Source organism: Ranitomeya imitator, chromosome 4 (assembly GCF_032444005.1).
Source record: "Ranitomeya imitator isolate aRanImi1 chromosome 4, aRanImi1.pri, whole genome shotgun sequence".
Taxonomy (NCBI): Eukaryota; Metazoa; Chordata; class Amphibia; order Anura; family Dendrobatidae; genus Ranitomeya; species Ranitomeya imitator.
Genome location: NC_091285.1, coordinates 198,977,594 through 199,121,772, shown reverse-complemented (window position 1 = coordinate 199,121,772; position 144,179 = coordinate 198,977,594).

Genomic DNA, 144,179 nt, shown 5'->3' with positions numbered 1-144,179 from the left:
ACCTCAGAAGCAGCAGCTTCACTCACAGCCACCAGAGGGAGTCCATGGACAGAACTCGCCGAAGTACCATTCACGACCACAGAAGGGAGTTTGACAACAGAATTCACAACAGTACCCCCCCTTGAGGAGGGGTCACCGAACCCTCACCAGAGCCCCCAGGCCGATCAGGATGAGCCAAATGAAAGGCACGAACTAGATCGGCAGCATGAACATCAGAGGCAAAACCCAGGAATTATCTTCCTGACCATAACCCTTCCACTTGACCAGGTACTGGAGTTTCCGTCTCGAAACACGAGAATCCCAAATCTTCTCCACCACATACTCCAACTCCCCCTCGACCGACACCGGGGCAGGAGGATGAACGGAGGGAACATAGGCGCCACGTATCTCCGCAACAACGACCTATGGAACACATTATGGATAGCAAAAGAAGCTGGAAGGTCCAAACGAAATGACACAGGATTAAGAACTTCAGAAATCTTATATGGCCCAATGAAACGAGGCTTAAACTTAGGAGAGGAAACCTTCATAGGAACATGACGAGATGACAACCAAACCAAATCCCCAACACGAAGTCGGGGACCAACACAGCGCCGGCCGTTAGCGAAACGTTGAGCCTTCTCCTGGGACAATGTCAAATTGTCCACCACATGAGTCCAAATCTGCTGCAACCTGTCCACCACCGTATCCACACCAGGACAGTGCGAAGTCTCAAACTGCCCTGAAGAGAAACGAGGATGGAAACCAGAATTACAGAAAAAAGGAGAAACTAAAGTAGCTGAGCTGGCCCGATTATTAAGGGCGAACTCAGCCAAAGGCAAGAAGGACACCCAATCATCCTGATCAGCAGAAACAAAGCATCTCAGATATGTTTCCAAAGTCTGATTAGTTCGTTCGGTTTGGCCATTAGTCTGAGGATGGAAAGCTGAAGAAAAAGACAAATCAATGCCCATCTTAGCACAAAAGGACCGCCAAAACCTCGAAACAAACTGGGAACCTCTGTCCGAGACGATGTTCTCTGGAATGCCATGCAAACGAACCACATGCTGGAAAAACAATGGCACCAAATCAGAGGAGGAAGGAAATTTAGACAAGGGTACCAAATGGACCATCTTAGAGAAGCGATCACAAACCACCCAAATGACCGACATCCTTTGAGAAACAGGGAGATCAGAAATAAAATCCATGGAAATATGCGTCCAGGGCCTCTTCGGGACCGGCAAGGGCAAAAGCAACCCACTGGCACGAGAACAGCAGGGCTTAGCCCGAGCACAAGTCCCACAGGACTGCACAAAAGAACGCACATCACGTGACAAAGAAGGCCACCAAAAGGATCTAGCCACCAAATCTCTGGTACCAAAGATTCCAGGATGACCAGCCAACACCGAACAATGAACCTCAGAGATAACTCTACTAGTCCATCTATCAGGGACAAACAGTTTCTCCGTAGGACAACGGTCAGGTCTATCAGCCTGAAACTTCTGCAGTACGCGCCACAAATCAGGGGAGATGGCAGACAAAATTACCCCCTCTTTAAGAATACCCGGAGAGTCAGGCACAAAACTCCTTGACAGGGCATCAGCCTTCACATTCTTAGATCCCGGAAGGAATGAAACCACAAAATCAAAACGGGAGAAAAAGAGCGACCATCGAGCCTGTCTAGGATTCAACCGTTTGGCAGACTCGAGATAAGTCAAATTCTTGTGATCCGTCAAGATCACCACGCGATGTTTAGCTCCTTCAAGCCAATGTCGCCACTCCTCGAATGCCCACTTCATGGCCAACAACTCTCGATTGCCAACATCATAATTGTGCTTAGCAGGCGAGAATTTTCTAGAAAAGAAGGCACATGGTTTCATCACCGAGCCATCAGAACTTCTTTGCGACAAAACAGCCCCTGCTCCAATCTCAGAAGCATCAACCTCGACCTGAAACGGGAGCGAAACATCTGGCTGGCACAACACAGGGGCAGAAGAAAAACGACGCTTCAACTCCTGAAAAGCCTCTACAGCCGCAGAGGACCAATTGACCACATCAGCACCTTTCTTGGTCAAAATCAGTCAACGGTTTAGCAATACTAGAAAAATTAGCGATGAAGCGACGGTAAAAATTAGCAAAGCCCAGGAACTTCTGCAGGCTCTTCACAGATGTCGGCTGAGTCCAATCATAAATGGCCTGAACTTTAACAGGGTCCATCTCGATAGTAGAAGGGGAAAAAATGAAACCCAAAAATGAAACCTTCTGAACTCCAAAGAGACACTTTGACCCCTTCACAAACAAGGAATTCGCACGAAGGACCTGGAACACCATTCTGACCTGCTTCACATGAGACTCCCAATCATCCGAAAAGACCAAAATGTCATCCAAATATACAATCATGAATCTATCCAGGTACTCTCGGAAGATGTCATGCATAAAGAACTGAAACACAGATGGAGCATTAGAAAGCCCGAATGGCATAACCAGGCACTCAAAATGGCCCTCGGGCGTATTAAATGCTGTTTTCCATTCATCGCCCTGTTTAATTCGCACAAGATTATACGCCCCTCGAAGATCTATCTTGGTGAACCAACTAGCCCCCTTAATCCGAGCAAACAAATCAGACAGCAGCGGCAAAGGATACTGAAATTTGACTGTGATCTTATTAAGAAGGCGGTAATCAATACAAGGTCTCAAAGAGCCATCCTTCTTGGCCACAAAAAAGAACCCTGCTCCCAATGGTGACGACGACGGGCGAATATGACCCTTCTCCAAGGATTCCTTTATATAACTCCGCATAGCGGCGTGCTCTGGCACAGATAAATTAAACAAACGGCCCTTAGGAAACTTACTACCAGGAATCAAATTAATAGCACAATCGCAATCCCTATGAGGAGGTAGGGCACAGGATTTGGGCTCTTCAAATACATCCCGGTAATCTGATAAAAACTCAGGGACTTCAGAAGGAGTGGAAGGTGAAATTGACAACAATGGAACATCACCATGTACCCCCTGACAACCCCAGCCGGACACAGACATATATTTCCAATCCAACACTGGATTATGGACCTGTAGCCATGGCAACCCCAAAACGACCACATCATGCAGATTATGCAACACCAAAAAGCGAATATCCTCCTGATGTGCAGGAGCCATGCACATGGTCAGCTGGGTCCAGTATTGAGGCTTATTCTTGGCCAAAGGCGTAGCATCAATTCCTCTCAATGGAATAGGACACTGCAAGGGCTCTAAGAGAAACCCACAACGCTTAGCATACTCCAAGTCCATCAAATTCAGGGCAGCGCCTGAATCCACAAATGCCATGACAGAATACGATGACAAAGAGCAGATCCAAGTCCATCAAATTCAGGGCAGTGGCGTAGGAAGGGGGGTGCGGGGGGGCGGGCCGCCCCGGGCGGCATAATGCGGGGGGCGGGCATCTAGCCCTGCTGGCACAAGCATCTTTTCATTCAGTGCAGGGCCAGGCAGTGCAGGCACATCGGGGTTAAGAATGCAGCGTGACTTTGTTTGTGGGCGGAGAGAGCACTTCTCCTGCTCTGCTCCTCCGCCCGCCCCTCGCTGGCTGCTGTGAAGTGAACACTTATTAGGACAGGCAGATTCTGGAGGAGCTCCTTCCTTGCCGCCCTGAGTGAGTGCGATGTATCTTTGTATTCTGACAGTCTGGGTGACCTGGGGCGGCCACAGCTGATATATACAGGTCCTTCTCAAAAAATTAGCATATAGTGTTAAATTTCATTATTTACCATAATGTAATGATTACAATTAAACTTTCATATATTATAGATTCATTATCCACCAACTGAAATTTGTCAGGTCTTTTATTGTTTTAATACTGATGATTTTGGCATACAACTCCTGATAACCCAAAAAACCTGTCTCAATAAATTAGCATATTTCACCCATCCAATCAAATAAAAGTGTTTTTTAATAACAAACAAAAAAACCATCAAATAATAATGTTCAGTTATGCACTCAATACTTGGTCGGGAATCCTTTGGCAGAAATGACTGCTTCAATGCGGCGTGGCATGGAGGCAATCAGCCTGTGACACTGCTGAGATATTATGGAGGCCCAGGATGCTTCAATAGCGGCCTTAAGCTCAACCAGAGTGTTGGGTCTTGCGTCTCTCAACTTTCTCTTCACAATATCCCACAAATTCTCTATGGGGTTCAGGTCAGGAGAGTTGGCAGGCCAATTGAGCACAGTAATACCATGGTCAGTAAACCATTTACCAGTGGTTTTGGCACTGTGAGCAGGTGCCAGGTCGTGCTGAAAAAATGAAATCTTCATCACCATAAAGCATTGACCCTGCCCTTGATGAAACACAGTGGACCAACACCAGCAGCTGACATGGCACCCCACACCATCACTGACTGTGGGTACTTGACACTGGACTTCAGGCATTTTGGCATTTCCTTCTCCCCAGTCTTCCTCCAGACTCTGGCACCTTGATTTCCGAATGACATGCAAAATTTGCTTTCATCAGAAAAAAATACTTGGGACCACTTAGCAACAGTCCAGTGCTGCTTCTCTGTAGCCCAGGTCAGGCGCTTCTGCCGCTGTTTATGGTTCAAAAGTGGCTTTACCTGGGGAATGCGGCACCTGTAGCCTATTTCCTGCACACGCCTGTGCACGGTGGCTCTGGATGTTTCCACACCAGACTCAGTCCACTGCTTCCTCAGGTTCCCCAAGGTCTGGAATCGGTCCTTCTCCACATTCTTCCTCAGGGTCCGGTCTCCTCTTCTCGTTGTACAGCGTTTTCTGCCACATTGTTTCCTTCCAACAGACTTACCATTGAGGTGCCTTGATACAGCACTCTGGGAACAGCCTATTTGTTGAGAAATTTCTTTCTGGGTCTTACCCTCTTGCTTGAGGGTGTCAATGATGGCCTTCTTGACATCTGTCAGGTCGCTAGTCTTACCCATGATGGGGGTTTTGAGTAATGAACCCGGCAGGGAGTTTATATAAGCCTCAGGTATCTTTTGCATGTGTTTAGAGTTAATTAGTTGATTCAGAAGATTAGGGTAATAGGTCGTTTAGAGAACTTTTTCTTGATATGCTAATTTATTGAGACAGGTTTTTTGGGTTATCAGGAGTTGTATGCCAAAATCATCAGTATTAAAACAATAAAAGACCTGACAAATTTCAGTTGGTGGATAATGAATCTATAATATATGAAAGTTTAATTGTAATCATTACATTATGGTAAATAATGAAATTTAACACTATATGCTAATTTTTTGAGAAGGACCTGTATATACTTCAGCAGCCGCCCAGGCCCCCAGCACCTGTCCTGTATATGTATATACTGTATCTGTACAGCCTGCATGACAGTATATATAATATATATACAGGACAGGTGCTGGGGGCCTGGGCGGCTGCTGAAATATATACACTGCACAGTACCATCACTCCCCTGTATATATACACTGCACAGTACCACTGCCCTGTATATATACACTGCACAGTACCACTCCCCTCTATATATACACTGCACAGTACCATCACTCCCCTGTATATATACACTGCACAGTACCACTGCCCTGTATATATACACTGCACAGTACCACTCCTCCTGTATATATACAGTGCACAGTACGACTCCTGCTGTCCTGTATATATACACTGCACAGTACCACTCCTGCTGTCCTGTATATATACACTGCACAGTACCACTCCTCCTATCCTGTATATATACACTGCACAGTACCACTCCTCCTGTATATATACACTGCACAGTACCACTCCTGCTGTCCTGTATATATACACTGCACAGTACCACTCCTCCTGTCCTGTATATATACACTGCACAGTACCACTCCTCCTGTCCTGTATATATACACTGCACAGTACCACTCCTCCTGTCCTGTATATATACACTGCACAGTACCACTCCTCCTATCCTGTATATATACACTGCACAGTACCACTCCTCCTGTATATATACACTGCACAGTACCACTCCTGCTGTCCTGTATATATACACTGCACAGTACCACTCCTCCTGTCCTGTATATATACACTGCACAGTACCACTCCTCCTGTCCTGTATATATACACTGCACAGTACCACTCCTCCTGTCCTGTATATATACACTGCACAGTACCACTCCTCCTGTCCTGTATATATACACTGCACAGTACCACTCCTCCTGTCCTGTATATATATACTGCACAGTACCACTCCTCCTGTATATATACACTGCACAGTAACACTCCTCCTGTCCTGTATATATACACTGCAGAATTTGCAATAGCTGTCACTCATGTTAGAAGTGAAATCTGGCATTGTACTATACCTAGATTTCTCTGCCGTATCTGGGCATCATGAATCGTGGTATGTGTTAAAGGGGGGACCCACTGAGACTCTTTTGCCCGGGGCCCTCAAAAACCTGGATCCAGCCCTGGGGGTGGGTCACTGGGCCGGCGCTGCAGCTGTTTAACGCTATTGACGTGCGGGCCCGCGCCCGCACGTCAATAGTTAACAGCCGCCAGCCAATCTGAGGCTGGCAGCTGACGTCAGTCCCAGTGTGCATGTCGCCGGCGTCTGACATCATTGTCAGTCGCCGGCGAGTGCAAGTTTCAGCTGCGTGGAAAGAGCAGGAGCGCGATCAGGTAAGCAGAACTTGTTGTTTTTTTTTGCAGTCCCGATCATGTGATGGTAACATTCACCGGCGAAACAATTTAACTTCTCCATCTGAGGTCTTATTCCTGCTGGGGGGGGGGGGGGGGGGGGCGCCAAGCTCGGGAGCAGCCCCGGGCGGCAAAAGCTCTAGCTACGCCTCTGATTCAGGGCAGCGCCTGAATCCACAAATGCCATAACAGAATAGGACGACATAGAGCAAATCAGAGTAACGGACAAAAGAAATTTAGACTGTACCGTACCAATGGTGGCAGACCTAGCGAACCGCTTAGTGCGCTTAGGACAATCGGAGATAGCATGAGTGGATTCACCACAGTAAAAACACAGCCCATTCCGACGTCTGTGTTCTTGCCGTTCAGCTCTGGTCAAAGTCCTATCACACTGCATAGGCTCATGCCTATGCTCAGAGAATACCGCCAGATGGTGCACAGCTTTGCGCTCACGCAAGTGCCGATCGATCTGAATGGCCAAGCACATAGACTCATTCAGACCAGCAGGTGTGGGAAATCCCACCATGACATCCTTAAGGGCTTCAGAAAGACCCTTTCTGAAAATTGCCGCCAGGGCACACTCATTCCATTGAGTAAGCACAGACCACTTTCTAAACTTCTGACAGTACACCTCCGCTTCATCCTGACCCTGACACAAAGCCAGCAAGATTTTCTCTGCCTGATCCACTGAATTTGGTTCATCATAAAGCAATCCAAGCGCCAGAAAAAACGCATCAACATCACGCAATGCAGAATCTCCTGGCGCAAGGGAAAATGCCCAGTCTTGAGGGTCACCACGCAACAAAGAAATAATGATTTTTACTTGTTGAACGGGGTCACCAGAGGAGCGGGGTTTCAAAGCTAGAAACAGTTTACAATTATTTTTGAAATTCAGAAACTTAGATCTATCCCCAGAAAATAAATCAGGAATAGGAATTCTAGGCTCTAACATAGGATTCTGAACCACAAAATCTTGAATGTTTTGTACCCTTGCAGTGAGATGATCCACACAAGAGGACAGACCTTGAATGTCCATATCTACACCTGTGTCCTGAACCACCCAAAGGTTTAGGGGAAAAGAAAGACAAAACACAGTGCAAAGAAAAAAAAATGGTCTCAGAACTTCTCTTATCCCTCTATTGAGATGCATTAATACTTTGGGCCAGCTGTACTGTTATGGACCTGGTGGTTAGGAGCACCCGGCATGACCTGATAGTTAAACTCACACAGGACAAGCTCTGGGATGTGGGAGCTCTGCTGACCGCAGGCCCTAATCCTATCACAACAACTAGAAATAGCCGTGGAGCGTTCCTGACTCTCCCTAGACGCCTCTTCACAGCCTAAGAGCTAACTAGCCCTAGAGAAGAAAATAAAGCCTACTGTTGTTAATTCTGTGGCAGAGCTCCCTCCTGTGGTCACAAGTGGTACTTCGGCTGATTCTCTCTGTGAGCTTCTGTTGGTGGAGGGAAGTGGTACTGCGGCTTCTGAGTTTCCTCCCTCAGGTGATCTGGTGAGGCCGTTAGGTGCTTCTCTACTTAACTCCACCTAATGCTTTGATCCTGGCTTCCTGTCAATGTTCCAGTGTTGGACTTGCTTTTCCCTGGATCATTCCTGTGGCCTGCTGCTCTGCATAGCTAAGTTCTTCTTTGCTATTTGTTTGCTATTTTTTCTGTCCAGCTTGTCTAATTTGTTGCTGGAAGCTCTGGGACGCAAAGGGTGTACTTCCGTGCCGTTAGTTCGGTACGGAGGGTCTTTTTGCCCCCTTTGCGTGGTTTTCTTTAGGGTTTTGTGTAGACCGCAAAGTTACCTTTTCTATCCTCGATCTGTTAAGAAAGTCGGGCCTCACTTTGCTGAATCTATTTCATCTCTACGTTTGTCTTTTCATCTTAACTCACAGTCATTATATGTGGGGGGCTGCCTTTTCCTTTGGGGTGTTTCTCTGAGGCAAGGTAGGCTTATTTTCTATCTTCAGGCTAGTTAGTTTCTCAGGCTGTGCCGAGTTGCATAGGCAGAGTTAGGCACAATCCACGGCTGCCTCTAGTGTTGTTTGGAGAGGATTAGGGATTGCGGTCTGCAGAGTTCCCACGTCTCAGAGCTCGTTCTATGATTTTGGGTTATTGTCAGATCACTGTATGTGCTCTGACCGCTATGTCCATTGTAGTACTGAATTGCCTTTCATAACAGTACAGGAAGCCAAAAGTACTAATGATTCTCAATAGAGGGAAAAAAGAAGTTCTGAGACCATTTTTTTTTCTTTGCACTGTGTTTTGCCTTTTTTTTTCCCTAGACATTTGGGTGGTTCAGTACACAGGTGTAGCGATGGACATTAGAAGTCTGTCTTCATTTGTGGATCAGCTCTCGGCAAGAGTACAAAAGATTCAAGACACTATTGATCAGAAAGCTATGTTGGAACCAAGAATTCCTATTCCTGATTTGTTTTTTGGAGATAGAACTAAGTTTCTGAGTTTCAAAAATAATTGTAAATTATTTCTGGCCTTGAAACCTCGCTCCTCTGGTGATCCAGTTCAACAGGTTTTGATTGTTATTTCTTTTTTGCGCGGCGACCCTCAGGACTGGGCATTTTCTCTTGCGCCAGGAGATCCTGCATTGAGTAATATCGATAAGTTTTTCCTGGCGCACGGATTGCTGTACGATGAACCTAATTCAGTGGATCAGGCAGAGAAAAATTTGCTGGCTCTTTGTCAGGGTCAGGATGAGATAGAGGTATATTGTCAGAAATTTAGAAAGTGGTCCGTGCTCACTCAATGGAATGAATCTGCGCTGGCAGCTATGTTCAGAAAGGGTCTCTCTGAAGCCCTTAAGGATGTCATGGTGGGATTTCCTATGCCTGCTGGTTTGAATGAGTCTCTGTCTTTGGCCATTCAGATCGGTCGACGCTTGCGTGAGCGTAAATCTGTGCACCATTTGGCGGTATTACCTGAGCTTAAACCTGAGGCTATGCAGTGCGATAGGACTTTGACCAGAGTTAAACGGCAAGAACACAGACGTCTGAATGGGCTGTGTTTCTACTGTGGTGATTCCACTCATGCTATCTCTGATTGTCCTAAGCGCACTAAGCGGTTCGCTAGGTCTGCCACCATTGGTACGGTACAGTCAAAATTTCTTCTGTCCGTTACCTTGATCTGCTCTTTGTCATCGTATTCTGTCATGGCATTTGTGGATTCAGGCGCTGCCCTGAATTTGATGGACTTGGAGTATGCTAAGCGTTGTGGGTTTCTCTTAGAGCCCTTGCAGTGTCCTATTCCATTGAGAGGAATTGATGCTACGCCTTTGGCCAAGAATAAGCCTCAATACTGGACCCAGCTGACCATGTGCATGGCTCCTGCACATCAGGAGGTTATTCGCTTTCTGGTGTTGCATAATCTGAATGATGTGGTCGTGTTGGGGTTGCCATGGCTACAAGCCCATAATCCAGTATTAGATTGGAAATCCATGTCGGTGTCCAGCTGGGGTTGTCAGGGGGTACATGGTGATGTTCCATTTCTGTCCATTTCGTCATCCACCCCTTCTGAGGTTCCAGAGTTCTTGTCTGATTACCGGGATGTATTTGATGAGCCCAAGTCCGATGCCCTACCTCCGCATAGGGATTGTGATTGTGCTATCAATTTGATTCCTGGTAGTAAATTCCCAAAAGGTCGACTGTTTAATTTATCCGTGCCTGAGCACGCCGCTATGCGCAGTTATGTGAAGGAATCCCTGGAGAAGGGGCATATTCGCCCGTCATCGTCACCATTAGGAGCAGGGTTCTTTTTTGTAGCCTAGAAGGATGGTTCGCTGAGACCTTGTATAGATTACCGCCTTCTAAATAAGATCACGGTTAAATTTCAGTACCCCTTGCCATTGTTATCTGATTTGTTTGCTCGGATTAAGGGGGCTAGTTGGTTCACCAAGATAGATCTTCGTGGTGCGTATAATCTGGTGCGAATCAGGCGAGGAGATGAATGGAAAACTGCATTTAATACGCCCGAGGGTCATTTTGAGTATCTAGTGATGCCATTCGGACTTGCCAATGCTCCATCAGTGTTTCAGTCCTTTATGCATGACATCTTCAGAGAGTACCTGGATAAATTCCTGATTGTGTACTTGGATGACATTTTGATCTTCTCGGATGATTGGGAGTCTCATGTGAAGCAGGTCAGAACAGTTTTTCAGGTCCTGCGTGCTAATTCTTTGTTTGTGAAGGGATCAAAGTGTCTCTTTGGTGTGCAGAAGGTTTCATTTTTGGGGTTCATCTTTTCCCCTTCTACTATCGAGATGGATCCTGTTAAGGTCCAAGCCATCCATGATTGGACTCAGCCGACATCTCTGAAAAGTCTGCAAAAGTTCCTGGGCTTTGCTAATTTTTATCGTCGCTTCATCTGCAATTTTTCTAGTTTTGCTAAACCATTGACCGATTTGACCAAGAAGGGTGCTGATTTGGTCAATTGGTCTTCTGGTGCTGTGGAAGCTTTTCAAGACTTGAAGCGTCGTTTTTCTTCTGCCCCTGTGTTGTGTCAACCAGATGTTTCTCTTCCGTTCCAGGTCGAGGTTGATGCTTCTGAGATTGGAGCAGGGGCTGTTTTGTCGCAGAGAGGTTCTGATTGCTCAGTGATGAAACCATGCGCTTTTTTTTCCAGGAAGTTTTCGCCAGCTGAGCGAAATTATGATGTGGGCAACCGAGAGTTGCTGGCCATGAAGTGGGCATTCGAGGAGTGGCGTCATTGGCTTGAAGGAGCTTGAAGGTGGTATTGACTGATCATAAGAACTTGACTTATCTTGAGTCTGCTAAGCGGTTGAATCCTAGACAGGCTCGTTGGTCACTGTTTTTTGCCCGTTTTGACTTTGTGATTTCGTACCTTCCGGGCTCTAAAAATGTGAAGGCGGATGCTCTGTCTAGGAGTTTTGTGCCCGACTCTCCGGGTTTGTCTGAGCCGGCGGGTATCCTCAAGGAAGGAGTAATTGTGTCTGCCATCTCCCCTGATTTGCGGCGGGTGCTGCAAAAATTTCAGGCTAATAAACCTGATCGTTGTCCAGCGGAGAGACTGTTTGTCCCTGATAGGTGGACCAATAAAGTTATCTCTGAGGTTCATTGTTCGGTGTTGGCTGGTCATCCTGGAATCTTTGGTACCAGAGAGTTGGTGGCTAGATCCTTTTGGTGGCCGTCTCTGTCGCGGGATGTGCGTGTTTTTGTGCAGTCCTGTGGGATTTGTGCTCGGGCTAAGCCCTGCTGTTCTCGTGCCAGTGGGTTGCTTTTGCCCTTGCCGCTCCCGAAGAGGCCTTGGACACATATCTCTATGGATTTTATTTCTGATCCTCCCGTTTCTCAAAAGATGTCAGTCATTTGGGTGGTCTGTGATCGCTTTTCTAAGATGGTCCATCTGGTACCCTTGTCTAAATTGCCTTCCTCCTCTGATTTGGTGCCATTGTTCTTCCAGCATGTGGTTCGTTTACATGGCATTCCAGAGAATATCGTTTCTGACAGAGGTTCCCAGTTTGTTTCAAGGTTTTGGCGAGCCTTTTGTGGTAGGATGGGCATTGACTTGTCTTTTTCCTTGGCTTTCCATCCTCAGACTAATGGCCAGACCGAACGAACCAATCAGACCTTGGAAACATATCTGAGATGCTTTGTTTCTGCCGATCAGGATGACTGGGTGTCCTTTTTGCCTTTGGCTGAGTTCGCCCTTAATAATCGGGCCAGCTCGGCTACCTTGGTTTCGCCATTTTTCTGCAATTCTGGGTTCCATCCTCGTTTCTCTTCAGGACAGGTTGAGTCTTCGGACTGTCCTGGTGTGGATACTGTGGTGGACAGGTTGCAACAGATTTGGACTCATGTAGTGGACAATTTGACCTTGTCCCAGGAGAAGGCTCAACGTTTCGCTAATCGCAGACGCCGTGTGGGTCCCCGACTTCGTGTTGGGGATCTGGTTTGGTTATCTTCTCGTCATATTCCTATGAAGGTTTCCTCTCCTAAGTTTAAACCTCGTTTCATTGGTCCGTATAGGATTTCTGAGGTTCTTAATCCTGTGTCTTTTCGTCTGACCCTTCCAGATTCTTTTTCCATACATAACGTATTCCATAGGTCATTGTTGCGGAGATACGTGGCACCTATGGTTCCATCTGTTGATCCTCCTGCCCCGGTTTTGGTGGAGGGGGAATTGGAGTATATTGTGGAGAAGATTTTGGATTCTCGTGTTTCTAGACGGAAACTCCAGTATCTGGTTAAATGGAAGGGTTATGCTCAGGAAGATAATTCCTGGGTTTTTGCCTCTGATGTCCATGCTCCCGATCTTGTTCGTGCCTTTCATGTGGCTCATCCTGGTCGGCCTGGGGGCTCTGGTGAGGGTTCGGTGACCCCTCCTCAAGGGGGGTACTGTTGTGAATTCTGTGGCAGAGCTCCCTCCTGTGGTCACAAGTGGTACTTCGGCTGATTCTCTCTGTGAGCTTCTGTTGGTGGAGGGAAGTGGTACTGCGGCTTCTGAGTTTCCTCCCTCAGGTGATCTGGTGAGGTCGTTAGGTGCTTCTCTACTTAACTCCACCTAATGCTTTGATCCTGTCTTCCTGTCAATGTACCAGTGTTGGACTTGCTTTTCCCTGGATCATTCCTGTGGCCTGCTGCTCTGCATAGCTAAGTTCTTCTTTGCTATTTGTTTGCTATTTTTTCTGTCCAGCTTGTCTAATTTGTTGCTGGAAGCTCTGGGACGCAAAGGGTGTACCTCCGTGCCGTTAGTTCGGTACGGAGGGTCTTTTTGCCCCCTTTGCGTGGTTTTCTTTAGGGTTTTGTGTAGACCGCAAAGTTACCTTTTCTATCCTCGATCTGTTAAGAAAGTCGGGCCTCACTTTGCTGAATCTATTTCATCTCTACGTTTGTCTTTTCATCTTAACTCACAGTCATTATATGTGGGGGGCTGCCTTTTCCTTTGGGGTGTTTCTCTGAGGCAAGGTAGGCTTATTTTCTATCTTCAGGCTAGTTAGTTTCTCAGGCTGTGCCGAGTTGCATAGGCAGAGTTAGGCGCAATCCACGGCTGCCTCTAGTGTTGTTTGGAGAGGATTAGGGATTGCGGTCTGCAGAGTTCCCACGTCTCAGAGCTCGTTCTATGATTTTGGGTTATTGTCAGATCACTGTATGTGCTCTGACCGCTATGTCCATTGTAGTACTGAATTGCCTTTCATAACAGCCTACCTTGCCTCAGAGAAATTCCCCAAAGGAAAAGGCAGCCCCCCACATATATTGACTGTGAGTAAAGATGAAAGTCACAAACACAGAAATGAAACAGGATTCAGCAAAGGGAGGCCAGACTTACTAAACAGACAGAGGATAGGAAAGGTATCTTTGCGGTCAGCACAAAAAACTACAAAAGACCACGCAGAGTGTGCAAAAAGACCCCCACACCGACTTACGGTGCGGAGATGCCACTCTGCATCCCAGAGCTTCCAGATAGCAAGACAAAATCATGATAACCAGTGGACAAGGAAACAATGAACAAATAATAACTATCAGGAACTTAGCTTCTGCTGGAGAAGACAGGTCACCAGAAAGATCCAAGAGCGAACTGAACCAATGCAGGAACATTGACAGCTGGCATGGAGTAACGATCTGAGTGGAGTTAAATAGAGCAGCCAACCAAAGGATAAACCACGTCACCTGTGTAAGGAACCTCAGAAGCAGCAGCTTCACTCACAGCCACCAGAGGGAGTCCATGGACAGAACTCGCCAAAGTACCATTCACGACCACAGGAGGGAGTTTGACAACAGAATTCACAACAATCTCCCTCCGCCTTCTTTAGACTGTGCGGCGTCAGCTGATCCCTAATCACATGCCACGGCAATTAGGGATCAGCTGACGCCGCACAGTCTGCGTCTAATTAGGGGGAAAAGACCCGCCTCCCTGGCGATTTCACGGTATGAGGCAGCACATTTCATAAGTGATTATTTCAGTGTGTGCAAGGAGCATAACTAAAAGAGCCACCTTGTCTGAATGCAGCAATAGTGCTGCACAAGGTGGCTCGTTTAGTTACAAACGCCTGGAAGGGTGACAGATTCCCTTTAATTAGTGCTGGTTCTAACCTTCCTATTAAAATTGTAGGCTTATAGCATGTTTGATAAGTATAGGTTTAGGTACTAGTGATGAGTGAACATACTCGCATAATGTCTTATTCAAGCATGCTCAGGTGTAATCAGAGTATCTTGGGCATTCTGGTATGTTGAAGTCCCTGCGCCTGTATCATTTGTGGCTGTTAGGCTACTTTCACACTAGCGTCGGCCCGTCACAGTGCGTCGGGCCGACGTACCGACGCATCCTGTGACAACGCAGCACAACGGGGGCAGCTGATGCATTATTACAACGCATCCGCTGCCCCATTGTGAGTTGCGGGGAGGAGGGGGCGGAGTTCCGGCCGCGCATGCGCGGTCGGAAATGGCGGACACAACGCACCAAAAAACGTTACAAGCAACGTTTTTTGGTGCCAATGGTCCGCCACAACATGACGCAACCATCGCACGACGGTTGCGACGTGTGGCAATGCGTCACAATGTGTCGCTAATACAAGCCAATGGAGAAAAAACGCATCCTGCAAACAACTTTGCAGGATGCGTTTTTTTCTGCAAAATGACGCATTGCGACGTGCGTCGCACGACGCTAGTGTGAAAGTAGCCTTAGACAGCCTCAACACATGCAGGGATTGGCTTTTGTTAGGAAATCCCTACATGTGTTGAGGCTGTCTAATAGCCACAAATCATGCAGCCACAGGGATTCGAACATAATATATGAGCACACCAGAGATACTCTGGCAACACCCGAGCATGGTCGGATAAGACGTTATATGAGCACGTTCGCTCATCACTATTAGCTACCCATCTGAGAAAGATCACCTTACCATGGTTGATGGGCATACATGAATAGAGGGGAAATAGGTAGCTCTGTGGTTGTTAGCTTCAGTAATATAAACCTAGGAAAAATCATCCAGCACATGTGATGAGAGGGGTTTACCCCTTAACCCCGGAGCTTTTTTCAGTTTTGCGTTTTCGTTTTCCGCTCCCTTCTTCCAAGAGCCATAACTTTTTATTTTTCCATCAATATGACCTTGTGAGGGCTTGTTTTTTGCGGGACGAGTTGTCCTTTTGAACAACGCCATTGGTTTTACCATATCATGCACTAGAAAATGAGAAAAAAAAATTCCAAGTGCGGTGAAATTGCAAAAAAAAATGCAATCCCTCACTTGTTTTTTGTTTGGCTTTTTGGTAGGTTCACTAATGCTAAATCTTACCTGCCATTATGATTCTCCAGGTCATTATGAGTTCATAGACATCAAACATGTCTAGGTTCTTCTTTATCTAAGTGGTGAAAAAAATTCCAAATTTTGTTAAAAAAAAAAAATTGTGTCATTTTCCGATACCCGTAGCCAGGGGAGTAACTATAGCGGTCGCAGCGGTCGCAGCTGCGATGGGGCCCAGACTGCTTAGGGCCATGTACAATAGTGAAGGAGAATGAAAGACCCATGACCATTTGTGAGTGACCCGCAGCAGGGAGCCGTCACCGCAGGTCCTCCAGTTACATGGGGGAAGATGGATTCAATGCAGTCACGTGATCCAACCTTATGACCTGGAGAGGCATGTCCACAGGTGCTTCAGTTGCACCAAAGGAAAGGACTGGTCTAAGGCAGCTGGCACTGCTTGAGTGAGTGGCCGAGTGCCACAGCTTGCACTTTTTAAACCTAAAAAGTTGCAAGCTGTTGCTGCGTCCTCCTCCTCCTGCTGCCGAAGGGTCCCTCAAGCCGATCTTTATTTGTCCTCCTGTTATTTGCAGCCACCTGGTGGTGCGCAGACATTGTATTTGAGTAGTGGCGGGAAGCTTCCGCATCGCTTTCAGTCATTCCCTGCTCTGCTGCCCTTATGATATGCATCTGTCAAATCACCTTTCAGCCCAAATTAGTTCTATATTGGTTGACCCTTTATCTTATTGGATATAGTCATGTGATGTTGAAACCTTATGGTTCAGCATATTCAATAGTGAATTGCACTGGATCAGATTTTGGGCTGTGCCACACACACTTAAGAAAAGAGAAGGGGTATTTTTTTCTTAATTTTGCCTTTTGAAACAGATCCAAAAAGATTGTGTAAGCTATACACATTATTTTTTTCCCATTACAGTCATTAGGAAAATAATTGTAATCCTAGACCCACTTGTTACAGGAATTATTGATGCAGCATGTTTGGGTCTGCCAAAAATTTGGCCCTGATAGGTCCATCAACAAATACAGCACACATCACCACTGCAGCCAATCACCGAGTTCAGTGGCTCAAGTCTACTACAGAACCGCTGAGCCCGGTCATTGGTTGCAGGCATGATGTATGCTGTAGTTGTTATATCACCGATGCAGCCTGGAAACATGAAAGCAGTAGAAGAGTGTTGACACTGGAGCAGGGAAAGGTAAGTACGAGCTCAGTTTGTTATTTTAAACCTCTTAGGGTATGTGCACACATTGCGAATTTGGCTGCGGATCCGCAGCAGTTTTCCATGCGGTGTACAGTACCATGTAAACCTATGGAAAACAAAAACCACTGTGCACATGCTGCAGAAAAAAACGTGCGGATTCGTAGCTTTTTTTTTCCTCAGCATGTCAATTCTTTGTGCGGAACTGCAGCGTTTCTGCACCTATTAACTTCCATTGTGTCAGGACAATCCGCAGCAAAACCACAGATGTAAAAAAGATCTGCAGTTTTGCTGCGGTTGTGGGTGCGAGAAACGCTGTAGCCCGGGAGAAGGGAAGTGTGTGAGCGGAGTGTGGGCGGTGACTGTGTGAGTAATTGTGTGTGCGGGGTCTGCGGGGCTGTAGCTGTGTGCGGGGGGTTTGCCTTGGCTGTGTGTGTGCAGGCATTGTCAGATGGGACTACAAGTCCCATCTGGCTATGCCTGCTACAGTGACAGCGATTGACACATTAGCCAATGATGGGACGGTAGTAGTCCCATCTTCCGGCTAATGTGTTGAATGTAAAAAAAAAAAAAAACACATACAGTACATACAGTGGGGCAAAAAAGTATTTAGTCAGTCAGCAATAGTGCAAGTTCCACCACTTAAAAAGATGAGAGGCGTCTGTAATTTACATCATAGGTAGACCTCAACTATGGGAGACAAACTGAGAAAAAAAAATCCAGAAAATCACATTGTCTGTTTTTTTAACATTTTATTTGCATATTATGGTGGAAAATAAGTATTTGGTCAGAAACAAAATTTCATCTCAATACTTTGTAATATATCCTTTGTTGGCAATGACAGAGCTCAAACGTTTTCTGTAAGTCTTCACAAGGTTGCCACACACTGTTGTTGGTATGTTGGCCCATTCCTCCATGCAGATCTCCTCTAGAGCAGTGATGTTTTTGGCTTTTCGCTTGGCAACACGGACTTTCAACTCCCTCCAAAGGTTTTCTATAGGGTTGAGATCTGGAGACTGGCTAGGCCACTCCAGGACCTTGAAATGCTTCTTACGAAGCCACTCCTTCGTTGCCCTGGCGGTGTGCTTTGGATCATTGTCATGTTGAAAGACCCAGCCACGTTTCATCTTCAATGCCCTTGCTGATGGAAGGAGGTTTGCACTCAAAATCTCACGATACATGGCCCCATTCATTCTTTCATGTACCCGGATCAGTCGTCGTGGCCCCTTTGCAGATAAACAGCCCCAAAGCATGATGTTTCCACCACCATGCTTTACAGTATGTATGGTGTTTGATGGATGCAACTCAGTATTCTTTTTCCTCCAAACACGACAAGTTGTGTTTCTACCAAACAGTTCCAGTTTGGTTTCATCAGACCATAGGACATTCTCCCAAAACTCCTCTGGATCATCCAAATGCTCTCTAGCAAACTTCAGATGGGCCCGGACATGTACTGGCTTAAGCAGTGGGACACGTCTGGCACTGCAGGATCTGAGTCCATGGTGGCGTAGTGTGTTACTTATGGTAGGCCTTGTTACATTGGTCCCAGCTCTCTGCAGTTCATTCACTAGGTCCCCCCGCGTGGTTCTGGGATTTTTGCTCACCGTTCTTGTGATCATTCTGACCCCACGGGGTGGGATTTTGCGTGGAGCCCCAGATCGAGGGAGATTATCAGTGGTCTTGTATGTCTTCCATTTTCTAATTATTGCTCCCACTGTTGATTTCTTCACTCCAAGCTGGTTGGCTATTGCAGATTCAGTCTTCCCAGCCTGGTGCAGGGCTACAATTTTGTTTCTGGTGTCCTTTGACAGCTCTTTGGTCTTCACCATAGTGGAGTTTGGAGTCAGACTGTTTGAGGGTGTGCACAGGTATCTTTTTATACTGATAACAAGTTTAAACAGGTGCCATTACTACAGGTAATGAGTGGAGGAAAGAGGAGACTCTTAAAGAGGAAGTTACAGGTCTGTGAGAGCCAGAAATCTTGATTGTTTGTTTCTGACCAAATACTTATTTTCCACCATAATATGCAAAAAAAATGATAAAAAAACAGACAATGTGATTTTCTGGATTTTTTTTTCTCAGTTTGTCTCCCATAGTTGAGGTCTACCTATGATGTAAATTACAGACGCCTCTCATCTTTTTAAGTGGTAGAACTTGCACTATTGCTGACTGACTAAATACTTTTTTGCCCCACTGTATATAGTTCATACTCACCATCTACATCTAATCCCCGAAGCCCTCGCTCACCTGAAAAAAAATTATAATAATAAACCAACAATATACTCCCTGTGTCCGACATAATCCAATTAATACGATTGTCCCACGACGATCTCCCGTGGAGAGCTGTAACATCATCTCGAGTAACGAGTATATTCGCTCATCACTACTGATAAAACCTCTATATACAGTATATAACACAGGATCCACCATTCACAATAGGTGATATCACAGCTCACCTCCTCCTCCTCCTGTACAATGACTGACAACACCTCTATATACAGTAGATAAAACAGTATCCACCATTCACAATAGCTGATGTCACAGCTCACCTCCTCCTCCTGTACAATGACTGACAATACCTCTATATACAGTAGATAACACAGGATCCACCATTCACAATAGGTGAAGTCACAGCTCACCTCCTCCTCCTGTACAATGACTGATAAGACCTCTATATACAGTAGATAACACAGGATCCACCATTCACAATAGCTGATGTCACAGCTCACCTCCTCCTCCTGTACAATGACTGATAACACCTCTATATACAGTAGATCACACAGGATCCACCATTCCCAATAGGTGATGTCACAACTCACCTCCTCCTCCTGTACAATGACTGATAACACCTCTATATACAGTAGATAACACAGGATCCAGCATTCACAATAGGTGATGTCACAGCTCACCTCCTTCTCCTGTACAATGACTGATAAGACCTCTATATACAGTAGGTAACACAGGATCCACCATTCACAATAGGTGATGTCACAGCTCACCTCCTCCTGTAAAATGACTGATAACACCTCTATATACAGTAGATAACACAGGATCCACTGTTCACAATAGGTGATGTCACAGCTCACCTCCTCCTACTGTACAATGAATGAGAACACCTCAATATACAGTAGATAACACAGGATCCACCATTCACAATAGGTGATGTCACAACTCACCTCCTCCTCCTGTACAATGACTGAGAACACCTCTATATGCAGTAGATAACAGGATCCATCATTCACAATAGGTGATGTCACAGCTCACCTCCTCCTCCTGTACAATGACTGAGAATACCTCTATATACAGTAGATAACACAAGATCCACCATTCACAATAGGTGATGTCACAGCTCACCTCCTCCTCCTGGACAATGACTGATAACACCTCTATATACAGTAGAGAACACAGTATCCGCCATTCACAATAGGTAGAGTCACAGCTCACCTCCTCTTCCTGTACAATAACTGAGAACACCTCTATATACAGTAGATAACACAGGATCCACCATTCACAATAGGTGATATCACAGCTCACCTCCTCCTCCTGTACAATGACTGAGAACACCTCTATATGCAGCAGATAACAGGATCCATCATTCACAATAGGTGATGTCACAGCTCACCTCCTCCTCCTGTACAATGACTGAGAAGACCTCTATATACAGTAGATAACACAGGATCCACCATTCACAATAGGTGATGTCACAGCTCACCTCCTCCTCCTGTACAATGAGTGATAAGACCTCTATATACAGTAGATAACACAGGATCCACCATTCACAATAGGTGATGTCACAGCTCACCTCCTCCTCCTCCTGTACAATAACTGACAATACCTCTATATACAGTAGATAACACAGGATCCACCATTCACAATAGGTGATGTCACAGCTCACCTCCTCCTCCTGTACAATGACTGATAACACCTCTATATACAGTAGATAACACAGGATCCACCATTCACAATAGGTGAAGTCACAGCTCACCTCTTCCTCCTGTACAATGACTGATAAGACCTCTATATACAGTAGATAACACAGGATCCACCATTCACAATAGGTGATGTCACAGCTCACCTCCTCCTCCTCCTCCTGTACAATGACTGATAACACCTCTATATACAGTAGATAACACAGGATCCACTGTTCACAATAGGTGATGTCACAGCTCACCTCCTCCTCCTGTACAATGACTGATAACACCTCTGTATACAGTAGATAACACAGGATCCAGCATTCACAATAGGTGATGTCACAGCTTACCTCCTCCTCCTGTACAATGACTGATAAGACCTCTATATACAGTAGATAACACAGGATCCACCATTCACAATAGGTGATGTCACAGCTCACCTCCTCCTCCTGTACAATGACTGATAACACCTCTATATACAGTAGATAACATAGGATCCACTGTTCACAATAGGTGATGTCACAGCTCACCTCCTCCTCCTGTACAATGACTGAGAACACCTCTATATACAGTAGATAACACAGGATCCACCATTCACAATAGGTGATGTCACAGCTCACCTCCTCCTCCTGTACAATGACTGAGAAGACCTCTATATACAGTAGATAACACAAGATCCACCATTCACAATAGGTGATGTCACAGCTCACCTCCTCCTCCTGGACAATGACTGATAACACCTCTATATACAGTAGATAACACAGTATCCGCCATTCACAATAGGTAGAGTCACAGCTCACCTCCTCTTCCTGTACAATAACTGAGAACACCTCTATATACAGTAGATAATACAGGATCCATCACTCACAATAGGTGAAGTCACAGCTCACCTCCTCCTCATGTACAATGACTGATAACACCTCTATATACAGTAGATAACACAGTATCCACCATTCACAATAGGTGATGTCACAGCTCACCTCCTCCTCCTGTACAATGACTGAGAACACCTCTATATGCATTAGATAACAGGATCCATCATTCACAATAGGTGATGTCACAGCCTGCCATTGAATGTGGAAATAGAAACGTAAAAACAATGATGTCTTAGGGGAGCGCTAAGGCAAAGGAAAACGGTAAAAGGATAAAAACACAAACCTTTATTAACCCCTTAGTGACAGAGCCAATTTGGTACTTAATGACCGAGCCAATTTTTACAATTCTGACCACTGTCACTTTATGAGGTTATAACTCTGGAACGCTTCAACGGATCCCGCTGATTCTGAGATTGTTTTTTCGTGACATATTGTACTTCATGATAGTGGTAACATTTCTTCGATATTACTTGCGATTATTCATGAAAAAACGGAAATATGGCAAAAAATTTTAAAATTTTGCAATTTTCAAAAGTTGTATATTTATGCCCTTAAATCAAAGAGATATGTCATGAAAAATAGTTAATAAATAACATTTACCACATGTCTACTTTACATCAGCACAATTTTGGAAACAAAATTTTTTTTGTTAGGGAGTTATAAGGGTTAAAAGTTGACCAGCAATTTCTCATTTTTACAACACCATTTTTTTTAGGGACCACATCACATTTGAAGTCATTTTGAGGGGTCTATATGATAGAAAATAACCAAGTATTACACCATTCTAAAAACTGCACCCCTCAACGTTCTCAAAACCACATTTAAGAAGTTTATTAACCCTTTACGTGCTTCACAGGAACTGAAACAATGTGGAAGGAAAAAATGAACATTTAACTTTTTTTTGCAAACATTTTAATTCAGAACCATTTTTTTTATTTTCACATGTGTGAAAACAGAAATATAATAATAAATTTTGTTATGCAATTTCTCCTGAACACGCCAATACCCCATATGTGGGGATAAACCACTTTTTGGGCGCAACGCAGAGCTTGGAAGTGAAGGAGCGCCGATTGACTTTTCAATGCAGAATTGGCTGGAATTGAGATCGGACGCCATGTCACGTTTAGAGAGCCCCTGATGTGCCTAAACAGTGGAAACCCCCCACAAGTGACACCATTTTGGAAACTGGACCCCTTAAGGAACTTATCTAGATGTGTGGTGAGCACTTTGAACCCCCAAGTGCTTCACAGAAGTTTATAACATAGAGCCGTGAAAATAAAAAATCGCATTTGTTTACACAAAAATGATTTTTCGCCCACAAATTCTTATTTTCACAAGGGTAACAGGAGAAATTAGACCACAAAAGTTGTTGTGCAATTTCTCCTGAATACGTCGATACCCCATATGTGGGGGTAAACCACTTTTTGGGCGCACTGCAGAGCTTGGAAGTGAAGGAGCGCCTTTTGACTTTTTCAATGCAGAATTGGCTGGAATTGAGATCGGACACCATGTTGCGTTTGGAGAGCCCCTGATGTGCCTAAACAGTGGAAACTCCCCACAAGTGACACCATTTTGGAAACTAGACCCCTTAAGTAACTTATCTAGATGTGTGGTGAGCACTTTGAACTCCCATGTGCTTCACAGAAGTTTATAACGTAGAGCCGTGAAAATAAAAAATCACATTTTTTCTACAAAAATGATCTTTTTGCCCCTAAATGTTTATTTTCACAAGGGTAACAGGAGAAATTAGACCACAAAAGTTGTTGTGCAATTTCTCCTGAGTATGTCGATACCCAATATGTGGGGGTAAACCACTGTTTGGGCACACCGCAGAGCTTGGAAGAGAAGGAGTGCCGTTTTACTTTTTCAATGTAGCATTGGCTGGAATTGAGATCGGACGCCATGTCGCGTTTGGAGAGCCCCTGATGTGCCTAAACAGTGGAAAACCCTCACAAGTGACCCCATTTTGTAAACTAAACCCCTTAAGGAACTTATTTAGATGTGTGGTGAGAACTTTAAACCCCCAGGTGCTTCACAGAAGTTTGTAACGTAGAGCCGTGAAAATAAAAAATCGCATTTTTTATACAAAAATGATCTTTTTGCCCCCAAATTTTTATTTTCACAAGGGTAACAGGAGAAATTAGACCACAAAAGTTGTTGTCCAATTTATCCCGAGTATGCTGATGCCCCATATGTGGGGGTAACCCACTGTTTGGGCGCACGGCAGAGCTCAGAAGGGAGGGAGCACCATTTGACTTTTTGAGCGCAAAATTGGCTGTCGTGTTTGGAGACCCCCTGATGTACCTAAACAGTGGAAACCCCCAATTCTAACTCCAAGCCTAACCCCAACACACCCCTAACCCTAATCCCAACCCGATCCATAATCCTAATCACAACCCTAACGATAATCACAACCCTTACCCCAAAACAACCCTAATGTCAACCCTAACCATAACTCTAATCAAAACCCTAAATCCAACACACCCCTAATCCTAATCTCAACCCTAACCTCAAACCTAACCCTAATCCCAATACACCCCTAATCCCAACCCTAACCTTAACCCTAATCCCAAACCTATCCCTAATCCCAAGCGTAACCCTAATGCCAACCCTAACCCTAGTACCAACCCTAATCCAAACCCTAACCCTAATCCCATCTCTAACCTTAACTTTAGCCGCAACCCTAGCCCTAACTTTAGCCGCAACCCTAGCCCTAACTTTAGCCCCAACCCTAGCCCTAACCCTAACTTTAGCCCCAACCCTAACCCTAGCCCTAAGGCTACTTTCACACTTGCATCGTTTGGCATCCGTCGCAATCCGTCGTTTTGGACAAAAAACGGATCCTGCAAATGTGCCCGCAGGATGCGGTTTTTGCCCATAGACTTGTATTGCGATGGATCGCGACGTGCACTGGATCAGTTGTGTTTTGGAGGACCGTCGGCACAAAATCGTTCAATGTAACTTTTTTTGTACATCGCGTCCGCCATTTCCGACCGCGCATGCATGGACGTAACTCCGCCCCCTCCTCCCCAGGACATAGATTTGGCAGCGAATGCATTGAAAAACTGCATCCGTTGCCCACATTGTGCACAATTTTCACAACGTGCGTCGGTATGTCGGGTCGACGCATTGCGACGGCCCCGTACCGACGCAAGTGTGAAAGAAGCCTAACCCTAAATTTAGCCCCAACCCTAACCCTATATTTAGCCCCAACCCTAACCCTAAATTTAGCCCCAACCCTAACCCTAACCCTAACCCTAACCCTCGCCCTAGCCCTAACCCTAAATTTAGCCCCAACCCTAACCCTAACCCTAGCCCTAACCCTAACTCTAAATTTAGCCCCAACCCTAACCCTAACCCTAAATTTAGCCCCAACCCTAACCCTAGCCCTAACCCTAGCCCTAACCATAACCCTAATTTTAGCCCCAACTGCTTTCTTCGGCAGATGGCGACAGATGGCGGGCCCAGGGACACCGGTAAGTATAATAGGGTCCCCGAATCCCCCTATTTTTCTGTCCTCTGATGTGCGATCACATCAGAGGACAGAGAATTACACACCACTTTTTTTTTTTTTTTTGCGATCGCCGGTAAACAGTTAATTACCGGCGATCGCAAAACAGGGGTCGGTATAACCGACCCCGATCATGTTCTTTGGGGTCTCGGCTACCTGTTATGATGTGGTGATTAAGGAGCGACATGCGTCTAGCTCTGAGCAGGTGGCAACTATACTGACCGCAGTCCCTAAGCTCAACACAACACTAGAAGTAGCCGTGGAATGCTCCTAACTCTGCCTAGGCATCTCGTCACAGCCTAAGAGCTAACTACCCCTAAAGATAGAAGCAGGAAAACTATCTTGCCTCAGAGAAAATCCCCAAAGGATAGATTAGCCCCCACAAATAATGACTGTGAGAGGAGAAGGAAATGACATACGTAGTCTGAAACAAGATTTAGCACAGGAGGCCACTTTTAGCTAGATAGAAATAGTACAGGGCAGAACACTGTGCGGTCAGTAATAAAAACTAGAAAAAGTCCACCGCAGAGAAATGCAAAAATCTCCACACCTGACTAAAGGTGTGGAGGGCAAACTCTGCTGCCCAGAGCTTCCAGCTTAGCTGAATAAATCCATACTGAAAAGCTGGACAAATGAACAAAAACAAAGAAAGTACTAACAACAAAGTCCACAACAAGTGAACCGCAAAAGGACAAGCAAGGACTTAGCTTTGAAGAACTGGTCAGAGAGTCAGGAAAGTCCTAAGAGCAATGACTCCAGGCAGAAACAATTGACAACTGGCATTGAATGAGGGATAAGGCCAGACTAATATAGCCGAGCCAGAAAGACGATCAGTGAAAACAGCTGCTGAAGCTAAATCCAAGAAGCAGCCATACCACTCAAAACCACAGGAGGGAGCCCAAGAGCAGAACTCACAAAAATGCTACTTACAACCACCGGAGGGAGCCCAAGAGCGGAATTCACAACAGCTACCCCCGGCAGCCGAGACCCCAAAGATCCTCCCGGTGCCGGCCGGCGGGCGCACTGCCTGCCATTTTTTTGCTGGAAAAAGATGGCGGCGCCTATCGGGAGCCACGAGGAGCACCGGGGGAGACAGGTGTGTATCGGGGGGCTATTGGGGACCCCTTTTCTCTGTCCTCTGATGTGCGATCACATCGGAGGACAGAGAAATTAAAAGGGAAATCGCATTTTTTTTTGCGATCGCCTGTAAATGGTTAATTACTGGCGATCGCAAAAGCGGGGTCGGTAAAAACCCCCCCGAATCATGTTCTCTGGGGTCTCGGCTACCCCCGGCAGCCGAGACCCTGGAGAAAATCGGACTCTGGGGGGCGCTATTTACTTTTTCTGTGGTTTAAGTACCCTTAACTGCCGCCGTTAAAAGGCGTATCGGCGGTTGTTAAGGGGTTAATAGTATCTGTGATCCAGAGCGCGTTTCGATAGCGATATGCTATCTTCCTCAGGCGATAGCATATCGCTATCGAAACCCGTTGTGGATCACAGAGTATTTTAATAAAGGTTTGTGTTTTTATCCTTTTACTGTTTTCAGTCCAGCAAAGAAGCAACCGGTGTCCACGTCATTTCCAGTCCTGTGCATTGTGGGGGAGTATTGGGTGTACTGTACTTGCCAGCTTCAGAATGTGCAGTGCGCATGCTCCGGAGCCGACAAGTACACCGGAGCTACGCTATGTAAGTGTACACCTGAAGATATAGAGAGTTTAGACAACCAACATGAGTGTATTTATTTTATTTGCAGATTAATAATCCTAACATTATCCTACAGTATGTCCTCTTATCATCATCTGAGTGGCTCACAGAAGCGTAAAAAAAAGGAAGATGAGCAAAAAAAAAAAACTACCTAAAATAAGCAGCTACTTTTCACAGACAACTAATATTGGTGCTTCTACATCTACTGACACTCTAACTACTCAAAGTGAGGAGAGGATTGAGACACGTACTTTCATACCTTCAGCTACAAGTTCTCTGTCATTGTTAGAGGTTGATATTTGTAGTGCGGCTAGTGGCCACATTGAAGTGGTAGAGCAATATACAAGTGCCAACATTTCTGAGTTACAAGAAACCTTACAAAGTGAGGAGAGTATTGAGACACGTACTTTCATACCTTCAGCTACAAGTTCTCTGTCATTGTTAGAGGTTGATATTGGTAGCGTGGCTAGTGGCCACATTGAAGTGGTAGAGCAACATACAAGTGCCAACATTTCTGAGTTACAAGAAACCTTACAAAGTGAGGAGAGGATTGAGACATGTACTTTCATACCTTCAGCTACAAGGCCTCCATCATTGTTAGAGGTTGATATTGGTTTTGCGGCTAGTGCCCAGACTGAAGTGCTAGAGCCACATACAAGTGCCAACATTTCTTAGTTACAAGAAACCTTACAAAGTGCAGACACTGAAAGTGTCAGTATAGAACATATGTTAATTGGAGAAAGGTATGTTACAGATAGAGGACATTTTCCAATTACAATTACAGACCCCAAAGTAAAAAAAAATGTATTCTTGCTAATGGTCCTTGCAGGCTTAAAGGGCCATTCCCTAGAGATAAAGATGTCCATCATAGATATTTCTCTGATATGTACTATGAAAGAATAACAAAAGCAGGACACACAATTCCAGTGATGTGGCTGTGCTATTCGCCAAAGTTAAATGTTGCTTATTGTGAGCCATGCTGGTTATTTGGCGATCGTAAAAAATTAGGCTTTGAACCAGCATGGGCAAAGGGAATACAAAAATGGCAAAGACTTTCGGCCAAAATGCAAATTCATGAAGCTTCACAAGCTCACATGGATGCATGTATTGTTTATGATCACTGGAGAAGAAAAAAAACAATGGATGATGAAACTGAAAAACAAATTTTAATGGAGAAAAACTTTTAAGTATTACATAGACTAACTAATGTGACACTGACTATGGCAATGTCAAATCTAGCCTTCAGAGGTCATAGAGAGAAAATAGGAGAGAGTAATAATGGCAACTTTCTCTCCATTGTAGAGCTCCTATCTGAATATGACCACGTTTTGAAGGAGCTCCTCCACCTTCCTCAGGGATCAACGAAGTATCTTAGCCCTAAAATACAAAATGAAATAATAGATATCCTTGCAAAACAAGTTGAAAATGACATTGTAAGTGAAATTAAAGCAGCCACTTTTTTTTCCTTAATTATGGACACAACACAGGATATTTCAAAAGTTGACCAGTTAAGTGAGATTTACCGATATGTGACCATAAGCCGAGATAAAAGTCAACGGGCAACTGCTGTAAATATATGAGAGGTCTTCTTAGGTTTTCATGTAGTTGAAGACCCAACTGCTGCAGGACTTGAGAAGAATATTATCAAGTGTGTAGAAGATAAGGGACTGTAGCTGTCAAAATGTCATGGGCAGGGTTATGATGGTGCTGCTACAATGAGTGGAGTGTATACAGGTGTTCAAACTCGCATTCAAAAGAGAAAAATGCTTTGTATGTTCACTGCGCAGCCCATAATCTTAATTTGGTTATACAGGATGCTGTAAGCCACGTACCAGAGGTGTCACTTTTTTTGAGGTGATACAGAGTTTGTATGTATTTTTTGGAGAAAGTATCGGCCGTTGGTCTCTTCTACAGTCGCTCACCACTGAATCGTCTGTGACCTTAAGGCCACATTCACACGTTCCTTTTTATCCCGCGGGTTCTCCCGCAGCGTATTTGATAAATCTGCAGGGCAAACCCGCTGCGGTTATCCCTGCAGATTTATCGCGGTTTGTCCTGCGGGTTCCGCTGCGGGTTCCGCTGCGGGATTTTACCCCTACTATTGATGCTGCATATGCAGCAATATGCAGCATCAATAGTAGTGTTAAAAATAATAAAATCATGATATACTCACCCTCTGACGTCCCGAACTCCTCGGCGCTGCAGGCGGCGGTCCGGTTCCAAAGATGCTGTGCGACCAGGACCTTCGGTGACGTCACGGTCATGTGACCGCGACGTCACCGAAGGTCCTGGTCGCATAGCAAACCTGAGACCAGACAGCCGCGTGCAGCGCTGAGACTTCAGAGGTGAGTATAACATTATTTTTTATTTTAATTAGTTTTTTTTAATACAAATATGGTTCCCGGGGCCTGGATGAGAGTCTCCTCTCCTCCACCCCGGGTATAACCCGCACATTATCCGCATTACTTCCCGCATGGTGGGCACAGCCCCATGCGGGAAGTAAGCGGATCAATGCATTTCTATTGGTGCAGAATCGCTGTGATTCTGCACAAAGAAGTGACATGGTCCTTCTTTTTTTCCGCAGCAATTCATCGCGGTTTTTTTCGGGTTTTTCCGCATCATGTACACTGCGGTTTCTGTTTTCCATAGGGTAACATTGTACTGTACTCTGCATGGAAAACAGCTGCGGACCGGCAGCGGCAAAATCGCCGCGGTTCCGCAGTAAAAACCGCATAGTGTGAACATGGCCTAAAAGGCTTGTGTCCTACACGATGGTCATCCCGTTATGATTCACTCCTTGCGCTACGATTTCGATTTGTTGATGTTCTTAAAGCGCTATCAAGGATAGTCTTGACTTCCACCAAAAGTAAAGAAAGAGAAGAGGCTCTGGCACTTCGAAAAAAAATAGATTCTTTTGAGTTTGTCTTCTTCCTTGTTCTACAGAGCAAAATTTTGGATAAAACAAATGCTATCTCTAAAGTTCTGCAGTCAGAACTAGTGTTGAGCATTCCGATACCGCAAGTATCGGGTATCGGCCGATACTTGCGGTATCGGAATTCCGATACCGAGTTCCGATACTTTTGTGGTATCGGGAATCGGTATCGGATCCATATTAATGTGTAAAATAAAGAATTAAAATATAAAATATTGATATACTCACCTCTCCGGAGGCCCCTGGACATCACCGCTGGTAACCGGCAGCCTTCTTTGTTTAAAATGAGCGCGTTTAGGGACTTCCATGACGTCACGGCTTCTGATTGGTCGCGTGCCGCTCATGTGACCGCCACGCGACCAATCAGAAGCCGCAACGTCATTCTCAGGTCCTAAACTCCTCATTCTAGGAATTTAGGACCTGAGAATGACGTCGCGGCTTCTGATTGGTCGCGTGGCGGTCACATGAGCGGCATGTGACCAATCAGAAGCCGCAACGTCATTCTCAGGTCCTAAACGCGCTCATTTTAAGCAAAGAAGGCTGCCGGTTACCAGCGGTGATGTCCAGGGGCCTCCGGAGAGGTAATTATATCAATATTTTTTATTTTAATTCTTTATTTTACACATTAATATGGATTCCAGGGCCTGAAGGAGAGTTTCCTCTCCTTCAGACCCTGGGAACCATCAGGATACCTTCCGATACTTGGTGTCCCATTGACTTGTATTGGTATCGGGTATCGGTATCGGCGATATCCAATACTTTTCGGGTATCGGCCGATACTATCCGACACCGATACTTTCAAGTATCGGACGGTATCGCTCAACACTAGTCAGAACATATGGATTTGTCCAATGCTGCCCAATTAATTCATAATGCAATTGAAATTCTCAGCAGTTACAGAAACCAGTTTGAAGATGCCAAAAAAACAGCCAGCGCACTTGCAGTTAAGTGGGGGATTCCAGCAGTGTTTGTGAATAAACGAATAGTTAAGGTACCGTCACACTAGACGATATCGCTAGCGATCCGTGACGTTGCAGCATCCTCGCTAGCGATATCGTCCAGTGTGACAGGCAGCAGCGATCAGGCCCCTGCTGTGCTGTCGCTGGTCGGGGAAGAAAGTCCAGAACTTTATTTGGTCGCTGGACTCCCCGTAGACATCGCTGAATCGGCGTGTGTGACACCGATTCAGCGATGTCTTCGCTGGTAACCAGGGTAAACATCGGGTAACTAAGCGCGGGGCCGCGCTTAGTAACCAGATGTTTACCCTGGTTACCATCGTTAAAGTAAAAAAAACAACCGCTACATACTTACCTACCGCTGTCTGTCCTCGGCGCTCTGCTTCTCTGGTCTGGCTGTGAGCACAGCGGCCGGAAAGCAGAGCAGTGACGTCACCGCTCTGCTTTCCGGCTGCCCGGCGCTCACAGCCAGACCAGAGAAGCAGAGCGCCGAGGACAGACAGCGGTAGGTAAGTATGTAGCGTTTGTTTTTTTACTTTTTAGGATGGTAACCAGGGTAAACATCGGGTAACTAAGCGCGGCCCTGCGCTTAGTAACCCGATGTTTACCCTGGTTACCGGGGACCTCGGGATCGTTGGTCGCTGGAGAGCTGTCTGTGTGACAGCTCTCCAGCGACCAAACAGCGACGCTGCAGCGATCCGGATCGTTGTCGGTATCGCTGCAGCGTCGCTAAGTGTGACGGTACCTTTAAAGTAAAGGTACCTTCACACTCAGCGACGCTGCAGCGATATAGACAACGAGCAGATCGCTGGAGCGTCGCTGTTTAGGTCGCTGTAGAGATGTCAAACACAGCAGCTCCAGAACGATGCAGGAGCGATCCAGTGACGTAAGGGTTACTCACTTATTGTTCTCACAGGTCGTCACAGGTCATTAGCTCCATGTAAATCATTGCAGGCATCGTTGCTTTTGCTGTCAAACACGAGGATACACGCTGATCTGAGGACCAAATAAAGTTCTGGACTTCTAGCTCCGACCAGCGATATCACAGCAGGATCCAGATCGCTGCTGCGTGTCACACAACGAGATCGCTATCCAGGACGCTGCAACGTCACGGATCGTTGTCGTTCTCGTTGTAAAGTTGCTGAGTGTGAAGGTACCTTAAAGCGTCATACTGATGAGCTTTGTTTAGATGAAAGACTGCAGGATCCCGAGAGAAGATTTAAAACAGCAATTTTTTACTCTACCTCAGATGTAGTTACATCACAGTTATCAAGCAGATTTGGTAGCATAAATACTATAGTCTAAAGATTTAAGATCATTCAGCCATGCATGCTGGCTGTGAAATCAGATGATGACTTATTTCAAGAAGCAGTGAAATTTCATCAATATTATCAGGATGATATATCCACAGATTTTCCTGGACAGTTGCTGAGTTTTCGCAGCACACTTCAAGATGGGATCTCGAAATTACCCACAATTAAGGATTTGGCTCACCTACTTATAGTTGACAATGCTGCTTTGTCATCTACACTTCCAGATATATGTACTGCTTTCTTACTTTTCCTCACTTTACCAGTTACAGTGGCATTAGCTGAAAGAGCATTCTCTAAGGCTGGTTTCACACTTGCGTTTTAAAACGCATGCGTTTAAAAAAAATGCATGGTGAAAAAACGCATGTAAACGCGTGCAAACGCCGCGTTTTTTGACGCATTTGTTTTTGCATGTGGTGAAAAAAACGCGGCGTTTTAACGCGTTTACATGCGTTTTTTCATGCGTTTGCATTTTTTAAACGCATGCAGATAAATGTGTGACAGCTGCCAATCATCAAAATAAAGTAAAAAAACCCACTATAAACAGAAAGAGCCAGGGTTAGGTTTAGGGTTAGGGGTAGGGTTAGGGGTAGGGATCCTAACCCTAACCCTAAAGGGATCCTACCCCTAACCCTACCCCTAACCCTAACCCCACCTCTACCCCTAACCCTAACCTAGGGGTAGGGTTAGGGCTAGGGGTAGGGTTAGGCGTAGGGTTAGGGGTAGGATCCCTTTATCAATTTTATGGTGTGGGGTGGTTTATCAGTGTGTTTTTTTTAAAAAAATAAAAACGCATGCGTTTTTACCGCATGCAAACGCATGTGGTTAAAAACGCATGCGTTTACATAGACAGCAATGCATTTTTTGCCACTAAAATTACTACATGTTGCATTTCTGCAACACAACGCATGCATAAAAAAGACGCATGCGGTGGCAAAACGCGGCAAAACGCATGCAAAAAAACGCATGCGTTTTTAATGTTAAGTATAGGGAAAAAAAGTATGCCTTTTTTGGCATTTTTTACCGCAAAAATGCAAAAAAAAACCCCGCAAATGTGAAACCAGCCTTAGTTATCGCTTATTAAAAATTACTTAAGAAGCAGCATGTCACAACAAAGGCTTTCTGGCCTTGCTCTTCTAAGCATTGAAAATGATAGCGCCAGAAAATTGGACATTTCAGATATCGTTGACAAATTTGCAGAGGCTAAAGCAAGACGCCGCAACTTCTAGCAATATGCAGTGTGGGTGTAAGTGTGCTGTTGGTTTAGTATAGGGAGTTGTATTATCAAAACGTTGATGCTAATTTCACTAATTTGGTTTGCTACTAACTCGTTCAGTTCACTAATTCGGTTTGATACGAACTTATTCAGTTAACTAATTTGGTTTCAATTGTTTTTTTGGACTGCCTCTTTTTGATATAACTTATTTGACTTTGATACAGTAAAATGGATTACAAATATTAATAAATTCAGATGTTATTACATTCTAAAACAAAAGAAATATCTATAACATTTGAAAGCAACACAATTTTCTGTGCTACCAAAGCTTTACATAAAAAAACTGCAGTTATTCTAGAGTTGAAAGATTCATTGTATTAACACTAACTGTCCCCTTTCTCTTTAATAGTGAGAACAAAATGATTCCTGTTGGCTTGATAGTTTGACTTCCATCAACTTTTGCATTGAAACACATTTGTTGGACTTGAGCAGTAGCAAGTTAATTTGTATTTCAGTTGAATTTGTTTACGTTATGGCTAAGAAATAGGGCCAGTTTTCATCTTAAGAGACTTCTGTGTAAGTAAACAAAATATACGGTAATTCAAATTTTGTTTAATGTTCTGAATTTAATAATGTACTTAACTAGTGAAATATGCTGACATAATGATACTTCTTTTTGTAGGTGACTTACCAAGACATCTAATCCAGGTGGATTTCGACTCTTGTAAGTAACCTTTGTTTCTGTATAAATTGAATATTTTTTGCTTTAAATACTGTATTTGTTAACTATGCCTATATTTATTAAATATTGCAACAAAACTATAGTGTGCAAAATGAATAGAAAACATACATTTGGGTGGAAAATATTTTGGCATGGGGGGCCCCATTTGAAAATTCGCAACGGGGCCCATAACTTTGTAGTTACGCCACTGCCCATAGCGTCTCCATTTTTCATGATCTCGGGTTGGGTGAGGGCTTATTTTTTTGCGTGCTGAGCTGACATTTTTAATGACACCATTTTGGTGCAGATATGATCTTTTGATCACACGTTATTGAATTTTAATGCAATTTCGCAGCAACCAAAAAAACGTAATTTTGGCATTTTTACTTTTTTTCCCTATGTCACTTAGCGATCAGGTTAATCTTTTTTTTTATTGATTGGGCGATTCTGAATGTGGCAATACCAAATATGTGTATGTTTGATTTTATTTTTATTGTTTTATTATGAATGAGGCGAAAGGGGAGTGATTTGAACTTTTATATTTTTTTATATTTTAAAAAACATTTTTTTTACTTTTGGCATGCTTCAATAGTCTTCATGGGAGACTAGAAGCTGCCACAACCCAATCAGCTCTGCTATATGGAGGCAATATTCAGATCGCCTCTATATAGCAGATTTACTGACTTGCTATGAGCTCCTACCACTGGGTGGCGCTCACAGAAAGCTGGCACTAACAACAATAGAGGTCTCCATGAGATCTCAGTTTGTCATACCAACACACCGGTGACCCGCGATCACGTGACAGGGTTCACCGGTGTGCGTATTACTAGCCTGATAGCCGGAAGCACAGTTTAAATGCCACTGTCAGTGGTTGACAGCGGCATTTATCTGGTTAATAACCCACGGGTGGATCACAATTCCACCTGCAGCTATTGCTGGCACATGTCTGCTGCTCAAAACAGCTGACATGTCCCTGTAAAGATATGGGCTCACCGCCAGAGCCCACATCAAAGGGAGGGAGTCTGACATCGGCGTACTTTTACGCCCAATGTCGATAAGGGGTTAATCAGCTATGTTTAGTGCTAGGAGGATTGAACAGCTGTAAAGTGGGAGGAGTCCAAAGGATAAATACCCAATTTTGTAGAGCATTTGAGTGTGCGTGGGTCTGGAGGTGCAAACTCTGGAGATGTACTTTTGTGTTAAGAAAAGCTGGAGATTGCAGGTCTCCTGGATTGAATATCCTTTGCTAAAGGACATGGAAGTTGGAATCTAAGCCAGGTGGGCTAACCAGCACTATTGTATGGACTTGTCACTTTATATTTTACATTCTGCTGAACAAAGGCTGCATTTACGTTTTCTGGTGACATGGTTTATGAGGATTGCAACAAACCAGGCGGACTTTAAATAGAAATGGTTCCTGTATTTACCTCATTAAGAAGCCGAGTGAGTGGACCTACCACAGTTGGTGTTAGAAGTGTGGGCAAGATCCACAGGAAGCAAGTGTGATGGCTGGGGACAAATTGTATGTCTTGGGTGAAGGCCGCTCAAAGGACTCATACTCACTTGCGAGAAAAAAAACGGTCCGTAATCTGGACTGAAAAAATTGGATGCAAACTATGCAATTGTCATGCGATTGTCATTCGAGTTCAATGCGATTTTTTTATCGCACCATCCGTTTTACAACCGTATTACATCCGTATGACATTCGTATGCAATGCGGTTTTTTTCTCTGCACCTATTTTTTTACAGTCATTTACAGGACCATCTACAGTGTTCTATGCCACAAAATGGTACGGTATCTGTAAAAAAACAGACGGAAAATGGATGGCCCATTGACTTGCATTGACGAGACTCGCCGCAAATCTCAGCATGCTGCGATTTTTTTTTCTCAGTCCGATTTCGGCTGAGAAAAAAAAATCACAAATGAGATGTCACCTATTGAATAACATTGGTCCAAGTGCAATCCGATTTTTTTTATTGGATTGCACTCGTCCGTTTTGCTCGCAAGTGAGTATGTGCCCTAAGAATGGAAAAGTGGTCAGACAAAATGGAGGAGCTGATCAAGAATCTGGTCCAAAGCCAGCACCAGCAGCACCAACAGCATTTTCAACAGCAACAGTGGGAGCAGCAGCAACAGCTATAGCTCCAGCAGTAGCATCACAAACAACAGTTCCAACAACAGCAGCAGCAGATTGATGATTTACTCACAGAGGCGATTCATGGCATGGCAGCAGTTCTGACTTCAAGGTCATCTGATGATTTCTCTGTGCAGAAGGCAGTGAGGAGAGCTTTGCAGAAAATGACTCCAGGTGATGCCAGTTTTTGAAAGGGTCGCTGATAGGGAGAAACTCCCACCAGAGCAGTGGCAGAAGTTCTAGGGCCATACTTAACAGAGGAGACACAAAAGGCCTTACAGGACACCAAAGAATCAGAAAAATTGAAAACAGAAATTTTGGCTCGCTTGGAGATGACAATGTCTGTTAGGGCACAATGGGTCCACGGCTGGGAATATCACCTTGACAAACATCCTCGCTCCCAAATGTTTGATCTGCTGCACCTCGTCCAAAAGTGATTACAGCCAGAGACCTCTACTCCAGCGCAGATGGTAGAGCGGGTTGTAATTGACAGGTTCGTGCACTCCCTTTCGAGCCTGATGCAGACTTGGGTAGGCCAGGGTGATCCCCAGAATGCCAATGACGTGGTAAGACTGGTCGAAAGGTGTCAGGGGGTTGACGGTTTCTTGGGGAGTTGGGGAGGTAACCCCTCCATACTGGTGGCCGACGGTGTAAAACGGGGATGGGGGCATTCTAAAGTCCAAGGTGGCAGTGTAGGTCATGCCGAGGGTCTCATCCGGCGATGTAATTTGCTGAAGATGTCACGGCCCAGGTCATATAGATGTCCATTGTCCCCTGACCACCAAGCAAATGTACTGTAGCATGAGACAGCCGTGATCATTCTACACATATCAAGCTGGTAGTGTGTCTACTGTCCACCCAGTGAAGGGCCCAAAGCTTGTCATGTGAAAGTGAATGTTTTGCAAATGTCTGGGCTACTAGACTCAGGGAGTTAAGTGACCCTCGTGAGGGCCACACTCCCTCTCCAATTGATCCCTAGGAAGAAGGTGGGTGTCATCTGCATTTATGGGGATGCTAAAGACTATATGCTGGTCAAAGTGGTCATTGAGATGGCCTGACGTACTGAGTCCCATTAGGTTGGCATGGTCCAAGATTTATTGCACTCAATTATCATAGGCCTGGACTTTGTCTTGTTTTAGGACTTGTGGATGAGGGGTGGAGACCTCAATAGCTCGGATTAGAAATGGGTTGGCCCTAAAAAAATTTCACCAACCGCAGGTTGTCTGACAGGTTTCTCTTTTGTGTAATGGGAGAAGAGGAGAAAATAGTATCCCATGAGGTAGAAACTTCTTAGCTAGGGGTGACCAGAGAAAATTTTGGTATCACCTAATATAGGGTCCTATCTCTAAAGCAAGCATTCAATAAGATAGCCATCATAAACAGCATAGCACCGGAGTCAGGGCCTGACACCAGGTTTACCTATATCATGCTGAATGGGAACTTATCATACAGGGTTACTAAGGTAAGGGAGGAGAGAGTGGAGCAATTGTTGGTACTGGGACCCTATAGACAAAGGGTGTTGGAAAGGGCTCATTTACATGTCTTAAGTGGCCATATCAGAGTGGATAAAACTCAAGAACAGGTTATGCAGAGGCTCTCTTGGCCCATACATCACTGGGAAATCCTAAGGTATTGCAAATCCTGTCCCAACTGTCAGTTAACCGCTACCACCTCTCACTTCCAAAATCCTCTCATGCTGATACCTATCAAGGCAGGAATACAGAGAGACCCCATTGAAACTCCATGTGGGCTAGACAAGCCAAAAGGGGACACTGAGGATGTCACACTGGCAGAGACACTGTCATAGGCCCAGAGACAACAGTGCCGAAATTGCTACAGTGGAACTGGGACCTGTTTTCGGAGTTGCCAGGACTTACGCTGGTGGTTGAACATGAAATCCAGACTGAACCATATGTGAAGGTGAACCAACTGCCATATAGAATCACAGAAGCCCAACATGAGGTGATTTTTAAGGAGGTGAGGAAAAAGTTGAACCTGGGCGTCATCGAGGAGTCAAAGAATGGTGGATCCAGCCACACTGTCCTTGTGCAGAAACCTGGGGAAGAGTTGTGTTTCTGCAACAACCACAGGAAACTAAATGTGGTGTTGAAATGTGATGTGTGTGTATCCAATGTCCCACATCGTTAATCTCATAGAGAAGCTAAGGTCTGACAGACACATCATCACTCTGGAATTTACTGGCAAATCCTTCTCTCTCAAAGTGCAAAGCAGAAGATGGCCTTTGCTAGACCTGATGATGGCTTCTAGTATACCAGAATTCTCTTCTGGCTTTAAGGAGTCCCAGCTACCTCCCGATGGACCAGATTGCAGCCCCTCACAAAAGATATGTTGCAGCTTACCTCCATGACATTGTGATATTCAGCCCGGATTGAGGAAGTCATCTGCAGAAGGTCCAGGCTGTCCTGGATGCGCTGAGGAAGGGGGGGATAACCATAAACCCCACAAAGTTTGCCATAGGAATCAAGAATGGAAAATACTTGGGCTACATCATCAGATGAGGCGAAGTAAAGCCGCAAGTGAGTAAGGTGGAGGCAATCCAAAATAGGCCGAAACCGGTCTCCAAGAAACAAATTTGGGCATTTCTAAGAATGGTGGGATACTATCAGTGGCGTATCCCGAATTTCACCATGACAGCAGTACCCAAGACCGACCTTCAAAAGGGCACATATGGCCAAATGGTCTCTGGAAGCAGAGATAGTGTTCCAAGAGTTGAAGCTCAGGGCTACAAGACTTCAACTTTAAAGTGGAACACAGGCCTGGGAAGCTGCACAGCAATGCAGAAGCCCTGTTTAGACTTCCCTGTTTGGTGACTGAAGATGCCTAAACCTCCACTTTGGGGGAGGGGAGTATGTGACAAAGTCACTGGCAAAGTACTAGAAGGGAGATATGTAGCACTGAGGTTGTTAGCATCAGTAATATAAGCCTAAGAGAAATCATCCAGCATACTAAGCGATGAGAGGGGTTAATCAGCCATGTTTAGTGATAGGATGATTGAACAGCTGTAGAGTGGGAGGAGTCCAGAGGATAAATACCCAGCTTTCTAGAACATTTGAGTGTGTGTGCGTCTGGAGGTGCAAGCTTTGGAGATGTGCTTTTGTGTTAAGGAAACCTACGTAGATATATGCAGAGTGCAGGTCACCTAGATTTAATGCCCTTTGCTAAAGGATAGGACACTGGAATCTAATCCAGATGGGCTAACCAGCACAATTGTATGAATGTGTCACTTTATGTTTTATCTGTTGGCAGATATGCAACAGATACAGACTTGTGTGCATGAGGAGTTTACACTTTTCTGGCAGTAGATGGTGATGTTGTTCCTGTTACATGCTTAGTTGAATGTAATGCATATACTTGTTGTACTTTGGTTTCACTTTCTCTCTGGTAAAAGGTCCTTCAGACTTCCTGCTATGCTGTATTTAGAAGCTGATGTATGTACCTGATGTTCTGTGTAGATAAAACTTGAATTACCCCATATAATCTACTCTCACAAGTTTCTTCTGCAACCAAACTATGCAACATTACTTTCTGCTGGATAAAGGCTGTATTTACATTTTCTGGTGATGTGGTTTATGAGGATTGCAATAAACCGGGTGGACATTAACACCTTTCCGACATCAGGTGTAATCAGACTCCCTCCCTTTGATGTGGGCTGCGGCAGTGAGCCCACATATTTCCCAGTACATGTCAGCTGTTTTGTATTCACTTGCGGCTATTAACCTGTTAAATGCCGCTGTCAAATGCTGACAGTGACATTAAACTTGCGCTTCCGGCCATCGGGCCGGAAATCTGCCTTCTGTCACATGATCGCAGATTACCCGTTCATTGGCATGACAACCAGAGGTTTCCTGGAGACCTCTATGGTTATCATTGCCGGATTGTTATGAGTGCCATCTGGTGGTCGGCGCTTATAGCAGGTGAGTAAGTGCAGCGCCCCAGAGTCCTGGTCATTGCAGTAATGTCGTTCTTCCACCAGGGGGAGCGATGTTACGTCTGATGGCACCAAAGGAGTTCACCCTGCCAGGTATCACAGCCACACACACACTTCACACGCCGGCCACCAGGGGGAGCAAAACATTCTATTAGGCCACTCCTCACACTTGGGTAAAACTGGGGGTTGGTTAGGAAGTTAGAAGCAGTCAGAGGAGAGGAGAGGAGCAGACTGGGCTCGGCCCAGGAAAGGGAAAGAAGGACACGGAGCTGCGCCTGCAACCCATGCGGCAGCCTCCTAAGAAAGGACAAGAAAGGAAGCGTGCCGTAGTGAGTGAGCACAGAAGTCATAGCAACAGGAGTAAAACACCAGTGGGAGACCAGCTAGAAGCAGGTTGCCTCCCACTGAGCACAGATCCGGTGGCCGGAACACCGAGGGAGTAATAGACTCTACGCTTTACTTCAGAGACCGGCAGAGCAGTCGATTCCAAGTAGGCTGTCCGTCCTAAGAACCTAAGCAGACAAGGTGGCAACGCAGAGGAGGGGCGACGCTAGGGTCCCTATAAAATAGCCTCAGGCCGCCACCTTCATACGGGTTTGTCCTATCCATCTGGGGGACACAGAGAGAGAAGTAACAAGAGTGAGGACCCTATTGGAGCTAATACAAGTAGGGACCTACTACGTTACTGTGCGCAAGGGGAAGGCTACTGATTTCCACCTGGATAAGGGGACTCTGGAATTGCCATCAGACCGGCCAGACTCTGCCTACCCTGTCATCCGGCACCCTGGACTGTGGATGCTGAAGCCTTCAGTAAAGGTAAAGAGACTGCACCCATTGTGTCCTCGTTATTTGCCGCGCCTTACGTCATCTACCATCAACATCTCTACACTTCTGGGAAGCCCTGGGGATATACTTCACCTGTGGGAAGGTATACCATCTAGCTGCCATTCCATCGCGCCAGCGGACCCCTAAGCAGCGTCGGTCATCCTGATCGAATACCACAGGTGGCGTCACGAACACTACCGTTATCTACAAACTCTACCCCTTTCATTGGGCGCCCCTCATAGGGCCATGGTCCGGGTCGGGCCACCGTGACATCCAAGCTGAGGGAACTGAAGGACCCGGTACCGAGTACCCCATTGCCCTTAGGTGGGGGCCGATCCATAAGGGTATGTGCACACGTAGATTGGTCCACTGTGGATTTTTCCGCAGCGGATTTGATAAATCTGCAGGGCAAAAATGCAGATTTTTTTTGCAGATTTCACTGCTATTTTCTATTGGAGCATCTGTTAAACCGCTGCGGAATCCGCAGAAAGAAGTGACATGCTGCGGAATGTAAACCGCTGCGTTTCCGCGCGTTTTTTTCCGCAGCATGGGCACAGCGTTTTCTGTTTTCCATAGGTTTACATTGTAATGTAAACTCATGGGAAACTGCTGCGGACCCGCAGCTGCGGAAACGCCTCGGATCCGGCGTCACACTCAGCGTAGGGAAATAGTGTCCATAATTTACATGCGTAATATGCAGAAATGATCCCAAAACAGTGATCCGTATGTCAGCCGTAAGCAGGGTGTGTCTGTGTATTTTACGCTTGCTAACCTCCGTTTGTAATCCGTATGGCATCCGTAATGTGTTTTTTTTCTCGCAACCAGACAAAATGGATATTTAACGGTTTTGAGGCCTGAAATTAATGTAATCATCGGCAGAATCCTATTTAAGGCATCTACAACAGGTGGAACCACCCTCCCATATGGCCATTTTGTTGCTGTACTTGTGTAGGTGTTTTGGTGGTACTTGGGCAACATGTGTGACCTCCTGCAATTCACACAAACTCAGTGAGCGGGTGTTATTTAATTGGGTCTTGTCACGCCGCTTTGGCCACCCATACCCCATGATAGTTGATCCGCGAAGGAGGAGAAGAAGAATGTGGGTGCATCCACTTTTGCGGCAACGCCTCACTAAAGGCCATTTTCACAGGCTATATTCAGCTCTGCGGACACATCCGGACAAATTCTTCCAGTACTGTCGCATGACAATACCCACATTTGATATCTTGTTGGAGACCGTACGTCCTGGAATCACATATCAGGATACAAGGATGCGGAAATGCATATCCGCAGAGGAGCGTCTTCTACTTACCTTACGGTATGTATTCACCATACTCACACACTATGTATGTAGATGATGTTTTAGTTACTAGTTTGCTTTTCAAACCATCTGCTTTAAATTATATCATTACGTTTTTAGGAAAGCATATCTAAATATGAAGTAAATGTTAAATGTTAGTATCCATTGTAAATATAGGAAGGTACATTTATCTCCGCCTTTTCTTTTCCTCATAATACTTTTGTCTACTAGGGTTTTAGAAAAGCATTGTTACATAGCTAATTTTGTTTTTTTTTGTGTGCTTTCAGATTCCTGTCAAATGGATTATCTTATGTGGGACTACATCTTGAATTCCTCATTTGACGATCCACTATTTCAGGCATAGTGCAGAATACATGTGTGCAAATATGGGACAAACTACATGAACTTGTGATGCCTGAGCCCAAATGGAAGATTGGCTGAACTGAAAATAGCCCGTGGTTTTTCTGTTGGTTGTCAATTTCCACACTGTATCGGAGCCCTGGATGGGAAACATATCAGGGTGCGTAAGCCACCGAACTTCTAAGCAGTTTTTCTCTGTAGTTCTGTTAGCTGTAGTTGACAGTAACTACAGGTTTATAATTGTAGATATTGGGGCCTATGGGCGAACTGGAGACTCTAGAGTCTTCAATGCGTTCATTATGGGTCGGCGGCTACGTAAAAACCTGTTGGACCTCCCACCACCACGACAACTCTCAGGCTCCAATGCTGAAGCAGTCCCATATGTTCTTGTAGCAGATGAGGCCTTCCAATTGAGCAGGAATGTCATGAGGCCTTATCCTCAACGCAACCTGGACCACCGGCGGCGTGTATTTAATGTCAGACTTTCACAGGCACGGCGACTGGTTGAGTGCGCCTTTGGCATTATGACGTGTTCTCCAGTCTGCCATTCAGCTGAGTTAGAAAAATGTAAATGAAGTAATTAAAGCTTGTGTTGTTCTGCACAACTTCACAAGAATTCATCAGTGTTCCTCAGCTGACTGTGTTGAAGGCATTTTGGAAAATGTGGGTAGGCCTACAACACAAGTCCTTCCTCCGCAGCGTCCCCTTTCTGGCTTAAAAGTTAGGGATATTTATACAAATTATTTTGTTTCTCCTCATGGAGCTACTCCCTGGCAAGATAATGCTGTTTCTTTGTTGTAATGTTTATATATATATATATATATATATATATATATATATATATATAAATATATCGTATGGTTTTATATATAAATGTAAGCATCAAAAAAGTTTTGCAAACAAAAACATACCGAAGTGCTATCACAGCAGAATAAAATAAAAATTTTCCTTACAGAAAAATATAAAACCAAGGCTTAAAAAAACAAAATACATTACAGATTTCTGTAAGTTGGTGGAGGTGATGGCGGAAGCTCAGGGTCCTGGTCAGGTCTTTGTTGGGCCAATTGTACATCATCCTGGGAGCATGATGTCTGACTGACCCTGCCCTAAATGATGGCGTTGCTCATATTGGCCAGTTGTGTGTTCGCTCAAATAATAAGTGTTTTGAGTATGGCCCTCATGATGTTGGAAATAAGGCCTTGCCTCATAACCCCCACCAATATGGCCATGTCGTCCAATCCCAGGTTGGGACCAGCCTCCAACACTGGGTCTGGACAAGTGGCCATATTGGGAAGGTTGATGGTATGATGGCATATGGTAATCTGCTGGCCTTGGTGGGTTTTGGGTGGGAAGGGGTAGAGGTGTAGGCACAAGTGGAGGGGGTGCTTCAAATACTTGTTGAGCATGCACCTGTTGAGATGCTGGAAGCCGCAGGACGTTACGTGCTGACAGCTGCCATCTCTCAATGAACTCAAGCAATTATATGGATCATTTGGTGTGGTACATGTATCAATAAATATTTGAAAACACCCTCTCACACGTAGCCTCACCTCGTCAATGGGACGGAGGTACCGGGCCAGGCTCCTCACATAGGCCTCCTCGCCATCATTCTGTGCAGCCCTGGCTAAATCATTAAGGACCCCAATGTCAACATTCCTGCGATAGTCTTGCAGCTCTCTCCTTCTGCGGCCACGGCGGGAAATGACAGCAGGCTGTGGGGATGTCTCCAATGGAACAGTTTCCTTGTTCTTCTTGGCGTACAGGATGTGGTCCTGCTGTGGGTGGTTGAGCAGCTTCTTTGCCAATTATTGCCAGATGTTGTGGTGCAACTGAAGTTGATGCAGGAGGGATGTCACTAGAAGGATGTGAAGATGGGCCAGCCACCTCTTCTCCTTCCCCAACCGGATCTATCAGGGCCTCCGAGTCTGAGCCGGTCTCCCTCTCAGTGAGGTTGGACTGAGTTCTGTTTGTAAAGTTTATGAATATTTTGGTTAAATTTACAATTTGACCTTTAGTAAAGATATGTTTTATGTTTTATGATGTTTTTACTTACGGTCGCAGATCCATACTGGGGTCCAAAAATGAAAGTTGGTCATAATATATATTTTTTCTTTTTGAAAGGCGCTGCTGACCCACTCCTGGCCCGCTGCTGTCTTTCGCGCCTATATTGGTCACGTATGCTGCGCCATCGTCTCATAACATCTTCCACTGCAATGAAAGGGCAAAAAATAATGTATAAGGCCATTGTGCACAGTTGTAACACAATGTGTCAGTGATATTACAGATTTTAATGTGGCCTAGTAACCTGCATTTTTCAAAAAATATCATCAACATAAAATAATATCATCATCATAAATATCATCATCATAAATATTGTAACCTCCAACAGCACAATATGATATAATGTAAAATACATAGATTTTCCTGCCATAAGGACAGGTTCCTCTCCCCTTTGTAGCAGTATGTCATTGTAAATTTGGAAAATGTGAACGACATGTAAACAAATATGAACGGAACTCCTTTCTCATGTCCAGCACCATGTAATTAATGGTGCTATATACTGTAAATAAATTAGGTTAATCTTAATTTAAAGAACATTATGACCGCATTCCTGTTGGTAATGCAGTTTGCAATATTATTCAGAGTGTGAGAAACATGAGTGTACTAACTTATCTGCCTCTGGTGCTCATGTGGCCGCTGCTCATATTCTGGGAAAAGGATCCCACATATGCTCCTCCAAGCCGCCTCTTTTCTGGCCCGGTTGGAGTAATAGGCATCTCTCTGATCCCAAATTTCCGGCCTTTCTTGCACCAGGACCAGCAGCATTTCCACATTTATAATATTGCCCATGATGCTGAAGACTCCGTGGAGGCGTGCGGCAGACTTCCGGGATGTCTGTCTGGCTTTTTCAGCTAATTAGCATGTCTGAGCTTCCTGATTGAGGGCTTGGAACATTTCATGTCACCTGCTGTACTCTTGCGTATTTTACGCAAGTCACACTGCTGGTCCGTGTATAATCCGCATTTTTCTCACCCCCATAGACTTTCATTGGCGGATTTTTTACGCAATACGCTGACAAACGCAGCATGCTGCGATTTTGTACGGCCGGAAAATACGATTGCGTAATATACGCCAGATAGAAACTGCCCCATAGAGAATCATTGGTCGGTGTGCAATGCGCTGTTTTTGCGCGTCTCATATATCCGTAAAACTCGCTAGTGTGATGCCGGCCTAATTCTACTACACAGAGGTAATCTTATCATTGCCTCTATGTAGCAGAGCCGATCGGGTTGTGGCAGCTTCTAGTCTCCCATGGAGACTATTGAAGCATGCCAAAAGTAAAAAAGAATGTTTTTAAAAATATAAAAAAATTAAAAAAAATATAAAAGTTCAAATCACCCCCCTTTCGCCCCATTCAAAATAAAACAATAAAAAAAATCAAACCTACACATATTTGGTATCACCGCTTTCAGAATCGCTCGATCTGTCAATAAATAAAGGATTATATATCCCATAGAGAACAATGAAAGAGTGATATATTTAAAAGGGTACAAATTTATTTAAGTCTCAATTATTAGATATATATATATACAACACTGACATAAGGGTTACATAAGATATACGTTGAAAAAAATAACCTAAAAAGGGGGATTGGCGGTGTGTCAGTAACCGATGTTATGCGATGAGTAACCAATGGGGCCAGAACCATCCAAGTAACGTATCACTCTTAGGCTATGTGCACAAGTAGAAAGATCCTCTGCGGATTTTTCCGCAGCGAATTTGATAAATCCACATTGGAAAACCGCTACGGTTTTTACTGCGGATTTATTGCGGATTCTACTGCGGATTCCGCTGCGGTTTTACATCTGCAGTTTTCTATTGGAACAGGTGTAAAACCACTGTGGATTCCGCACAAAGAATTGACATGCTGCGGAAAATAATCTGCTGCATTTCCGCGCGTTTTTTTCCGCAGCATGTGCACTGCGGATTTCATTTCCCATAGGTTTACATTGTACTGTAAACTCATGGGAAACTGCTGCGGATCCGCAGCTGCGGAAACGCTGCGGATCGGCAGCAAAATCCGCATCGTGTGCACATAGCCTTATTGGAGTATTGGATCAACCTACTAATTAGTCAATTAAAATAACATTTCTCAAAAGATAATTTACCCTATCAAGGTTGAGCAATATTACTAGTATCTATTAAGAAACCCTGCTATTGCTGTTTGCACTGTTTACTGTGCCACTTGTATTTCATCTGATGTTATTTGTGGGTTTTTCTTTGCACCCAGAACAATTTTCCTGGCAGTTGTGGATGACATTTTTGTTGTTCTACCTGACCGTGGTTTTGTTTTTACAGAGCACCTGATTTTCCATTTGTTAATCACAGTTTGAACGCTGCTGACTGGCATTATCAATTCCTTGGACATCTTTTTGTATCCTTTTCCTGTTTTATACAGTTTATCTAACTTTTCCCGTAGCTCCGTCAGCAATTATTTTGCTTTCCCTATGACTCACAATCCAGAAACATCAGTGGCTGGATGAAAGATGCAAGAGTCTGTCTGGATCCCAAAACTGACTCAGCTTCTATGCACACACACTGATTACAAGCAAACAGGTCACAGTTGAGGATTAGTGATGAGCAAGTGTGCTCATTACTCGAGTTTTCCGAGCATGCTCGGGTGTTCTCCGAGTATGTTGGGCATGCTCATAGATTGTTTGAGTCCCCGCAGCTGCATTTGTGTCAACTTCTGTGCATGTTATCAGGCCAAAATCACCAGAGTATGTGAACTTTTGATCAGGGTCGTTTGAATATTTTGGGTTGTCATTATGATTTTAAAAGAGAAAACACAGTAGTTTGGCAATAACTGGCTTCACCCAACCACTAACCATGAGTGGAGAAAAGGTTTTGGTGTTATCATTCATTTTCACTGTAGAGAGCAAAGTTCTGCCGGGGTATGTAAACTTTTAAGCACAACTGTATATGGGTCTGACCTGACATTACAATTGATGTACCATGTACTGATGGTGGTTACGTGATACATGGCTATCGCGTTGTGCTATTTGATAAGTTACGGCTTACTGTTGTTTTTATTTATAGTAGGGAATTAACCCCCCAAGCCTGTTTTCACCTTCATGACCAGGCCAAATTTTACAATTTTGAACAGTGTCACTTTATGTGGTATTAACATACAGTATGCTAATGATTCAAAGAATATTTTTTGTTACATATTGTACATCATGATAGTGGTAACATTTCTTCTAAATGATTTGTGTTTAATTGTGAAAAAAATGGACATTTGACAAATTTTGAACATTTTGCAATTTTCAATTTTTATGCCCTTAAATCAGAGAATTGTAAATAGCATTTCCCATATGTCTACTTTACATCACCTCAATTTTTTAACACAATAGTAACATAGTAACATAGTAACATAGTTAGTAAGGCCGAAAAAAGACATTTGTCCATCCAGTTCAGCCTATATTCCATCATAATAAATACCCAGATCTACGTCCTTCTACAGAACCTAATAATTGTATGATACAATATTGTTCTGCTCCAGGAAGACATCCAGGCCTCTCTTGAACCCCTCGACTGAGTTCGCCATCACCACCTCCTCAGGCAAGCAATTCCAGATTCTCACTGCCCTAACAGTAAAGAATCCTCTTCTATGTTGGTGGAAAAACCTTCTCTCCTCCAGACGCAAAGAATGCCCCCTTGTGCCCGTCACCTTCCTTGGTATAAACAGATCCTCAGCGAGATATTTGTATTGTCCCCTTATATACTTATACATGGTTATTAGATCGCCCCTCCTAAAATAATTTTTTGTTAGGAAGTTGTAAGAGTTAAAAGTTAACCAGCGATTTCTCATTTTTCCAACAAAATTTTCAAAACCATTTTTATAGGGACCACATCACATTTGAAGTAACTTTGGGGTCTTAAGGCATATGACAGAAAATACATAAAAACTTCACCTCTTAAAGTCCTCAAAACAAAACCACTTTCAAGAAGTTTATTTACCCATCAGGTGCTATACAGGAATTAATGGAATGCGGAAAAAAGAAATGAACATGTACCTTTTTTTTTCACAATAATTTTAATTTTCAGTTTTACACCCACATTTTTTTTTCATTTTCGCAAGGATAACAGGAAAACATGGACCCCAAAATTTGCTGTAAAATTTTCCCTGAGCATGTCAATACCCCATATGTGAGAGAATACCACTGTTTTGGCATACAACAGAGCTTGGAAGAGAAGGAGCTCCATTTGGCGCTTTGAATGTAAAATTTGCTGAAATAATTTGCGGACGCCATGTCGCATTTGAAGAGCCACAGATGTGCCTAAACTGTAGAAACCACCAAGATGTGACACCATTTTGGCAACTAGACCCCTCAAGTAACTTATGTACATTTGGGGAGAGCACCTTGCAAGCTTATGACGTAGAGCCATGAAAATCAAAAATCAATTTTGAATTTTCGCAAGGGTAACAAGAGAAACTGCACCATACAGTTTGTTGTGCAATTCCCTCCTGAGTATGTAGAGTATGTGTAGAAAAACTACTATTTGAGCATACAGCAGGGCTTTGAAGGAAAGGGATGCCATATCGCATTTGAAGAGCCCCTGATCTGCCTACAAGTAACCCAATTTTGGAAGTTTGACCCGTCAAAGTATGTATCAAGATGTGTGGTGAGTAGTGTTGAGCGATACCGTCCGATACTTGAAAGTATCGGTATCGGATAGTATCGGCCGATACCCGAAAAATATCGGATATCGCCGATACCGATATCCGATACCAATACAAGTCAATGGGACACCAAGTATCGGAAGGTATCCTGATGGTTCCCAGGGTCTGAAGGAGAGGAAACTCTCCTTCAGGCCCTGGGATCCATAGGGATGTGTAAAATAAAGAATTAAAATAAAAAATATTGATATATTCACCTCTCCGGCGGCCCCTGGACATCACGCTGGTAACCGGCAGGCTTCTTTGTTTAAAATGAGCGCCTTTAGGACCTGCGAATGACGTCGCGGCTTCTGATTGGTCGCGTGCCGCTCATGTGACCGCCACACGACCAATCAAAAGCCGCGACGTCATTCACAGGTCCTTAATTCCTAGAATTAGGAGTTTAGTGAATGAGAATGACGTCGCGGCTTCTGTTGGTCGCGTGGCGGTCACATGAGCGGCACGCGACCAATCAGAAGCCGCGACGTCATTCGCAGGTCCTAAAGGCGCTCATTTTAAACAAAGAAGCCTGCCGGTTACCAGCGTGATGTCCAGGGGCCGCCGGAGAGGTGAATATATCAATATTTTTTATTTTAATTCTTTATTTTACACATCCCTATGGATCCGATACCGATACCCGATACCACAAAAGTATCGGATCTTGATATCGGAATTCCGATACTGCAAGTATCAGCCGATACCCGATACTTGCGTTATCGGAATGCTCAACACTAGTGGTGAGTACCTTGAACCCTCAGGTACTTCACAGAAGTTTATCACGTAGATCCGTAAAAGTAAAAAAAATAACATTTTATCTGCAAAAATGTTCTTTTAGCTCCAAATTTTTAAATTTTTACAAGGGTGAGAGGAGAAAATGGAACTCAATATTTATTGTGTAATTTCTCCTGAGTACACAAATGCCCTATATGTGGGGGTAACTCACTGTTTGGGCACAAGGCAGGGCTCAGAAAAGGAGAGATGTTTTGGAGCACAAATTTTGATGGAATTTTCTGCGGGTTTCATGTCGCGTTTGGATAGCTCCTGATGTGCCTAAACATTGGAAAACCCCCACATGTGACACCATTTTGTAAACTAGACACATCACGGAATTTACAGAATTTTACAACTTTGATCTGTGAAAATGAAAAATAATACATTTTTCCCACAAAAAATGTTGTTTTAGCCCCAAATTTTAAATTTTCACGAGGATAGCAGGAGAAAATGGGCCCTAAAATTTGTTGTGTACTTTCTCCTGAGTACGCCTATACCAAATAAGTGATTGTTCAGATTTTACTGGATTGATTTGAGGGCAGTGAAGAAAAAGAATAATTACATTATTCTAATAATGTAACCACCATTAACCACCAAAATATTGCTTTAAATTTTACAGTTTCACACTAGGTAATAGGTAAAAATGGCACCAAAATTTTGTCCCATAATTTCTATAATTGAATATAGAAATACCCCATATGTGGCTATAGAGTACTGATTAGCCACACGGCGAGACTTGGGAGGAATGGAGCGCTATTTGTCTCCTAGAGTGTAGATTTTCCTAGAATAGTTTGTGGACTCCATATACAGAGCCACTAAGTGTAAGAAGATCAGAATCCCCCTTCAAGTGACCCCATTTTGGGAATTTATGTACAGGTGTAGTGATGATTTTGACTCCTTGGGTGTTTTCCAGAAACAGGCAGCAGTGGATGTTGCTGATTGAAATTGCAAACTGCCGTTGTAGTGACCAGTACAGTGTAGTGACCTGTACCTTACCTTATAGTGCTCAGTACATTGTAGTGACCAGTACATTGTAATGACCTGAAAGTTGTAGTACCCATCTCATGCATCTGGAGACATTCACCCTTAAATTAGGCAGGCTGTCATCGCTACAGAAATACCAAACACGTGTATATTAAATGTGGTTTAGACACACTGGGACTCAGACAGAAGGGGGCATTTGGATTTGGGAGTGCAAAATTTGTTGGATATCTTTTGGGGGTGAGGAGCCATTTCACTTTTCCAGAGACTTTGTACTACCAGTAGTGTGGTATATTTCCATTTAGAGATGACAGTCCTGACTGGGGCCTTTCTTTTTTTGTGGATTATTTTGAAGCTTTTCTTTCAGACATTTTACATAACATTTTGGATCACATTTATCCAGCTCTCTACGCTGAGCAATTACATCGAAGTGCCCATCTAATTCTAAGAGTGATATAATTCAGATGAAACCACTGAGTGAACTATCTACTATATAATTGTCTAAGGGTCACTTCCGTCTTTCTGTCTGTCCTTCTGTCTGTCACGGATATTCATTGGTCGTGGCCTCTGTCTGTCATGCAATCCAAGTCGCTGATTGGTCTCGCCAGCTGCCTGTCATGGCTGCCGCGACCAATCAGCGACGGGCACAGTCTGATTAGTCCCTCCCTACTCCCCTGCACTCAGCGCCCGCTCCATACTCCCCACAGTCACCGCTCACACAGGGTTAATGCCAGCGGTAATGGACCGCGTTATGCTGCGGGTAACTCACTCCGTTACCACCGCTATTAACCCGGTGTGACCAAGTTTTTACTATTGATGCTGCCTATGCAGCGTCAATCGTAAAAAGATCTAATGTTAAAAATAATAAAAAAAATAAAAAATCATCATATACTCACACTCCGACGCCTTTCTGCAGCGCCCCAGAGTCCTGGTCGTTGCAGTAATGTCGTTCAGGTACCCGTTGGTCACCATCTCTGCTCCTAGATCTGCGGAAGCACACACACGCTGCTCCTCCATTTTCTGGGGGTGGAGCTCCTTGGCCTCTGGGCACGTCGCCATCTCGTAGCAGTAGTCGGAGGGGGCCGTCATCACTCTTGGCGCCGCTTTGGTAGTCCCCTCCCATGCCGGCACACCCTTCTTCTTCTCCTGCGCTCCTTGTGGCGCAGTAATGGCGGCAATTTTGGCGGCAATTTTTGGTGGTAACTTGCAATACACAGTCCTTTCAGCAGAAACAGTTCAAACACAATTCTGGCCCAGTTCTAAGGCACACATGACCCGATTCTTCAGGCTTAAGTAGATCCTGTTCGTGACACCAAAGTTGGATCGCCCCCACGTAAGGGCAATGGGGTACTCAGTACCGGGTCCTTCAGTTCCCTCAGCGAGAATGTCACAGTGGCCCGACCCGGACCGTGGCCTATGAGGGGCGCCCAATAAAAGACAGAGTTCGTAGATAATGGTAGTGTTCGTGACGCCACCTGTGGTATTCGGTCAGAGTGACCGACGCTGCTTAGGGGTCCGCCTGCGCGAAAAGGACCTGCCATGACGTCACGGTCATGTGACCGCAACGTCATCACACCCTGGGACCGGAAGCTGGCGAACAGGCGACAGAACTACAAGGGGCCCTCAGATCGGAAGGTGAGTATGTTTATTTTTTAACCTGTGACATACGTGGCTGGGCAATATACTACGTAGCTGGGCAATATACTACGTGGCTCTGTGCTGTATACTATGTTGCTGTGCAATATACTACATGGCTCTGTGCTGTATACTACGTCACGGGGCAATAGGGGCAATATACTACGTGGCTGGGCAATATACTACGTCACTGGGCAATATACTACGTAACTGGGCAATATACTACATGACTGGGCAATATGGTCTGTGCTGTATACTATGTCACAGGGCAATATACTACGTGGCTGGGCAATATACTACGTGGCTCTGTGCTGTATACTACGTCACTGGGCAATATACTACGTGGCTCTGTGCTGTATACTACGTCACTGGGCAATATACTACGTGGCTCTGTGGTGTACGTCACTGGGCAACATACTATGTAACTGGGCAATATACTACGTAACTGGGCAATATACTACGTGGCTGGGAAATATACTTCATAACTGGGCAATATATTACGTAACTGGGCAATATACGTGGCTGGGCAATATGCTCTGTGTTGTATACTACGTCGCTGGGCAATATACTACGTGGCTGGGCAATATACTACGTGACTGGGCAATATACTACGTGGGCTGTGCAATATACTACGTGACTGGGCAATATACTACGTGGGCTGTGCAATATACTACATGGCTGGGCAATATAGTACGTGACTGGGCAATATACTACATAAGCTGTGCAATATACTACGTGGCTGGGCAATATACTACGTGACTGGGCAATATACTACGTAGCTAGGCAATATAGTACGTGACTGGGCAATATTCTACGTGGCTGGGCAATATACTACGTCGCCGGGCAATATACTACGTCGCTGGGCAATATACTACATGGCTGGGCAATATACTACGTGGACATGCATATTCTAGAATACCCGATGCGTTAGAATCGGGCCACCATCTAGTTTATTATAATGAGGCAGCAGCGTTTCTCTGGACTCCATCTGGTCTCTGTTCATCTGTGTCCTTCTTTTCAGAGGTGCCCAAAACTGGGGTCGACGGCGCTTTTATGCCTATAAAGATGAATGGCACCGAATCATAGGCAGTCTAATGGCATCCACAGTGCATCCATCTTCCTTATATTAAGGAATCTTCTGCCGGGGATTCCATCTGAATCACGTATATCAGAGATTTACATGGTAAACACTGGTGTAAAAGCTCGGTGCAGAATAATTGTGAGCCAAGCCTTACTGCTATCTTTGGGAGGCAGAATGAAAAAATCAATAGCAGGTGAAAATTTGTTTTTATTTATTTTTTACGTTGTTCCCTATGTTGCATAAGTGATTACGCAGCTTTATTTTTCGGGTCGATACGATTACATTGATACCAGATTTTTTGCGGTTTTTTATGTTTGACTAGTGTCACACACAAAAAAATGATATTTTTGATAAAAATAAAAAAAAAATTGAAGGCAGCACACCGTTTGTAGTGAAAAGGAGCTATTTAATTAGCCCAGAAAGTAACGTTTCGGTCCCAACAGGAACCTTTCTCCAATTTTTGGGGATTTTTATAATTGAGGTTTGGTATTTGCCTGGGGGCTCTGCACTCTGACTCTTTCTTTGTGCTGCTCTAATTTTCTTTCTCTGGTATTTTTGATAGCTATAATTTTTGCATATTTCTGCTAACAGATTCATGTGAGAGCTTGTTTTTTGTTGGTGGAGTTGATGTTTTTATTGTTCCCATCTTCAGGCACATGACATTTTTTGATCGCTTTCTATTCCAATTTTTGGGAGCAGGACTGAATAAAAAACAATTCAGGAATTGATTTATTTTTGCCATTCCGCGTGTGGTAAAATTGAAAAGGCAGCTTTATTCTTCAAGTTAGTATGATTACAGTGATACCTCATTTATATGTTTTCTTGTGTTTTGGCGCTTTATGCAATAATAACTATTTTAAAGAAAAAAATATTATTTTCACATTGCTTTATTCTGAGAGCTATAACTTTCTTATTTTTTCACTGATGAAGTTGTAGTATGGCTTGTTCTTTGTGGGACAAGATGATGTTTTCAGCTATTCAATTTTTATATACATTTGTTTTTTTATCACATTTTTTATCACATTTTATCATATTCCACTGTTTGTTTGGTAGCATAATGAAAAAGCATCTTTTTTGCCTCATATTTTTTTTATGGTGTTCACTGAAGGAGTTAACTTGTGGGACAGCTTTATAGGTAGGGTCGTTTCAGATGCGTCAATACCAAATTTATATACTTTTTTTATAAAAATATTTATTTATGGGTACATTATACAGTATATATATTTTTATACTTTGTGTTTTTAAAAAAAATATGTTTACAATTCTTTAAGCTTTTTTTAACCCCTTCATGACCCAGCCTATTTTGACCTTAATGACCTGGCCAGGTAATAACTCAGGAACGCTTCAATGGATCCTAGCGATTCTGAGACTGTTTTTTCGTGACATATTGGGCTTCATGCTAGTGGTAAATTTAGGTCGATAATTTCTGCGTTTATTTGTAAAAAAAACGGAAATTGGGCGAAAATTTTGAAAATTTTGCAATTTTCACATTTTGAATTTTTATTCTGTTAAACCAGAAAGTTATGTGACACAAAATAGTTAATAAATAACATTTCCCACATGTCTACTTTACGTCAGCACAATTTTGGAAACAAATTTTTTTTTTTTGCTAGGAAGTTATAAGGGTTAAATTTTGACCAGTGATTTCTCATTTTTTCAACAAAATTTACAAAACCATTTTTTTTAGGGACCACCTCACATTTGAAGTCAGTTTGAGGGGTCTATATGGCTGAAAATACCCAAAAGTGACACCATTCTAAAAACTGCACCCCTCAAGGTACTCAAAACCACATTCAAAAAGTTTATTAACCCTTCAGGTGTTTCACAGCAGCAGAAGCAACATGGAAGGAAAAAATGAACATTTAACTTTTTAGTCACAAAAATCATATTTTAGCAACAATTTTTTTATTTTCCCAAGGGTAAAAGGAGACACTGAACCGCAAAGTTGTTGTCCAATTTGTCCTGAGTACGCTGATACCTCATATGTGGGGGTAAACCACTGTTTGGGCGCACGGCAGCGCTCGGAAGGGAAGGAGCGCCATTTGACTTTTTTAATGAAAAATTGGCTCCAATCTTTAGCGGACACCATGTCGTGTTTGGAGAGCCCCCTGTTGTGAATTCTGTGGCCAAGCTCCCTCCTGTGGTCGAGAGTGGTACTTTGGCTGGTTCTGTCTATGAGCTTCCTTTGGTGGATGAGAGTGGTACTGCGGCTTCTGAGTTTCCTTCCTCAGGTGATGAGGTTAAGTCGTTAGGTGCTGCTCTATTTAACTCCACCTGGTGCTTTGATCCTGGCCTCCAGTCAATATTCTAGTATTGAGCACATAAGGACCCCTCACATAACAATAAGAGAGATCACATGAATGTATAGTTCGAAAAACATGAAAATTTTTATTGAAACACATACAATATAAAAATCCTCAACCAAATAAATAGGTCATAAAGTTAAAAATACCTCCGATCTATAGAAACAGCAAGTCTCATGAAATGATATAGACAAATACCTAAAACATTGCTTATAAATGGCCTGCCTAAATGGTAATTGGCCTAAGTAATAGCATGATGATTGTGGTAAGTACAAAACCTACGTTCAGGAAGAATTACTAAAAATATGTATATGTGAAAAAGCACACTGTTGCTACCAAAGTACCCAAAAAAGGAGTGTATAAACACTAATATATAATATCTATATAAGTACTAAGATAGTATAATAATAACTGTGCAAGATGGCGCTGCAAATGTGCCAATAAGTCGCCATTGGAGCTGCATATTTGTACAAAACATACTAACTATATGCATAGGGGAGGAGAAAAGTAACTATTTAATAATCAAGCAATTTCGCTACCTCTAGTGTGGTGTGTTAGGATTAGGGATTGTGGTCAGCAGAGTTCCCATGTCTCAGAGCTCGTCCTTTGTGTTTGGTATTTGTCAGGTCACTTTGTGTGCTCTGAACTATAATGTCCATTGTGGTTCTGAATTACCTGTTCATAACAGTACTGGAGGCCAAAAGTACTAATGCTTCTCAATAGAGGGAAAAGAGAAGTTCTGAGACCATTTTTTTTTTCTTTGCACTGTGTTCTGTCTTTCTTTTCCCCTTTACATCAGGGTGATTCAGAACACAGGTGTGGACATGGACATTCAAGGTCTGTTCTCTTTGATGGATAATCTCGCTATAAATGTACAGAATATTCAAGATTTAGTGGTTCAGAATCCTATGTTAGAACCTAAGATTCCTATTCCTGAGTTATTTTCTGGTTTTTGAATTTTAAAAATAATTGTAAACAATTTCTGGCTTTGAAACCCCGGTCTTCTGGTGACCCAGTACAACAAGTTAAGATCATTATTTCTTTATTACGTGGCGACCCTCAAGACTGGGCATTTTCCCTTGCGCCAGGAGATCCTGCATTATGTAATATTGATGCGTTTTTTCTGGCGCTCGGATTGCTGTACGACGAACCTAATTCAGTGGATCAGGCAGAGAAAAATTTGCTGGCTCTGTGTCAGGGTCAGGATGAGATAGAGATTTATTGTCAGAAGTTTAGAAAGTGGTCCGTGCTCACTCAATGGAATGAATCTGCGCTGGCAGCTATTTTTAGAAAGGGTCTCTCTGAAGCCCTTAAGGATGTCATGGTGGGATTTCCTATGCCTGCTGGTCTGAATGAGTCTATGTCTTTGGCCATTCAGATCAGTCGACGCTTGCGCGAGCGTAAATCTGTGCACCATTTGGCGGTGTTATCTGAGCATGAACCTGAGCCTATGCAGTGCGACAGGACTTTGACCAGAGCTGAAAGGCAAGAACACAGATGTCAGAATGGGCTGTGTTTCTACTGTGGTGATTCCACTCATGCTATCTCCGATTGTCCTAAGCGCACTAAGCGGTTCGCTAGGTCTGCCACCATTGGTACGGTACAGTCAAAATTTCTTTTGTCCGTTACTTTGATCTGCTCTTTGTCTTCCTATTCTGTCATGGCATTTGTGGATTCAGGCGCTGCCCTGAATTTGATGGACTTGGAGTTTGCTAGGCGCTGGGAGTTTGTCTTGGAGCCCTTGCAGTGTCCTATTCCATTGAGAGGAATTGATGCTACGCCTTTGGCCAAGAATAAGCCTCAGTATTGGACCCAGCTGACCATGTGCATGGCTCCTGCGCACCAGGAGGATATTCGCTTTCTGGTGTTGCATAATCTGCATGATGTGGTCGTGTTGGGGTTGCCATGGCTACAAGTCCATAACCCAGTATTAGATTGGAAATCAATGTCTGTGTCCAGCTGGGGTTGTCAGGGGGTACATGGTGATGTTCCATCTCTGTCTATCTCATCATCCACCTCTTCTGAGGTCCCAGAGTTCTTGTCTGATTACCGGGATGTATTCGATGAGCCCAAGTCCAATGCCCTACCTCCGCATAGGGATTGTGATTGTGCTATCGATTTGATTCCTGGTGGTAAGTTTCCTAAGGGTCGACTGTTTAATTTATCTGTACCTGAGCACGCCGCTATGCGGAGTTACGTGAAGGAGTCTTTGGAGAAGGGTCATATTCGCCCGTCATCGTCGCCATTGGGAGCAGGGTTCTTTTTTGTGGCCAAGAAGGATGGTTCGCTGAGACCTTGTATTGATTACCACCTTCTAAATAAAATTACGGTCAAATTTCAGTACCCCTTGCCGCTGCTGTCTGATTTGTTTGCTCGGATTAAGGGGGCTAGTTGGTTCACCAAGATAGATCTTCGTGGTGCGTATAATCTTGTGCGTATTAAACGGGGCGATGAATGGAAAACAGCATTTAATACGCCCGAAGGCCATTTTGAGTACCTGGTTATGCCATTCGGACTTTCTAATGCTCCATCAGTGTTTCAGTCCTTTATGCATGACATCTTCCGAGAGTACCTGGATAAATTCCTGATTGTATACTTGGATGATATTTTGGTCTTCTCGGATGATTGGGAGTCTCATGTGAAGCAGGTCAGAATGGTGTTCCAGGTCCTGCGTGCTAATTCTTTGTTTGTGAAGGGGTCAAAGTGTCTCTTTGGTGTTCAGAAGATTTCATTTTTGGGGTTCATTTTTTCTCCTTCTACTATCGAGATGGACCCTGTTAAAGTTCAGGCCATTTATGATTGGACTCAGCCAACATCTCTGAAGAGTCTGCAGAAGTTCCTGGGCTTTGCTAATTTTTATCGTCGCTTCATCGCTAATTTTTCTAGCATTGCTAAACCGTTGACTGATTTAACCAAGAAGGGTGCTGATGTGGTCAATTGGTCTTCTGTTGCTGTGGAAGCTTTTCAGGAGTTGAAGCGTCGTTTTTCTTCTGCCCCTGTGTTGTGTCAACCAGATGTTTCGCTTCCGTTCCAGGTCGAGGTTGATGCTTCCGAAATTGGAGCAGGGGCTGTTTTGTCGCAGAGAAGTTCTGATTGCTCGGTGATGAAACCATGCGCCTTCTTTTCCAGGAAATTTTCGCCTGCTGAGCGAAATTATGATGTTGGCAATCGAGAGTTGCTAGCCATGAAGTGGGCATTCGAGGAGTGGCGTCATTGGCTTGAAGGAGCTAAGCATCGCGTGGTGGTCTTGACTGATCACAAAAACTTGACTTATCTCGAGTCTGCCAAACAGTTGAATCCTAGACAGGCTCGTTGGTCGCTGTTTTTCTCCCGTTTTGACTTTGTGGTTTCGTACCTTCCGGGCTCTAAAAATGTGAAGGCGGATGCCCTGTCTAGGAGTTTTGTGCCCGATTCTCCGGGTTTGTCTGAGCCGGCGGGTATTCTCAAAGAGGGGGTAATTTTGTCTGCCATCTCCCCTGATTTGCGGCGGGTGCTGCAAATTTTTCAGGCTGATAGACCTGACCGTTGCCCAGCGGAGAAACTGTTTGTCCCTGATAGGTGGACGAATAAAGTTATCTCTGAGGTTCATTGTTCGGTGTTGGCTGGTCATCCTGGAATCTTTGGTACTAGAGATTTGGTGGCTAGATCCTTTTGGTGGCCGTCTCTGTCGCGGGATGTGCGTTCTTTTGTGCAGTCCTGTGGGATTTGTGCTCGAGCTAAGCCCTGCTGTTCTCATGCCAGTGGGTTGCTTTTGCCCTTGCCGGTCCCGAAGAGGCCTTGGACACATATCTCTATGGATTTTATTTCGGATCTCCCCGTCTCTCAAAGAATGTCGGTCATTTGGGTGGTTTGTGATCGCTTCTCTAAGATGGTCCATTTGGTGCCCTTGTCTAAATTGCCTTCCTCCTCTGATTTGGTGCCGTTGTTTTTCCAGCATGTTGTTCGTTTACATGGCATTCCAGAGAACATCGTTTCTGACAGAGGTTCCCAGTTTGTTTCGAGGTTTTGGCGAGCCTTTTGTGCTAGGATGGGCATTGATTTGTCTTTTTCCTCGGCTTTCCATCCTCAGACAAATGGCCAGACTGAACGAACCAATCAGACCTTGGAAACATATCTGAGATGTTTTGTTTCTGCTGATCAGGATGATTGGGTGTCCTTTTTGCCTTTGGCTGAGTTCGCCCTTAATAATCGGGCCAGCTCGGCTACTTTGGTTTCGCCGTTTTTCTGCAATTCTGTGTTCCACCCTCGTTTCTCTTCAGGGCAGGTTGAGTCTTCGGACTGTCCTGGTGTGGATACTGTGGTGGATAGGTTGCAGCAGATTTGGACTCATGTAGTGGACAATCTGACTTTGTCCTAGGAGAAGGCTCAACGTTTCGCTAACCGCAGGCGCTGTGTGGGTCCCCGACTTCGTGTTGGGGATTTGGTTTGGTTGTCATCTCGTTATATTCCTATGAAGGTTTCCTCTCCTAAATTTAAGCCTCGTTTCATTGGTCCATATAGGATTTCTGAGGTCCTTAATCCTGTGTCTTTTCTTTTGACTCTTCCAGCTTCTTTTTCCATCCATAATGTGTTCCATAGGTCATTGTTGCGGAGATACGTGGCACCTGTGGCTCCATCTATTGATCCTCCTGCTCCGGTTTTGGTTGAAGGGGAATTGGAGTATATAGTGGAGAAGATTTTGGATTCTCGTGTTTCGAGACGGAAACTCCAGTATCTGGTTAAGTGGAAAGGTTATGGTCAGGAAGATAATTCCTGGGTCTTTGCCTCTGATGTCCATGCTGCCGATCTGGTTCGTGCCTTTCATGTGGCTCATCCTGGTCGGCCTGGGGGCTCTGGTGAGGGTTCGGTGACCCCTCCTCAAGGGGGGGGTACTGTTGTGAATTCTGTGGCCAAGCTCCCTCCTGTGGTCGAGAGTGGTACTTCGGCTGGTTCTGTCTATGAGCTTCCTTTGGTGGATGAGAGTGGTACTGCGGCTTCTGAGTTTCCTTCCTCAGGTGATGAGGTTAAGTCGTTAGGTGCTGCTCTATTTAACTCCACCTGGTGCTTTGATCCTGGCCTCCAGTCAATGTTCTAGTATTGGTCTTGCTTCCTCCTGGATCGTTCCTGTGGCCTGTCTATCCTGCATAAGCTAAGTTTTGCTGGTGTTATTTTTGCTTGCTATTTTTTCTGTCCAGCTTGCTTTATTGGTTTTTCTTGCTTGCTGGAAGCTCTGGGACGCAGAGGGAGCACCTCCTTACCGTTAGTCGGTGCGGAGGGTCTTTTTGCCCCTCTGCGTGGTTGTTTGTAGGTTTTTGTGTTGACTGCAAAGCTATCTTTCCTATCCTCGGTCTATTCAGTAAGTCGGGCCTCACTTTGCTAAATCTATTTCATCTCTGTGTTTGTATTTTCATCTTACTCACAGTCATTATATGTGGGGGGCTGCCTTTTCCTTTGGGGAATTTCTCTGAGGCAAGGTAGGCTTATTTTTCTATCTTCAGGGCTAGTTAGTTTCTCAGGCTGTGCCGAGTTGCATAGGGAGCGTTAGGCGCAATCCACGGCTACCTCTAGTGTGGTGTGTTAGGATTAGGGATTGCGGTCAGCAGAGTTCCCACGTCTCAGAGCTCGTCCTTTGTTTTTGGTATTTGTCAGGTCACTTTGTGTGCTCTGAACTTTAATGTCCATTGTGGTTCTGAATTACCTGTTCATAACAGCCCCATGTGCCTAAACATTGGAGCTCCCCCACAAGTGACTCCATTTTGGAAACTAGATGCCCCAAGGAACTTATGTAGATGCAACAGGATAAAATGGATCCTAAAATTTGTTGGGCAATATCTCCTGAGTACACCAATACCTCACATGTGGGGGTAAACCACTGTTTGGGCACATTGTAAGGCTCGGAAGGGAAGGAGCGCCATTTGACTTTTTGAATGAAAAATTATCTCCATTGATAGCGGACACCATGTCGCGTTTGGAGAGCCCCTGTGTGCCCAAACATTGGAGCACCCCCACATGTGACCCCATTTTGGAAACTAGACCCCCCAAGGAACTTATTTAGATGCATAGTGAGCACTTTAAACCCTCAGGTGCTTCACAAATTGATCCATAAAAATGAAAAAGTACTTTTTTTTTCACTAAAAAAATTTTAGCCTCAATTTTTTCATTTTCACATGGGCAACAGGATAAAATGGATCCTAAAATTTGTTGGGCAATTTCTCCTGAGTACACCGATACCTCACATGTGGGGGTAAACCACTGTTTGGGCACATGGTAAGGCTCGGAAGGGAAGGAGCGCCATTTGACTTTTTGAATGAAAAATTATCTCCATCGATAGCGGACACCATGTCGCGTTTGGAGAGCCCCTGTGTGCCAAAACATTGGAGCACCCCCACATGTGACCCCATTTGGGAAACTAGACCCCCCAAGGAACTTATCTAGATGCATAGTGAGCACTTTAAACCCTCAGGTGCTTCACAAATTGATCCATAAAAATGAAAAAGTACTTTTTTTTTCACTAAAAAATTTTTTAGCCTCAATTTTTTCATTTTCACATGGGCAACAGGATAAAATGGATCCTAAAATTTGTTGGGCAATTTCTCCTGAGTACACCGATACCTCATATGTGGGGGTAAACTCCTGGGCGCACGGCAAGGCTCGGAAGGGAAAGCGCGCCATTTGACTTTTTGAATGAAAAATTATCTCCATCGATAGCGGACACCATGTCGCGTTTGGAGAGCCCCTGTGTGCCCAAACATTGGGCACCCCCACATGTGACCCCATTTTGGATACCAGACCCCCCAAGGAACTTATCTAGATGCATAGTGAGCACTTTAAACCCTCAGGTGCTTCACAAATTGATCCATAAAAATGAAAAAGTACTTTTTTTTTCACTAAAAAATTTTTTAGCCTCAATTTTTTCATTTTCACATGGGCAACAGGATAAAATGGATCCTAAAATTTGTTGGGCAATTTCTCCTGAGTACACCGATACCTCATATGTGGGGGTAAACTCCTGGGCGCATGGCAAGGCTCGGAAGGGAAGGCGCGCCATTTGACTTTTTGAATGGAAAATTAGCTCCAATCGTTAGCGGACACCATGTCACGTTTGGAGAGCCCCTGTGTGCCTAAACATTGGAGCTCCCCCACATGTGACCCCATTTTGGAAACTAGACCCCCCAAGGAACTTATCTAGATGCATAGTGAGCACTTTAAACCCCCAGGTGCTTCACAGAAGTTTATAACACAGAGCCGTGAAAATAAAAAATAATTTTTCTTTCCTCAAAAATGATTTTTTTTGCCCGAAATTTTTTATTTTCCCAAGGGTAACGGGAGAAATTGGACCCCAAATGTTGTTGTCCAGTTTGTCCTGAGTACGCTGATACCCCATATGTGGGGGTAAACCACTGTTTGGGTGCACGGCATGGCTCGGAAGGGAAGACATGCCATTTGGCTTTTTGAATGGAAAATTAGCTCCAATCATTAGCGGACACCATGTCACGTTTGGAGATCCCCTGTGTGCCTAAACATTGGAGCTCCCCCACAATTGACCCCATTTTGGAAAATAGACCTCCCAAGGAACTAATCTAGATGTGTGGTGAGCACTTTGAACCCCCAAGTGCTTCACAGAAGTTTATAACGCAGAGGCATGAAAATAAAAAATAATTTTGCTTTTCTCAAAAATGATTTTTTAGCCCGCAATTTTTTATTTTCCCAAGGGTAACAGGAGAAATTTGACCCCAAGAGTTGTTGGCCAGTTTCTCCTGAGTACACTTATACCCCATATGTGAGGGTAAACCACTGTTTGGGCACATGCCGGGGCTCAGAAGTGAAGTAGTGACGTTTTGAAATGCAGACTTTGATGGAATGCTCTGCGGGTGTCATGTTGCGTTTGCAGAGCCCCTGATGTGCCTAAACAGTAGAAACTCCCCACAAGTGACCCCATTTTGTAAACTAGACCCCCAAAAGAACTTATCTAGATGTGTGGTGAGCACTTTGAACCCCCAAGTGCTTCACAGAACTTTATAACGCACAGCCGTGAACATAAAAAATTATTTTTCTTTCCTCAAAAATAATTTTTTACACCAGAATTTTTTATTTTCCCAAGTGTAACAGGAGAAATTTGACCCCAAAAGTTGTTGCCCAGTTTCTCCTGAGTACGCTGATACCCCATATGTGGGGGTAAACCACTGTTTGGGCGCACGTCGGGGCTCGGAAGGGAGAGAGCACCATTTGACTTTTTCAACGCAAGATTGGCTGGAATCAATGGTGGCGCCATGTCGCGTTTGGAGACCCCCTGATGTGCCTAAACAGTGGAAACCCCTCAATTCTAACTCCAACACTAACCCCAACACACCCCTAACCCTAATTCCAACCATAACCACAACCCTAACCCCAACACACCCCTAACCCTAATCCCAACCCTAACCACAACCCTAACCCCAACACACCCCTAACCCTAGTCTTAACCCTAATTCCAGCCCTAACTCTAATTCCAGCCCTAACCCTAAGGCTATGTGCCCACGTTGCGGATTTGTGTGCGGATTTTTCCACACCGTCTTTGAAAAATCTGCAGCTAAAATGCACTGCGCTTTACCGTGGATTTCCAGTGATTTTTGTGTGGATTTCACCTGCGGATTCCTATTGAGGAACAGGTGTAAAACGCTGCGGAATCCGCACAAAGAATTGAGATGCTGTGGAAAATACAATGCAGCGTTTCCGCCCTGTATTTTCCGCACCATGGGCACAGCGGATTTGGTTTTCCATAGTTTTTTGTGGTACTGTAAACGTGATGGAAAACTGCTACGAATCCGCAGCGACCAATCCGCAGCCAAATCCGCACTGTGTGCACATAGCCTAATTCTAACCCTAATTGCAACCCTAACCCTAATTCTAACCCTAATTCTAAACCTAGCCCTAAGTGCAACCCTAGCCCTAAGTGCAACACTAACCCTAAGTGTAACCCCAACCCTAAGTGCAACCCTAAGTGCAACGATATCCCTAAGTGCAACCCTAACCCTAAGTGCAACCCTAACCCAAAGTGCAACCCTAAGTGCAACCCTAGCCCTAAGTGCAACCCTAGCCATAAGTGCAACCCCAGCCCTAAGTGCAACCCTAACACTAAGTGCAACCATAAGTGCAACCCTAGCCCTAAGTGCAACCCGAGCCCTAAGTGTAACCCTAACCCTAAGTGCAACATTAAGTGCAAACCTAAGTGCAACCCTAAGTGCAACCCTAACCCTAAGTGCAACCCTACCCCTAACGGAAAAACAAAAAGAAATATATTTTCTATATTTTATCATTTTCCCTACCTATGGGGGGGGGATAAAGGAGGGGTTTATTTACTATTTTTTTATTTTGATCCCTGTGATAGAAGCTATCACAGCGATCAAAATGTACAAGGAACGAATCTGCCGGCCAGCAGATTCGGTGGGCGCACTGTGCATGCGCCAGCCATTTTCCAAGATGGCGGCGCCCATGGGAGAAGACCGGGGACACCGGGAGGGACACCGGGACAAGGTAAGTATGGGGGGTGCGATCGGACAGCGGGGGGGGGCGGAGGGGAGGACGGGGGAGGGTCGGAGGGGAGAGGAGTGCAGCGGCGGACAGATCGGAGGGGTAGGGAACAGTGACGGCGGCTGCAGATCGCCGCCATCAGTCAGTGGGGGGGCCAGATCGGGGTCTCCAGCCATGGCTGATGCTGTTACAGCATCGGCCATGGCTGGATTGTAATATTTCACCAATTTTCATAGGTGAAATATTACAGATTGCTATGATTGGCTGTTTCACTTTCAACAGCCAATCAGAGCGATCGTAGCCACGGGGGGGTGAAGCCACCCCCCCTGGGCTGTACTACCACTCCCCCTGTCCCTGCAGATCGGGTGAAATTGGAGTTAACCCTTTCACCCGATCTGCAGGGACGTGATCCCTCCATGACGCCACATAGGCGTCACAGGTCGGATTGGCGTCAAGGGTCCGGAAGGGGTTAAAGGGAATCTGTCACCTACTTTTTCGTATATAAGCTTTGGCCACCGCCATCAAGGGCTTATCTACAGCATTCTGTAATGCTGTAGATAAGCCGCCAATGTAACCTGAAAGATACGAAAAACAAGTTAGGTTATACTCCCCTGGGGGGGGCGGTCCAGTGCAGTCCGGTCGATGGGCGTCGCGGTCTAGGTCCGGCGCCTCCCATCTTCATGAGATGATGTCCTCTTCTTTGCTTCCTGTCCTGGCTCCTGCGCAGGCAAACTTTATCTGCCCTGTAGAGGACAGAGCAAAGTACTGCAATGCGCAGGTGCTGGGCTTCTCGGACCTTTCCCGGCGCCTGCGCATGGCAGTACTCGGTTGCCACTTATAGCGGCAAAATCTGCTGACAGGTTCCCTTTAAAAGTCCAATATGCTTCTTTACGCTTGTATAATTTGCATTGAATATCTCCACATCTTGTATGTGGAAATAGTTTTTCAATACCTAAAACTTGCAAAGAAGACATATCACGATGAAAATACATATTCTCGCTTAAGATTTAATCCAACTAAACAATTTAGTGAACAAATTAACATCTTAATAGTAGATGGTGTAAGACTAGGCATTTAAAAAAAAAAATGAGTGAATTTTTAAAATCATGAAACCCTGTAATACCTACAATGCACGTTCTACCAAAGGTGCATAAAAATACCCCCAATGCAACCGATTAATGGAATTGGATCGTGTAATGAACACTGGGAGAGTGGTTGGATTCAGTCTACGACATTTGGTACAGCATGTACTTGGATACATTAAAGACACTAAGGATATTTTGGATCAGTTGTCAAACAAAAGATTGTCATTAACCCCTTAACGAGTGCCGATACCCCTTTAACTGCGGTAGTTAAGGGTACTTAAACCACAGCGCCGTTAATTAACTACGCTGTGGAATATATGGAGTATATAGTGCCCCCCAGAGTTAGAATTTCTTCAGGGTCTCGGCTGCTGGGGACCCCAGAGAACATGATTCGGGTCAGTTTTTACCGACCCCGCGGTTGCAATCGCCATTATTATCTGTATAACGGCGACCGCAAAGAAAAAAAAAGTCTGATTTGCACATCAGAGGACCCCGCGTTTGCAATCGCCATTATTATCTGTATAACGGCGACCGCAAAGAAAAAAAAAGTGTGATTTGCACATCAGAGGACAGAAAAACAGGGTCCTTGATCCCCCCCGATACTTACCAGTGTTTCCCGATGTCCCTAGATCCTCCCGCTTCCCCCCAATGTCCGCTGGCGTATTGTTCCAGTAAGAAATTGGCAGGCGCATGCGTAGTGCGCTGGCTGAGATCTACCGGCCGCCACCCGGCAACAATAGGAAGATTTTTCCTATTGGTTCATTTTGGTCACTGTGATAGACCCTATCATAGTATTTAAAATAAAAAAAATAGTAAATACCCCCCCCCCCCCCCTCCTTATCACCCTCTAAGTTAGGGAAAAATAATAAAATAAAGAAAATATATTTATTTCCATTTTTCCATTAGGGTTAGAGTTGGGCTAAAGTGAGTTGGGATAAAGTTAGGGTTAGAGTTGGGGCTAAAGTTAGGGTTGGGGCTAAAGTTAGGGTTAGGGTTGGGATTAGGGTTAGGTTTAGGGTTGGGATTAGGGTTAGGGTTGGGATTATGGTTTGGATTAGGGTTAGGGTTGAGGTTGGGATTAGGGTTAGGGTTGGGATTAGGGTTATGTTTGTGGTTAGGGTTATGGTTAGGATTGGGAATAAGGTTAGGGGTGTGTTGGGATTAGGGTTGTGGTTGGGGTTAGGGTTGGGATTAGGGTTAGGATTAGGTTTGTGGTTAGGATTATTGTTAGGGCTGGGATTAGGGTTAGGGGTGTGTTAAGATTAGAGTTTTGGTTAGGATTGGGATTAGGGTTAGGGCTGGGATTGGGGTTGGGATTAGGGTTAAGGGTGTGTTGCGGTTAGGGTTGTGGTTAGGGTTATGGTTAGGGTTGGGATTAGGGTTAGGGGTGTGTTGTGGTTAGGGTTGTGATTAGGGTTATGGTTAGGGTAGGGATTAGGGTTAGGGGTGTGTTTTCGGGTTAGGGTTGTGATTAGGGTTATGGTTAGGGTTGGGATTAGGGTTAAGGGTGTGTTGGGGTTAGGGTTGGAGTTAGAATTGGGAGGCTTCAACTGTTTAGGTACATCAGGGGGTCTCCAAACGCGACATGGCGCCACCATTGATTCCAGCCAATTTTGTGCGCTGAATTTGCAGAATGGGCAAAGCAAAACTTGGAATAGGACCCTTAGTTTACACAGAACATTATGCTCAGTGATGAGGTAAACTTTTTTGGGTGGGCCATTTATATGGATACTCCTAAATAACATGGGAATGATGGCAGTTTTCTTGCGCATGGTGTCTTGAAATCTGCTGCAATGGCCAGGGTACTGCATTCACCAGACATCAGCACAATTTCTATCCGCTCTTCACGTGTTAACCTCTGCGACATGTCAATGGCTGTAAACAAAGAGAAACTTGTATATAACTCATGAAAGAATAAAGTTACGTTAAAACCAAGCACACCATTGCTTTTCTTGTGAAATTCTCATTAAGTTTGATGTGTCACATGACCCTCTTCCCATTGGAAAAAGTAAAGTTGGATCCAAAATGGCCAACTTCAAAATGGCTGCCATGGTCACCACCCATCTTGAAAAGTTTTCCCCCTCCCATATACCAATTTGCCACAAACAGGAAATTAATACTCATGATCATGACTAAGACCACCAGGTCGAAATGCGTAGATCATCATTAGGTTCTATAGCCAGCGTGTACTGGGTGCTGGATACCATATATATGGATATATTTTTAACTTATTTTCATTAAAAGTTATTTTTTACCTTCACCACTCGCTGGACACACCTGCTTTTCTGTTGTATCCATATACATGGCCCACCCTGTATTGTGTCCTAAAACTAAAGTTAAAAATGATTTTTTGAAAAATAAACCTGTCATTTCGCTGCAATATAGTGCACAATTTCCAGAAATAAAAAAATTGTTTAATAAACATCCACCAATACTTTTTGCGGATGAGATACTAGCACGCTTTTTGAATGAAGGCTGCAATGTTGTAGCAAAAAAGGCACCTTCAATAGGTAATTCACTTTCTTCCAACATTTTTTTACTGACCCACGAATAAAAAAAGCACTTGGTTGCAGCAAAATGGACATTTCAAATGTGGTTCATAGAGATGTCGCATGTGCTCATTCACATTACTCAGTTCTGTTTTCTATGATTCTGATCATTCAAATGAGTATAAAATTAAGCATTATATTAATTGTGACTCAGAGAACGTGGTATATAAAATAAATTGCACCATATGTGATAACATTGATATAGGATGTACTACACGTAAATTAAAAACCATGTTCAATGAACATTACAATGATATACTTAATGCAAATCACATTAGTAGAAACGTCTCTGCTGTTGCAAAACATTTTACTATTGAACACAATCGTGATATGTCTTCTTTGCAAGTTTTAGGTATTGAAAAACCATTTCCACATGCAAGAGGTGGAAATATTAAATGCAAATTATTGACTAAAGAAGTGTATTGGATTTTTAACCTGGCTTCAAGAAGCCCTAAAGGTTTTAATCTGAAAAGAAAAACCATGTATCACTGTTGACTGTTTTCATACACCTGTTGCTTAATGAATGTATTCATTGATATAATTATGTCATGTGACTTGTTCCAACTGTTTTCATTGGCACATCTATAGTATTTAAGTAAATGTTTTTGATTATGTAGCTAAGCTGTTTTAAAGAACGCAAGTGAGCATTCGAAACATGTCTTGCTCCCCCACCTTGTCTATGCAACCATTGTAATTTTTACAAGTTTTAATAGATTTAAAGTAAAGAACAAATTTTACCAGACGCTGGAACAACAACCCTTTATTTTTCTGTGAGATCTAAAGTCACCCTGTCTGCCCTAAACGTCCCTATATAGGTTCTGCACCTTTCGCTGAGCAGAAACTTAATCCCTGCCTGACCCTGGAGATATGCCCTGCTCAGGGAATGATGGGTGAACACTAGTTGATCTCTACTACCACTAAAGACAGCTGGGATAGACGAACAAGGGGAACACTTATCTTGAGTAGACTCAGAGATGTAACATAGATGTCCTCCAGCAACACCAAGACAAGACAAGAGGACAAGAGCCAACTGCTATAGCCCCAAGCCTCAACAGGGGGAAATGGAAATATCACATGCAACTCTCAGAAGCAGGCTGGGAGTCTATAAACACCCAAATCCAGAGTCCAGGTGTGTGAATTAGAGCAAGAGAAAGGTTGCCATTGGGTCAAAGAGCCAGAAGGGTTAAGAAAGTGTCTGCAAAGCCAAACACAGAGACCTTCTGCAGCTAGATGCAGTGCAACTGTCTGTAACTTCTGACATACCTGTGGCACATTAAGGCTGTTTAACCCCTTTACCCCCAAGGGTGGTTTGCACGTTATGGACCGGGCCAATTTTTACAATTCTGACCACTGTCCCTTTATGAGGTTATAACTCTGGAACGCTTCAACGGATCCCGGTGTTTTCTTGAGACATATTGTACTTCATGATAGTGGTAAAATTTCTTTGATATTACCTGCGTTTATTTGTGAAAAAAACGGAAATATGGCGAAAATTTTTAAAATTTCGCAATTTTCCAAATTTGAATTTGTATGCAATTAAATCACAGAGATATGTCACACAAAATACTTAATAAGTAACATTTCCCACATGTCTACTTTACATCAGCACAATTTTGGAACCAAATTTTTTTTTTTTAGGGAGTTATAAGGGTTAAAATTTGACCAGCAATTTCTCATTTTTACAACACCATTTTATTTTAGGGAGCACATCTCATTTGAAGTCATTTTGAGGGGTCTATATGATAGAAAATACTGCAGTGTGACACCATTCTAAAAACTGCACCCCTTAAAGTTCTCAAAACCACATTCAAGAAGTTTATTAACCTTTCAGGTGTTTCACAGGAATTTTTGGAATGTTTAAATAAAAATTAACATTTAACTTTTTTTCACAAAAAATTTACTTCAGCTCCAATTTGTTTTATTTTACCAAGGGTTACAGGTGAAAATGGACCCCAAACCTTGTTGTACAATTTGTCCTGAGTACGCCGATACCCCATAAGTGGAGGTAAACCACTGTTTGGGCGCATGACAGAGCTTGGAAGCGAAGGAGAGCCATTTGACTTTTTAATGCAAAATTGACTGGAATTGAGATGGTTATAACTCTGGAACGCTTCAACGGATCCCGGTGATTCTGACATTGTTTTCTCGTGACATATTGTACTTCATGATAGTGGTAAAATTTCTTTGATATTACCTGCGTTTATTTGTGAAAAAAATGGAAATATGGCGAAAATTTTTAAAATTTCGCAATTTTCCAAATTTTATTAAGGGTTACAGGAGAAAATGGACCCCAAACCTTGTTGTACAATTTGTCCTGAGTACGCCGATACCCCATAAGTGGAGGTAAACCACTGTTTGGGCGCATGACAGAGCTTGGAAGCGAAGGAGCGCCATTTGACTTTTTAATGCAAAATTGACTGGAATTGAGATGGGACGCCATGTTGCGTTTGGAGAGCCACTGATGTGCGTAAACATTGAAACCCCCACAAGTGACACTATTTTGGAAAGTAGACCCCCTAAGGAACTTATCTAGAGGTGTGGTGAGCACTTTGACCCACCAAGTGCTTCACAGAAGTTTATAATGCAGAACCGTAGAAATAAAAAATCTTTTTTTTTTCACAAAAATTATCTTTTTGCCCCCAATTTTTTATTTTCCCAATGGTAAGAGATGAAATTGGAACAAAAAAGTTGTTGCACAATTTGTCCTGCGTACTCTGATACCCCATATGTGGGGGTAAACAACTGGGCGCATGGGAGAGCTCGGAAGGGAAGGAGCGCCGTTTGACCTTTCAATGCAAAATTGACAGGAATTGAGATGGGACGCCATGTTGCGTTTGAAGAGCCACTGATGTGCCTAAACATTGATACCCCCCACAAGTGACACCATTTTGGAAAGTAGACCCCCTAAGGAACTTTTCTAGAGGTGTGGAGAGCAATTTGACCTACCAAGTGCTTCACAGAAGTTTATAATGCAGAACCGTAAAAATAAAAAATCATTTTTTTTTCACAAAAATTATCTTTTCTCCCCCAATTTTTTATTTTCCCAATGGTAAGAGAAGAAATCAGAACCAAAAAGTTGTTGTACAATTTGTCCTGAGTACGCTGATACCCCATATGTGGGGGTAAACCACTGTTTGGGCGCATGGGAGAGCTCGGAAGGGAAGGAGCGCCGTTTGACTTTTCAATGCAAAATTCACAGGAATTGAGATGAGACGCCATGTTGTGTTTGGAGAGCCACTGATGTGCCTAAACATTGAAACCCCCCACAAGTGACACCATTTTGGAAAGTAGACCCCCTAAGGAACTTATCTAGATGTGTGGTGAGCACTTTGACCCACCAAGAGCTTCACAGAAGTTTATAATGCAGAGCCGTAAAAATAAAACAAAAATTTTTTCCCACAAAAATTATTTTTTAGTCCCCAGTTTTGTATTTTCCCGAGGGTAACAGGAGAAATTGGACCCCAAAAGTTGTTGTGCAATTTGTCCTGAGTGCGCTGATACCCCATATGTGGGGGGAACCACCGTTTGGGCACATGGGAGGGCTCGGAAGGGAAGGAGCACCATTTGGAATACAGACTTAGATGGAATGGTCTGCAGGCGTCACATTGCGTTTGCAGAGCCCCTAATGTACCTAAACAGTAGAAACCCCCCACAAGTGACCCCATATTGGAAACTAGACCCTCCAAGGAACTTATCTAGATTTGTTGTGAGAACTTTGAGCCCCCAAGTGTTTCACTACAGTTTCTAACGCAGAGCCGTGAAAATAAAAAATAAAAATTCCCCCCAAAATTATTTTTTAGCCCCCAGTTTTGTATTTTCTCGAGGGTAACAGGAGAAATTGGACCCCAAAAGTTGTTGTCCAATTTGTGGGATGCCCCATATGTGGGGGGAACCACCGTTTGGGCGCATGGGAGGGCTCGGAAGGGAAGGAGCGCCATTTGCAATGCAGACTTAGATGGAATGATCTGCAGGCGTCACATTGCGTTTGCAGAGCCCCTAATGTACCTAAACAGTAGAAACCCCCCACAAGTGACCCCATATTGGAAACTAGACCCTCCCACGAACTTATCTGGATGTGTTGTGAGAACTTTGAGCCCCCAAGTGTTTCACTACAGTTTATAACGCAGAGCCGTGAAAATAAAAAATCTTTTTTTTTTCCCACAAAAATTATTTTTTAGCCCCCAGTTTTGTATTTTCCCAAGGGTAACAGGAGAAATTGGACCCCAAAAGTTGTTGTCCAATTTGTCCTGAGTACGCTGATACCCCATATGTTGGGGTAAACTCCTGTTTGGACACACGGGAGAGCTCGGAAGGGAAGGAGCACTGTTTTACTTTTTCAACGCAGAATTGGCTGGAATTGAGATTGGATGCCATGTCGCGTTTGGAGAGCCCCTGATGTGTCTAAACAGTGGAAACCCCCCAATTATAACTGAAACCCTAATCCAAACACACCCCTAACCCTAATTCCAACGGTAACCCTAACCACACCTCTAACCCAGACACACCCCTAACCCTAATCCCAACCCTATTCCCAACCGCAAATGTAATCCAAACCCTAACCCTAACTTTAGCCCCAACCCTAACTGTAGCCTTAACCCTAACTGTAGCCTTAACCCTAGCCCTAACCCTAGCCCTAACCATAACCCTAGCCCTAACCATAGCCCTAACCCTAGCCCTAGCCCTAACCCTAGCCCTAACCCTAACCCTAGCCCTAACCCTAACCCTAGCCCTAACCCTAACCCTAGCCCTAACCCTAACCCTAACCCTAGCCCTAACCCTAGCCCTAACCCTAGCCCTAACCCTAACCCTAGCCCTAACCCTAATGGGAAAATGGAAATAAATACATTTTTTTATTTTTTTTTATTTTTCCCTAACTAAGGGGGTGATGAAGGGGGGTTTGATTTACTTTTATAGTGGGTTTTTTAGCAGATTTTTATGATTGGCAGCCGTCACACACTGAAAGACGCTTTTTATTGCAAAAAATATTTTTTGCGTTAACACACTTTGAGAGCTATAATTTTTCCATATTTGAGTCCACAGAGTCAAGTGAGGTCTTGTTTTTTGCGGGACGAGTTGACGTTTTTATTGGTAACATTTTCGGGCACGTGACATTTTTTGATCGCTTTTATTCCGATTTTTGTGAGGCAGAATTACCAAAAACCAGCTATTCATGAATTTCTTTTGGGGGAGGCGTTTATACCGTTCCGCGTTTGGTAAAATTGATAAAGCAGTTTTATTCTTTGGATCAGTACGATTACAGCGATACCTCATTTATATAATTTTTTTATGTTTTGGCGCTTTTATACGATAAAAACTATTGTATAGAAAACATAATTATTTTTGCATCGCTTTATTCTGAGGACTATAACTTTTTTATTTTTTTGCTGATGTTGCTTTCTCATGGCTCGTTTTTTGCGGAACAAGATGACGCTTTCAGCGGTACCATGGTTATTTATATCCGTCTTTTTGATCGCGTGTTATTCCACTTTTTGTTCAGCAGTATGATAATAAAGCGTTGTTTTTTTGTCTCGTTTTTTTTTTTTTCTTACGGTGTTTACTGAAGGGGTTAACTAGTGGGACAGTTTTATAGGTCGGGTCGTTACGGACGCGGCGATACTAAATATGTGTACTTTTATTGTTTTTTTTATTTAGATAAAGAAATGTATTTATGGGAATAATATATATATTTTTTTTCATTATTTAGGATTTTTTTTTTTTATTTTTTTTACACACTTGTAAAAAATTTTTTAACTTTTTTACTTTGTCTCAGGGGGGGACAATACAGATCGGTGATCTGCCAGTTTGCACAGCACTCTGACAGATCACCGATCTGTCTCAGAGCGCTGCAGCGTTACCAAGTGCCTGCTCTGAGCAGGCACTTAGTAAGGCACCTCCCTCCCTGCAGGACCCGGATCCGCGGCCATCTTGGATCCGGGACTTGCTGCAGGAAGGAAGGTAGGAGACCCCCGGAGCAACGCGATCACATTGCGTTGCTGCGGGGGTCTCAGGGAAGCCCGCAGGGAGCCCCCTCCCTGCGCGATGCTTCCCTGAACCGCCGGCACATCGCGATTATGTTTGATCGCGTTGTGCCGGGGGTTAATGTGCCGGAGGCGGTCCATGACCGCTCTTGGCACATAGTGCCGGATGTCAGCTGCGATAAGCAGCTGACACCCGGCCGCGATCGGCCGCGCTCCCCCGTGAGCACAGCCGATCGCCTATGACGTACTATTCCGTCCTTGGGAAGTAAGGCCCACCCCACATGGACGGAATAGTACGTCTAATGGCAGAAAGGGGTTAATGTTAGTCATTCCCATGTACTATATAATCTGGGCCCTGGCTAGCACTCATTGCCCACTTTATTCTGCATAGTTAAGATATGGTGGTTTTTTGTAGTATTTTGAGAAGGCGTTTGGTGGATTTATCTGAGACTGTTGCAAGGTTTTGAGTGTGTGCTAATTCCCCACCTTCTCCTACTTTGGTTTTACCCAATCTTTCACTCCCCGGTGTTTATCTCTGCTGTTTGCATGATTATATTTGTATGATTAGTATTTTCTTTTATCCCTGTTTGTATTACCTTGTTAGTCTGGTTGGTGTATTACAGTACACTACTACTCCCTTCTTCACTGGGTGGGGGAAGGGAACAGACTAAGGGCATATTCAGGAGCTAAGGCAATGTACACCATCAGAAGCAATACGGGGAACAGGGCCAGCTACGTCACTCCTAGCTTTAGGGACAGGGAAGAAACCCCTGGTCTCAGGACACCCGACAATGGAGTCGTGACACAGGGAACTAATCTGCAGGTTAATAGCAATCTGAACCTGCTTGGCGATTGCACTTAGACCCCCGCTGCCAGGAGGAAACAAACTTTATTTCCCAAGGCAACGTTTGTGTTTCAGTCATAGGAGCGATGCTGGCGCAGGTTCAGTCACTGCTCTGTGTATAGAGCAGCTGTAACCACACATGCTGCACTGACTGACAGCTGGCTCCAATGAGTGGTGACAGAACCCGCTGCGGCACTGCGCGACTGAAACCCCAACGTTGCCGGGAGTAATAAAGTTAATTTCCTCGTGGCAGCGTCTGTCTAAGTGCAGGCGCTGCATAGGTTTTTTGTCCAAACAAAAAGGGAAGGATGGCCCTTTAAGAGATTGGAGATGTGCACTAGTAATAACCCCTGAGTCTAATAAAGATGGCGCAGGAGCGCCTTTGAGTGGAGAATGCTAAATAAACATTTATTGGGCTGGTGTTGTATAATAGTGCAACATTGTATTGTAGAAAGCGCAGTTTAATTTAGAAAACGAAGTCCGCGATATGCGGAAGTTACCAGACACTCTATGCCACATCACAGCAGAACACCGTGAAAAATTCTCATGGTGATTTGGCGCGAAGACACTGAGCTTGAACTGCGGTGACTTCATCACTGGCATATTCCCACGGTCCAGAGGTCATCGCAGTTCAGCATGGCTAGGAGCGCAGCCTCAGCGATGTCACTGAGGCTGCACTCGCAGCATCTTTTTCACCAGTGGTTCTCAGCCTGGACGGTCGCATCTTGGCACAGTCGAGGTTGAAAACTAATTCTCCCCTAACATGGATTACGGCGTGTGACAGAACGACCGACTGTTATGGTATATTGTTGTTTTTTTTATTTTACATTTATTACAGGAGATCGAGGGCTTCGGTGGAATTAGGTGAGGTCGTAAGTATGGTTTAATTAAGAATATTAAAGGAGTCTGTGTCTTTCTTTCAATTAAAGTCTTTTTTTCTGAGTGTCTGTGTTTTCTTACAATGTGACTATGGGGTTAGTAATGGGGGTGTCTTATTGACGCCTCTCCATTACTAACCTCTGTGCTTGATGTCACCAGACAATACATAGGTGACATCAACCCCCCCCTCGACTATTACCCCACTTGCCACCGCTACAACGCAAGTGGGATGAGTGAAGCCAAGTGCCAGAATCTCTTAGATGCGCCTTTTCTGGGCGGCTGAGAGCTGATATTTTTAGCTGGGGGGGGCAGTATCCATGGACCCCTCATAGGCTATTTATATCAGCTGTCTGCATAGCCTTTGCTGGTTATTAATTATAGGGGGACCCCGCATCATTTTTTGGGGGTCCCCATTTTAATAGCCAGTAAAGGCTAAATATACAGTTATGAGCTTATATTAATAGCCTGGGAAGCTCCATGGGTGTTACCTGTTATGAACTGGTGGTTTAGGAACAACATGAGACAAGCTCTGAAGGAGGTGGTATCTGTACTGACTGCAAACCCTGAACCTAGCAGCGCAACTAAAAATAGCCGTGGGGGGTACCTGACGCTCCCTAGACCCCTCGGCACAGCCTAAGATCTAACTTCCCCTAAAGATGGAAACAGGAAACCTATCTTGCCTCAGAGAAAATCCCCAAAAGAAAGATAGCCCCCCACAAATATTGACGGTGAGAGGAGGGGAAAATAACATACGCAGAAATGAAATCAGATTTTAGCATAGGAGGCCAGTCTAGCTTGATAGATAGGACAGGAAAGGATACTGTGCGGTCAGTATTAAAACTACAAAACAATCCACACAGAGATTACAAAATCTCCACACCTGACTAAAGGTGTGGAGGGTAAATCTGCTTCCCAGAGCTTCCAGCTAACAGAAATAATCCATACTGACAAGCTGGACAAATATAAAATGCACAGAACAATAAGTCCACAACATGTGGACTGAAAAGAGCAAAGCCAGAACTTATCTTTGCAGAACTGGTCAGGAAACCAGGAGAATCCAAGCAGAGATGTGAATCCAGCCAGGAAACATTGGCAAGTGGCACAGGCTGAAGATAGAGCCAGACTTAAATAGCGGACGATAAGTGGAGGCAGCTGATGACAGCTAACTCCAAGGAGCAGCCATACCACTAGAAACCACAAGAGGGAGCCCAAGAGCAGAACTCACAAAAGTGCCACTTACAACCACCGGAGGGAGCCCAAGAGCGGAATTCACAACAGTTACCCCCCCTTTGAGGAGGGGTCACCGAACCCTCACCAGAGCCCCCAGGCCGATCAGGATGAGCCAAGTGAAAAGCACGAACCAAATCGGTAGCATGGACATCGGAGGCAACAACCCAAGAATTATCCTCCTGGCCATAACCCTTCCACTTGACAAGATACTGAAGCCTCCGCCTCGAAAAACGAGAATCCAAAATCTTCTCAACCTCATATTCCAACTCTCCCTCAACCAACACCGGGGCAGGAGGGTCAACCGAGGGAACAACGGGCACCACATATCTCCGCAACAAGGATCTATGGAAAACATCATGAATAGCAAAAGAGGCAGGAAGAGCCAAACGAAAAGACACCGGATTAATAATTTTAGAAATTTTATAAGGACCAATAAACCGAGGCATAAACTTAGGAGAAGAAACCTTCATAGGAACATGACGAGAAGACAACCAAACCAAATCCCCCACACGAAGCCGGGGACCAACACGCCGACGGCGGTTAGCAAAACGTTGAGCCCTTTCCTGAGACAACGTCAAATTGTCCACCACATGAGTCCAAATCTGCTGCAGCCTGTCCACTACAGAATTAACACCAGGACAATCAGAAGGCTCAACCTGCCCAGAACAAAAACGAGGATGAAAACCAAAATTACAAAAGAAAGATGAAACCAAAGTAGCCGAACTAGCCCGATTATTAAGGGCAAACTCGGCCAACGGCAAGAAAGACACCCAATCATCCTGATCAGCAGACACAAAGCATCTCAAATAGGTCTCCAAGGTCTGATTAGTTCGCTCAGTTTGGCCATTAGTCAGAGGATGAAACGCCGAAGAAAAATATAAATCAATGCCCATCCTAGCACAAAAGGCCCGCCAAAATCTAGAGACAAACTGAGAACCTCTGTCAGACACAATATTCTCCGGAATGCCATGCAAACGAACCACATGCTGAAAAAACAATGGAACCAGATCTGAGGAGGAAGGCAACTTAGGCAAAGGTACCAGATGGACCATTTTAGAGAACCGGTCACAAACAACCCAGATAACAGACATCTTCTGGGAAACAGGAAGATCCAAAATAAAATCCATGGAAATATGCATCCAGGGCCTCTCAGGGACCGGCAAGGGCAAAAGCAACCCACTAGCGCGGGAACAGCAAGGCTTGGCCCGGGCGCAAGTCCCACAGGACTGCACAAAAGCACGCACATCGCGAGACAAGGAAGGCCACCAAAAGGACCTAGCAACCAAATCTCTGGTACCAAAAATCCCAGGATGACCAGCCAACACTGAACAATGAACCTCAGAAATTACCTTACTTGTCCATCTATCAGGAACAAACAGCTTCCCCACTGGACAGTGGTCAGGCCTATCAGCCTGAAATTCCTGAAGCACCCGCCGCAAATCAGGGGAGATAGCAGAAAGAATCACCCCCTCCTTAAGAATGCCAACCGGCTCCAGGACTCCAGGAGAATCAGGCGAAAAACTCCTAGAGAGGGCATCAGCCTTAAAATTCTTAGATCCCGGAAGATACGAGACCACAAAATCAAAACGGGAGAAAAACAGGGACCATCGAGCCTGTCTAGGATTCAGCCGCTTGGCCGACTCGAGGTAAATCAGATTCTTATGATCGGTCAGGACCACAACACGGTGTTTAGCTCCCTCAAGCCAATGTCGCCACTCCTCAAACGCCCACTTCATAGCCAATAACTCCCGATTGACGACATCATAATTGCGTTCCGCAGGCGAAAACTTTCTGGAAAAAAAAGCACACGGTTTCATCAAAGAACCATCAGACTCCCTCTGAGACAAAACGGCCCCTGCCCCAATCTCAGAAGCGTCGACCTCAACCTGAAAAGGAAGAGAAACATCCAGTTGACGCAACACAGGGGCAGAAGTAAATCAGCGTTTAAGCTCCTGAAAGGCCTCAACAGCCTCAGAGGACCAATTCGTAACATCAGCGCCTTTCTTCGTCAAATCAGTAAGGGGCTTAACCACACTGGAAAAGTTGGCAATGAAACAGCGATAGAAATTAGCAAAGCCCAAAATTTTTTGAAGTCCCTTCACAGATGTGGGTTGGATCCAGTCATGAATAGCTTGGACCTTAACAGGATCCATTTCTATAGACGAGGGAGAAAAAATAAAACCCAAAAAAGAGACCTTCTGAACTCCGAATAGGCACTTAGACCCCTTCACAAATAAAGCATTATCACGAAGGATCTGGAACACCATCCTGACCTGCTTCACATGAGACTCCCAATCATTGGAAAAAATCAAAATATCATCCAAATATACGACCATGAATTTATCAAGATAATTGCGGAAAATATCATGCATGAAAGACTGGAACACAGATGGAGCATTAGAGAGCCCAAATGGCATCACAAGGTATTCAAAATGGCCTTCGGGCGTATTAAATGCAGTTTTCCATTCGTCACCCTGTTTAATATGAACAAGATTATATGCCCCTCGGAGGTCAATCTTAGTAAACCAACTAGCCCCCTTAACCTGAGCAAACAAATCAGTAAGCAGAGGCAAGGGGTATTGGAATTTAACCGTGATCTTATTAAGAAGACGATAATCAATACAGGGTCTCAAGGAGCCATCCTTCTTAGCAACAAAAAAGAAACCCGCTCCCAATGGTGACGAAGAGGGTCGAATATGACCTTTCTCCAAAGATTCCTTAACATTAGTGTTGAGCGACTTTTACTTTTATAGGATCGGGTCGGGTTTCACGAAACCCGACTTTTTCAAAAGTCGGGTCGAGTGAAATCGGCCGATCCTATAAAAAAGTCTGGTCGGGGTCGGCCGAAACTCGAAACCCAATGCAGTGCATTGGGTTTCCAATGGTTCCCAGGCTCTGAAGGAGAGGAAACTCTCCTTCAGGCCCTGCGATCCATATTTAAGTGTAAACTAAAGAATTAAAATGAAAAATATCGCTATACTTACCTTCGGACGCGCCCTGGTACTAACCGGGAACCTTCCTTCCTTCGAATCAGCGCTTCCAGGACCTTGCGGTGACGTCGCGGTGACGTCGCGGCTTGTGATTGGTCGCGCGACCGCCCATGTGACTGCTCGCGCGACCAATCAGAAGCCGTGACGTCACCGCAAGGTCCTGCAAGCGCTGATTCTTAGGAAGGAAGGCTGCCGGAAAGAAGCAGGGCGCGTCCGAGGGTGAGTATATTCCTATTAGGTATATTATTATTTTTATTCTTTATTTTACACTTAAATCTGAATTCCGGTACCAATTCCCGATATCTTAAACATATCGGGAATCGGTATCGGAATTCCGATTCCAGATTCAGAAGATCGCCGACTTCATGGCCGACCCCACACAGGGGTCGGGTCGGGTTTCATGAAACACGACTTTGCCAAAAGTCGGGGACTTCTGAAAATTGCCGACCCGTTTCGCTCAACCCTACTTAACATAGCTCCGCATGGCGGCATGCTCTGGCACAGACAGATTGAAAAGTCGGCCCTTAGGGAACTTACAACCAGGAATCAAGTTAATAGCACAATCACAGTCCCTGTGCGGTGGAAGGGAACTGGACTTGGGCTCATCAAATACATCCTGGATATCCGACAAAAACTCAGGGACCTCAGAAGAGGGGGAAGAGGAAATTGACATCAAAGGAACGTCACTATGTACTCCTCGACAACCCCAACTAGTCACCGACATAGTTTTCCAATCCAGCACCGGATTATGTTCCTGTAACCATGGAAATCCCAGCACAACAACATCATGCAGGTTATGCAACACCAGAAAACGGCAATCTTCCTGATGTGCAGGAGCCATGTACATAGTCATCTGAGTCCAGTACTGAGGTTTATCCTTGGCCAAGGGTGTAGCATCAATGCCCCTCAAAGGAATAGGGTTCTGCAATGGCTGCAAGGAAAAACCACAGCGCCTGGCGAATTCTAAGTCCATTAAGTTCAGGGCAGCGCCTGAATCCACAAATGCCATGACAGAAAAGGACGACAATGACCAAATCAGGGTCACAGATAAGAGAAATTTAGGCTGTATTGTACTAATGGTAACAGACCTAGCGACTCTCTTAGTACGCTTAGGGCAATCAGAGATAACATGAGCCGAATCACCACAGTAAAAACACAGCCTATTCTGACGTCTGAATTCCTGCCGTTCTATTCTAGTTAAAATCCTATCACATTGCATAGGTTCAGGACTATGCTCAGAGGATACTGCCATATGGTGCACAGCTTTGCGCTCGCGCAGACGCCGATCAATCTGAATGGCTAGAGACATAGACTCGCTCAAACCGGCAGGTGTAGGAAAGCCCACCATAACATCTTTAAGGGTTTCAGAAAGACCTTTTCTGAAAATAGCAGCCAGAGCCTCTTCTGTTATGTTTGCTAATGACAGGTGTTATGAAGGCAATCCAGAAACACAGTGTGCTTAGCGATCAGAGCGCACACAGTGATCTGACAAATACCCAAAAATACAAGAACGAGCTCTGAGACGTGGAAACTCTGTAGACTGCACACCTGATCCTATCCTAAACACAACTAAAAGCGGCTGTGGATTGCGCCTAACAACTACCTAGGCAACTCGGCACAGCCTAAGAAACTAGCTAGCCTGAAGATAGAAAAATAGGCCTGACTTGCCCCAGAGAAATTCCCCAAAGGAAAAGGCAGCCCCCCACATATAATGACTGTGAGTAAGATGATAAGACAAAACGTAGGGATGAAATAGATTCAGCAAAGTGGGGCCCGATATTCTAGGACAGAGCGAGGACAGTAAAGCGAACTTTGCAGTCTACAAAAAACCCTAAAGCAAAACCACGCAAAGGGGGCAAAAAAAACCACCGTGCCGAACTAACGGCACGGCGGTACACCCTTTGCGTCTCAGAGCTTCCAGCAAAACAAAAGACAAGCTGGACAGAAAAAAAGCAACAAAAAAGCAAAAAGCACTTAGCTATACAAAGCAGCAGGTCACAGGAACAATCAGGAGAAGCTCAGATCCAACACTGAAACATTGACAAGGAGCAAGGATAGCAGCATCAGGCGGAGTTAAGTAATGAAGCAGTTAACGAGCTCACCAGAACACCTGAGGGAGGAAGCTCAGAAGCTGCAGTACCACTTGTGACCACAGGAGTGAATTCAGCCACAGAATTCACAACAGTACCCCCCCCTTGAGGAGGGGTCACCGAACTCTCACCAGAGCCCCCAGGCCGACCAGGATGAGCCGCATGAAAGGCACGAACAAGATCGGAAGCATGAACATCAGAGGCAAAAACCCAGGAATTATCTTCCTGAGCATAACCCTTCCATTTAACCAGATACTGGAGTTTCCGTCTAGAAACACGAGAATCCAAAATCTTCTCCACAATATACTCCAATTCCCCCTCCACCAAAACCGGGGCAGGAGGCTCAACAGATGGAACCATAGGTGCCACGTATCTCCGCAACAACGACCTATGGAATACATTATGTATGGAAAAGGAGTCTGGGAGGGTCAAACGAAAAGACACAGGATTGAGAACCTCAGAAATCCTATACGGACCAATAAAACGAGGTTTAAATTTAGGAGAGGAAACCTTCATAGGAATATGACGAGAAGATAACCAAACCAGATCCCCAACACGAAGTCGGGGACCCACACGGCGTCTGCGATTAGCGAAAAGTTGAGCTTTCTCCTGGGACAAGATCAAATTGTCCACTACCTGAGTCCAGATCTGCTGCAACCTATCCACCACAGAATCCACACCAGGACAGTCCGAAGACTCAACCTGTCCTGAAGAGAAACGAGGATGGAACCCAGAATTGCAAAAAAATGGAGAAACCAAGGTAGCCGAGCTGGCCCGATTATTAAGGGCGAACTCAGCCAACGGCAAAAAGGACACCCAATCATCCTGGTCTGCAGAAACAAAACATCTCAGATATGTTTCCAAGGTCTGATTGGTTCGTTCGGTCTGGCCATTAGTCTGAGGATGGAAAGCCGAGGAAAAGGATAGGTCAATGCCCATCCTACCACAAAAGGCTCGCCAAAACCTTGAAACAAACTGGGAACCTCTGTCAGAAACAATATTCTCAGGAATGCCATGCAACCGAACCACATGCTGAAAGAACAAAGGTACCAAATCAGAGGAGGAAGGCAATTTAGCCAAGGGCACCAGATGGACCATTTTAGAAAAGCGATCACAGACCACCCAAATGACTGACATCTTTTGAGAAACGGGAAGGTCAGAAATGAAATCCATCGAAATATGTGTCCAAGGCCTCTTTGGGACCGGCAAGGGCAAAAGCAACCCACTGGCACGAGAACAGCAGGGCTTAGCCCTAGCACAAATCCCACAGGACTGCACAAAAGTACGTACATCCCGTGACAGAGATGGCCACCAGAAGGATCTAGCCACTAACTCTCTGGTACCAAAGATTCCAGGATGACCAGCCAACACCGAACAATGAAGTTCAGAGATAAGTTTATTAGTCCACCTATCAGGGACGAACAGTTTCTCTGCTGGACAACGATCAGGTTTATTCGCCTGAAATTTTTGCAGCACCCGCCGCAAATCAGGGGAGATGGCAGACACAATGACTCCTTCCTTGAGGATACCCGCTGGCTCAGATAAACCCGGAGAGTCGGGCACAAAACTCCTAGACAGAGCATCCGCCTTCACATTTTTAGAGCCCGGAAGGTACGAAATCACAAAGTCGAAGCGGGCAAAAAATAACGACCAACGGGCCTGTCTAGGATTCAAGCGCTTGGCAGACTCGAGATAAGTCAAGTTCTCATGATCAGTCAATACCACCACGCGATGCTTAGCTCCTTCAAGCCAATGACGCCACTCCTCGAATGCCCACTTCATGGCCAGCAACTCTCGATTGCCCACATCATAATTACGCTCAGCGGGCGAAAACTTCCTGGAAAAGAAAGCACATGGTTTCATCACTGAGCAATCAGAACCTCTCTGTGACAAAACCGCCCCTGCTCCAATCTCAGAAGCATCAACCTCGACCTGGAACGGAAGAGAAACATCTGGCTGACACAACACAGGGGCAGAACAAAAACGACGCTTCAACTCCTGAAAAGCTTCCACAGCAGCAGAAGACCAATTAACCAAATCAGCACCCTTCTTGGTCAAATCGGTCAATGGTTTGGCAATGCTAGAAAAATTACAGATGAAGCGACGATAAAAATTAGCAAAGCCCAGGAACTTTTGCAGACTTTTCAGAGATGTCGGCTGAATCCAATCCTGGATGGCTTGGACCTTAACTGGATCCATCTCGATAGTAGAAGGGGTAAAGATGAACCCCAAAAATGAAACTTTCTGCACACCGAAGAGACACTTTGATCCCTTCACAAACAAAGAGTTAGCACGCAGGACCTGAAAAACCATTCTGACCTGCTTCACATGAGACTCCCAATCATCTGAGAAGATCAAAATGTCATCCAAGTAAACAATCAGGAATTTATCCAGATACTCACGGAAGATGTCATGCATAAAAGACTGAAACACAGATGGAGCATTGGCAAGTCCGAACGGCATCACTAGATACTCAAAATGACCCTCGGGCGTATTGAATGCAGTTTTCCATTCATCTCCTTGCCTGATTCTCACCAGATTATACGCACCACGAAGATCTATCTTAGTGAACCAACTAGCCCCCTTAATCTGAGCAAACAAGTCAGATAACAATGGCAAGGGATACTGAAATTTAACAGTGATCTTATTAAGAAGGCGGTAATCAATACACGGTCTCAGCGAACCATCCTTCTTGGCTACAAAGAAGTACCCTGCTCCCAGTGGTGATGACGATGGGCGAATATGTCCCTTCTCCAGGGATTCCTTCACATAACTGCGCATAGCGGCGTGTTCGGGCACGGATAAATTAAATAATCGACCTTTAGGGAATTTACTACCAGGAATCAAATTGATAGCACAATCACAATCCCTATGCGGAGGTAGAGCATCGGACTTGGGCTCTTCAAATACATCCTGATAATCAGACAAGAACTCTGGGACCTCAGAAGGGGTGGATGACGAAATCGACAAAAATGGAACATCACCATGTACCCCCTGACAACCCCAGCTGGATACCGACATGGAATTCCAATCCAATACTGGATTATGGGTTTGTAGCCATGGCAACCCCAACACGACCACATCATGCAGATTATGCAACACCAGAAAGCGAATAACTTCCTGATGTGCGCGAGCCATGCACATGGTCAGCTGGGCCCAGTATTGAGGTTTATTCTTGGCCAAAGGTGTAGCATCAATTCCTCTCAATGGAATAGGACACCGCAAAGGCTCCAAGAAAAACCCACAACGTTTAGCATAATCCAAATCCATCAGATTCAGGGCAGCGCCCGAATCCACAAACGCCATGACAGAAAACGACGACAAAGAGCATATCAAGGTAATGGACAGAAGGAATTTGGACTGTACAGTACCAATGACGGCAGACCTAGCGGACCGCTTAGTGCGCTTAGGACAATCAGAAATAGCATGAGTGGAATCACCACAGTAGAAACACAGACCATTCAGACGTCTGTATTCCTGCCGTTCAACTCTAGTCATAGTCCTATCGCACTGCATAGGCTCAGGTTTAACCTCAGGCAGTACCGCCAAATGGTGCACAGATTTACGCTCGCGCAAGCGTCGACCGATCTGAATGGCCAAAGACAAAGACTCATTCAAACCAGCAGGCATAGGAAATCCCACCATGACATCCTTAAGAGCCTCAGAGAGACCCTTTCTGAACAAAGCTGCCAGCGCAGATTCATTCCACTGAGTGAGTACTGACCATTTCCTAAATTTCTGACAATATACTTCTATATCATCCTGACCCTGGCACAAAGCCAGCAAATTTTTCTCAGCCTGATCCACTGAATTAGGCTCATCGTACAGCAATCCGAGCGCCAGGAAAAACGCATCGACACTACTCAATGCAGGGTCTCCTGGCGCAAGAGAAAATGCCCAGTCTTGAGGGTCGCCGCGCAAAAAAGAAATAATAATCAAAACCTGTTGAATAGGATTACCAGAAGAATGAGGTTTCAAGGCCAGAAATAGCTTACAATTATTTTTGAAACTTAGAAACTTAGTTCTATCTCCAAAAAACAAATCAGGAATAGGAATTCTTGGTTCTAACATAGATTTCTGATCAATAGTATCTTGAATTTTTTGTACATTTATAACGAGATTATCCATTGAAGAGCACAGACCCTGAATATCCATGTCCACACCTGTGTCCAGAATCACCCAAATGTCTAGGGGAAAAAAAAAAAGTGAACGCAGAGCAGAAAAAAAAAAAAAAAATGATGTCAGAACTTTTTCTTTCCCTCTATTGAGAATCATCAGTTTGGGCTCCTTGTACTGTTATGTTTGCTAATGACAGGTGTTATGAAGGCAATCCAGAAACACAGTGTGCTTAGCGATCAGAGCGCACACAGTGATCTGACAAATACCCAAAAATACAAGAACGAGCTCTGAGACGTGGAAACTCTGTAGACTGCACACCTGATCCTATCCTAAACACAACTAAAAGCGGCTGTGGATTGCGCCTAACAACTACCTAGGCAACTCGGCACAGCCTAAGAAACTAGCTAGCCTGAAGATAGAAAAATAGGCCTGACTTGCCCCAGAGAAATTCCCCAAAGGAAAAGGCAGCCCCCCACATATAATGACTGTGAGTAAGATGAAAAGACAAAACGTAGGGATGAAATAGATTCAGCAAAGTGGGGCCCGATATTCTAGGACAGAGCGAGGACAGTAAAGCGAACTTTGCAGTCTACAAAAAACCCTAAAGCAAAACCACGCAAAGCGGGCAAAAAAACCCACCGTGCCGAACTAACGGCACGGCGGTACACCCTTTGCGTCTCAGAGCTTCGAGCAAAACAAAAGACAAGCTGGACAGAAAAAAAGCAACAAAAAAGCAAAAAGCACTTAGCTATACAGAGCAGCAGGTCACAGGAACAATCAGGAGAAGCTCAGATCCAACACTGAAACATTCACAAGGAGCAAGGATAGCAGCATCAGGCGGAGTTAAGTAATGAAGCAGTTAACGAGCTCACCAGAACACCTGAGGGAGGAAGCTCAGAAGCTGCAGTACCACTTGTGACCACAGGAGTGAATTCAGCCACAGAATTCACAACACTCTTCATTCCATTTAGTGAGCACAGACCATTTTCTAAATTTCTGGCAGTATAATTCTGCCGCTTCCTGACCCTGACACAGGGCCAACAGTGTTTCCTCAGCATGCTCTACAGAGTTAGGTTCATCATACAATAATCCGAGCGATTGAAAAAATGCATCTACATTAAGCAATGCTGGATTCCCTGACTCAAGTGAGAATGCCCAGTCCTGAGGGTCGCCACGCAGTAGAGAAATAACTATCTATACTTGCTGAACGGGGTCACCAGAGGAATGGGGTTTCAGAGCAAAAAACAATTTGCAATTATTTTTAAAGTTCAAAAACTTAGATCTATCCCCGTAAAACAAATCCGGAGTAGGAATTCTAGGCTCTAAGGCCGGAGTCTGAACCACATAATCTTGAATACTCTGTACTCTTGCAGCAAGCTGATCCACACGAGAAAACAAACCCTGAACATCCATGCCAAAACATATATCCTGAACCACCCAGATATCAAGAGGAAAAAAAAAAAGACAAACCAAAGCACAGAAAAAAAAATGGTTCAGAACTTTCTTTTCCTTCTTTTGAGATACATTTCATTCATTTTTGGCCACTTGCACTGTTATGAACTGGTGGTTTAGGAACAACATGAGACAAGCTCTGAAGGAGGTGGTATCTGTACTGACCGCAAACCCTGAACCTAGCAGCGCAACTAAATATAGCCGTGGGGGGTACCTGACGCTCCCTAGACCACTCGGCACAGCCTAAGATCTAACTTCCCCTAAAGATGGAAACAGGAAACCTATCTTGCCTCAGAAAAAATCCCCAAAGGAAAGATAGCCCCCCACAAATATTGAGAGGAGGGGAAAATAACATACGCAGAAATGAAATCAGATTTTAGCATAGGAGGCCAGTCTAGCTTGATAGATAGGACAGGAAAGGATACTGTGCGGTCAGTATTAAAACTACAAAACAATCCACACAGAGATTACAAAATCTCCACACCTGACTAAAGGTGTGGAGGGTAAATCTGCTTCCCAGAGCTTCCAGCTAACAGAAATAATCCATACTGACAAGCTGGACAAATATAGAATGCACAGAACAATAAGTCCACAACATGTGGACTGAAAAGAGCAAAGCCAGAACTTATCTGTGCAGAACTGGTCAGGAAACCAGGAGAATCCAAGCAGAGATGTGAATCCAGCCAGGAAACATTGGCAAGTGGCACAGGCTGAAGATAGAGCCAGACTTAAATAGCGGATGATAAGTGGAGGCAGCTGATGACAGCTAACTCCAAGGAGCAGCCATACCACTAGAAACCACAAGAGGGAGCCCAAGAGCAGAACTCACAAAAGTGCCACTTACAACCACCGGAGGGAGCCCAAGAGCGGAATTCACAACAGTTACCCCCTGTTCTGCCCATTCTAGCGAAGGTCAGGTTTCGTATCTAGCTTTAAAAAGGTTTAATACCATAGTTTTGGTTTTGCTGTGTTATAGCACCACCAAGTGGTGGTTAAATTTACCACCTGTGTTTTTCAGTAATTATTAGAGTGTTGCATTCTGGGATTCACCAAGGTATCATGGGAAGGGGAAACTCCATTTTCTCTCTGTGTATTTCCCTGGACACACGTGTTAATCTGCTGTGTTGAACTACCTCACTTACTTCCCATTCCGGTTAAGATTATCCGGTAAGACCATTATCCCTGTTCTTGCTATGTAATATTCTATAGAGTGTGATTAACTGTATAACAGCCAGTACACAGGAAATGTGATTTTTGGTTACCTGCTGTATGTAGTTATTATAGAAGTTGCATCATCCTGTATGCTTTCCCTGTTAGTTGAAATCATGTTACTATTTGCACAATACTTACTCAAATCATTTGTATTCTTATAGTTTTACCGCGCTCATGTTTACCAATAAACAAGTTAGACTACAGAGAACAGTCTGCTTATTTGGGAGACAGAAGTGGTTTATGCCGTATGTCGGATCACACACCGTATCAACATGTATGAAGACAGAACAGTAAAACGGATTCTAGATACCAACGGAGGCCAGTAAAACGCAGGCTAGATACCAGCATGCAGTAAAACAGAAGCTAAATACCAGTGGAGGCTAGCAAAACCAGGCTAGACACCAGCAATAACAAGACCACTTACACAGCCGCTTGTACCACACCGCACAGCCTGCAGATACCGCAGCGGCCGCCATATTGCCCGCCAAGCGCTACACGTCTCAGTCTACGCTGAAGTCATTCCTACCCGCTCTGAGATGTCCTACAGCCTGCAAACGGACACACAATGTCTGCAAGTCGAGCATCCTCACTCAGGACGAGGTCCCATACAAGCCGCTCTAGCAAGTCTTCCTCGAAAAGGTCTGTCACCCTCGCCCGAGCAGAAGCTGAGGCGGCGAAGGTAAGATCCTCCTTCGCTGCACAAGAGATGCAGTTAAAGTTAAGACAAGCAGAGCAAGAAGCAGAAAGAGCCCGCCTGCAAGCAGATAGAGAAGCAGAAAGAGCCTGCCAAGAAGCAGAAAGAGCCCGCCTGCAAGCCGAGCAAGAAGCAGAAAAAGCCCGCCTGCAAGCCGATCAAGAAGCAGAAAGAGCCCGCCTGCAAGCCGATAGAGACGCAGATACAGCACGCCTGCGAGCGACCTTAAAAAGGCTTTCCGCTGAAAAAGAAGCAGCAGCCGCAATAGCCAAAGCTGAGTTCTTAGAAGCCGTGGAGTTTCCCGAATCTGAGCGTGACAGCGACGTACGTGGACCAGACCTTGATCGTCAGGACCCTGCTCAACGCGTCTCAGAATATGTCCACCAACATCCCGGAATAGAAGACAACTCTGATCCGTTACACCAACCAGCCTATACAGATTACCAGAGATCCTTCCTCCAAACACCGTACTGGAAGCAGGAAGGTATACTGCGAAACGACGTCGACCACCACTACCGTCTTACAGAACAGAAGGTACGGCCTCCTACCAGACTGACAGGGACACCCTTCGCTTCAGAACGGTTTTATACAGACTTTCCTAAGCCAGAAGCTCCTACCAGGTATGAGGATGCACCACACACACTGCATGACAACAGCACACCAGCTCATGTTGACACTGACTCAGCCACTATGAACTTTGCAAGGTTCTTTACCCGCCGGGAGCTGGTGACCAAGGGACTTGTAAAGTTCACGGATCGAGCTGAAAGCTACAGAGCTTGGCGAGCCTCCTTCCAGAACGCCATCAGAGACTTGCATCTTTCCAGTAGTGAAGAGTTAGATCTACTGGTTAAGTGGCTTGGGAACGAGTCAGCTGAACACGCCAAAAGAATCAGGAACATTAACATAAAGTACCCACACACAGGACTTCGCATGGTGTGGGAGAGACTCGAAGAATGTTATGGGTCAATAGAAGCTATAGAAAACGCTTTGTATAAAAGAATTGATGATTTCCCCAAGATAGCAAATAAGGGTTATCACAAGCTCAGAGAACTGAGCGACTTGTTAATGGAGGTGCATGCTGCTCAGGCAGAAGGTGACCTACCAGGGTTGGCATTCCTGGACACTGCCAGAGGTGTCAACCCAATTGTCCAAAAGCTCCCTTACAACTTACAAGAAAAGTGGGTCAGTCACGGGTCCCGTTACAAACAGGCTCATAAGGTGCCATTTCCTCCTTTCAGGGTGTTTGTAGACTTTGTTGCTCAGCAGGCTAAAGTTAGAAATGACCCCAGTTTCGATTTCACTATGTCATGTACCACTGCCTCCGGTGTAAAACCCAGTAAAACACCAGTGGCAGTACACAAAACTAATGTTACCTCCACAGGTTTTCCTTACAGGGCAAGTAAGTCCTTTCCAGAGGAGGACAAACCTCAGGATCTCAGCAAACACTGCCCCCTACACAAGAAACTTCATCCTCTACTAAAATGTAGAGCCTTCAGGGAGAAGCCTCTAGAAGACCGTAAGAGCTTCCTAAAGGAAAACAAGATATGCTTCAGATGCTGCGCGACTACCTCACACTTCGCCAAGAACTGTGAAACCAGTGTGAAATGCGCAGAATGCAGTAGTGTGGAGCACAACACGGCTTTACACCCTGGACCACCCTCAGGGGTATCGTCATGAGTAGAAGAGTCTGCCGAAAAACAGACGGACACTGACATTGACACCCCAGTGGTCACTTCTCAGTGTACAGAGATCTGCAAGGAATTTGTAGCAGGGAGATCCTGCTCGAAGATCTGTCTTGTCAGAGTATTCCCAGCGAGCCAACGGGATAAGGCAATCAAGGTATATGCAATATTGGACGATCAGAGCAACAGGTCTGTAGCTAAGCCCTTTCTCTTCGACACCTTCAACATTGCTGGTCGCGGCTCTCCGTACTCCTTGAAGACATGTGCAGGTACTGTTGAGACGGTGGGGAGAAAAGCGACCGGATTCAAAGTAGAGTCTATGGACGGTCAAACCTGCTTATCCTTACCATCAATACTAGAGTGCAATCAAATTCCGGACAACAGGTATGAGATACCTACACCGGAGGTAGCAGCTCATCACACCCACTTGAGACGTATAGCTCACCTGATACCGGAGCTTGACCAAGGAGCCCCTATCGTCTTACTCCTCGGAAGAGACATTCTACGGGTCCACAAGGCTAGAGGACAGATCAACGGCCCACAAAATGCCCCATATGCTCAGAGACTTGACCTAGGATGGGTCATTGTGGAAGACGTCTGTTTGGGTGGAGCACACAGGCCGAAATCAGTCGACAGCATGCTCACCAATACCCTCGAGAATGGACGCCCGTCTCTCTTCCAGCCATGCGAGAGCAGTTTCCTGATTAAAGAATTGCCACACAACACCCCTCCATCTTGTCCATTAGCTGATCCCTCCTGTGAAGACCATGCATGCGACGGTGAGCAAGATCATATAGGGTGCACAGTTTTCCACAGGACAAGAGAAGACAACCAGGTAGCAACGTCCATAGAGGACAGACTGTTCTTGGACATCATGGAGCGAGAGATAGTAAGAGATGAATCAAAGAGTTGGGTCGCACCTTTAGCATTCAAACCACAGAGGCAACGCTTACCCAACAACAGAGAACTTGTGTACAGTCGATTTGTCTCCCTTACATGCAAACTGCAGAAGTCACCAGAGACAAAAGAACACTTCTTTACCTTCATGGAGAGAATATTCCAGAGTGGCCACGCGGAAATTGCACCTGTACTTCAAGATTCCGAGGAATGTTGGTACTTACCTATTTTAGGCGTGTATCATCCGAAGAAACCTGGTCAGATAAGAGTGTTATTTGACTCAAGTGCCAGATATGAAGGTGTTTCTTTAAACGACGTCTTTCTATCTTGTCCAGACCTCAACAATAGACTTCTGGGAGTACTCCTTCGTTTCCGCAAAGATGCAGTAGCATTTACGGCCGACATACAACAGATGTTTCACTGCTTCCTTGTTAAAGAAGAACACAGAAACTACTTGAGGTTTTTCTGGTACCGTGATAATGACCCCTACAAGGACGTCGTGGAATATCGTATGAAGGTACACATCTTCGGGAACAGCCCTTCCCCTGCTGTCGCTATCTATGGGCTTAGACATTCAGCCAGAGAGGGTGAAGCAAAGTATGGATCGGATGTAAGATCTTTTGTGGAAAAGGATTTCTACGTAGATGACTGCCTGAAATACACACCCACAGATGAGTCGGCAGTCAGTCTCCTGAAAAGGGCACAAGAAATGCTCGCTTCATCCAATTTGAGGTTGCACAAAATTGCTTCCAACAGCCAAAAACTAATGTCAGCCTTTCCCTCTCAAGATTACTCAACCGATTTAAAAGACTTGGATTTAAGCACGGACTCCCTTCCTATGCAGTGGAGCAGGGGTTTACTTTGGGATTTGAAAAAGGATGCATTCACCTTCCAGATCAGCGAAGAAAAGAAACATTTCACGCGTAGAGGCGTCCTGTCCGTTGTGAACAGCTTGTACGATCCTCTGGGATTTGTAACTCCTGTAACTATCCAAGGTAAAATGATGTTGAGAGACTTCACCCAAGAGACGTCCGATTGGGATGATCCGCTTCCCAGTGAGAAAAGAGACTTGTGGGTAAGATGGAAGAACTCTTTAGAAGCCCTGTCAAGTCTCTACGTTGCACGACCATATGCTTCTGTGCCATCAACAGAAATCAAGATGCAAAGGCTTTGTATCTTCTGCGATGCCTCAACCAAAGCAATTGCAGCAGTGGCGTATTTAAAAACTACTGACATCAATGAACAATGCCACGTGAGGCTTGTTATGAGCCGGACAAAATTGGCCCCACTCCGTGAACACACAGTACCCAGACTGGAACTCTGTGCAGCTGTGTTAGCAGTAGAGTTAGCTGAGCTATCTCGACAGAAATGGACCTGGAGGTCAAAGAAATCGAGTTCTACACCGACAGCAAGGTAGTGTTGGGGTACATTTGCAATGAAACTCGTCGTTTCTATGTCTATGTCAGCAATCGGGTGCTAAGGATCAGGAGATCCACCGACCCTAAACAGTGGCATTATGTGTCCACAAACCACAATCCTGCGGACCACGCAACCAGATCCATTGAAGCAAGTCACCTTAAGGACACAACCTGGTTTACTGGCCCTACATTGTTATACCGTTTGACGCCATACATGGACGAGTCAAACATCTTTGAACTGGTAGATCCGGTGGCAGATGAGGAAATCCGCTCTCAGGTATCCGTCCTACGTACGGTGACTAAAGACAATCACCTCAAATCCCACCGTTTCAATAGGTTCTCAACTTGGAACTCGCTTGTTCATGCCCTCGTTTGTTTAATTCATGTGGCGGCTCGATCCTACAAGTCAACGTCACCCGCCATCCAGGAACCTTGCAAAGGTTGGCACCACTGCAAGCTTGCCTTTACCGTTCCAAACATTGAAAATGCCAAGAACATTATAATTCGTACCATACAACGTGAATGTTACGCCAAACAAATAGATAACCTCAATAAAAACCAACCTGTCTCTAGAGACAGTGTCTTGAAGAAGCTTGATCCAATCATCGACCAAGATGGGCTGTTAAGAATTGGAGGTCGTCTTCAAGAAGCTGAAGTGGAATTTGGGGAGAAACACCCTATAATAATTCCTGGACATCATCATGTCACGACCCTGCTTGTGCAACACCACCACGTCTTGGTGAAACATCAGGGCCGACTGTTTACCGAAGGAAATCTACGAAAGGCTGGATTATGGATAGTTGGAGCAAAGCGATGCGTGAGTAAACTCATTTACAACTGCGTGATTTGTCGCAAACTCCGTGGTGGGACTCAAAAGCCAAAGATGGCCAATCTCCCACCAGACAGACTTAGTACAGAGCCTCCTTTTGCCAACGTCGGACTGGACATATTCGGGCCATGGTCTGTGGTTGCACGGCACACTAGAAGAGTCCAAGCCAACGCCAAACGCTGGGCGGTTATGTTCACCTGTATGTCCATCAGAGCAGTCCACATCGAAGTAATTGAGTCCATGGACACTTCAGGGTTTATAAATGCACTCCGACGTTTCATCGCCATCAGAGGGCCCGTGAAGCACATACGCTCCGATAGAGGTACCAACTTTGTAGGAGCAGTGAAAGAACTTCAAATTCCTTCCAACCTAGACACCACCAGTGTGGAAAGATACTTGAACGAGCAGGGATGCACCTGGACTTTCAATCTTCCACACTCTTCTCACATGGGAGGTGCTTGGGAGAGGATGATAGGAATGGCACGCAGAATCCTTGACTCCATCTTCTTGCAAGCAGGTAGCGCAAGACTCACACATGAAAGTTTGACCACATTCCTGGCAGAAGTTTCGGCCATCATTAATGCTAGACCATTGACTTCACTTTCTAGTGACTCTGAGGATCCGACCATTCTCACCCCTGCCATGTTACTTACTCAGAAAGCCAGCGTTCTCAGCGCTCCACCTGGAGAATTTAGCAACAAAGACCTATACAGACGACAATGGAGACAAGTCCAAAGTCTCTCCAATACCTTCTGGGACAGATGGAGGAAGCAGTACCTCTCCACCTTACAACCCAGGAAGAAGTGGCAGACCGACAAACCAAACATCAAAACCGGTGATGTCGTTCTCATGAAAGACAGCCAGTCTCACCGTAATGAGTGGCCACTAGGCCTCATCACTAAGATACTCCCAAGCAAAGATGGGAAGGTGCGTAAGGTCGAGGTCAAAGTAGGCAAGTCCGGGGAGAGTAACATATTTCTCAGACCAGTTGCGGAACTTGTCTTACTGTTTTCGCCAAAAGAACCTGTGGGTGGCATCGGTTGATGCCAAGCGGGGAGTGTTCTGCCCATTCTAGCGAAGGTCAGGTTTCGTATCTAGCTTTAAAAAGGTTTAATACCATAGTTTTGGTTTTGCTGTGTTATAGCACCACCCAGTGGTGGTTAAATTTACTACCTGTGTTTTTCAGTAATTATTAGAGTGTTGCATTCTGGGATTCACCAAGGTATCATGGGAAGGGGAAACTCCATTTTCTCTCTGTGTATTTCCCTGGACACACGTGTTAATCTGCTGTGTTGAACTACCTCACTTACTTCCCATTCCGGTTAAGTTTATCCGGTAAGACCATTATCCCTGTTCTTGCTATGTAATATTCTATAGAGTGTGATTAACTGTATAGCAGCCAGTACACAGGAAATGTGATTTTTGGTTACCTGCTGTATGTAGTTATTATAGAAGTTGCATCATCCTGTATGCTTTCCCTGTTAGTTGCAGTCATGTTACAAATTTGCACACTACTTACTCAAATCATTTGTATTCTTATAGTTTTACCGCGCTCATGTTTACCAATAAACAAGTTAGACTACAGAGAACAGTCTGCTTATTTGGGAGACAGAAGTGGTTTATGCCGTATGTTGGATCACACACCGTATCAACGTGTATGAAGACAGAACACCCCCCCCTTGAGGAGGGGTCACCGAACCCTCACCAGAGCCCCCAGGCCGATCAGGACGAGCCAAGTGAAAAGCACGAACCAAATCGGTAGCATGGACATCGGAGGCAACAACCCAAGAATTATCCTCCTGGCCATAACCCTTCCACTTGACAAGATACTGAAGCCTCCGCCTCGAAAAACGAGAATCCAAAATCTTCTCAACCTCATATTCCAACTCTCCCTCAACCAACACCGGGGCAGGAGGGTCAACCGAGGGAACAACGGGCACCACATATCTCCGCAACAAAGATCTATGGAAAACATCATGAATGGCAAAAGAGGCAGGAAGAGCCAAACGAAAAGACGCCGGATTAATAATTTCAGAAATTTTATAAGGACCAATAAACCGAGGCTTAAACTTAGGAGAAGAAACCTTCATAGGAAGATGACGAGAAGACAACCAAACCAAATCCCCCACACGAAGCCGGGGACCAACACGCCGACGGCAGTTAGCAAAACGTTGAGCCCTTTCCTGAGACAACGTCAAATTGTCCACCACATGAGTCCAAATCTGCTGCAGCCTGTCCACTACAGAATTAACACCAGGACAATCAGAAGGCTCAACCTGCCCAGAACAAAAACGAGGATGAAAACCAAAATTACAAAAGAAAGGTGAAACCAAAGTAGCCGAACTAGCCCGATTATTAAGGGCAAACTCGGCCAACGGCAAGAAAGACACCCAATCATCCTGATCAGCAGACACAAAGCATCTCAAATAGGTCTCCAAGGTCTGATTAGTTCGCTCAGTTTGGCCATTAGTCTGAGGATGAAACGCCGAAGAAAAAGATAAATCAATGCCCATCCTAGCACAAAAGGCCCGCCAAAATCTAGAGACAAACTGAGAACCTCTGTCAGACACAATATTCTCCGGAATGCCATGCAAACGAACCACATGCTGAAAAAACAATGGAACCAGATCTGAGGAGGAAGGCAACTTAAGGTACCTTCACACATAACGATATCGTTAACGATATCGTTGCTTTTTGTGACGTAGCAACGATACCGTTAAGGAAATCGTTATGTGTGACAGCGACCAACGATCAGGCCCCTGCTGGGAGATTGTTGGTCGCTGAGGAAAGTCCAGAACTTTATTTCGTCGCTGGACTCCCTGCAGACATCGCTGGATCGGCGTGTGTGACACCGATCCAGCGATGTCTTCACTGGTAACCAGGGTAAACATCGGGTTACTAAGCGCAGGGCCACGCTTAGTAACCCGATGTTTACCCTGGTTACCAGCGTAAAAGTAAAAAAAACAAACACTACATACTTACCTACCGCTGTCTGTCCCTGGCGCTCTGCTTCTCTGCACTCCTCCTGCACTGGCTGTGAGCGTCGGTCAGCCGGAAAGCAGAGCGGTGACGTCACCGCTCTGCTTTCTGGCCGCTGTGCTCACAGCCAGTGCAGAGGAGTGCAGAGAAGCAGAGCGCCGGGGACAGACAGCGGTAGGTAAGTATATAGTGTTTGTTTTTTTTACTTTTACGCTGGTAACCAGGGTAAACATCGGGTTACTAAGCGCGGCCCTGCGCTTAGGAACCCGATGTTTACCCTGGTTATCGGCATCGTTGGTCGCTGGAGAGCAGTCTGTGTGACAGCTCTCCAGCGACCAAACAGCGACGCTGCAGCGATCGACATCGTTGTCGGTATCGCTGCAGCGTCGCTGAGTGTGAAGGTACCTTTAGGCAAAGGTACCAGATGGACCATTTTAGAGAACCGGTCACAAACAACCCAGATAACAGACATCTTCTGGGAAACAGGAAGATCCGAAATAAAATCCATGGAAATATGCGTCCAGGGCCTCTCAGGGAACAGCAAGGCTTGGCCCGGGCGCAAGTCCCACAGGACTGCACAAAAGCACGCACATCGCGAGACAAGGAAGGCCACCAAAAGGACCTAGCAACCAAATCTCTGGTACCAAAAATCCCAGGATGACCAGCCAACACTGAACAACGAACCTCAGAAATTACCTTACTTGTCCATCTATCAGGAACAAACAGCTTCCCCACTGGACAGCGGTCAGGCCTATCAGCCTGAAATTCCTGAAGCACCCGCCGCAAATCAGGGGAGATAGCAGAAAGAATCACCCCCTCCTTAAGAATGCCAACCGGCTCCAGGACTCCAGGAGAATCAGGCGAAAAACTCCTAGAGAGGGCATCAGCCTTAACATTCTTAGATCCCGGAAGATACGAGACCACAAAATCAAAACGGGAGAAAAACAGGGACCTGTCTAGGATTCAGCCGCTTGGCCGACTCGAGGTAAATCAGATTCTTATGATCGGTCAGGACCACAACACGGTGTTTAGCTCCCTCAAGCCAATGTCACCACTCCTCAAACGCCCACTTCATAGCCAACAACTCCCGATTGCCGACATCATAATTGCGTTCCGCAGGCGAAAACTTTCTGGAAAAAAAAGCACACGGTTTCATCAAAGAACCATCAGACTCCCTCTGAGACAAAACGGCCCCTGCCCCAATCTCAGAAGCGTCGACCTCAACCTGAAAAGGAAGAGAAAAATCCGGTTGACGCAACACAGGGACAGAAGTAAATCGGCGTTTAAGGTCTTGAAAGGCCTCAACAGCCTCAGAGGACCAATTCGTAACATCAGCGCCTTTCTTCGTAAAATCAGTAAGGGGCTTAACCACAATGGAAAAGTTGGCAATGAAACGGCGATAGAAATTAGCAAAGCCCAAAAATTTTTGAAGTCCCTTCACAGATGTGGGTTGGATCCAGTCATGAATAGCTTGGACCTTAACAGGATCCATTTCTATAGACGAGGGAGAAAAAATAAAACCCAAAAAAGAGACCTTCTGAACTCCGAATAGGCACTTAGACCCCTTCACAAATAAAGCATTATCACGAAGGATCTGGAACACCATCCTGACCTGCTTCACATGAGACTCCCAATCATTGGAAAAAATCAAAATATCATCCAAATATACGACCATGAATTTATCAAGATAATTGCGGAAAATATCATGCATGAAAGACTGGAACACAGATGGAGCATTAGAGAGCCCAAATGGCATCACAAGGTATTCAAAATGGACTTCGGGCGTATTAAATGCAGTTTTCCATTCGTCACCCTGTTTAATATGAACAAGATTATATGCCCCTCGGAGGTCAATCTTAGTAAACCAACTAGCCCCCTTAATCTGAGCAAACAAATCAGTAAGCAGAGGCAAGGGGTATTGGAATTTAACCGTGATCTTATTAAGAAGACGATAATCAATACAGGGTCTCAAGGAGCCATCCTTCTTAGCAACAAAAAAGAAACCCGCTCCCAATGGTGACGAAGAGGGCCGAATATGCCCTTTTTCCAAAGATTCCTTAACATAGCTCCGCATGGCGGCATGCTCTGGCACAGACAGATTGAAAAGTCGGCCCTTAGGGAACTTACAACTAGGAATCAAGTTACCTCAGAAAAAGTACATGCCTAGGAAAGGCAGCTTTAACAAACGATAAATGCATCCAAAAATTAGAACAAGCGAAAGCTATAGCCTTAAAATAGTGAACATACTTTATTTCAAACAAAAGACGTAAAAAGACATTATCATAAAGGTAAGTAAAAAATGGATTATGCGGATACACAGTGCAAATGATATAATCGCCCCAGACTGGAGCCAGGCAATGTTATGGGTCATAGAATACAGGGTAAGTAAAGAGCATGTAAGCGCTTCAAGAGGCTAATAAGGTGCTAATGTGCTTTGGTGCAGCGATTTTATAAGCAAGAAAAACTGATAGGCCAAGGATTGCAAGCTAGTGCAAGTATGAATATATCCTAGTGGATAAAGTGGCCTAACTGTATAGACAGCGGTTAAGTAAATGCTTACTATAGCAGACTGACGTGATGACCCAGAGTAAATAAGGCACAGTGGCAAGGACACATTACCTGCAGCCGTGGAGCGGCTCCCAATGGTGACGAAGAGGGCCGAATATGCCCTTTTTCCAAAGATTCCTTAACATAGCTCCGCATGGCGGCATGCTCTGGCACAGACAGATTGAAAAGTCGGCCCTTAGGGAACTTACAACTAGGAATCAAGTTAATAGCACAATCACAGTCCCTGTGCGGTGGAAGGGAACTGGACTTGGGCTCATCAAATACATCCTGGAAATCTGACAAAAACTCAGGGACCTCAGAAGAGGTGGAAGAGGAAATTGACATCAAAGGAACGTCACTATGTACTCCTCGACAACCCCAACTAGTCACCGACATAGTTTTCCAATCCAGCACCGGATTATGTTCCTGTAACCATGGAAATCCCAGCACAACAACATCATGCAGGTTATGCAACACCAGAAAACGGCAATCTTCCTGATGTGCAGGAGCCATGTACATAGTCATCTGAGTCCAGTACTGAGGTTTATCCTTGGCCAAGGGTGTAGCATCAATGCCCCTCAAAGGAATAGGCCTCTGCAAAGGCTGCAAGGAAAAACCACAGCGCCTGGCGAATTCTAAGTCCATTAAGTTCAGGGCAGCGCCTGAATCCACAAATGCCATGACAGAAAAGGACGACAATGAGCAAATCAGGGTCACAGATAAGAGAAATTTAGGCTGTATTGTACTAATGGTAACAGACCTAGCGACTCTCTTAGTACGCTTAGGGCAATCAGAGATAACATGAGCCGAATCACCACAGTAAAAACACAGCCTATTCTGACGTCTGAATTCCTGCCGTTCTATTCTAGTCAAAATCCTATCACATTGCATAGGTTCAGGACTATGCTCAGAGGATACTGCCATATGGTGCACAGCTTTGCGCTCGCGCAGACGCCGATCAATCTGAATGGCTAGAGACATAGACTCGCTCAAACCGGCAGGCGTAGGAAAGCCCACCATAACATCTTTAAGGGTTTCAGAAAGACCTTTTCTGAAAATAGCAGCCAGAGCCTCTTCATTCCATTTAGTGAGCACAGACCATTTTCTAAATTTCTGGCAGTATAATTCTGCCGCTTCCTGACCATGACACAGGGCCAACAGTGTTTTCTCAGCATGCTCTACAGAGTTAGGTTCGTCATACAATAAACCGAGCGATTGAAAAAATGCATCTACATTAAGCAATGCCGGATTCCCTGACTCAAGTGAGAATGCCCAGTCCTGTTATGACCTGGTGGTCAGGACAATAATGGACCTGGTGGTTAAGAGCACACGGAATGACCTGATAATTACTGATAATAAGGACGAGCTCTGGGACGTGGGAACTCTGCTGACCGCAATCCCTAAACCTATCAAACACACTAGAAATAGCCGTGGATTGCGCCTAATGCTCCCTATGCAACTCGGCACAGCCTAAGAAACTAGCTAGCCCTGAAGATAGAAAAATAAAGCCTACCTTGCCTCAGAGAAATTCCCCAAAGGAAAAGGCAGCCCCCCCACATATAATGACTGTGAGTAAAGATGAAAATACAAACACAGAGATGAAATAGATTTAGCAAAGTGAGGCCCGACTTACTGAACAGACCGAGGATAGGAAAGGTTACTTTGCGGTCAGCACAAAAACCTACAAAAAGACCACGCAGAGGGCGCAAAAAGACCCTCTGCACCGACTCACGGTGCGGAGGCGCTCCCTCTGCGTCCCAGAGCCTCCAGCAAGCAAGACAACAAATTAAATAGCAAGCTGGACAGAAAAATAGCAAACCAAAGAAATACAAGCTGGAACTTAGCTTCTGATGGGAAGACAGGTCACAACAACGATCCAGGAGTGAACTAGACCAATACTGGAACATTGACAGGTGGCATGGAGCAAAGATCTAAGTGGAGTTAAATAGAGCAGCAGCTAACGAATTAACCTCGTCACCTGTGGAAGGAAACTCAGAAACACCCACCAGAGGAAGTCCATGGACAGAACCAGCCGAAGTACCATTCATGACCACAGGAGGGAACCCGACAACAGAATTCACAACACAGTCCTGAGGGTCGCCACGCAGTAGAGAAATAACTATCTTTACTTGCTGAACGGGGTCACCAGAGGAACGGGGTTTCAGAGCAAAAAACAATTTGCAATTATTTTTAAAGTTCAAAAACTTAGATCTATCCCCGTAAAACAAATCCGGAGTAGGAATTCTAGGCTCTAAGGCCGGAGTCTGAACTACATAATCTTGAATACTCTGTACTCTTGCAGCAAGCTGATCCACACGAGAAAACAAACCCTGAACATGCATGCCAAAACATATATCCTGAACCACCCAGATATCAAGAGGAAAAAAAAAAGAAGACAAACCAAAGCACAGAAAAAAAAATGGTTCAGAACTTTCTTTTCCTTCTTTTGAGATACATTTAATTCATTTTTGGCCACTTGCACTGTTATGAACTGGTGGTTTAGGAACAACATGAGACAAGCTCTGAAGGAGGTGGTATCTGTACTGACCGCAAACCCTGAACCTAGCAGCGCAGCTAAAAATAGCCGTGGGGGGTACCTGACGCTCCCTAGACCCCTCGGCACAGCCTAAGATCTAACTTCCCCTAAAGATGGAAACAGGAAACCTATCTTGCCTCAGAGAAAATCCCCAAAGGAAAGATAGCCCCCCACAAATATTGACGGTGAGAGGAGGGGAAAATAACATACGCAGAAATGAAATCAGATTTTAGCATAGGAGGCCAGTCTAGCTTGATAGATAGGACAGGAAAGGATACTGTGCGGTCAGTATTAAAACTACAAAACAATCCACAGAGATTACAAAATCTCCACACCTGACTAAAGGTGTGGAGGGTAAATCTGCTTCCCAGAGCTTCCAGCTAACAGAAATAATCCATACTGACAAGCTGGACAAATATAGAATGCACAGAACAATAAGTCCACAACATGTGGACTGAAAAGAGCAAAGCCAGAACCTATCTTTGCAGAACTGATCAGGAAACCAGGAGAATCCAAGCAGAGATGTGAATCCAGCCAGGAAACATTGGCAAGTGGCACAGGCTGAAGATAGAGCCAGACTTAAATAGTGGACGATAAGTGGAGGCAGCTGATGACAGCTAACTCCAAGGAGCAGCCATACCACTAGAAACCACAAGAGGGAGCCCAAGAGCAGAACTCACAAAAGTGCCACTTACAACCACCGGAGGGAGCCCAAGAGCGGAATTCACAACAGTTACCCCCTTCCCAGGCTTAAACATATGCCCCCAGTCATTGGCTTTCCCTCTGCTGGTGATGAAAATTGCGCGGGAGCCCATGCCATTTTTTTCTGAAAAATCTTTTATTAATTAATACACACACTGTACTAATTGTTTTTGTCACTGACATCTATATACAGTGGGGCAAAAAAGTATTTAGTCAGTCAGCAATAGTGCAAGTTCCACCACTTAAAAAGATGAGAGGCGTCTGTAATTTACATCATAGGTAGACCTCAACTATGGGAGACAAACTGAGAAAAAAAACCCAGAAAATCACATTGTCTGTTTTTTTTAACATTTTATTTGCATATTATGGTGGAAAATAAGTATTTGGTCAGAAACAAAATTTCATCTCAATACTTTGTAATATATCCTTTGTTGGCAATGACAGAGGTCAAACGTTTTCTGTAAGTCTTCACAAGGTTGTCACACACTGTTGTTGGTATGTTGGCCCATTCCTCCATGCAGATCTCCTCTAGAGCAGTGATGTTTTTGGCTTTTCGCTTGGCAACATGGACTTTCAACTCCCTCCAAAGGTTTTCTATAGGGTTGAGATCTGGAGACTGGCTAGACCACTCCAGGACCTTGAAATGCTTCTGACGAAGCCACTCCTTCGTTGCCCTGGCGGTGTGCTTTGGATCATTGTCATGTTGAAATACCCAGCCACGTTTCATTTTCAATGCCCTTGCTGATGGAAGGAGGTTTGCACTCAAAATCTCATGATACATGGCCCCATTCATTCTTTCATGTACCCGGATCAGTCGTCCTGGCCCCTTTGCAGAGAAACAGCCCCAAAGCATGATGTTTCCACCACCATGCTTTACAGTAGGTATGGTGATTGATGGATGCAACTCAGTATTCTTTTTCCTCCAAACATGACAAGTTGTGTTTCTACCAAACAGTTCCGGTTTGGTTTCATCAGACCATAGGACATTCTCCCAAAACTCCTCTGGATCATCCAAATGCTCTCTAGCAAACTTCAGACGGGCCCAGACATGTACTGGCTTAAGCAGTGAGACACGTCTGGCACTGCAGGATCTGAGTCCATGGTGGCGTAGTGTGTTACTTATGGTAGGCCTTGTTACATTGGCCCCAGCTCTCTGCAGTTCATTCACTAGGTCCCCCCGCGTGGTTCTGGGATTTTTGCTCACCGTTCTTGTGATCATTCTGACCCCATGGGGTGGGATTTTGCGTGGAGCCCCAGATCGAGGGAGATTATCAGTGGTCTTGTATGTCTTCCATTTTCTAATTATTGCTCCCACTGTTGATTTCTTCACTCCAAGCTGGTTGGCTATTGCAGATTCAGTCTTCCCAGCCTGGTGCAGGGCTACAATTTTGTTTCTGGTGTCCTTTGACAGCTCTTTGGTCTTCACCATAGTGGAGTTTGGAGTCAGACTGTTTGAGGGTGTGCACAGGTGTCTTTTTATATTGATAACAAGTTTAAACAGGTGCCATTACTACAGGTAATGAGTGGAGGAAAGAGGAGACTCTTAAAGAAGAAGTTACAGGTCTGTGAGAGCCAGAAATCATGATTGTTTGTTTCTGACCAAATACTTATTTTCCACAATAATATGCAAAAAAAATGTTAAAAAAACAGACAATGTGATTTTCTGGATTTTTTTTCTCAGTTTGTCTCCCATAGTTGAGGTCTACCTATGATGTAAATTACAGACGCCTCTCATCTTTTTAAGTGGTGGAACTTGCACTATTGCTGACTGACTAAATACTTTTTTGCCCCACTGTATCTGTCTATTCTATATGTATTTACTGTATGTAATCCATCTCTTCTATCCTGTTAGCTCCTGCAGTGATTTTACAGAACATGGCAGATTATTTGCTGGCTTTTCTTGTATCTATCCATCTATCTATGCAATATATATATATATATATATATATATATGTCACTGGCATTTATATATATATATATATATATATGTATATATATATATATACATCTACTAGATGGTGGCCCAATTCTAACGCATCGGGTATTCTAGAATATGCATGCCCACGTAGTATATTGCACAGCCCACGTAGTATATTGCCCAGCCATGTAGTATATTGCCCAGTCACGTAGTATATTGCACAGCCACATAGTATATTGCCCAGCCACGTAGTATATTGCACAGCCCACGTAGTATATTGCCCAGCCACGTAGTATATTGCCCAGCCACGTAGTATATTGCCCAGTCACGTAGTATATTGCCCAGCCACGTAGTATATTGCCCAACCACGTACTATATTGCCCAGTGATGTAGTATATTGCCCAGTCACGTAGTATATTGCCCAGTCACGTAGTATATTGCCCAGCCACTTAGTATATTGCCCAGACACGTAGTATATTGCCCAGCTACGTAGTATATTGCCCAGCGACGTAGTATATTGCCCAGTCACGTAGTATATTGCCCAGCCACGTAGTATATTGCCCAGCCACGTAGTATATTGCCCAGTGACGTAGTATATTGCCCATTGACGTAGTATATTGCCCAGTGACGTAGTATATTGCCCAGTGACATAGTATATTGCCCAGTGACGTAGTATACAGAGCAGAGCCACGTAGTATATTGCACAGCGACGTAGTATACAGCACAGAGCCACGTAGTATATTGGCCATTCAGATAGTATACTGCCCAGCTACGTAGTATATTGCCCAGCCTCGTATGTCACAGGTTAAAAAATAAAAAATAAACATATACTCACCTTCCGAGGGCCCCTTGTAGTTTGGTCACATGACTGTGATGTCATGGCAGGTCCTTCTCCCATACCATCCTTGGCACCGGAACCTGCCGCTTGCATGGAGCGGTCACCGGAGCGTCGCGAATGGTGAGTATATGATGATTTTTTATTTTTTTATCATTTTTAACATTATATGTTTTTACTATTGACGCTGCATAGGCAGCATCAATAGTAAAAACTTGGTCACACAGGGTTAATAGCGGCGGTAACAGAGTGAGTTACCCGCGGCATAACGCGGTCCGTTACCGCTGGCATTAACCCTGTGTGAGCGGTGACTGCGGGGAGTATGGAGCGGGTGCCGGGCGCTGACTGGTCGCGGCAGCCATGACTAATCGGACTGGGGCCGTCACTGATTGGTTGTGGCAGCCATGACAGGCAGCTGGCGAGACCAATCAGCGACTTGGATTCCATGACAGACAGAGGCCGCGACCAATGAATATCCGTGACAGACAGAAAGACAGATCAGACAGCCGTACACCGAGCAGGACGCGAATGCGCCGCTCTATCACCCTGGACACCACACCTGCAGCAGTTTCGGTTACCCTAAGTCTAAGGGTCCTACATCTTCTACCTTCTACTTTGGCATCTCCTACCAAGTAACCCCATGACTAAGACCCAGGAGGGTCGAAACGTTGGGTTGTTGTATCTCACTTTATCTCTACACTGCTTGTGGTTTATTTTTCTGTCTGAAACAACTTTTGGAATAAAAGTGTAAATACACGTTTGCAAACCAGCATTTTAGAGTGTGCGGTGAATTTCTACTACTTAGCTCTGGGGCCATCAAGGTCCGTTACGCCAGCACCTCGTATTCTAGACCAGAGTGCACACTATTTTTCTATTTATTTAAGACAGAAAGACAGACAGACAGAAGGACAGAAAGATGGAAGTGACCCTTAGACAATTATATAGTAGATTCTATGTGTATATATCTATTCTATCTATTCTATTCTAACTTGTCACTCTGTGATTATACTGTACGCGGCAAAGTGTGGAGCAATCAAAACATGACAAATCCAGCTCAACGAACTTGTGAACGAACTTTTTCTTTATTCACCAAAAAGTGCTCACCCATGATTAAGGGTGTGTAGCCACCTGAAACTCGTTGATGTCCCATATCATGCAACTGTCAACGCTGATGGTGTTTGACCCTTTGCTGAGCACTTTTTGGTGAATAAAGAAGAAGATTTTTCACAAGTTCATTGAGCTGGATTTTTCATGTTTTGAATGCTCCACACTTTGACACAGCGATCCCCGTGCTCCGAACACCTAAGGATATCTGCTACGGTTAGCTGGACTTTCTTCTACTTCATAAACCTAGAAAACCTACTATTCGGCCACCCCTAAACAGTACTCACAAGCAGAAACGGTTGCAGTGGGCCCAGATATACATGAAGACTAATTTTTAAAAAAAAGTCTTGTTTGATAAGGGCCATGCAAACCTGGATGATCCAGATGAATGGAGTAGTGGATGAATGGTGGATGGCCACCATGTCCCAATGAGGCTGCAACGTCAGCAAGTAGGTGGCGGAGTCATGTTTTGGCCTGGAATCATGGGAAGAGAGCTTGTAGGCCAAAGATGTGAAAATTACCGTACCTTGGAAAAATATAGAGCGTTTGTTCCATGGTACAAAAGTAGCATGGTATCACTTTCTTCTATGGTACAAAAAGATCCATACCATCCGTAGCAAAATCATCTTGCAATGAAAATGCACCATTCTAATGCTGGGAAGAATATGTCTGAGCCATTGGCTGCTATGGGCATAAAAGGAAAGAAATTTACTTTGTGGCCACCATCCTCCCCTGACATCAACCCTATTGAGAACCTTTGGAATATCCTCCAACAAAAGATCTATGAGGGTGGGAGGCAGTTCTCATCAAAACAGCAGCTCTGGGAGGTTATTCTGACATCCTGTTAAGAAATTCAAGCAGAAACTCTCCAAAACCTCGCAAGTTCAATGGATGCTTCTTAATGCTGCAAATTCAAATAATGACGACTTTCAGTTCTTTACAACCTATAACATGTTGGGAAACTCAGTTGTGGATAATAATTTGGAACAGTGCATTTTGAGTTTTTTTTCGTTTTGAAAAAAATACTGTCCTCATTTGTAGGTTTTTCCAATAAAATGCGATTCATACTCTAACGATTGATGACTTGAACATTATACTGACTCATTTACATCAACCATTTAAGGTACCTTCACACTAAACGATATCGCTAGCGATCCGTGACGTTGCAGCGTCCTGGCTAGCGATATCGTTCAGTTTGACACGCAGCAGTGATCAGAATCCTGCTGTGATGTCGTTGGTCGGGGCTAGAAGGCCAGAACTTTCTTTGGTCGCTGGCTCTCCCGCTGACATCGCTGAATGGGCGTGTGTGACACCGATTCAGCGATGTCTTCGCTGGTAACCAGGGTAAACATCGGGTTACTAAGCACAGGGCCGCGCTTAGTAACCCGATGTTTACCCTGGATACCATCCTAAAAGTAAAAAAAAAAAAACACTTCATACTTACCTTCGGCTGTCTGTCCCCGGCGCTGTGCTTTCCTGCACTCACTGTGAGCACAGCGGCCGGAAAGCAGAGCGGTGACGTCACCGCTCTGCTTTCCGGCCGCTGTGCTCACAGTCAGTACAGAGAAGCAGAGCGCCAGGGACAGACAGCGGAAGGTAAGTATGAAGCGTTTTTTTTTTTTTTTACTTTTAGGATGGTATCCAGGGTAAACATCGGGTTACTAAGCGCGGCCCTGTGCTTAGTAACCCGATGTTTACCCTGGTTACCGGCATCGTTGGTCGCTGGAGAGCGGTCTGTGTGACAGCTCTCCAGCGACCAAACAGCGACGCTGCAACGATCCGGATCGTTGTCGGTATCGCTGCAGCGTCATTTAGTGTGAAGGTACCTTTAGGAAAATCAGAGAAAATAGCATTTGCATAATAATTGGAATGCAGGGTGCCAACTTGACTTTTTATTTTTTCTGGACATTTTATGAAAAAATCATGAACAGACAATATTTTTTACGGACACATTGCTATTATTATGATTAGAAGCGATCAATGTTTACAGTTCATAATTCTGATATCAAGACATTAGCTGCATTTACTGTAAGGCTACTTTCACATTAGCGTCAGGCTCGGCCCGTCGCAGTGCGTCGGGCCGAGGTTACCGACGCTAGCGTTGTTTGCGCCGCACAACGGGTGCAGCGGATGCAGATTTTCATCGCATCCGCTGCCCCATTGTGAGGTGCGGGGAGGTGGGGGAGGAGTTTCGGCAGCACATTCGCGGTCGGAAAAAGCAGTCCGTCGGCAGCAAAAAACGTTACATGTAGCGTTTTTTGCTCCTGGCGGTCTGCCGCAACACGGCGCAACCGTCGCACGACGGTTGCGATGTGTGGCAATGCGTCGCAATGCGTCGCTAATGTTAATCTATGGGGCAAAAACGCATCCTGCAAACAACTTTGCAGGATGCGTTTTTTCCCATAAACGACGCATTGTGACGTATTGCAAAAAACGCCAGTGTGAAAGTAGCCTAAAATGATCATAACTGCAGTCACAATGATCGGAAAAAGTTTCTTTAACTGCAAAAAAAATCTGTGATTTTTTTTTTCCTACGGACAGGGAAAAAAGTTTTTTATGGATTGTCCTGAGATTTTTGCACAGTTGACTGCCCTGCGTAGTGTCAGGAGTTGGTTGGGGACTGTAATATTGTGATAATACAGGTGGATTTGTGGTATGAAACGTTGAACTGTATGACAATTGGATGTGGTACAATGACAGGTGGATTTGTACAGTGACGACCACAGTGAGTGGCACAGCTGGCAGCCCCTGCCCCATCCCTCAGTGTCAGTATTTGGTGTGCCAGGTGAGGGGATACGTGTGGTATAGTGACAGGTGGATGTGTGGTATAGTGACAGGTGGATGTGTGGTATAGTGACAGGTGGATGTGTGGTATAGTAGCAGGTGGATGTGTGTAGTGACGGGCTGGTGCCCCGGCCGCAGTCAGTGGCACAGCTGGCAGCCCCTGCAGCATTCCTCAGTGTCAGTATTTGGTGTGCCAGGTGAGGGGATATGGGTGGTATAGTGACAGGTGATATGTGTAGTACAGTGACAGGTGGATGCATGCAGTGACAGGCTGGAGCCCCGGCCGCACTCAGTGGCACAGCTGGCAGCCGCTGCACGGCCCTCAGTGTCAGTAGTTATTTGGGGTCCCAGGTGAGGGTATATGGGTGGTACAGTGACAGGTGATATGTGTGGTACAGTGACAGGTGGATGTTTGCAGTGACGGGCTACAGCCCCGGCCGCACTCAGTGGCACAGCTGGCAGCCGCTGCCCGGCCCTCAGTGTCAGTAGTTATTTTGGGTCCCAGGTGAGGTGATATGGGTGGTACAGTGACAGGTGATATGTGTGGTATTGACAGGTGTGGTACAGTGACAGGTGGATGCATGCAGTGACGGGCTACAGCCCCGGCCGCACTCAGTGGCACAGCTGGCAGCCGCTGCCCGCCCTCAGTGTCAGTAGTTATTTGGGGTCCCAGGTGAGGTGATATGGGTGGTACAGTGACAGGTGATATCTGTGGTACAGTGACAGGTGGATGCGTGCAGTGACGGGCAGCAGCCCCGGCCGCACTCAGTGGCACAGCTGGCAGCCGCTGCCCGGCCTCAGTGTCAGTAGTTATTTGGGGTCCCAGGTGAGGTGATATGGGTGGCACAGTGACAGGTGATATCTGTGGTACAGTGACAGGTGGATGCGTGCAGTGACGGGCTACAGCCCCGGCCGCACTCAGTGGCACAGCTGGCAGCCGCTGCCCGGCCCTCAGTGTCAGTAGTTATTTGGGGTCCCAGGTGAGGTGATATGGGTGGTACAGTGACAGGTGATATCTGTGGTACAGTGACAGGTGGATGCGTGCAGTGACGGGCTACAGCCCCGGCCGCACTCAGTGGCACAGCTGGCAGCCGCTGCCCGCCCTCAGTGTCAGTAGTTATTTGGGGTCCCAGGTGAGGTGATATGGGTGGTACAGTGACAGGTGATATCTGTGGTACAGTGACAGGTGGATGCGTGCAGTGACGGGCAGCAGCCCCGGCCGCACTCAGTGGCACAGCTGGCAGCCGCTGCCCGGCCTCAGTGTCAGTAGTTATTTGGGGTCCCAGGTGAGGTGATATGGGTGGCACAGTGACAGGTGATATCTGTGGTACAGTGACAGGTGGATGCGTGCAGTGACGGGCTACAGCCCCGGCCGCACTCAGTGGCACAGCTGGCAGCCGCTGCCCGGCCCTCAGTGTCAGTAGTTATTTGGGGTCCCAGGTGAGGTGATATGGGTGGTACAGTGACAGGTGATATCTGTGGTACAGTGACAGGTGGATGCGTGCAGTGACAGGCTGGAGCCCCGGCCGCACTCAGTGGCACAGCTGGCAGCCGCTGCCCGGCCCTCAGTGTCAGAAGTTATTTGGGGTCCCAGGTGAGGGTATATGGGTGGTACAGTGACAGGTGATATGTGTGGTACAGTGACAGGTGGATGTTTGCAGTGACGGGCTACAGCCCCGGCCGCACTCAGTGGCACAGCTGGCAGCCACTGCCTGGCCCTCAGTGTCAGTAGTTATTTTGGGTCCCAGGTGAGGTGATATGGGTGGTACAGTGACAGGTGATATGTGTGGTATTGACAGGTGTGGTACAGTGACAGGTGGAAGCATGCAGTGACGGGCTACAGCCCCGGCCGCACTCAGTGGCACAGCTGGCAGCCGCTGCCCACCCTCAGTGTCAGTAGTTATTTGGGGTCCCAGGTGAGGTGATATGGGTGGTACAGTGACAGGTGATATCTGTGGTACAGTGACAGGTGGATGAGTGCAGTGACGGGCAGCAGCCCCGGCCGCACTCAGTGGCACAGCTGGCAGCCGCTGCCCGCCCTCAGTGTCAGTAGTTATTTGGGGTCCCAGGTGAGGTGATATGGGTGGCACAGTGACAGGTGATATCTGTGGTACAGTGACAGGTGGATGCGTGCAGTGACGGGCTACAGCCCCGGCCGCACTCAGTGGCACAGCTGGCAGCCGCTGCCCGGCCCTCAGTGTCAGTAGTTATTTGGGGTCCCAGGTGAGGTGATATGGGTGGTACAGTGACAGGTGATATGGGTGGCACAGTGACAGGTGGATGCGTGCAGTGACGGGCAGCAGCCCCGGCCGCACTCAGTGGCACAGCTGGCAGCCGCTGCCCGGCCCTCAGTGTCAGTAGTTATTTGGGGTCCCAGGTGAGGTGATATGGGTGGTACAGTGACAGGTGATATGGGTGGCACAGTGACAGGTGGATGCGTGCAGTGACGGGCAGCAGCCCCGGCCACACTCAGTGGCACAGCTGGCAGCCGCTGCCCGGCCCTCAGTGTCAGTAGTTATTTGGGGTCCCAGGTGAGGTGATATGGGTGGTACAGTGACAGGTGATATGGGTGGCACAGTGACAGGTGGATGCGTGCAGTGACGGGCAGCAGCCCCGGCCGCACTCAGTGGCACAGCTGGCAGCCGCTGCCCGGCCCTCAGTGTCAGTAGTTATTTGGGGTCCCAGGTGAGGTGATATGGGTGGTACAGTGACAGGTGATATGGGTGGCACAGTGACAGGTGGATGCGTGCAGTGACGGGCAGCAGCCCCGGCCGCACTCAGTGGCACAGCTGGCAGCCGCTGCCCGGCCCTCAGTGTCAGTAGTTATTTGGGGTCCCAGGTGAGGTGATATGGGTGGTACAGTGACAGGTGATATGGGTGGCACAGTGACAGGTGGATGCGTGCAGTGACGGGCAGCAGCCCCGGCCGCACTCAGTGGCACAGCTGGCAGCCGCTGCCCGGCCCTCAGTGTCAGTAGTTATTTGGGGTCCCAGGTGAGGTGATATGGGTGGTACAGTGACAGGTGATATGGGTGGCACAGTGACAGGTGGATGCGTGCAGTGACGGGCAGCAGCCCCGGCCGCACTCAGTGGCACAGCTGGCAGCCGCTGCCCGGCCCTCAGTGTCAGTAGTTATTTGGGGTCCCAGGTGAGGTGATATGGGTGGTACAGTGACAGGTAATATGGGTGGTATTGACAGGTGTGGTACAGTGACAGGTGGATGCGTGCAGTGACGGGCTACAGCCCCGGCCGCACTCAGTGGCACAGCTGGCAGCCGCTGCCCGGCCCTCAGTGTCAGTAGTTATTTGGGGTCCCAGGTGAGGTGATATGGGTGGTACAGTGACAGGTGATATGGGTGGCACAGTGACAGGTGGATGCGTGCAGTGACGGGCAGCAGCCCCGGCCGCACTCAGTGGCACAGCTGGCAGCCGCTGCCCGGCCCTCAGTGTCAGTAGTTATTTGGGGTCCCAGGTGAGGTGATATGGGTGGTACAGTGACAGGTGATATGGGTGGTATTGACAGGTGTGGTACAGTGACAGGTGGATGCATGCAGTGACGGGCTACAGCCCCGGCCGCACTCAGTGGCACAGCTGGCAGCCGCTGCCCGGCCCTCAGTGTCAGTAGTTATTTGGGGTCCCAGATGAGGTGATATGGGTGGTACAGTGACAGGTGATATGGGTGGCACAGTGACAGGTGGATGCGTGCAGTGACGGGCAGCAGCCCCGGCCGCACTCAGTGGCACAGCTGGCAGCCGCTGCCCGGCCCTCAGTGTCAGTAGTTATTTGGGGTCCCAGGTGAGGTGATATGGGTGGTACAGTGACAGGTGATATGGGTGGCACAGTGACAGGTGGATGCGTGCAGTGACGGGCAGCAGCCCCGGCCGCACTCAGTGGCACAGCTGGCAGCCGCTGCCCGGCCCTCAGTGTCAGTAGTTATTTGGGGTCCCAGGTGAGGTGATATGGGTGGTACAGTGACAGGTGATATGGGTGGCACAGTGACAGGTGGATGCGTGCAGTGACGGGCAGCAGCCCCGGCCGCACTCAGTGGCACAGCTGGCAGCCGCTGCCCGACCCTCAGTGTCAGTAGTTATTTGGGGTCCCAGGTGAGGTGATATGGGTGGTACAGTGACAGGTGATATGGGTGGCACAGTGACAGGTGGATGCGTGCAGTGACGGGCAGCAGCCCCGGCCGCACTCAGTGGCACAGCTGGCAGCCGCTGCCCGGCCCTCAGTGTCAGTAGTTATTTGGGGTCCCAGGTGAGGTGATATGGGTGGTACAGTGACAGGTGATATGGGTGGCACAGTGACAGGTGGATGCGTGCAGTGACGGGCAGCAGCCCCGGCCGCACTCAGTGGCACAGCTGGCAGCCGCTGCCCGACCCTCAGTGTCAGTAGTTATTTGGGGTCCCAGGTGAGGTGATATGGGTGGTACAGTGACAGGTGATATGGGTGGCACAGTGACAGGTGGATGCGTGCAGTGACGGGCAGCAGCCCCGGCCGCACTCAGTGGCACAGCTGGCAGCCGCTGCCCGGCCCTCAGTGTCAGTAGTTATTTGGGGTCCCAGGTGAGGTGATATGGGTGGTACAGTGACAGGTGATATGGGTGGTATTGACAGGTGTGGTACAGTGACAGGTGGATGCGTGCAGTGACGGGCAGCAGCCCCGGCCGCACTCAGTGGCACAGCTGGCAGCCGCTGCCCGGCCCTCAGTGTCAGTAGTTATTTGGGGTCCCAGGTGAGGTGATATTTGTGGTACAGTGACAGGTGATATGGGTGGCACAGTGACAGGTGGATGCGTGCAGTGACGGGCAGCAGCCCCGGCCGCACTCAGTGGCACAGCTGGCAGCCGCTGCCCGGCCCTCAGTGTCAGTAGTTATTTGGGGTCCCAGGTGAGGTGATATGGGTGGTACAGTGACAGGTGATATGGGTGGCACAGTGACAGGTGGATGCGTGCAGTGACGGGCAGCAGCCCCGGCCGCACTCAGTGGCACAGCTGGCAGCCGCTGCCCGGCCCTCAGTGTCAGTAGTTATTTGGGGTCCCAGGTGAGGTGATATGGGTGGTACAGTGACAGGTGATATGGGTGGTATTGACAGGTGTGGTACAGTGACAGGTGGATGCGTGCAGTGACGGGCTACAGCCCCGGCCGCACTCAGTGGCACAGCTGGCAGCCGCTGCCCGGCCCTCAGTGTCAGTAGTTATTTGGGGTCCCAGGTGAGGTGATATGGGTGGTACAGTGACAGGTGATATGGGTGGCACAGTGACAGGTGGATGCGTGCAGTGACGGGCAGCAGCCCCGGCCGCACTCAGTGGCACAGCTGGCAGCCGCTGCCCGGCCCTCAGTGTCAGTAGTTATTTGGGGTCCCAGGTGAGGTGATATGGGTGGTACAGTGACAGGTGATATGGGTGGCACAGTGACAGGTGGATGCGTGCAGTGACGGGCAGCAGCCCCGGCCGCACTCAGTGGCACAGCTGGCAGCCGCTGCCCGACCCTCAGTGTCAGTAGTTATTTGGGGTCCCAGGTGAGGTGATATGGGTGGTACAGTGACAGGTGATATGGGTGGCACAGTGACAGGTGGATGCGTGCAGTGACGGGCAGCAGCCCCGGCCGCACTCAGTGGCACAGCTGGCAGCCGCTGCCCGGCCCTCAGTGTCAGTAGTTATTTGGGGTCCCAGGTGAGGTGATATGGGTGGTACAGTGACAGGTGATATGGGTGGTATTGACAGGTGTGGTACAGTGACAGGTGGATGCGTGCAGTGACGGGCAGCAGCCCCGGCCGCACTCAGTGGCACAGCTGGCAGCCGCTGCCCGGCCCTCAGTGTCAGTAGTTATTTGGGGTCCCAGGTGAGGTGATATGGGTGGTACAGTGACAGGTGATATGGGTGGCACAGTGACAGGTGGATGCGTGCAGTGACGGGCAGCAGCCCCGGCCGCACTCAGTGGCACAGCTGGCAGCCGCTGCCCGGCCCTCAGTGTCAGTAGTTATTTGGGGTCCCAGGTGAGGTGATATGGGTGGTACAGTGACAGGTGATATGGGTGGCACAGTGACAGGTGGATGCGTGCAGTGACGGGCAGCAGCCCCGGCCGCACTCAGTGGCACAGCTGGCAGCCGCTGCCCGGCCCTCAGTGTCAGTAGTTATTTGGGGTCCCAGGTGAGGTGATATGGGTGGTACAGTGACAGGTAATTCGGGTGGTATTGACAGGTGTGGTACAGTGACAGGTGGATGCGTGCAGTGACGGGCTACAGCCCCGGCCGCACTCAGTGGCACAGCTGGCAGCCGCTGCCCGGCCCTCAGTGTCAGTAGTTATTTGGGGTCCCAGGTGAGGTGATATGGGTGGTACAGTGACAGGTGATATGGGTGGCACAGTGACAGGTGGATGCGTGCAGTGACGGGCAGCAGCCCCGGCCGCACTCAGTGGCACAGCTGGCAGCCGCTGCCCGGCCCTCAGTGTCAGTAGTTATTTGGGGTCCCAGGTGAGGTGATATGGGTGGTACAGTGACAGGTGATATGGGTGGTATTGACAGGTGTGGTACAGTGACAGGTGGATGCATGCAGTGACGGGCTACAGCCCCGGCCGCACTCAGTGGCACAGCTGGCAGCCGATGCCCGGCCCTCAGTGTCAGTAGTTATTTGGGGTCCCAGGTGAGGTGATATGGGTGGTACAGTGACAGGTGATATGGGTGGCACAGTGACAGGTGGATGCGTGCAGTGACGGGCAGCAGCCCCGGCCGCACTCAGTGGCACAGCTGGCAGCCGCTGCCCGGCCCTCAGTGTCAGTAGTTATTTGGGGTCCCAGGTGAGGTGATATGGGTGGTACAGTGACAGGTGATATGGGTGGCACAGTGACAGGTGGATGCGTGCAGTGACGGGCAGCAGCCCCGGCCGCACTCAGTGGCACAGCTGGCAGCCGCTGCCCGGCCCTCAGTGTCAGTAGTTATTTGGGGTCCCAGGTGAGGTGATATGGGTGGTACAGTGACAGGTGATATGGGTGGCACAGTGACAGGTGGATGCGTGCAGTGACGGGCAGCAGCCCCGGCCGCACTCAGTGGCACAGCTGGCAGCCGCTGCCCGACCCTCAGTGTCAGTAGTTATTTGGGGTCCCAGGTGAGGTGATATGGGTGGTACAGTGACAGGTGATATGGGTGGCACAGTGACAGGTGGATGCGTGCAGTGACGGGCAGCAGCCCCGGCCGCACTCAGTGGCACAGCTGGCAGCCGCTGCCCGGCCCTCAGTGTCAGTAGTTATTTGGGGTCCCAGGTGAGGTGATATGGGTGGTACAGTGACAGGTGATATGGGTGGCACAGTGACAGGTGGATGCGTGCAGTGACGGGCAGCAGCCCCGGCCGCACTCAGTGGCACAGCTGGCAGCCGCTGCTCGACCCTCAGTGTCAGTAGTTATTTGGGGTCCCAGGTGAGGTGATATGGGTGGTACAGTGACAGGTGATATGGGTGGCACAGTGACAGGTGGATGCGTGCAGTGACGGGCAGCAGCCCCGGCCGCACTCAGTGGCACAGCTGGCAGCCGCTGCCCGGCCCTCAGTGTCAGTAGTTATTTGGGGTCCCAGGTGAGGTGATATGGGTGGTACAGTGACAGGTGATATGGGTGGTATTGACAGGTGTGGTACAGTGACAGGTGGATGCGTGCAGTGACGGGCAGCAGCCCCGGCCGCACTCAGTGGCACAGCTGGCAGCCGCTGCCCGGCCCTCAGTGTCAGTAGTTATTTGGGGTCCCAGGTGAGGTGATATGGTTGGTACAGTGACAGGTGATATGGGTGGCACAGTGACAGGTGGATGCGTGCAGTGACGGGCAGCAGCCCCGGCCGCACTCAGTGGCACAGCTGGCAGCCGCTGCCCGGCCCTCAGTGTCAGTAGTTATTTGGGGTCCCAGGTGAGGTGATATGGGTGGTACAGTGACAGGTAATATGGGTGGTATTGACAGGTGTGGTACAGTGACAGGTGGATGCGTGCAGTGACGGGCTACAGCCCCGGCCGCACTCAGTGGCACAGCTGGCAGCCGCTGCCCGGCCCTCAGTGTCAGTAGTTATTTGGGGTCCCAGGTGAGGTGATATGGGTGGTACAGTGACAGGTGATATGGGTGGCACAGTGACAGGTGGATGCGTGCAGTGACGGGCAGCAGCCCCGGCCGCACTCAGTGGCACAGCTGGCAGCCGCTGCCCGGCCCTCAGTGTCAGTAGTTATTTGGGGTCCCAGGTGAGGTGATATGGGTGGTACAGTGACAGGTGATATGGGTGGTATTGACAGGTGTGGTACAGTGACAGGTGGATGCATGCAGTGACGGGCTACAGCCCCGGCCGCACTCAGTGGCACAGCTGGCAGCCGCTGCCCGGCCCTCAGTGTCAGTAGTTATTTGGGGTCCCAGGTGAGGTGATATGGGTGGTACAGTGACAGGTGATATGGGTGGCACAGTGACAGGTGGATGCGTGCAGTGACGGGCAGCAGCCCCGGCCGCACTCAGTGGCACAGCTGGCAGCCGCTGCCCGGCCCTCAGTGTCAGTAGTTATTTGGGGTCCCAGGTGAGGTGATATGGGTGGTACAGTGACAGGTGATATGGGTGGCACAGTGACAGGTGGATGCGTGCAGTGACGGGCAGCAGCCCCGGCCGCACTCAGTGGCACAGCTGGCAGCCGCTGCCCGGCCCTCAGTGTCAGTAGTTATTTGGGGTCCCAGGTGAGGTGATATGGGTGGTACAGTGACAGGTGATATGGGTGGCACAGTGACAGGTGGATGCGTGCAGTGACGGGCAGCAGCCCCGGCCGCACTCAGTGGCACAGCTGGCAGCCGCTGCCCGACCCTCAGTGTCAGTAGTTATTTGGGGTCCCAGGTGAGGTGATATGGGTGGTACAGTGACAGGTGATATGGGTGGCACAGTGACAGGTGGATGCGTGCAGTGACGGGCAGCAGCCCCGGCCGCACTCAGTGGCACAGCTGGCAGCCGCTGCCCGGCCCTCAGTGTCAGTAGTTATTTGGGGTCCCAGGTGAGGTGATATGGGTGGTACAGTGACAGGTGATATGGGTGGTATTGACAGGTGTGGTACAGTGACAGGTGGATGCGTGCAGTGACGGGCAGCAGCCCCGGCCGCACTCAGTGGCACAGCTGGCAGCCGCTGCCCGGCCCTCAGTGTCAGTAGTTATTTGGGGTCCCAGGTGAGGTGATATGGGTGGTACAGTGACAGGTGATATGGGTGGCACAGTGACAGGTGGATGCGTGCAGTGACGGGCAGCAGCCCCGGCCGCACTCAGTGGCACAGCTGGCAGCCGCTGCCCGGCCCTCAGTGTCAGTAGTTATTTGGGGTCCCAGGTGAGGTGATATGGGTGGTACAGTGACAGGTGATATGGGTGGCACAGTGACAGGTGGATGCGTGCAGTGACGGGCAGCAGCCCCGGCCGCACTCAGTGGCACAGCTGGCAGCCGCTGCCCGGCCCTCAGTGTCAGTAGTTATTTGGGGTCCCAGGTGAGGTGATATGGGTGGTACAGTGACAGGTAATATGGGTGGTATTGACAGGTGTGGTACAGTGACAGGTGGATGCGTGCAGTGACGGGCTACAGCCCCGGCCGCACTCAGTGGCACAGCTGGCAGCCGCTGCCCGGCCCTCAGTGTCAGTAGTTATTTGGGGTCCCAGGTGAGGTGATATGGGTGGTACAGTGACAGGTGATATGGGTGGCACAGTGACAGGTGGATGCGTGCAGTGACGGGCAGCAGCCCCGGCCGCACTCAGTGGCACAGCTGGCAGCCGCTGCCCGGCCCTCAGTGTCAGTAGTTATTTGGGGTCCCAGGTGAGGTGATATGGGTGGTACAGTGACAGGTGATATGGGTGGCACAGTGACAGGTGGATGCGTGCAGTGACGGGCAGCAGCCCCGGCCGCACTCAGTGGCACAGCTGGCAGCCGCTGCCCGGCCCTCAGTGTCAGTAGTTATTTGGGGTCCCAGGTGAGGTGATATGGGTGGTACAGTGACAGGTGATATGGGTGGCACAGTGACAGGTGGATGCGTGCAGTGACGGGCAGCAGCCCCGGCCGCACTCAGTGGCACAGCTGGCAGCCGCTGCCCGGCCCTCAGTGTCAGTAGTTATTTGGGGTCCCAGGTGAGGTGATATGGGTGGTACAGTGACAGGTGATATGGGTGGCACAGTGACAGGTGGATGCGTACAGTGACGGGCAGCAGCCCCGGCCGCACTCAGTGGCACAGCTGGCAGCCGCTGCCCGGCCCTCAGTGTCAGTAGTTATTTGGGGTCCCAGGTGAGGTGATATGGGTGGTACAGTGACAGGTGATATGGGTGGCACAGTGACAGGTGGATGCGTGCAGTGACGGGCAGCAGCCCCGGCCGCACTCAGTGGCACAGCTGGCAGCCGCTGCCCGACCCTCAGTGTCAGTAGTTATTTGGGGTCCCAGGTGAGGTGATATGGGTGGTACAGTGACAGGTGATATGGGTGGCACAGTGACAGGTGGATGCGTGCAGTGACGGGCAGCAGCCCCGGCCGCACTCAGTGGCACAGCTGGCAGCCGCTACCCGGCCCTCAGTGTCAGTAGTTATTTGGGGTCCCAGGTGAGGTGATATGGGTGGTACAGTGACAGGTGATATGGGTGGCACAGTGACAGGTGGATGCGTGCAGTGACGGGCAGCAGCCCCGGCCGCACTCAGTGGCACAGCTGGCAGCCGCTGCCCGACCCTCAGTGTCAGTAGTTATTTGGGGTCCCAGGTGAGGTGATATGGGTGGTACAGTGACAGGTGATATGGGTGGCACAGTGACAGGTGGATGCGTGCAGTGACGGGCAGCAGCCCCGGCCGCACTCAGTGGCACAGCTGGCAGCCGCTGCCCGGCCCTCAGTGTCAGTAGTTATTTGGGGTCCCAGGTGAGGTGATATGGGTGGTACAGTGACAGGTGATATGGGTGGTATTGACAGGTGTGGTACAGTGACAGGTGGATGCGTGCAGTGACGGGCAGCAGCCCCGGCCGCACTCAGTGGCACAGCTGGCAGCCGCTGCCCGGCCCTCAGTGTCAGTAGTTATTTGGGGTCCCAGGTGAGGTGATATGGGTGGTACAGTGACAGGTGATATGGGTGGCACAGTGACAGGTGGATGCGTGCAGTGACGGGCAGCAGCCCCGGCCGCACTCAGTGGCACAGCTGGCAGCCGCTGCCCGCCCTCAGTGTCAGTAGTTATTTGGGGTCCCAGGTGAGGTGATATGGGTGGTACAGTGACAGGTGATATCTGTGGTACAGTGACAGGTGGATGAGTGCAGTGACGGGCAGCAGCCCCGGCCGCACTCAGTGGCACAGCTGGCAGCCGCTGCCCGCCCTCAGTGTCAGTAGTTATTTGGGGTCCCAGGTGAGGTGATATGGGTGGCACAGTGACAGGTGATATCTGTGGTACAGTGACAGGTGGATGCGTGCAGTGACGGGCTACAGCCCCGGCCGCACTCAGTGGCACAGCTGGCAGCCGCTGCCCGGCCCTCAGTGTCAGTAGTTATTTGGGGTCCCAGGTGAGGTGATATGGGTGGTACAGTGACAGGTGATATGGGTGGCACAGTGACAGGTGGATGCGTGCAGTGACGGGCAGCAGCCCCGGCCGCACTCAGTGGCACAGCTGGCAGCCGCTGCCCGGCCCTCAGTGTCAGTAGTTATTTGGGGTCCCAGGTGAGGTGATATGGGTGGTACAGTGACAGGTGATATGGGTGGCACAGTGACAGGTGGATGCGTGCAGTGACGGGCAGCAGCCCCGGCCACACTCAGTGGCACAGCTGGCAGCCGCTGCCCGGCCCTCAGTGTCAGTAGTTATTTGGGGTCCCAGGTGAGGTGATATGGGTGGTACAGTGACAGGTGATATGGGTGGCACAGTGACAGGTGGATGCGTGCAGTGACGGGCAGCAGCCCCGGCCGCACTCAGTGGCACAGCTGGCAGCCGCTGCCCGGCCCTCAGTGTCAGTAGTTATTTGGGGTCCCAGGTGAGGTGATATGGGTGGTACAGTGACAGGTGATATGGGTGGCACAGTGACAGGTGGATGCGTGCAGTGACGGGCAGCAGCCCCGGCCGCACTCAGTGGCACAGCTGGCAGCCGCTGCCCGGCCCTCAGTGTCAGTAGTTATTTGGGGTCCCAGGTGAGGTGATATGGGTGGTACAGTGACAGGTGATATGGGTGGCACAGTGACAGGTGGATGCGTGCAGTGACGGGCAGCAGCCCCGGCCGCACTCAGTGGCACAGCTGGCAGCCGCTGCCCGGCCCTCAGTGTAAGTAGTTATTTGGGGTCCCAGGTGAGGTGATATGGGTGGTACAGTGACAGGTGATATGGGTGGCACAGTGACAGGTGGATGCGTGCAGTGACGGGCAGCAGCCCCGGCCGCACTCAGTGGCACAGCTGGCAGCCGCTGCCCGGCCCTCAGTGTCAGTAGTTATTTGGGGTCCCAGGTGAGGTGATATGGGTGGTACAGTGACAGGTAATATGGGTGGTATTGACAGGTGTGGTACAGTGACAGGTGGATGCGTGCAGTGACGGGCTACAGCCCCGGCCGCACTCAGTGGCACAGCTGGCAGCCGCTGCCCGGCCCTCAGTGTCAGTAGTTATTTGGGGTCCCAGGTGAGGTGATATGGGTGGTACAGTGACAGGTGATATGGGTGGCACAGTGACAGGTGGATGCGTGCAGTGACGGGCAGCAGCCCCGGCCGCACTCAGTGGCACAGCTGGCAGCCGCTGCCCGGCCCTCAGTGTCAGTAGTTATTTGGGGTCCCAGGTGAGGTGATATGGGTGGTACAGTGACAGGTGATATGGGTGGTATTGACAGGTGTGGTACAGTGACAGGTGGATGCATGCAGTGACGGGCTACAGCCCCGGCCGCACTCAGTGGCACAGCTGGCAGCCGCTGCCCGGCCCTCAGTGTCAGTAGTTATTTGGGGTCCCAGATGAGGTGATATGGGTGGTACAGTGACAGGTGATATGGGTGGCACAGTGACAGGTGGATGCGTGCAGTGACGGGCAGCAGCCCCGGCCGCACTCAGTGGCACAGCTGGCAGCCGCTGCCCGGCCCTCAGTGTCAGTAGTTATTTGGGGTCCCAGGTGAGGTGATATGGGTGGTACAGTGACAGGTGATATGGGTGGCACAGTGACAGGTGGATGCGTGCAGTGACGGGCAGCAGCCCCGGCCGCACTCAGTGGCACAGCTGGCAGCCGCTGCCCGGCCCTCAGTGTCAGTAGTTATTTGGGGTCCCAGGTGAGGTGATATGGGTGGTACAGTGACAGGTGATATGGGTGGCACAGTGACAGGTGGATGCGTGCAGTGACGGGCAGCAGCCCCGGCCGCACTCAGTGGCACAGCTGGCAGCCGCTGCCCGACCCTCAGTGTCAGTAGTTATTTGGGGTCCCAGGTGAGGTGATATGGGTGGTACAGTGACAGGTGATATGGGTGGCACAGTGACAGGTGGATGCGTGCAGTGACGGGCAGCAGCCCCGGCCGCACTCAGTGGCACAGCTGGCAGCCGCTGCCCGGCCCTCAGTGTCAGTAGTTATTTGGGGTCCCAGGTGAGGTGATATGGGTGGTACAGTGACAGGTGATATGGGTGGCACAGTGACAGGTGGATGCGTGCAGTGACGGGCAGCAGCCCCGGCCGCACTCAGTGGCACAGCTGGCAGCCGCTGCCCGGCCCTCAGTGTCAGTAGTTATTTGGGGTCCCAGGTGAGGTGATATGGGTGGTACAGTGACAGGTGATATGGGTGGTATTGACAGGTGTGGTACAGTGACAGGTGGATGCGTGCAGTGACGGGCAGCAGCCCCGGCCGCACTCAGTGGCACAGCTGGCAGCCGCTGCCCGGCCCTCAGTGTCAGTAGTTATTTGGGGTCCCAGGTGAGGTGATATTTGTGGTACAGTGACAGGTGATATGGGTGGCACAGTGACAGGTGGATGCGTGCAGTGACGGGCAGCAGCCCCGGCCGCACTCAGTGGCACAGCTGGCAGCCGCTGCCCGGCCCTCAGTGTCAGTAGTTATTTGGGGTCCCAGGTGAGGTGATATGGGTGGTACAGTGACAGGTGATATGGGTGGCACAGTGACAGGTGGATGCGTGCAGTGACGGGCAGCAGCCCCGGCCGCACTCAGTGGCACAGCTGGCAGCCGCTGCCCGGCCCTCAGTGTCAGTAGTTATTTGGGGTCCCAGGTGAGGTGATATGGGTGGTACAGTGACAGGTGATATGGGTGGTATTGACAGGTGTGGTACAGTGACAGGTGGATGCGTGCAGTGACGGGCTACAGCCCCGGCCGCACTCAGTGGCACAGCTGGCAGCCGCTGCCCGGCCCTCAGTGTCAGTAGTTATTTGGGGTCCCAGGTGAGGTGATATGGGTGGTACAGTGACAGGTGATATGGGTGGCACAGTGACAGGTGGATGCGTGCAGTGACGGGCAGCAGCCCCGGCCGCACTCAGTGGCACAGCTGGCAGCCGCTGCCCGGCCCTCAGTGTCAGTAGTTATTTGGGGTCCCAGGTGAGGTGATATGGGTGGTACAGTGACAGGTGATATGGGTGGCACAGTGACAGGTGGATGCGTGCAGTGACGGGCAGCAGCCCCGGCCGCACTCAGTGGCACAGCTGGCAGCCGCTGCCCGACCCTCAGTGTCAGTAGTTATTTGGGGTCCCAGGTGAGGTGATATGGGTGGTACAGTGACAGGTGATATGGGTGGCACAGTGACAGGTGGATGCGTGCAGTGACGGGCAGCAGCCCCGGCCGCACTCAGTGGCACAGCTGGCAGCCGCTGCCCGGCCCTCAGTGTCAGTAGTTATTTGGGGTCCCAGGTGAGGTGATATGGGTGGTACAGTGACAGGTGATATGGGTGGTATTGACAGGTGTGGTACAGTGACAGGTGGATGCGTGCAGTGACGGGCAGCAGCCCCGGCCGCACTCAGTGGCACAGCTGGCAGCCGCTGCCCGGCCCTCAGTGTCAGTAGTTATTTGGGGTCCCAGGTGAGGTGATATGGGTGGTACAGTGACAGGTGATATGGGTGGCACAGTGACAGGTGGATGCGTGCAGTGACGGGCAGCAGCCCCGGCCGCACTCAGTGGCACAGCTGGCAGCCGCTGCCCGGCCCTCAGTGTCAGTAGTTATTTGGGGTCCCAGGTGAGGTGATATGGGTGGTACAGTGACAGGTGATATGGGTGGCACAGTGACAGGTGGATGCGTGCAGTGACGGGCAGCAGCCCCGGCCGCACTCAGTGGCACAGCTGGCAGCCGCTGCCCGGCCCTCAGTGTCAGTAGTTATTTGGGGTCCCAGGTGAGGTGATATGGGTGGTACAGTGACAGGTAATTCGGGTGGTATTGACAGGTGTGGTACAGTGACAGGTGGATGCGTGCAGTGACGGGCTACAGCCCCGGCCGCACTCAGTGGCACAGCTGGCAGCCGCTGCCCGGCCCTCAGTGTCAGTAGTTATTTGGGGTCCCAGGTGAGGTGATATGGGTGGTACAGTGACAGGTGATATGGGTGGCACAGTGACAGGTGGATGCGTGCAGTGACGGGCAGCAGCCCCGGCCGCACTCAGTGGCACAGCTGGCAGCCGCTGCCCGGCCCTCAGTGTCAGTAGTTATTTGGGGTCCCAGGTGAGGTGATATGGGTGGTACAGTGACAGGTGATATGGGTGGTATTGACAGGTGTGGTACAGTGACAGGTGGATGCATGCAGTGACGGGCTACAGCCCCGGCCGCACTCAGTGGCACAGCTGGCAGCCGCTGCCCGGCCCTCAGTGTCAGTAGTTATTTGGGGTCCCAGGTGAGGTGATATGGGTGGTACAGTGACAGGTGATATGGGTGGCACAGTGACAGGTGGATGCGTGCAGTGACGGGCAGCAGCCCCGGCCGCACTCAGTGGCACAGCTGGCAGCCGCTGCCCGGCCCTCAGTGTCAGTAGTTATTTGGGGTCCCAGGTGAGGTGATATGGGTGGTACAGTGACAGGTGATATGGGTGGCACAGTGACAGGTGGATGCGTGCAGTGACGGGCAGCAGCCCCGGCCGCACTCAGTGGCACAGCTGGCAGCCGCTGCCCGGCCCTCAGTGTCAGTAGTTATTTGGGGTCCCAGGTGAGGTGATATGGGTGGTACAGTGACAGGTGATATGGGTGGCACAGTGACAGGTGGATGCGTGCAGTGACGGGCAGCAGCCCCGGCCGCACTCAGTGGCACAGCTGGCAGCCGCTGCCCGACCCTCAGTGTCAGTAGTTATTTGGGGTCCCAGGTGAGGTGATATGGGTGGTACAGTGACAGGTGATATGGGTGGCACAGTGACAGGTGGATGCGTGCAGTGACGGGCAGCAGCCCCGGCCGCACTCAGTGGCACAGCTGGCAGCCGCTGCCCGGCCCTCAGTGTCAGTAGTTATTTGGGGTCCCAGGTGAGGTGATATGGGTGGTACAGTGACAGGTGATATGGGTGGCACAGTGACAGGTGGATGCGTGCAGTGACGGGCAGCAGCCCCGGCCGCACTCAGTGGCACAGCTGGCAGCCGCTGCTCGACCCTCAGTGTCAGTAGTTATTTGGGGTCCCAGGTGAGGTGATATGGGTGGTACAGTGACAGGTGATATGGGTGGCACAGTGACAGGTGGATGCGTGCAGTGACGGGCAGCAGCCCCGGCCGCACTCAGTGGCACAGCTGGCAGCCGCTGCCCGGCCCTCAGTGTCAGTAGTTATTTGGGGTCCCAGGTGAGGTGATATGGGTGGTACAGTGACAGGTGATATGGGTGGTATTGACAGGTGTGGTACAGTGACAGGTGGATGCGTGCAGTGACGGGCAGCAGCCCCGGCCGCACTCAGTGGCACAGCTGGCAGCCGCTGCCCGGCCCTCAGTGTCAGTAGTTATTTGGGGTCCCAGGTGAGGTGATATGGGTGGTACAGTGACAGGTGATATGGGTGGCACAGTGACAGGTGGATGCGTGCAGTGACGGGCAGCAGCCCCGGCCGCACTCAGTGGCACAGCTGGCAGCCGCTGCCCGGCCCTCAGTGTCAGTAGTTATTTGGGGTCCCAGGTGAGGTGATATGGTTGGTACAGTGACAGGTGATATGGGTGGCACAGTGACAGGTGGATGCGTGCAGTGATGGGCAGCAGCCCCGGCCGCACTCAGTGGCACAGCTGGCAGCCGCTGCCCGGCCCTCAGTGTCAGTAGTTATTTGGGGTCCCAGGTGAGGTGATATGGGTGGTACAGTGACAGGTAATATGGGTGGTATTGACAGGTGTGGTACAGTGACAGGTGGATGCGTGCAGTGACGGGCTACAGCCCCGGCCGCACTCAGTGGCACAGCTGGCAGCCGCTGCCCGGCCCTCAGTGTCAGTAGTTATTTGGGGTCCCAGGTGAGGTGATATGGGTGGTACAGTGACAGGTGATATGGGTGGCACAGTGACAGGTGGATGCGTGCAGTGACGGGCAGCAGCCCCGGCCGCACTCAGTGGCACAGCTGGCAGCCGCTGCCCGGCCCTCAGTGTCAGTAGTTATTTGGGGTCCCAGGTGAGGTGATATGGGTGGTACAGTGACAGGTGATATGGGTGGTATTGACAGGTGTGGTACAGTGACAGGTGGATGCATGCAGTGACGGGCTACAGCCCCGGCCGCACTCAGTGGCACAGCTGGCAGCCGCTGCCCGGCCCTCAGTGTCAGTAGTTATTTGGGGTCCCAGGTGAGGTGATATGGGTGGTACAGTGACAGGTGATATGGGTGGCACAGTGACAGGTGGATGCGTGCAGTGACGGGCAGCAGCCCCGGCCGCACTCAGTGGCACAGCTGGCAGCCGCTGCCCGGCCCTCAGTGTCAGTAGTTATTTGGGGTCCCAGGTGAGGTGATATGGGTGGTACAGTGACAGGTGATATGGGTGGCACAGTGACAGGTGGATGCGTGCAGTGACGGGCAGCAGCCCCGGCCGCACTCAGTGGCACAGCTGGCAGCCGCTGCCCGGCCCTCAGTGTCAGTAGTTATTTGGGGTCCCAGGTGAGGTGATATGGGTGGTACAGTGACAGGTGATATGGGTGGCACAGTGACAGGTGGATGCGTGCAGTGACGGGCAGCAGCCCCGGCCGCACTCAGTGGCACAGCTGGCAGCCGCTGCCCGACCCTCAGTGTCAGTAGTTATTTGGGGTCCCAGGTGAGGTGATATGGGTGGTACAGTGACAGGTGATATGGGTGGCACAGTGACAGGTGGATGCGTGCAGTGACGGGCAGCAGCCCCGGCCGCACTCAGTGGCACAGCTGGCAGCCGCTGCCCGGCCCTCAGTGTCAGTAGTTATTTGGGGTCCCAGGTGAGGTGATATGGGTGGTACAGTGACAGGTGATATGGGTGGTATTGACAGGTGTGGTACAGTGACAGGTGGATGCGTGCAGTGACGGGCAGCAGCCCCGGCCGCACTCAGTGGCACAGCTGGCAGCCGCTGCCCGGCCCTCAGTGTCAGTAGTTATTTGGGGTCCCAGGTGAGGTGATATGGGTGGTACAGTGACAGGTGATATGGGTGGCACAGTGACAGGTGGATGCGTGCAGTGACGGGCAGCAGCCCCGGCCGCACTCAGTGGCACAGCTGGCAGCCGCTGCCCGGCCCTCAGTGTCAGTAGTTATTTGGGGTCCCAGGTGAGGTGATATGGGTGGTACAGTGACAGGTGATATGGGTGGCACAGTGACAGGTGGATGCGTGCAGTGACGGGCAGCAGCCCCGGCCGCACTCAGTGGCACAGCTGGCAGCCGCTGCCCGGCCCTCAGTGTCAGTAGTTATTTGGGGTCCCAGGTGAGGTGATATGGGTGGTACAGTGACAGGTGATATGGGTGGCACAGTGACAGGTGGATGCGTGCAGTGACGGGCAGCAGCCCCGGCCGCACTCAGTGGCACAGCTGGCAGCCGCTGCCCGGCCCTCAGTGTCAGTAGTTATTTGGGGTCCCAGGTGAGGTGATATGGGTGGTACAGTGACAGGTGATATGGGTGGCACAGTGACAGGTGGATGCGTGCAGTGACGGGCAGCAGCCCCGGCCGCACTCAGTGGCACAGCTGGCAGCCGCTGCCCGGCCCTCAGTGTCAGTAGTTATTTGGGGTCCCAGGTGAGGTGATATGGGTGGTACAGTGACAGGTGATATGGGTGGCACAGTGACAGGTGGATGCGTGCAGTGACGGGCAGCAGCCCCGGCCGCACTCAGTGGCACAGCTGGCAGCCGCTGCCCGGCCCTCAGTGTCAGTAGTTATTTGGGGTCCCAGGTGAGGTGATATGGGTGGTACAGTGACAGGTAATATGGGTGGTATTGACAGGTGTGGTACAGTGACAGGTGGATGCGTGCAGTGACGGGCTACAGCCCCGGCCGCACTCAGTGGCACAGCTGGCAGCCGCTGCCCGGCCCTCAGTGTCAGTAGTTATTTGGGGTCCCAGGTGAGGTGATATGGGTGGTACAGTGACAGGTGATATGGGTGGCACAGTGACAGGTGGATGCGTGCAGTGACGGGCAGCAGCCCCGGCCGCACTCAGTGGCACAGCTGGCAGCCGCTGCCCGGCCCTCAGTGTCAGTAGTTATTTGAGGTCCCAGGTGAGGTGATATGGGTGGTACAGTGACAGGTGATATGGGTGGTATTGACAGGTGTGGTACAGTGACAGGTGGATGCATGCAGTGACGGGCTACAGCCCCGGCCGCACTCAGTGGCACAGCTGGCAGCCGCTGCCCGGCCCTCAGTGTCAGTAGTTATTTGGGGTCCCAGGTGAGGTGATATGGGTGGTACAGTGACAGGTGATATGGGTGGCACAGTGACAGGTGGATGCGTGCAGTGACGGGCAGCAGCCCCGGCCGCACTCAGTGGCACAGCTGGCAGCCGCTGCCCGGCCCTCAGTGTCAGTAGTTATTTGGGGTCCCAGGTGAGGTGATATGGGTGGTACAGTGACAGGTGATATGGGTGGCACAGTGACAGGTGGATGCGTGCAGTGACGGGCAGCAGCCCCGGCCGCACTCAGTGGCACAGCTGGCAGCCGCTGCCCGGCCCTCAGTGTCAGTAGTTATTTGGGGTCCCAGGTGAGGTGATATGGGTGGTACAGTGACAGGTGATATGGGTGGCACAGTGACAGGTGGATGCGTGCAGTGACGGGCAGCAGCCCCGGCCGCACTCAGTGGCACAGCTGGCAGCCGCTGCCCGGCCCTCAGTGTCAGTAGTTATTTGGGGTCCCAGGTGAGGTGATATGGGTGGTACAGTGACAGGTGATATGGGTGGCACAGTGACAGGTGGATGCGTGCAGTGACGGGCAGCAGCCCCGGCCGCACTCAGTGGCACAGCTGGCAGCCGCTGCCCGACCCTCAGTGTCAGTAGTTATTTGGGGTCCCAGGTGAGGTGATATGGGTGGTACAGTGACAGGTGATATGGGTGGCACAGTGACAGGTGGATGCGTGCAGTGACGGGCAGCAGCCCCGGCCGCACTCAGTGGCACAGCTGGCAGCCGCTGCCCGGCCCTCAGTGTCAGTAGTTATTTGGGGTCCCAGGTGAGGTGATATGGGTGGTACAGTGACAGGTGATATGGGTGGCACAGTGACAGGTGGATGCGTGCAGTGACGGGCAGCAGCCCCGGCCGCACTCAGTGGCACAGCTGGCAGCCGCTGCTCGACCCTCAGTGTCAGTAGTTATTTGGGGTCCCAGGTGAGGTGATATGGGTGGTACAGTGACAGGTGATATGGGTGGCACAGTGACAGGTGGATGCGTGCAGTGACGGGCAGCAGCCCCGGCCGCACTCAGTGGCACAGCTGGCAGCCGCTGCCCGGCCCTCAGTGTCAGTAGTTATTTGGGGTCCCAGGTGAGGTGATATGGGTGGTACAGTGACAGGTGATATGGGTGGTATTGACAGGTGTGGTACAGTGACAGGTGGATGCGTGCAGTGACGGGCAGCAGCCCCGGCCGCACTCAGTGGCACAGCTGGCAGCCGCTGCCCGGCCCTCAGTGTCAGTAGTTATTTGGGGTCCCAGGTGAGGTGATATGGGTGGTACAGTGACAGGTGATATGGGTGGCACAGTGACAGGTGGATGCGTGCAGTGACGGGCAGCAGCCCCGGCCGCACTCAGTGGCACAGCTGGCAGCCGCTGCCCGGCCCTCAGTGTCAGTAGTTATTTGGGGTCCCAGGTGAGGTGATATGGTTGGTACAGTGACAGGTGATATGGGTGGCACAGTGACAGGTGGATGCGTGCAGTGACGGGCAGCAGCCCCGGCCGCACTCAGTGGCACAGCTGGCAGCCGCTGCCCGGCCCTCAGTGTCAGTAGTTATTTGGGGTCCCAGGTGAGGTGATATGGGTGGTACAGTGACAGGTAATATGGGTGGTATTGACAGGTGTGGTACAGTGACAGGTGGATGCGTGCAGTGACGGGCTACAGCCCCGGCCGCACTCAGTGGCACAGCTGGCAGCCGCTGCCCGGCCCTCAGTGTCAGTAGTTATTTGGGGTCCCAGGTGAGGTGATATGGGTGGTACAGTGACAGGTGATATGGGTGGCACAGTGACAGGTGGATGCGTGCAGTGACGGGCAGCAGCCCCGGCCGCACTCAGTGGCACAGCTGGCAGCCGCTGCCCGGCCCTCAGTGTCAGTAGTTATTTGGGGTCCCAGGTGAGGTGATATGGGTGGTACAGTGACAGGTGATATGGGTGGTATTGACAGGTGTGGTACAGTGACAGGTGGATGCATGCAGTGACGGGCTACAGCCCCGGCCGCACTCAGTGGCACAGCTGGCAGCCGCTGCCCGGCCCTCAGTGTCAGTAGTTATTTGGGGTCCCAGGTGAGGTGATATGGGTGGTACAGTGACAGGTGATATGGGTGGCACAGTGACAGGTGGATGCGTGCAGTGACGGGCAGCAGCCCCGGCCGCACTCAGTGGCACAGCTGGCAGCCGCTGCCCGGCCCTCAGTGTCAGTAGTTATTTGGGGTCCCAGGTGAGGTGATATGGGTGGTACAGTGACAGGTGATATGGGTGGCACAGTGACAGGTGGATGCGTGCAGTGACGGGCAGCAGCCCCGGCCGCACTCAGTGGCACAGCTGGCAGCCGCTGCCCGGCCCTCAGTGTCAGTAGTTATTTGGGGTCCCAGGTGAGGTGATATGGGTGGTACAGTGACAGGTGATATGGGTGGCACAGTGACAGGTGGATGCGTGCAGTGACGGGCAGCAGCCCCGGCCGCACTCAGTGGCACAGCTGGCAGCCGCTGCCCGACCCTCAGTGTCAGTAGTTATTTGGGGTCCCAGGTGAGGTGATATGGGTGGTACAGTGACAGGTGATATGGGTGGCACAGTGACAGGTGGATGCGTGCAGTGACGGGCAGCAGCCCCGGCCGCACTCAGTGGCACAGCTGGCAGCCGCTGCCCGGCCCTCAGTGTCAGTAGTTATTTGGGGTCCCAGGTGAGGTGATATGGGTGGTACAGTGACAGGTGATATGGGTGGTATTGACAGGTGTGGTACAGTGACAGGTGGATGCGTGCAGTGACGGGCAGCAGCCCCGGCCGCACTCAGTGGCACAGCTGGCAGCCGCTGCCCGGCCCTCAGTGTCAGTAGTTATTTGGGGTCCCAGGTGAGGTGATATGGGTGGTACAGTGACAGGTGATATGGGTGGCACAGTGACAGGTGGATGCGTGCAGTGACGGGCAGCAGCCCCGGCCGCACTCAGTGGCACAGCTGGCAGCCGCTGCCCGGCCCTCAGTGTCAGTAGTTATTTGGGGTCCCAGGTGAGGTGATATGGGTGGTACAGTGACAGGTGATATGGGTGGCACAGTGACAGGTGGATGCGTGCAGTGACGGGCAGCAGCCCCGGCCGCACTCAGTGGCACAGCTGGCAGCCGCTGCCCGGCCCTCAGTGTCAGTAGTTATTTGGGGTCCCAGGTGAGGTGATATGGGTGGTACAGTGACAGGTAATATGGGTGGTATTGACAGGTGTGGTACAGTGACAGGTGGATGCGTGCAGTGACGGGCTACAGCCCCGGCCGCACTCAGTGGCACAGCTGGCAGCCGCTGCCCGGCCCTCAGTGTCAGTAGTTATTTGGGGTCCCAGGTGAGGTGATATGGGTGGTACAGTGACAGGTGATATGGGTGGCACAGTGACAGGTGGATGCGTGCAGTGACGGGCAGCAGCCCCGGCCGCACTCAGTGGCACAGCTGGCAGCCGCTGCCCGGCCCTCAGTGTCAGTAGTTATTTGGGGTCCCAGGTGAGGTGATATGGGTGGTACAGTGACAGGTGATATGGGTGGCACAGTGACAGGTGGATGCGTGCAGTGACGGGCAGCAGCCCCGGCCGCACTCAGTGGCACAGCTGGCAGCCGCTGCCCGGCCCTCAGTGTCAGTAGTTATTTGGGGTCCCAGGTGAGGTGATATGGGTGGTACAGTGACAGGTGATATGGGTGGCACAGTGACAGGTGGATGCGTGCAGTGACGGGCAGCAGCCCCGGCCGCACTCAGTGGCACAGCTGGCAGCCGCTGCCCGGCCCTCAGTGTCAGTAGTTATTTGGGGTCCCAGGTGAGGTGATATGGGTGGTACAGTGACAGGTGATATGGGTGGCACAGTGACAGGTGGATGCGTGCAGTGACGGGCAGCAGCCCCGGCCGCACTCAGTGGCACAGCTGGCAGCCGCTGCCCGGCCCTCAGTGTCAGTAGTTATTTGGGGTCCCAGGTGAGGTGATATGGGTGGTACAGTGACAGGTAATATGGGTGGTATTGACAGGTGTGGTACAGTGACAGGTGGATGCGTGCAGTGACGGGCTACAGCCCCGGCCGCACTCAGTGGCACAGCTGGCAGCCGCTGCCCGGCCCTCAGTGTCAGTAGTTATTTGGGGTCCCAGGTGAGGTGATATGGGTGGTACAGTGACAGGTGATATGGGTGGCACAGTGACAGGTGGATGCGTGCAGTGACGGGCAGCAGCCCCGGCCGCACTCAGTGGCACAGCTGGCAGCCGCTGCCCGGCCCTCAGTGTCAGTAGTTATTTGAGGTCCCAGGTGAGGTGATATGGGTGGTACAGTGACAGGTGATATGGGTGGTATTGACAGGTGTGGTACAGTGACAGGTGGATGCATGCAGTGACGGGCTACAGCCCCGGCCGCACTCAGTGGCACAGCTGGCAGCCGCTGCCCGGCCCTCAGTGTCAGTAGTTATTTGGGGTCCCAGATGAGGTGATATGGGTGGTACAGTGACAGGTGATATGGGTGGCACAGTGACAGGTGGATGCGTGCAGTGACGGGCAGCAGCCCCGGCCGCACTCAGTGGCACAGCTGGCAGCCGCTGCCCGGCCCTCAGTGTCAGTAGTTATTTGGGGTCCCAGGTGAGGTGATATGGGTGGTACAGTGACAGGTGATATGGGTGGCACAGTGACAGGTGGATGCGTGCAGTGACGGGCAGCAGCCCCGGCCGCACTCAGTGGCACAGCTGGCAGCCGCTGCCCGGCCCTCAGTGTCAGTAGTTATTTGGGGTCCCAGGTGAGGTGATATGGGTGGTACAGTGACAGGTGATATGGGTGGCACAGTGACAGGTGGATGCGTGCAGTGACGGGCAGCAGCCCCGGCCGCACTCAGTGGCACAGCTGGCAGCCGCTGCCCGACCCTCAGTGTCAGTAGTTATTTGGGGTCCCAGGTGAGGTGATATGGGTGGTACAGTGACAGGTGATATGGGTGGCACAGTGACAGGTGGATGCGTGCAGTGACGGGCAGCAGCCCCGGCCGCACTCAGTGGCACAGCTGGCAGCCGCTGCCCGGCCCTCAGTGTCAGTAGTTATTTGGGGTCCCAGGTGAGGTGATATGGGTGGTACAGTGACAGGTGATATGGGTGGCACAGTGACAGGTGGATGCGTGCAGTGACGGGCAGCAGCCCCGGCCGCACTCAGTGGCACAGCTGGCAGCCGCTGCCCGACCCTCAGTGTCAGTAGTTATTTGGGGTCCCAGGTGAGGTGATATGGGTGGTACAGTGACAGGTGATATGGGTGGCACAGTGACAGGTGGATGCGTGCAGTGACGGGCAGCAGCCCCGGCCGCACTCAGTGGCACAGCTGGCAGCCGCTGCCCGGCCCTCAGTGTCAGTAGTTATTTGGGGTCCCAGGTGAGGTGATATGGGTGGTACAGTGACAGGTGATATGGGTGGTATTGACAGGTGTGGTACAGTGACAGGTGGATGCGTGCAGTGACGGGCAGCAGCCCCGGCCGCACTCAGTGGCACAGCTGGCAGCCGCTGCCCGGCCCTCAGTGTCAGTAGTTATTTGGGGTCCCAGGTGAGGTGATATGGGTGGTACAGTGACAGGTGATATGGGTGGCACAGTGACAGGTGGATGCGTGCAGTGACGGGCAGCAGCCCCGGCCGCACTCAGTGGCACAGCTGGCAGCCGCTGCCCGGCCCTCAGTGTCAGTAGTTATTTGGGGTCCCAGGTGAGGTGATATGGGTGGTACAGTGACAGGTGATATGGGTGGCACAGTGACAGGTGGATGCGTGCAGTGACGGGCAGCAGCCCCGGCCGCACTCAGTGGCACAGCTGGCAGCCGCTGCCCGGCCCTCAGTGTCAGTAGTTATTTGGGGTCCCAGGTGAGGTGATATGGGTGGTACAGTGACAGGTAATATGGGTGGTATTGACAGGTGTGGTACAGTGACAGGTGGATGCGTGCAGTGACGGGCTACAGCCCCGGCCGCACTCAGTGGCACAGCTGGCAGCCGCTGCCCGGCCCTCAGTGTCAGTAGTTATTTGGGGTCCCAGGTGAGGTGATATGGGTGGTACAGTGACAGGTGATATGGGTGGCACAGTGACAGGTGGATGCGTGCAGTGACGGGCAGCAGCCCCGGCCGCACTCAGTGGCACAGCTGGCAGCCGCTGCACGGCCCTCAGTGTCAGTAGTTATTTGGGGTCCCAGGTGAGGTGATATGGGTGGTACAGTGACAGGTGATATGGGTGGTATTGACAGGTGTGGTACAGTGACAGGTGGATGCATGCAGTGACGGGCTACAGCCCCGGCCGCACTCAGTGGCACAGCTGGCAGCCGCTGCCCGGCCCTCAGTGTCAGTAGTTATTTGGGGTCCCAGGTGAGGTGATATGGGTGGTACAGTGACAGGTGATATGGGTGGCACAGTGACAGGTGGATGCGTGCAGTGACGGGCAGCAGCCCCGGCCGCACTCAGTGGCACAGCTGGCAGCCGCTGCCCGGCCCTCAGTGTCAGTAGTTATTTGGGGTCCCAGGTGAGGTGATATGGGTGGTACAGTGACAGGTGATATGGGTGGCACAGTGACAGGTGGATGCGTGCAGTGACGGGCAGCAGCCCCGGCCGCACTCAGTGGCACAGCTGGCAGCCGCTGCCCGGCCCTCAGTGTCAGTAGTTATTTGGGGTCCCAGGTGAGGTGATATGGGTGGTACAGTGACAGGTGATATGGGTGGCACAGTGACAGGTGGATGCGTGCAGTGACGGGCAGCAGCCCCGGCCGCACTCAGTGGCACAGCTGGCAGCCGCTGCCCGACCCTCAGTGTCAGTAGTTATTTGGGGTCCCAGGTGAGGTGATATGGGTGGTACAGTGACAGGTGATATGGGTGGCACAGTGACAGGTGGATGCGTGCAGTGACGGGCAGCAGCCCCGGCCGCACTCAGTGGCACAGCTGGCAGCCGCTGCCCGGCCCTCAGTGTCAGTAGTTATTTTGGGTCCCAGGTGAGGTGATATGGGTGGTACAGTGACAGGTGATATGGGTGGCACAGTGACAGGTGGATGCGTGCAGTGACGGGCAGCAGCCCCGGCCGCACTCAGTGGCACAGCTGGCAGCCGCTGCCCGACCCTCAGTGTCAGTAGTTATTTGGGGTCCCAGGTGAGGTGATATGGGTGGTACAGTGACAGGTGATATGGGTGGCACAGTGACAGGTGGATGCGTGCAGTGACGGGCAGCAGCCCCGGCCGCACTCAGTGGCACAGCTGGCAGCCGCTGCCCGGCCCTCAGTGTCAGTAGTTATTTGGGGTCCCAGGTGAGGTGATATGGGTGGTACAGTGACAGGTGATATGGGTGGTATTGACAGGTGTGGTACAGTGACAGGTGGATGCGTGCAGTGACGGGCAGCAGCCCCGGCCGCACTCAGTGGCACAGCTGGCAGCCGCTGCCCGGCCCTCAGTGTCAGTAGTTATTTGGGGTCCCAGGTGAGGTGATATGGGTGGTACAGTGACAGGTGATATGGGTGGCACAGTGACAGGTGGATGCGTGCAGTGACGGGCAGCAGCCCCGGCCGCACTCAGTGGCACAGCTGGCAGCCGCTGCCCGGCCCTCAGTGTCAGTAGTTATTTGGGGTCCCAGGTGAGGTGATATGGTTGGTACAGTGACAGGTGATATGGGTGGCACAGTGACAGGTGGATGCGTGCAGTGACGGGCAGCAGCCCCGGCCGCACTCAGTGGCACAGCTGGCAGCCGCTGCCCGGCCCTCAGTGTCAGTAGTTATTTGGGGTCCCAGGTGAGGTGATATGGGTGGTACAGTGACAGGTAATATGGGTGGTATTGACAGGTGTGGTACAGTGACAGGTGGATGCGTGCAGTGACGGGCTACAGCCCCGGCCGCACTCAGTGGCACAGCTGGCAGCCGCTGCCCGGCCCTCAGTGTCAGTAGTTATTTGGGGTCCCAGGTGAGGTGATATGGGTGGTACAGTGACAGGTGATATGGGTGGCACAGTGACAGGTGGATGCGTGCAGTGACGGGCAGCAGCCCCGGCCGCACTCAGTGGCACAGCTGGCAGCCGCTGCCCGGCCCTCAGTGTCAGTAGTTATTTGGGGTCCCAGGTGAGGTGATATGGGTGGTACAGTGACAGGTGATATGGGTGGTATTGACAGGTGTGGTACAGTGACAGGTGGATGCATGCAGTGACGGGCTACAGCCCCGGCCGCACTCAGTGGCACAGCTGGCAGCCGCTGCCCGGCCCTCAGTGTCAGTAGTTATTTGGGGTCCCAGGTGAGGTGATATGGGTGGTACAGTGACAGGTGATATGGGTGGCACAGTGACAGGTGGATGCGTGCAGTGACGGGCAGCAGCCCCGGCCGCACTCAGTGGCACAGCTGGCAGCCGCTGCCCGGCCCTCAGTGTCAGTAGTTATTTGGGGTCCCAGGTGAGGTGATATGGGTGGTACAGTGACAGGTGATATGGGTGGCACAGTGACAGGTGGATGCGTGCAGTGACGGGCAGCAGCCCCGGCCGCACTCAGTGGCACAGCTGGCAGCCGCTGCCCGGCCCTCAGTGTCAGTAGTTATTTGGGGTCCCAGGTGAGGTGATATGGGTGGTACAGTGACAGGTGATATGGGTGGCACAGTGACAGGTGGATGCGTGCAGTGACGGGCAGCAGCCCCGGCCGCACTCAGTGGCACAGCTGGCAGCCGCTGCCCGGCCCTCAGTGTCAGTAGTTATTTGGGGTCCCAGGTGAGGTGATATGGGTGGTACAGTGACAGGTGATATGGGTGGCACAGTGACAGGTGGATGCGTGCAGTGACGGGCAGCAGCCCCGGCCGCACTCAGTGGCACAGCTGGCAGCCGCTGCCCGACCCTCAGTGTCAGTAGTTATTTGGGGTCCCAGGTGAGGTGATATGGGTGGTACAGTGACAGGTGATATGGGTGGCACAGTGACAGGTGGATGCGTGCAGTGACGGGCAGCAGCCCCGGCCGCACTCAGTGGCACAGCTGGCAGCCGCTGCCCGGCCCTCAGTGTCAGTAGTTATTTTGGGTCCCAGGTGAGGTGATATGGGTGGTACAGTGACAGGTGATATGGGTGGCACAGTGACAGGTGGATGCGTGCAGTGACGGGCAGCAGCCCCGGCCGCACTCAGTGGCACAGCTGGCAGCCGCTGCCCGACCCTCAGTGTCAGTAGTTATTTGGGGTCCCAGGTGAGGTGATATGGGTGGTACAGTGACAGGTGATATGGGTGGCACAGTGACAGGTGGATGCGTGCAGTGACGGGCAGCAGCCCCGGCCGCACTCAGTGGCACAGCTGGCAGCCGCTGCCCGGCCCTCAGTGTCAGTAGTTATTTGGGGTCCCAGGTGAGGTGATATGGGTGGTACAGTGACAGGTGATATGGGTGGTATTGACAGGTGTGGTACAGTGACAGGTGGATGCGTGCAGTGACGGGCAGCAGCCCCGGCCGCACTCAGTGGCACAGCTGGCAGCCGCTGCCCGGCCCTCAGTGTCAGTAGTTATTTGGGGTCCCAGGTGAGGTGATATGGGTGGTACAGTGACAGGTGATATGGGTGGCACAGTGACAGGTGGATGCGTGCAGTGACGGGCAGCAGCCCCGGCCGCACTCAGTGGCACAGCTGGCAGCCGCTGCCCGGCCCTCAGTGTCAGTAGTTATTTGGGGTCCCAGGTGAGGTGATATGGTTGGTACAGTGACAGGTGATATGGGTGGCACAGTGACAGGTGGATGCGTGCAGTGACGGGCAGCAGCCCCGGCCGCACTCAGTGGCACAGCTGGCAGCCGCTGCCCGGCCCTCAGTGTCAGTAGTTATTTGGGGTCCCAGGTGAGGTGATATGGGTGGTACAGTGACAGGTAATATGGGTGGTATTGACAGGTGTGGTACAGTGACAGGTGGATGCGTGCAGTGACGGGCTACAGCCCCGGCCGCACTCAGTGGCACAGCTGGCAGCCGCTGCCCGGCCCTCAGTGTCAGTAGTTATTTGGGGTCCCAGGTGAGGTGATATGGGTGGTACAGTGACAGGTGATATGGGTGGCACAGTGACAGGTGGATGCGTGCAGTGACGGGCAGCAGCCCCGGCCGCACTCAGTGGCACAGCTGGCAGCCGCTGCCCGGCCCTCAGTGTCAGTAGTTATTTGGGGTCCCAGGTGAGGTGATATGGGTGGTACAGTGACAGGTGATATGGGTGGCACAGTGACAGGTGGATGCGTGCAGTGACGGGCAGCAGCCCCGGCCGCACTCAGTGGCACAGCTGGCAGCCGCTGCCCGGCCCTCAGTGTCAGTAGTTATTTGGGGTCCCAGGTGAGGTGATATGGGTGGTACAGTGACAGGTGATATGGGTGGCACAGTGACAGGTGGATGCGTGCAGTGACGGGCAGCAGCCCCGGCCGCACTCAGTGGCACAGCTGGCAGCCGCTGCCCGACCCTCAGTGTCAGTAGTTATTTGGGGTCCCAGGTGAGGTGATATGGGTGGTACAGTGACAGGTGATATGGGTGGCACAGTGACAGGTGGATGCGTGCAGTGACGGGCAGCAGCCCCGGCCGCACTCAGTGGCACAGCTGGCAGCCGCTGCCCGGCCCTCAGTGTCAGTAGTTATTTTGGGTCCCAGGTGAGGTGATATGGGTGGTACAGTGACAGGTGATATGGGTGGCACAGTGACAGGTGGATGCGTGCAGTGACGGGCAGCAGCCCCGGCCGCACTCAGTGGCACAGCTGGCAGCCGCTGCCCGACCCTCAGTGTCAGTAGTTATTTGGGGTCCCAGGTGAGGTGATATGGGTGGTACAGTGACAGGTGATATGGGTGGCACAGTGACAGGTGGATGCGTGCACTGACGGGCAGCAGCCCCGGCCGCACTCAGTGGCACAGCTGGCAGCCGCTGCCCGGCCCTCAGTGTCAGTAGTTATTTGGGGTCCCAGGTGAGGTGATATGGGTGGTACAGTGACAGGTGATATGGGTGGTATTGACAGGTGTGGTACAGTGACAGGTGGATGCGTGCAGTGACGGGCAGCAGCCCCGGTCGCACTCAGTGGCACAGCTGGCAGCCGCTGCCCGGCCCTCAGTGTCAGTAGTTATTTGGGGTCCCAGGTGAGGTGATATGGGTGGTACAGTGACAGGTGATATGGGTGGCACAGTGACAGGTGGATGCGTGCAGTGACGGGCAGCAGCCCCGGCCGCACTCAGTGGCACAGCTGGCAGCCGCTGCCCGGCCCTCAGTGTCAGTAGTTATTTGGGGTCCCAGGTGAGGTGATATGGTTGGTACAGTGACAGGTGATATGGGTGGCACAGTGACAGGTGGATGCGTGCAGTGACGGGCAGCAGCCCCGGCCGCACTCAGTGGCACAGCTGGCAGCCGCTGCCCGGCCCTCAGTGTCAGTAGTTATTTGGGGTCCCAGGTGAGGTGATATGGGTGGTACAGTGACAGGTAATATGGGTGGTATTGACAGGTGTGGTACAGTGACAGGTGGATGCGTGCAGTGACGGGCTACAGCCCCGGCCGCACTCAGTGGCACAGCTGGCAGCCGCTGCCCGGCCCTCAGTGTCAGTAGTTATTTGGGGTCCCAGGTGAGGTGATATGGGTGGTACAGTGACAGGTGATATGGGTGGCACAGTGACAGGTGGATGCGTGCAGTGACGGGCAGCAGCCCCGGCCGCACTCAGTGGCACAGCTGGCAGCCGCTGCCCGGCCCTCAGTGTCAGTAGTTATTTGGGGTCCCAGGTGAGGTGATATGGGTGGTACAGTGACAGGTGATATGGGTGGCACAGTGACAGGTGGATGCGTGCAGTGACGGGCAGCAGCCCCGGCCGCACTCAGTGGCACAGCTGGCAGCCGCTGCCCGGCCCTCAGTGTCAGTAGTTATTTGGGGTCCCAGGTGAGGTGATATGGGTGGTACAGTGACAGGTGATATGGGTGGCACAGTGACAGGTGGATGCGTGCAGTGACGGGCAGCAGCCCCGGCCGCACTCAGTGGCACAGCTGGCAGCCGCTGCCCAGCCCTCAGTGTCAGTAGTTATTTGGGGTCCCAGGTGAGGTGATATGGGTGGTACAGTGACAGGTGATATGGGTGGTATTGACAGGTGTGGTACAGTGACAGGTGGATGCGTGCAGTGACGGGCAGCAGCCCCGGCCGCACTCAGTGGCACAGCTGGCAGCCGCTGCCCGGCCCTCAGTGTCAGTAGTTATTTGGGGTCCCAGGTGAGGTGATATGGGTGGTACAGTGACAGGTGATATGGGTGGCACAGTGACAGGTGGATGCGTGCAGTGACGGGCAGCAGCCCCGGCCGCACTCAGTGGCACAGCTGGCAGCCGCTGCCCGGCCCTCAGTGTCAGTAGTTATTTGGGGTCCAAGGTGAGGTGATATGGGTGGTACAGTGACAGGTGATATGGGTGGCACAGTGACAGGTGGATGCGTGCAGTGACGGGCAGCAGCCCCGGCCGCACTCAGTGGCACAGCTGGCAGCCGCTGCCCGGCCCTCAGTGTCAGTAGTTATTTGGGGTCCCAGGTGAGGTGATATGGGTGGTACAGTGACAGGTAATATGGGTGGTATTGACAGGTGTGGTACAGTGACAGGTGGATGCGTGCAGTGACGGGCTACAGCCCCGGCCGCACTCAGTGGCACAGCTGGCAGCCGCTGCCCGGCCCTCAGTGTCAGTAGTTATTTGGGGTCCCAGGTGAGGTGATATGGGTGGTACAGTGACAGGTGATATGGGTGGCACAGTGACAGGTGGATGCGTGCAGTGACGGGCAGCAGCCCCGGCCGCACTCAGTGGCACAGCTGGCAGCCGCTGCCCGGCCCTCAGTGTCAGTAGTTATTTGGGGTCCCAGGTGAGGTGATATGGGTGGTACAGTGACAGGTAATATGGGTGGTATTGACAGGTGTGGTACAGTGACAGGTGGATGCGTGCAGTGACGGGCTACAGCCCCGGCCGCACTCAGTGGCACAGCTGGCAGCCGCTGCCCGGCCCTCAGTGTCAGTAGTTATTTGGGGTCCCAGGTGAGGTGATATGGGTGGTACAGTGACAGGTGATATGGGTGGCACAGTGACAGGTGGATGCGTGCAGTGACGGGCAGCAGCCCCGGCCGCACTCAGTGGCACAGCTGGCAGCCGCTGCCCGGCCCTCAGTGTCAGTAGTTATTTGGGGTCCCAGGTGAGGTGATATGGGTGGTACAGTGACAGGTGATATGGGTGGCACAGTGACAGGTGGATGCGTGCAGTGACGGGCAGCAGCCCCGGCCGCACTCAGTGGCACAGCTGGCAGCCGCTGCCCGGCCCTCAGTGTCAGTAGTTATTTGGGGTCCCAGGTGAGGTGATATGGGTGGTACAGTGACAGGTGATATGGGTGGCACAGTGACAGGTGGATGCGTGCAGTGACGGGCTACAGCCCCGGCCGCACTCAGTGGCACCGCTGGCAGCCGCTGCCCGGCCCTCAGTGTCAGT